General features: G+C 20.4%; 1 long non-coding RNA gene across 7 annotated transcripts; it reads left to right on the top strand.

Annotated features, from left to right (window-relative positions):
* Window positions 1-131037: 131037 nt before the first annotated feature.
* LOC127004038 (uncharacterized) lies at window positions 131038-133293 on the top strand. 7 transcript variants are annotated; one of them, XR_007757585.1, is made up of 4 exons: window positions 131038-131638; window positions 131798-131890; window positions 132049-132681; window positions 133154-133180. It is a non-coding gene; the product is annotated as an uncharacterized LOC127004038 (long non-coding RNA). The 7 variants fall into 7 exon arrangements; XR_007757586.1 differs by lacking the exons at window positions 131798-131890; window positions 133154-133180 and adding an exon at window positions 133219-133293 and having other exon boundaries at window positions 131040-131731; window positions 132049-132588; XR_007757583.1 differs by lacking the exon at window positions 131798-131890 and having other exon boundaries at window positions 131040-131797; window positions 132115-132681.
* Window positions 133294-144179: the final 10886 nt, after the last annotated feature.

Below are 144179 nucleotides of genomic sequence, written 5' to 3' on the forward strand. Positions count from 1 at the left end.
ATTTGTATTAATATAAATGTACAAAATACACATACAAAATAAACATAAAATAAGGTAAATTTGTAATGAAATATATGTACAAAATACAAATAAAATAATGTAAATTTATCTGAAAATATATATACAAATACACATAAAATAACATAAATATGTATAAAATTTGTTTCAAAATATTTACGAATACTCACAATAAAATAACGTAAATTTTTATGAAAATGTATATATAAAATACACATAAAATATTTTAAATACGTAGAAAAATATATATACAAAATACACATAAAATAATGTAAATTCGTAAAAAATTAAATACAAAATTCCAATAAGAGAATGTATATTTGTAGGAAAATATATATACAAAAAACAAATAAAATAACTAAAATTTGTATAAAAATATATACAAAAATACACAAAAATAAATTAAATTTGTTTGAAAATAGATATGCAAAATACACATAAAGTTAGGCAAATTTGTATTGAAATACATATACAAAACTCACATAAAATAATGTAAATTTGTATGAAAAAATATAAACAAATACATATAAAATAACGTAAATTTGTATAAAATATATACAAAATATACATTAAATATTTTAAATATGTATAAAAATATATTATATTATATATATTTTTATTGATATTTGCGTTATTTATGTGTATTTTGTATATGTTTTCTCATAGAAATTTACATTATTTTATTGGTATTTTGTCTATTTATTTTGATACGAATTACATGATTATTTGTGTATTTTGTACATTTTTTATACGTATTTACATTATTTAATGTGTATTTTGTTTAAATATTTTTATACAAATTTGCGTTATTATATGTGTATTTGTATAAGTATTTTCATACAAATTTACATTATTTTATGTATTTTGTATATATATTTCAATTCAAATTTAGCTCATTTTATGTGTATTTTGTATATCTATTTATTTTAATACAAAATCAAATATTTTATGTTTTTTCGTATATATATTTTTATAAAAAATGCATTATTTTATGGGTATTTTGCATCTTAATTTTCATACAAATTTACATTATTTTATTAATATTTTCTGTATTTATTTTGGTACGATTTTACATTATTTTATTTTTGTTTTGTATATATTTTTTTATACATATTTACATTATTTAATTGTTTTTTGTATATATATTTGATACAAATTTACGTTATTTTATGTCTATATGTTTATATATTTTCATTCAAATTTACATTATTTTATGTGTATTTTGTATATGTATTTCAATACAAATTTACCTAATTTTATATGTTTTTTGTATATTTATTTTCATACAAGTTTAAATTATTTTTGTGTATTTTTGTATATAGTTTTATACAAATTTAGGTTATTTTATGTGTATTTTGTATATCTATTTTCATACAAATACACATTCTTTTCATGATATTTTGTTTATTTATTTTGACACGAATTAACATTATTTAATGTGTATTTTGTATGTATATTTTTATACGTATTTACATTATTTCAAGTGTATTTTGTATATATATTTCTATAGAAATCTGCGTTATTTTATGTGTATTCGTATATATATTTTGAAACAAATTTACATTGTTTTATGTGTATTTTGCATATTTTTTTAGTACAAATTTACCTTATTGTATGTGCATTTTGTATATTAATTTTAATACAAATTTGATTAATCTATGTGTATTTTTGTATATGTATTTTTATAAAAATATGCTTTATTTTATGGGTATTTTGCATCTTTATTTTCATACAAATTTACATTATTTTATTGATATTCTGTGTATTTATTTTGATATGATTTTACATTATTTTATGTGTATTTTATATATATATTTTATATAAAATGTATTTGTTTTCATTTCATTCAAATCTTCATTATTTTATGTGTTTTTTGTACATGTATTTAAATACAAATTTAACTAGCTATATGTGTATTTTGTATATCTATTTTGTATGTATATTTTCATAGAAATTTACTCTATTTTAGGAGTATTCGTATATATATTTTGATACAAATTTACATTATTAATGTGTATTTTGCATATCTATTTCAATACAAATTTACTTTATTGTACGTGCATTTCGTATATTTATTTTAATACAAATTTAATTATTTTATATGTATTTTTGTTTATATATTTTTATGCAAATATGCGTTATTATATGGATATTTTGCATCTTTATTTCCATACAAATTTACATTATTTTATTGAAATTCTCTTTATTTATTTTGATACGATTTAACAATATTCTATGTGTTTTTTGTATATATTTTTTTATATATATATATATTTACATTATTTAATGTTAATTTTGTATATATTTTTATCCAAATTTACATTATTTTATGTGTATTTGTTTATATATTTTCATACATATTTACACTATTTTATGTGTTTTTTGTATATATATTTTTCTACGTATTTAAATTATTTTATGTGTATTTTGTATATACATTTTCATTAAAAAATTACGTTATTTTATGTTTATTTTGTATATTTATTTCATTCAATTTTAAATTATTTTGTGTATATTTGTATTTGTATTTAGGTTATTTTATGTGTATTTTGTATATATATTTTCATCCAAAATTACATTATTTTATTGGTATTTCTTAATTTAATTCGATGCAATTTAGATTATTTCATAGGTATTTTGTATACATATTTTATACTCATTTACATTATCTAATGTGTGTTTTGTATATATTTTATGCAAATTTATCTAATGTTCATTTTTGTACATATATTTTTATAGAAATTTGCGTTATTTTATGTATATAGTTTTATATAAATTTACGTTATTTTATGTGCATTTTGTATATTTATATTTATACAAATTCACATTCTTTTATTGGTATATTGTTTATTTACATTTATACGTATTTACATTATTTTATGTGTATTTTGTATACATTTTTTTATACGTATTTACTTAATTTTATGTGTATTTTGTATATGTATTTTATAGAAATCTACGTTATTTTATGTGTATTCGTATATATATTTTGAAACAAATTTACATTATTTTATATGTATTTTCCATATCTATTTCAATACAAATTTACCTTATTAAATGTGCATTTTGTATATTTATTTAAATACAAGTTCAAATATTTTATGTGTATTTTGGTATCAATAATTTTATTAAAAAAATGCGTTATTTTATAGGTATTTTGCATTTTAATTTTAATTTTATTTGTACTTTTTATATATTTTATACGCTCTTACATTATTTAATATTTATTTTGAATATATATTTTATAGAAATTCATGGTATTTTATGTGTATTTGTATATATATTTTCATATAAATTTACATTATTGTATGTGTATTTTGTACATATATTATTACAAATCTTCCTTATTTTATGATTATTTTGTATGTGTATTTTGTATATTTATATTTATCCAAATACACATTCTTTTATTTGTATTTTGTTTATTTATTTTAATTCGAATTTAAATTATTTTATTTGTATTTTTAATAAATTTTTTTTATAAGTATTTAATTAATTTTATTTGTATTTTTTATATATATTTTTATATAAATATACGTTTTTTTTATTTGTATTCGTATATATATTTTGAAACAAATTTACATTGTTTTATATGTATTTTTGCATATCTCTTTCAATACAAATTTATCTTATTGTATATGCATTTTGTATATTTATTTCAATACAAATTTAAAAATTTTATGTGTATTTTGGTATAAATATTTTTATAAGAAATGCGCTATTTATAGAATTTTGCATCTTTATTTTCATACAAATTTACATTATTTTATTAATATTCGGTGTATTTATTTTGATACGATTTTACATTATTCTATTTGTTTTTTGTATATACTTTCTTATCCATATTTACATTATTTAATGTGTATCTTGCATATATATTTTATACAAATTTATCATCTATTATCTATTTTCATACAAATACACATTCTTTTCATGATATTTTGTTTATTTATTTTGACACGAATTTACATTATTTGATATGTATTTTGTATATATATTTTTATACGTATTTACATAATTTCATATGTATTTTGTATATATATTTAATAGATATTCAAAATACACATAAAATAACCTAAATTTGTATAAAACTATATACAAAAATACACAAAATATTTAAAATTTTTATGAAAATAAATATACAGAATACACATAAAATTAGGTAAATTTGTATAGAAATACATATACAAAATACACATAAAATAATGCAAATTTGAATGAAAATACATAAACAAATACACTCAAAATAACGTAAATTTGTATAAAAAAATATATACAAAACACAAATAGAATAATGTAAAATCGTATCAAAATAAATACACAGAATATTAATAAAATAATGTAAATTTGTATGAAAATAAAGAGGCAAAATACCCATAAAATAACGCATTTTTTTATTTATAAAATTATATATACCAAAATACACATAAAAAATTAGATTTGTATTAAAATAAATATATAAAAACACATACAATAAGGTAGATTTGTATAAAATAAAGAGGCAAAATACCCATAAAATAACGCATTTTTATTTATTAAAATATATATACCAAAATACACATAAAAAATTAGATTTGTATTAAAATAAATATATAAAAAACACATACAATAAGGTAAATTTGTATTGAAATAGATACGCAAAATACATATAAAGCAATGTAAATTTGTTTCAAAATATGTATACGAATACACATAAAATAACGTAGATTTCTATAAATATATATATATATATATATATATATATATATATATATATAGATATATATATATATATATATATATATATATATATATATATATATATATATATATATATATATATATATATATATATATATATATATATATATATAAAAAAAACACATAAAATAAAGAAAATACGTATAAATTAATCTATACAAAATACATAAAATAAGTCCAAAATAAATAAATAAAATACAAATAAAAGAATGTGTGTAATATAAATATACAAAATACACATAAAATAACGTAAATTTATATAAAACTGTATACAAAAATACACAGAAGTAATTAAATTTGTATGAAAATATATAGAAAATACACACAAAATAAGCTAAATTTGAATTGAAATATATATACAAAATACATGAAATAAAGTAAATTTGTATCAAAATATTTATACAAATACACATATAATAACGTAAATTTGTATGAAAATATATAAACAAAATATACATTAAATAATGTAAATACGTATAAAGAAATATGAACAAAATACACATATAATCATGTAATTCGTATAAAAATAAATAAACAAAATACCAATAAAATAATACAAATTTGTATGAGTAAACGTGTATGTTGCATATTTTTTCAATACAAATTTACCTTATTATATACGCATTTTGTATATTAATTTTAATATATGTGTATTTGAATATATATTTGATACAAATTTACATTATTTTATGTATTTTCTATATTAATTTCAATTCAAATTTAGCTTATTTTATGTGTCTTTTGTATATCTATTTTCATACAAATTTAATTATTTTTGTTTATTTTTGTATATAGTTTTATACAATTTTACGTTATTTTATGTGTATTTATATTTATACAAGTAAACATTCTTTTATTGGCATTTAGTTTATTTATTTTGATACGAATTTACGTTATTTTATGTGTATTTTGTATTCATTTTCTTATACGTATTTACTTCATTTTATGTGTATTTTGTATATTTATTTTTATAGAAATCTACGTTATTTTATGTGTATTCGTATATATATTTTGAAACAAATTTACATTGTTTCATGTGTATTTTGCATATCTATTTCAATACAAATTTACCTTATTGTATGTGCATTTTGTATATTTATTGTAATACAAATATAAATATTTTATGTGTATTTTGGTATATATATTTTAATAAAAAATGCGTTGTTTTATGGGTATTTTGCATCTTTATTTTCATACAAATTTACATTATTTTATTAATATTCTGTGTATTTATTTTCATACTATTTTACATTATTCTATTTGTGTTTTGTATATATTTTTTTTATACATATTTACATTATTTAATGTGTATTTTCTATATATATTTCATATAAATTTGCGTTATTTTAAGTGTATTTGTTTATATATTTTCATTCAAATTTACATTATTTTATGTGTATTTTGTATATGTGTTTCAATAGAATTTTAACTAGTTTTTTGTGTATTTTGTATATATATTTTTATACAAATTTAAATTATTTTTGTGTATTTTTTTAATAGAGTTTTAAACAAATTTACAATATTTTATGTGTACTTTGTATATCTATTTTCATACAAATACACATTCTTTTATTGATATTTTGTTTATTTATTTTGATGCGAATTTACATTATTTAATGTGTATTGTGTATATATATTTTTATACGTTTTTATTTAATCCTTATTGTATGTGTGCATTTTGTATATTAATTTTAATACAAATTTAATTATTCTAAGTGTATTTTTGTATATGTATTTAAAAAAAAAAAATATGCTTTATCTGATGGGTATTTTGCATCTTTATTTTCATACAAATTAAAAATATTTTATTGATATTCTGTGTACTTATTTTGATACGATTTTACATTATTCTATGTATAACAAAAATAAATACGGAATACACAAAAATAGATATGCAAAATACATATAAACAATGTAAATTTGTTTCAAAATATATATACGAATACACATGAAATAAGGTAGATTTCTATAAAAATATATGCAAAATACATAAAATTAAGTAAATACGTATAAAAAATGTATACAAAATACACATAAAATAATGTAAATTAGAATCAAAATAAATAAACATAATACCTATAAAAGAATGTGTATTTGTATAAATATATATATACAAAATACACATTAAATAATATAAATTTGTTTAAAACTATAAAAATACATATGAACTGATGTAAATACGTATAAAAATATATATACAAAATACACATTAAATAATGTAAATTCCCGTCAAAATAAATAAACAAAATATCAATAAAAGAATGTGTATTTGTATGAAAATAGATATACAAAATACACATAAAATAACCTAAATTTGTATCAAACTATATACAAAAATACACAAAAATATTTTAAATTTGTATGAAAATAAATATACAAAATACACATAAAATTAGGTAAATTTATTCAAATACATACACAAAATACACATAATATAAGGTAAATTTGAATGAAAATACATGATCAAATACACTTAAAATAACGTAAATTTGTATAAAAAAATATGTACAAAACACAAATAGAATAATGTAAAATCGTATCGAAATAAATACACAGAATATTAATAAAATAATGTAAATTTTGTTTGAAAATAAAGAAGCAAAATACCCATAAAATAACGCATTTTTTTTATTTATAAAAATATATATACCAAAATACACATCAAAAAATTAAATTTGTATTAAAATAAATATACAAAAAACACATACAATAAGGTAAATTTGTATTGAAATAGATATGCAAAATACATATAAAACAATGTAAATTTGTTTCAAAATATATATACGAATACACATAAAATAACGTAGATTTCTATAAAAATATATATACAAAATACATATAAATTGAAGTAAATACGTATAAAAAAATGTATACAAAATACACATAAAATAATGTAAATTCGTATCAAAATAAATAAACAAAATACCAATAAAAGAATGTGTATTTGTATAAATATAAATATACAAAATACACATAAATAACGTAAATTTATATAAAACTATATACAAAAATACACAGAAGTAATTAAATTTGTATGAAAATATATACAAAATACACACAAAATAAGCTAAATTTGAATTGAAATATATATACAAAATACATGAAATAAAGTAAATTTGTATGAAAATATTTATACAAATACACATATAATAACGTAAATTTGTATGAAAATATATAAACAAAATACACATTAAATAATGTAAATACGTATAAAAAATATGTACAAATACACATATAATCATGTAATTCGTATCAAAATAAATAAACAAAATACCAATAAATAATACAAATTTGTATGAGTAAACGTGTATGTTGCATATTTTTTCAATACAAATTTACCTTATTATATACGCATTTTGTATTAATTTTAATACAAATTTAATTATTCGATGTGTATTTTTGTATCTGTATTTTTATAAACATATGCTTTATTTTTTGGGTATTTTGCATCTTTATTTTCATGCAAATTTACATTATTTTATTGATATTCTGCTCATTCATTTTGATACGAATTGACATTATTCTATGTGTATTTTGTATATATTTTTCATACAAATTTACGTTATTTTATGTGTATTTGTTTATATATTTTGACACAAATTTACAATATTTTATGGGTATTTTGTATATACATTTCAAAAGAAATTTACCTAGTTTTATGTGTATTTTGTATATCTATTTTCATACAAACTCAAATTATTTCTATGTATTTTTGTATATATTTTAATACAAATTTTAGTTATGTTATGTGTATTTTGTAAATTTATTTTCATTCAAATATATATTATTTTATTGGTGTTTTGTTGATTTATATTGATACGAATTTACATTATTTTATATGTACTTTGTATATATATATTTATACGCTTTTACATTATTTAATATTTATTTTGAATATATATTTTTATACAAATTCATGGTATTTTATGTGTATTTGTATATATATTTTCAAATAAATTTACATTATTTTATGTGTATTTTGTACATATATTTTATTACAAATCTACCTTATTTTATGTTTATTTTGTATGTGTATTTTGTATACAAATTTACCATATTATATACGCATTTAGTATATTAATTTTAATACAAATTTAATTATTCGATGTGTATTTTTGTATCTGTATTTTTATAAACATATGCTTTATTTTTTGGGTATTTTGCATCTTTATTTTCATATAAATTTACATTATTTTATTGATATTCTGCTCATTCATTTTGATACGAATTGACATTATTCTATGTGTATTTTGTATATATTTTTCATACAAATTTACGTTATTTTATGTGTTTTTGTTTATATATTTTGACACAAATTTACAATATTTTATGGGTATTTTGTATATACATTTCAAAAGAAATTTACCTAGTTTTATGTGTATTTTGTATATCTATTTCCATAAAAACTCAAATTATTTCTATGTATTTTTGTATATATTTTAAAACAAATTTTAGTTACCTTATTTGTATTTTGTAAATCTATTTTCATTCAAATATATATTATTTTATTGGTGTTTTGTTGATTTATAATGATACGAATTTACATTATTTTATATGTACTTTGTATATATATATTTATACGCTTTTACATTATTTAATATTTATTTTGAATAGATATTTTTTTACATATTCATGGTATTTTATGTGTATTTGTATATATATTTTCAAATAAATTTACTTTATTTTATGTGTATTTTGTACATATATTTTATGACAAACCTACCTTATTTTATGTTTATTTTATATGTGTATTTTGTATATTTATATTTATCCAAATACACATTCTTTTATTCGTATTTTGTTTATTTATTTTAATTCGAATTTACATTATTTTATGTGTATTTTGTATACATTTTTTTTATATTATTATTCGTATATATATTTTGAAACAAATTTATATTGTTTTATATGTATTTTTGCATATCTCTTTCAATACATATTTATCTTATTGTATGTGCATTTTGTATATTTATTTCAATGCAAATTTAAATATTTTATGTGTATTTTGGTATATATATTTTGATAAGAAATGCGCTATTTTATGGGAATTTTGCATCTTTATTTTCATACAAATTTACATTATTTTATTAATATTCGGTGTATTTATTTTGATACGATGTTTTATTATTCTATTTGTTTTTTGTATATACCTTTTTTATACATATTTACATTATTTAATGTGTATCTTGCATATATATTTAATACAAATTTATTATCTATTATCTATTTTCATACAAATACACATTTTTTTCATAATATTTTGTTTATTTATTTTGACACGAATTTACATTATTTGATATGTATTTTGTATATATATTTTTATACGTATTTACATAATTTCATATGTATTTTGTATATATATTTCTATAGAAATCTACTTTATTTTATGTGTATTCGTATATATATTTTCAAACAGATTTACATTGTTTTATATGTTTTTTTGAATATCTCTTTTAATACAAATTTACCTTACTGTATATGCATTTTGTATATTTATTTCAATACAAACTTAAATATTTTGTGTATTTAGGTAAATATATTTTTATAAAAAATGCGATAATATTTAGGAATTTTGCATCTTTATTCTCATACAAATTTACATTATTTTATTGATATTCTGTGTATTTATTTTGATACGATTTTACATTATTCTATTTGTTTTTTGTATATATTTTTTATACACATTTACATTATTTAATGTGTATCTTGCATATATATTTTATACAAATTTACGTTATTTTAAGTGTATTTGTTTATATATTTTCATTCAAATTTACATTATTTGATGTGTATTTTGTATATGTATTTCAATACAAATTTACCTAATTTTATGTGTATTTTGTATATTTCTTTTCAAACAAATTTAAATTATTTGTGTGTATTTTTGTATATAGTTTTATACAAATTTAGGTTATTTTATGTACGCATTTACATTATTTAGTGTGTGTTTTGTATATATATTTTTATGCAAATTTACTTTATTTTATGTGCATTTTTGTACATATATTTTTATAGAATTTTGCGTTATTTGTATATGTTTTCTCATACAAATATACATTATTTTATTGCTATTTTGTTTATTTATTTTGATACGAGTTACATGATTATATGTGTATTTTGTACATATTTTTATACGCATTTACATTACATAATGTGTATTTTATTTATATATTTTCAAACAAATCTACGTTATTATATGTATTTTGTATATTTTGACACAGATTTACATTATTTTATGTATTTTGTATGTACATTTCAATTCAAATTTAGCCTATTTTAGCTGTATTTTGTATATATATTTTCATACAAATTTAATTACTTCTGCGTATTTTTGTATATAGTTTTATACAAATTTACGATATTTTTTGTGTATTTTGTATATTTATATTTATACAAATACACATTCTTTTACTAGTATTTTGTTTATTTATTTTGATACGATTTTTATGTGTATTTTGTATTCATTTTTTTATACGTATTTACTTCATTTTATGTGTATTTTGTATATATTTTTATAGAAATCTACGTTATTTTATATGTATTCGTATATATATTTTGAAACAAATTTACATTGTTTTATATGTATTTTTGAATATCTCTTTCAATACAAACTTACCTCTCCATATATAGCAAAATACACATAAAAAATTAAATTTGTATTAAAATAAATATACAAAAAACACATACAATAAGGTAAATTTGTATTGAAATAGATATGCAAAATACATATAAAACAATGTAAATTTGTTTCAAAATATATATACGAATACACATAAAATAACGTAGATTTCTATAAAAATATATATACAAAATACACATAAAATGAAGTAAATACGTATAAAAAAATGTATAAAAAATACACATAAAATAATGCAAATTCGCATCAAAATAAATATACAAAATACCAATAAAAGAATGTGTATTTGTATAAATATAAATATACAAAATACTCATAAAATAACGTAAATTTATATAAAACTATATACAAAAATACACAGAAGTATTTTAATTTGCATGAAAATAGATATACAAAATAAGGTAAATTCGTTTCAAATTCAATAAACAAAATTCAGATTTTATAAAAATAATAAAATCAGATTATCAGATTTTGTATATCTATTTTCATACAAACTCAAATTATTTTTATGTATTTTTGTATATATTTTAATACAAATTTTAGTTATGTTATGTGTATTTTGTAAATTTATTTTCATACAAATATATATTATTTTATTGGTGTTTTGTTGATTTATATTGATACGAGTTTACATTATTTTATATGTACTTTGTATATATATTTTTATACGCTTGTACAGTATTTAATATTTATTTTGAATATATATTTTTATACAAACTCATGGTATTTTATGTGTATTTGTATATATATTTTCATATAAATTTACATTATTTTATGTGTATTTTGTACATATATTTTATTACAAATCTACCTTATTTTATGTTTATTTTGTATATGTATTTTGTATATTTGTATTTATCCAAATACACATTCTTTTATTGGTATTTTGTTTATTTATTTTAAATCGAGTTTACATTATTTTATGTGTATTTTGTATACATTTTTTTATACGTATTTACTTAATTTTATGTTTATTTTGTATATATATTTTTATAGAAATCTACGTTTTTTTTATTTGTATTCGTATATATATTTTGAAACAAATTTACATTGTTTTATATGTATTTTTGCATATCTCTTTCAATACAAATTTGTCTTATTGTATGTGCATTTTGTATATTTATTTCAATACATATTTAAATACCAATAAAAGAATGTGTATTTGTATAGTAAAATATAAATATACAAAATACACATAAAATAACGTAAATTTATATAAAACTATATACAAAAATACACAGAAGTAATTAAATTCCAATGAAAATAGATATACAAAATACAGTTAAAATAAGCTAAATTTGAATTGAAATGTATATACAAAATACATAAAATAATGTAGATTTGTCTCAGAATATTTATAAAAATACCCATAAAATAACGCATTTTTTTATTTATAAATTTATAAATTTATAGATTTCTATTAAAATTTGTATGAAATTAAATTTCTATTAAAATAAATATACAAAAAACACATACAATAAGGTAAATTTGTATTGAAATAGATATGCAAAATACATATAAAAAAATGTAAATTTGTTTCAAAATATATATACGAATACACATAAAATAACGTAGATTTCTATAAAAATATATATAAACAAAATACACATAAAATGAAGTAAATACGTATAAAAAAAAATGTATACAAAATACACATAAAATAATGTAAATTGTATCAAAATAAATATACAAAATACCAATAAAAGAATGTATTTGTATAAATATAAATATATAAACTACACAAAAAATAACGTAAATTTATATAAAACTATATACAAAAATACGGCAGTATTTTAATTTGTATTAAAAGAGATCTACTAAATAAGGTAAATTCGTTTCAAATTCAATAAACAAAATTCAGATAAAAGAACGTATATTTGTAGAAAAAATAAATATACAAAATACACATAAAATAACGAAAATTTGTATGAACATATTTAAAAAAAAACAAAAAAAAATTTCAATTTGTATGAAAATAAATATACAAAATACACATGTATTTTGTATATCTATTTTCTCACAAATTTAATTACTTTTGTGTATTTTTGCATATAGTTTTATATAAATTTACGTTATTTTATTTGTATTTTGTAAATTTATATATATACAATACACATTCTTTTATTAGTATTTTGTTTATTTATTTTGATACGAGTTTACATTATTTTATGTGTATTTTGTATACCTTTTTTTATACGTATTTACTTCATTTTATGTGTATTTTGTATATTTATTTTCATAGAAATCTACGTTATTTTATGTGTATTCGTATATATATTTTTAAAAAAATTTACATGGTTTTATATGTATTTTGCATATCTTTTTCAATAAAAATTTACCTTATTGTATGTGCATTTTGTATATTTATTTTAATACAAATTCAAATATTTTATGTGTGTCTTGGTATAAATATTTTTATAAAAAATGCGTTATTTTATGGGTATTTTGCATCTTAATTTTCATACAAATTTACATTATTTTATTAATATTCTGTGTATTTATTTTGATACGATTTTATTTTATTCTATTTGTGTTTTGTATATATTCTTTTATACATATTTACATTATTTAATGTGTATTTTTTATATATATTTTATACAAATTTACGTTATTTTAAGTGTATTTGTTTATATATTTTCATTCAAATTTACATTATTTTATGTGTATTTTGTATATTTATTTTCATACAAATTAAAATTATTTTTGTATATTTTTGTATATAGTTCTATACAAATTTAGGTGATTTTATGTGTATATATATTGTATATCTATTTTCATACAAATACACATTCTCTTATTGATATTTTGTTTATTTTCTTTGACGCGAATTTACAATTTTTAATTTTGTATATTAATTTTAATACAAATTTAATTATGCTATGTGTATTTTTGTATATGTATTTTTATAAAAAATATGCTTTATTTTATGGGTATTTTCCTTTTTTTTTCATACAAATTTACATTATTTTATTTATATTCTGTTTTTTTTTTTAAACAATTTTACATTATTCTATGTGTATTTTGTATATCTATTTTTATACGTATTTACTTAATATTATGTGTATTTAGTATATATATTTTTATAGATATCTACGTTATTTTATGTGTATTCGTATATATATTTTGAAACAAATTTACATTGTTTTATATGTATTTTTGCATATCTCTTTCAATATAAATTTACCTTATTGTATGTGCATTTTGTATATTTATTTCAATACAAATTTAAATATTTTATGTGTATTTTGGTATATATATTTTTATAAGAAATGCGCTATTTGATGGGAATTTTGCATATTTATTTTCATACAAATTTACATTATTTTATTAATATTCGGTGTATTTATTTTGATACGTATTCACATTATTCTATTTGCTTTTTGTATATATTTTTTTTATACATATTTACATTATTTAATGTGTATCTTGCATCTTTTATCGTAATTTTGTTTATTTATTTTTATACGAATTTACATTATTTTAGGTGTATTTCATATGTATATTTTTATACTTATTTATATAATTTTATTTGTGTTTTGAATATATATTTTCATAGAAATTTACTCTATTTTATGGGTATTCGTATATATATTTTGATACAAATTTACATTATTTATGTTTATTTTGCATATCTATTTCAATAAAAATTTACCATATTGTATGTGTATTTTGTATATTTATTTTAATACAAATTTAATTACTTTATGTGTATTTTTGTAAAAATATGCGTTATTATTTGGGTATTTTGCATCTTTATTTTCATACAAATTTACATTATTTTATTGATATCCTGTTTATTTATTTTGATACGATTTTACATTATTCTATGTGTATTTTGTATATATATTTTTATACACATTTACATCATTTATTGTATATTTTGTATATATATTTTATATAAATTTACGCTATTTTACGTGTATTTGTTTATATATTTCATACAAATTTACAATATTTTATGTGTAATTTGTATATGTATTTCAATACAGATTTGCCTAATTTTATGTGTATTTTGCATATCTATTTTACAACATTATATATTTTAGTTATTTTATTTGTATTTTGTATTTATATTTTCCTATAAATATACATTCTTTTAGTGGAATTTTGTTCATTTATTTTCATAAGAATTTACATAATTTTATGTGTATTTTGTATATATTTTTCTACGTATTTACATTATTTTATATCTATTTTTTATATATATTTTCATAAAAATTTACGTTATTTTATATGTTTATTTTGCATATCTATTTCAATATAGATTTACCTTATTGTATGTGTATTTTGTATATTTATTTTAATACAAATTTAATTATTTTATATGTACTTTGTATACATTTTCTTATACGTATTTACTTCATTTAATGTGTATTTTGTATATATATTTTTATAGTAATCTACGTTATTATATGTGTATTGGTATATATATTTTGAAGCAAATTTACATTGTTTTATATGTATTTAGCATATCTATTTCAATATAAATCTACCTTATTGTATGTGCATTTTGTATATTTATTGTAATGGAAATTTAAAAATTTTTATTATTTTGGTATATATATTTTTATAAAAAGAGTTTTATATAAATTTAAAATTTTTATGTGTATTTTGTATATCTATTTTCATACAAATACACATTTTTTATTGATATTTTGCTTATTTATTTTGACGCGAATTCACATTATTTAATGTGTATTGTGTATATATATATTTATACGTATTTACGTCATTTCATGTGTATTTTGTATATATAGTTCTATAGAAATATATGTTATTTTATGTGTATTCGTATATATATTTTGAAACAAATATACATTGTTTTATGTGCATTTTGCATATTTTTTCAATATAAATTTACCTTATTGTACGTGCATTTTGTATATTAATTTTAACACAAATTTAATTATTCTATGTGTATTTTTGTATATGTATTTTCATAAAAAAATGCTTTATTTTATGGGTATTTTGCATCTTTATTTTCATACAAATTTACATTATTTTATTGATATTCTGTGTATTTATTTTGATACGATTTTACATTATTCTATGTATATTTTGTATATATATTTCATACAAATGAACGTTATTTTATGTGAATTTGTTTTCATTTCATACAAATTTACATGATTTTATGTATATTTTGTACATGTATTTAAATACAAATTTAACTAATTATATGTGTATTATGTATATCTATTTTCATACAAATTGAAATTAATTTTGTGTATTTTAGTATATATTTTATTCAAATTTTCGTTATTTTAAGTGAATTTTGTGTATTTATTTTCCTACAAATATACGTTCTTTTATCAAATTTTGTTTATTTATTTTGATACGAGTTTTCATTATTTAGGTGTATATGATATATATTTTTATACTTATTTACATGATTTTATATGTATTTTGAATATATATTTTCATAGAAATTTACTCTATTTTATGGTATTCGTTTATATATTATGATACAAATTTTCATTATTTATGTGTATTTCGCATATCTATTTCAATACAAATTTTCTTTATTGTATGTGCCTTTTGTATATTTATTTTGATGCAAATTTAATTATTTTATGTGTATTTTTGTATATATATTTTTAAACAAATATGCGTTATTATATGGGTATTTTGCATCTCTATTTTCATACAAATTTACATTATTTTATTGATTGTATGTTTATTTATTTTGATACGATTTTACGTTATTCTGTGTATTTTGTATATATATTTTTAGACATATTTACATTATTTAATGTATATTTTGTACATATATTTTATGGAAATTTACGTTATATTATGTGTATTTGTTTATATATTTTCATACAAATTTACATTATTTTATGTGTATTTTGTATATGTATTTCAATAAAAATTTGCCTAATTTCATTTGTATTTTGCATATCTATTTTCAAACAAATTTAAATTATTTTTGTGTATTTTTGTATTATTTTTATACAAATTTTTTTTATTTTATTTGTATTTTGTATATATATTTTCCTACACATATTCATTCTTTTAGAGGAAATTTTGTTTATTTATTTTGATACGAATTTACATTATTTTATGTGTATTTTGTATATATATTTATCTATGTATTTACATTATTTTATGTGTATTTTGTATATATATTCTCATAAAAATTTACGTAATTTTATTGTGTGTATTCGTATATATTTTGATAAAAATTTTCATTATTTTATGTGTTTTTTGCATATCTATTTCAATAAAAATCTACCTTATTGTATATGTATTTTGTATATTTATTTTAATACAAATTTAATTATTTTATGTGTATTTTTGTATATATATTTTTTTTAAATATAAGATATTTTATGGGTATTTTGCATCTTTAATTTTATAAATTTTTACATTACGTACATATCTTTTATACGTATTTACATTATTTAATGTGTATTTTGTTTATATATTTTTATACAAATTTACGTTATTATATGTGTATTTGAATATATATTTTGATACAAATTTACATTATTTTATGTATTTTCTATATTTATTTCAATTCAAATTTAGCTTATTTTATGTGTCTTTTGTATATCTATTTTCATACAAATTTAATTATTTTTGTTTATTTTTGTATATAGTTTTATACAATTTTACGTTATTTTATGTGTATTTTGTATATTTATATTTATACAAGTACACATTCTTTTATTGGCATGTTGTGTATTTATTTATTATTATATTATGTGTATTTTGTATACATTTTCTTATACGTATTTACTTCATTTTATGTGTATTTTGTATATATATTTTATAGAAATCTACGTTATTTTATGTGTATTCGTATGTATATTTTGAAACAAATTTACATTGTTTTATATGTATTTTTCATATCTATTTCAATACAAATTTACCTTATTGTATGTGCATTTTGTATATTTATTGTAATTCAAATTTAAATATTTTATGTGCATTTTATATATATATTTTCATAAAAAATGCGTTGTTTTATGGGTATTTTGCATCTTTATTTTCATACAAATTTACATTATTTTATTAATATTCTGTGTATTTATTTTGATATTATTTTACATTATTCTATTTGTGTTTTGTATATATTTTTTTATACATATTTACATTATTTAATGTTATTTAATGTTTCTATATATATTTCATACAAATTTTCGTTCTTTTAAGTGTATTTGTTTATATATTTTTATTAAAATTTACATTATTTTATGTGTATTCTGTATATGTATTTCAATAGAAATCTACCTAATTTCATGTGTTTATTGTATATATATTTTATACAAATTTAAATTATTTTTTGTGTATTTTTGTATGGAGTTTTATTCAAATTTACAATATTTTATGTGTATTTTGTATATCTATTTTCATACAAATACACATTTTTTTAATTGATATTTTGTTTATTTATTTTGATGCGAGTTTACATTATTTAATGTGTATCGTGTATATATATTTTTATACGTATTTACGTCATTTCATGTGTATTTTGTATATATATTTCTAAAGAAATATACGTTATTTTATGTGTATTCGTATATATATTTTTAAACAAATCTACATTGTTTTATGTGCATTTTGCATATTTTTTCAATACAAATTTACCTTATTGTACGTGCATTTTGTATATTAATTTTAATACAAATTTAGCTATTCTATGTGTATTTTTGTATATGTATTTTTATAAAAATATGCTTTATTTTATGGGTATTTTGCATCTTTATTTTCATACAAAATTACATTATTTTATTGATATTCGGTGTATTTATTTTGATACGATGTTACATTATTCAATGTATATTTTGTATATCTATTTCATACCAATGTACGTTATTTTATGTGAATCTGTTTTCATTTCATACAAATTTACATTATTTTATGTGAATTTTGTACAAGTATTTAAATACAAACTTAACTAATTATATGTATTTTGTATATCTATTTTCATTCAAATTGAAATTAATTTTGTGTATTTTGTATATATTTTATTCAAATTTTCGTAATTTTATGTGTATTTTGTATATTTATTTTCCTACAAATATACGTTCTTTTATCGGAATTTTATTTATTTATTTTGATACGAGTTTTAATTTTTTTGAGGAGTATTTGATATATATATTTTTATACTTATTTACATAATTTTATATGTATTTTGAATATATATTTTCATAGAAATTTACTCTATATGTATATGTATAGAAAATACACTTGAAATAATCTAAATTCGTATCAAAATAAATGAACAAAATACCGATAAAATAATGTAATTTTGAATGAAAATATATATAGAAAATACACATAAAATAACGTAAATACAAATAAGTATATACACATAAAATTATTTGAATTTGAATGAAAATAGATATAAAAATAAACTTAAAATAAGGCAAATTTATAATGAAATATATATACAAAATACACATAAAATAATGTAGATTTGTTTCAAAATATATATACGAATACACATAAAATAACGTAGATTTCTAGAGAAATATATATACAAAATACACATGAAAAGTTGTAAATATGAATAAATTACATTAAATAATGTAACATTAAATACACATTAAATAATGTAAATTCGTGTCAAAATAAATAATTAAAATATCAATAAAAGAATGTGTATTTGTATGAAAACACGTATACAAAATACACATAAAATAACGTAAATTTGTATAAAACTATATATAAAAATACACAAAAATAAGTTAAATTTGTATGAAAATAAATATAAAAAATACATATAAAATTAGGTAAATTTGTAAAGAAATACATATACAAAATACACATAAAATAATGTAAATTTGAATGAAAATATATAAACAAATACACTTAAATTAACATAAATTTGTATAAAATATATATAAAAAATACTCATTAAATAATGTAAATATGAAAAAAATATATATACAAAACACAAATAGAATAATGTAAAATCGTATTAAAATAAATACACAGAATGTAAATAAAATAATGTAAATTTGTATGAAAATAAAGATGCAAAATACCCATAAAATAACGCATTTTTTATAAATATACAAAATACACTTCAAAGGATGTAAATACGTATAAAAATATATATACAAAATACATTAAATAATGTAAATTCGCGTCAAAATAAATAAACAAATGTCAATAAAGAATGTGTATTTGTATAAAATAAATATACAAAATACATAAGATAACATAAACTTGTATAAAACTATATACAAAATACACAAAATAATTTAAATTTAATGAAAATAAATATACAAAATACACATAAAATTAGGTAAATTTGTATTGAAATACATATACAAAATACTCATAATGAAATGAAAATACATAAACAAATACACTTAAAATAACGTAAATTTGTATAAAAATATATACAAACACAAATAGAATAATGTAAAATCGTATCAAAATAAATACACAGAATATTAATAAAATAATGTAAATTTGTATGAAAAATGAAAATAAAGAAGCAACCCATAAAAAATGAACGCATTTTTAAAAATATATACAAGAATACACATGAAAAATTTATTTGTATTAAAATAAATACAAAATACACACACAATAAGGTAAATTTGAATTGAAATAGATATGCAAAATACATATAAAAAACAATGTAAATTTAGCCAAAATATATATACGAATACACATAAAATAACGTAGATTTGTATAAAATATATATACAAAATACACGTAAAATGAAGTAAATGATAAAAAAAAATGTATACAAATACACATAAAAATAATGTAAATTGTATCAAATAAATAAAATAATAATGTGTATTTGTATAAATATAAATATAAAAATACACATAAATAAAGTAAATTTATATAAATATATACAAAATACACATAAGTAATTAAATTGTATGAAAATAGATATACAAAATACAGATAAGATAAGCAATTTGAATTGAAATGTATATAAAAAATACATAAAATAAAGTAAATTTGTATCAAATATTTATAAAAATACATAATAACGTAAATTTGTAAAATATATAAACAAAATACACATAAAGTAATGTAAATATGTATAAAAAATATGTACAAAATACATATAATCAAGTAATTCGTATCAAACTAAATAAACAAAATAGAAATAAAATAATGTAAATTTGTATGAAAATATATAAATACATATAAAATAACGCAAATTTCTATAAAATATATGTCCAAAATGAACATAAAATAAACTAACTTTGGATAAAAATATATACAAAACACACATTAAATAATGTAAATGCGTACATAAAATAGCCTAAATTTGTATGAAAAGAAATATACAAATACACATAAAATGAGGTTAATTTCTGTTGAAATACAAAATACATAATAAAATAAATTTGAAAGAAAATATATAAACAAATACACATATAATAACGTAATGTGTATGAAATATATATACAAAATACACATTAAATAATGTAAACATGTATAAAAAAAATATATACAAAACACAAATAGAAAATGTAAAAATCGTATCAAAATATATACAGAAAATTTATAAAATAATGTAAATATAAAATTAAGATGCAAAATACCTATAAAATAACGCATTTTTTTATAAAATATTGATACCAAAATACTATAAAATATTTGAATTTGTATAAAATAAATATACAAAATGCACATACAATAAGAAAATTTGTATTGAAATAGATATGCAAAATACATATAAAATAATGTAAATTTTTCAAAATATATATGCGAATACACATAAAATAACGTAGATTTTATAAAATACATATACAAAATACACATAAAATTAAGTAAATACGTATAAAATATGCAAAATACACATAAAATAATGTAAATTGTATAAATATAAATAACAATATAACAATAAAGAATATGTTTGTATAAATATAAATATACAAAATGCACATAAAATAACGTAAATTTATATAAAACTATATACAAAAATAACGCAAATTTCTGTAAAATACATGTACAAAATGAACATAAAATAAATTTGCATAAAAATATATACAAAACACACATTAGATAATGGAATGAGTATAAAATATGTATACAAAATACCTGTGAAATAATCTAATTCGTCATGTATGTATGTATATATGTATGTATATGTATGTATGTATGTATATATATATGTATATATATATATATATATATATATATATATATATATATATATATATATATATATATATATATACAAATATATATAAATAACCTAAATACAAATACAAATACACATAAAATAATTTAAAATTGAATGAAATAAATATACAAAATAAACATAAAATAAGGTAAATTTGTAATGAAATATATGAAAATACACATAAAATAATATAAATATGTATGAAAATATATATACAAATACACATTAAATAACATGAATTTAATAAAATTTGTATCAAAATATATGAATACACACAATAAAATAACGTAATTTTTTTTTATGAAAATGTATACACAAAATACATAAAATAATGTAAATTTGTATAAAATATATAAACAAATACACATAAAATAATGTAAATTTGGACAAAATATATATACAAAATAAACCTTAAATAATGTAAATATATAAAAATATATACAAAATACACATAGAATAATGTTAAATCGTATCAAAATAAATAAAGAGAATATCAATAAAAATAATGTAAATTTGTATGAAAATAAAGCTGCAAAATATCCATATAATAACGCATATTTGCATTAAAATATATATACAAAATACATAGAAAATAATTAAATTTGTATTAAAATAAATATACAAAATGCACGTACAATAAAGAAAATTTGTATTGAAATAGATACAAAATACACATCAATAATGTAAATTTGTATCAAATATATATACGAATACTCATAAAAATAGAGTAAATTTATGAAAATATACATACAAAATAGATATGGAAAATACACATATAACTAGTTAAATTTGTATTTAAATACATACAAAAACACATAAAATAATGTAGATTTGTATGAAATGAAAATAAATACATTTTATATAAAATATATATACAAAATACACATAGAATAATGTAAAATCATACCAAATAAATACAGAATATCAATAAAATAATGTAAATTTGTATGAAAATAAAGATGCCAAAATACCATAAAATAAAGTATATTTTATAAAAATACATATACAAAAAATACATAGGTTAATCAAATTTGTATTAAAATTAATATACAAAATGCACATACAATAAGGTAAATTTGTATTGAAAAATATGCAAAATACACATAAATCTATGTAAATTTGTTTCAAAATATATACGAATACACATAAAATAACGTAGATTTCTATAGAAATATATATAAAATACACTTGAAATAATGTAAATACGTATAAAATATATAATACAAAATACATTAAAATAATGTTAATTCGTGTCAGAATAAATAAAAAAAATATCATGAAAAGAATGTGTATTTGTATGAAAATAGATATACAAAATACACATAAAATAACCTAAATTTGTATAAAACTATATACAAAATAAACAAAAATAATTTAAACTTGTATGAAATAAATATACAAAAAACATAAAATTAGTAAATTTGTATTGAAATACATATAGAAAATACACATAAAATAATGTAAATTTGATTGAAAATATATAAAACATAGACTTAAAATAACGTAAATTTGTATCAAATATATATACAAAAAACACATTAAATAATGTAAATATGTATAAAAAAATATATACAAAACACAAATAAAATAATGAAAAATCGTATCAAAATAAATACAGAAAATATTAATAAAATAATGTAAATTTGTATGAAAATTAAGATTCAAAATACCCATGTCATGTGTATTCGTATATATATTTTGAAACAAATTTACATTGTTTATATGTATTTGTATATCTATTTTGTGTATTCTGTATTTATTTTTGTTATACATAGAATAATGTAAAATCGTATCAAAATAAATACACAGAAAATCAATAAAATAATTTAAATTTGTATGAAAACAAAGATGCAAAATACCCATAAGATAAGCATTTTTTTTAAATACATATACAAAAATACACATAGAATAATTAAATTTGTATTAAAATCAATATACAAAATGCACACATACAATAAGGTAAATTTGTATTGAAAAAAACGCAAAATACAAATAAAACATTGTAAATTTGTTTCAAAATATATATACGAATATAAAATAAATAATTTCTCTATAGATATATATATATATATATATATTTATATATATATATATATATATATATATATATATATATATATATATATATATATATATATATATATATATATATACAAAATACACATGAAATATGTAAATACGTATAAAAATATATATATAAAATATATATTAAGTAATGTCAATTGTGTCAAAATAAATAAACAAAATATCATGAAAGAATGTGTATTTGTAAGAAAATAAATAATAGATAATAAATTTGTATGAAATATATATGCAAGATATACATTAAATAATGTAAATATGTATAAAAATATATACAAAAAGCAAATAGAATAATGTAAGATCGTATCAAATAAATACACCGAATAAAAATAAAATAATGCAAATGTGTATCAAAATAGAGGTGCAAAAGTCCCCTCAAATAGCGCCTATCTTATAAAAATATATGTACCAAAATACACAAAAAATATTTAAATTTGTATTGAAATAAATATACAAAATGCACATACAATAAGGTAAACTTCTATTGAAAGAGATATGCAAAAATACATATAAAACAAAGTAAGTTTATTTCAAAATATATACGAATACACATAAAATAACGTAGATTTCTAAAAATATATACAAAATACACATAAAAATTAGGTAAATACGTATAAAAAATGTAAACAAAATACACATAAAATAATATAAATTCAAACAAATTAAATAAAAAAAATAAAAATAAAAGAATGTTTATTTGTATAAATATAAATGTACAAAATACACATACAAAATAAACATAAAATAAGGTAAATTTGTAATGAAATATATGTACAAAATACACATAAAATGTAAATTTATATGAAAATATCTATACAAATACACATAAAATACCATGAATTTGTATAAAATATATTCAAAATAAATATTAAATAATGTAAATGCGTATAAAAATATAAATAAAAGTACATATAAAATAATGTAAATTGTATCAATATAAATCAACAAAATACCAATAAAATAATATATATTTGAATGAAAATAGATTTACAAAATACATAACATAACTAAAATTTGTATTGAAATATATACAAAATACATATAAATAATTTGAGTTTGTATGAAAATAGATATTCAAAATACACATAAAACTAGGTAAATTTCTTTTGAAATATATATACAAAATACCATAAAATATTGTAAATTTGTGTCAGAATATATAAACAAATACACATAAAATAACGTAAATTTGTTTGAAAAATATATACATATAGAGTAAATTTCTATGAAAATATATATTCGAAATATATATATAAATTATGTAAATAAGTATAAATAAATTTATATATATATATATATATATATATATATATATATATATATATATATATATATATATATATATATATATATATATATATATATATATATATATATATATATATATATGAAATACACCTAAAAATGAAAATTCGTATCAATATAAATAAACAAAATTTGATAAAAGAACGTATATTTGTGGGATAATAAATATAAAAAATACACATAAAATTAAGAAAATTTGAATAAAAATATATACAAAAAACCAAAAAATTAATTTAAATTTGTACGAAAATAGATATACAAAATACGCATATAATTAGATAAATTTGTATTTAAATACATGTGCAAAATACACATAAAATAATGTAAATTTGTTTGAAATGAAAACAAATACACATATAATAACGTACATTTGTATAAAATATATATAGAAAAAACACATAGAATAATGTAAAATAGTATCAAAATAAATACACAGAATATCAATAAAATAATGTAATTTTTATGAAAATAAATATGCAAAATACCCATAAAATAAAGCATATTTTTTTAAAAATACATATACAAAAATACACAAAGAATAATTAAATTTGTATTAAAATTAATATACAAAATGCACATACAATAAGGTAAATTTATATCGAAAAAATATGCAAAATACACATAAAACAATGTAAATTTGTTTCAAAATATATATTCGAATACATAAAATAACATAGATTTCAATAGAAATATATACAAAATACACATGAAATGACGTAAATACGTACAAAAATATATATACAATACACATTAAATAATGTAAATTCTCATCAAATATATAAACAAAATATCAATAAAAGAATGTGTATTTGTATGAAAATGGATATACAAAATACACATAAAATATTGTAAATTGTATAAAACTCTATTCAAAAAATACAAAAATGATTTAAATTTGTATAAAATATATATACAAAATACACATAAAAACTAGTTAAATTTCTATTGAAATACATAAAAAAAATACAAATAAAATATTTTAAATTTTAATTAAAATATATAAAAAAATACACTTAAAATAACTTAATTTTTTATAAAATATATATATAAAATACAATTTAATTAATGTAATTTTTTATAAAAAAATATATACAAAACACAAATAGAATAATGTAAAATAGTATCAAAATAAATACACAGAATATTAATAACATAATGTAAATTTGTATGAAAATAAAGATGCAAAATACCCATAAAACAACGAATTTTTTTATGAAAATATATACAAAATTCACATAAATATTTAAATTTGTATTACAATAAATATACAAAATGCACATACACTAACGTAAATTTGTATTGAAAGAGATATGCAAAAATACATATAAAACAAAGTAAATTTGTTTCAAAATATATATACGAATACACATAACCTAACGTAGATTTCTATAAAATATATATACAAAATACACATAAAATTAGGTAAATACGTATAAAAATGTAAACAAAATACATATAAAATAATATAAATTGAAACAAAATAAATAAACAAAATACTAATAAAAGAATGTGTATTTGTATAAATATAAATCTACAAAATACACATACAAAATAAACATAAAATAAGGTAAATTTGTAATGAAATATATGTACAAATATATATGAAAATATATATACAAATACACATAAAACACCATGAATTTGTATAAAATTATACATTCAAAATAAATATTAAATAATGTAAATGCGTATAAAAATATAAAAAAAAGTACATTTAAAATAATGTCAATTCGTATCAATATAAATCAACAAAATACCAATAAAATAATATATATTTGAATGAAAATAGATTTACAAAATACACGTAACATAACTAAAATTTTCATTGAAATATATACAAAAATACATAAAATTAATGTGAGTTTGTATGAAAATAGATATTAAAAATAAATATAAAACTAGGTAAATTTCTCTTGAAATATATATACAAAATACCCATAAAATATTGTAAATTTGTGTCAGAATATATAAACAAATACACATAAAATAACGTAAATTTGTTTGAAAAATATATACAAAATACAAATAGAATAATGTCAAATCGTATCAAATGAAACAAAAATCTATATACGAATACATATAATATAACGTAGATTTCTATAGAAATATATATACAAAATACACATGAAATGATATAAATACGTATAAAATATATATACAAATACATTAAATAATTTAAATTCTCGTCAAAATATATAAACAAAATATCAATAAAAGAATGTGTATTTGTATGAAAATAGATATACAAAATACTCATAAATAACCTAAGTTTGTATAAAACTATATACAAAATACTCAAATATAATTTAAATTTGTATGAAAATAAATATACAAAATACACTTAAAATTATTTTGTATATCTATTTATACAAATGTACGTTATTTTATGCGAATTTGTTTTCATTTCATACAAATTTACATTATTTTATGTGTATTTTGTACATGTATTTAAATATAAATTTAAGTAATTACATATTTTTATAAAAATACATATACAAAAATACACATAGATTAATCAAATTTGTATTAAAATTAATATACAAAATGCACATACAATAAGGTAGGTCTGTATTGAAAAAATATGCAAAATACACATAAAACAATGTAAATTTGTTTCAAAATATAAATTCGAATACACATAAAATAACGCAGATTTCTATAGAAATATATATACAATATACACTTGAAATAATGTAAATACGTATAAAACTATATATACAAAATGAACATTAAATAATGTTAATTAGTGTCAAAATAAATAAACAAAATATCATGAAAAGAATGTATTTGTATGAAAATAGATATACAAAATACACATAAAATAACCTAAATTTGTATAAAACTATATACAAAAATACACAAAAATAATTTAAACTTGTATGAAAATAAATATACAAAAAACATATAAAAATAGGTAAATTTGTATTGAAATACATATACAAAATACACATAAAATAATGTAAATTTGAATGAAAATTATAGACTTAAACATATAGACTTAAAATAACGTAAATTTGTATCAAATAAATATACAAAAAAAAAACATTAAATAATGTAAATATGTATAGAAAAATATATACAAAACACAAATAAAATAATGTAAAATCGTATCAAAATAAATACTGAAAATATTAATAAAATAATGTAAATTTGTATGAAAATTAAGATGCAAAATACCCATAAAATAACGCACTTTTTATAAAAATATATATACGAAAAAACATAAAATATTTGATTTTGTATTAAAATAAATAGATATACAAAATACACATAAAATATGCTAAATTTGAATTGAAATATATATACAAAATACATAAAATAATGTAAATTTGTATCGAAATACCTATACAAATACACATATAATAAAGTAAATTTGAATAAAAATATATAAACAAAATACACTTTAAATAATGTAAATATGTATAAAAAAAATGTAAAATACACAAATAATCATGTAACTCTGTATCAAATAAATAGACAATATACTAATAAAATAATGTAAATTTCTATGAGAAAACATATACAAAATACACATAAATAACGTAAATATCAATAAAATATATTATATAATATATTTTTATACATATTTAAAATATTTAATGTATATTTTGTATATATATATTTTATCCAAATTTACGTGATTTTATATGTGTTTGTTTATATATTTTCATACAAATTTACATTATTTTATGTGAGTTTTGTATATGTATTTCAATACAAATTTGCCTAACTTTATGTGTATTTTGCATATCTATTTTCAAACAAATTTAAATTATTTTTTGTATTTTGTATATATTTTTATACAAATTTTAGTTATTTTATTTGTTTTTTGTATATATATTTTCCTACAAATATACATTCTTTTATTGGAATTTTGTGTATTTAATTTTTTACGAATTTACATTATTTTATGCTTTTTTGTATATATATTTTTCTACGTATTTAAACTATTTTATGTGTATTTTATATATACATTTTCATAAAAATTTACGTTATTTATTTGTGTGTATTCGTATATATTTTGAAACATTTTATACAAATTCATGTTATTTTATGTGTATTTGTATATAGTTTCATACACATTGATATTCTATTATGAGTATTCTTCCATATATATTATTACAAATTTTCCTTATTAATTTTTATGTTTATTTTGTATATTTATTTCATTCAATTTTAAATTATTTAATGTTTATATTTGTATTTGTATTTAGGTTATTTTATGTGTTTTCTATATATATTTTCATCCAAAATTACATTATTTTATTGTTATTTTCTTAATTTAACTCGATACGAGTTTAGATTATTTCATAGGTATTTTGTATACATTTGTGTATACTCATTTAGATTATGTATTGGGTGTTTCGTTTTTATTTTTTTTATGGTAACTTGTTTGTTGTGCATGTTTGTATATATATTTTTATAGAAACTTAAACGTTATTTTATGTGTATTTTGTATGTTTTCTACAAATTTACATTATTTAATTAGTTTTTTTGTTTATTTATTTTGATACGAATGACTTGATTATTGGTGTATTTTGTAAATATTTTATTTATACGTATTTACATTACTTAATGTGTATTTGTTTATATATTTTTTACAAATTTACGTTATTATATGTGTATTTGTTAAAATATTTTGAAACGAATTTATTTTATTTTATGTATTTTGTATATATATTTCAATTCAAATTTAGCTTATTTTGTGTGTATTTTGTATATCTATTTCATGCAAATTGAATTACTTCTGTGTATTTTTGTATATAGTTTTATACAAATTTACGTTATTTTATGTGCATTTTGTTTATTTATATTTATTCAAATACATATTCTCTTATTGGTATTTTGTTTATTTATATTTATACGAATTTACATTATTTTATGTGTATTTTGTATACATTTTTGACTCGTATTTACTTAATTTTATTTGTATTTTGTATATATATATATATATATTTATAGGAATCTACGATATTTTATATGTATTCGTATATATATTTTGAAACAAATTTACATTGTTTTATATGTTTTTGCATATATTTAAATAAAAATTTAACTTATTGTATCTGCATTTTGTATATTTATTTTAATACAAATTCAAATATTTTATGTGTATTTGGGTATATATAATTTTATAAAAAATGCGTTATTTTATAGGTATTTTGCATCTTAGTTTTCATACAAATGTACATTATTTTATTAATATGCTGTGTATATATTTTGATACGATTTTATATTATACTATTTGTGTTTTGTATATATTTGTTTATACATATTTTCATTATTTAATGTGTATTTTTTATATATATTTTATACAAATTAACGTCATTTTACGTGTATTTGTTTATATAATTTCATTCAAAGCTACATTATTTTAAGTGTATTTTGTATATGTATTTCAATACAAATTTACCTAATTTTGTGTATTTTGTATATTTTTTTTCATACAAATTTAAATTATTTCTGTGTTTTTTTGTATATACATTTAGAGTAAATTTCTATGAAAATATATATTCAAAATACATATAAAATTATGTGAATAAGTATAAAAATATATATATCAAATACACCTTAAAAAATGAAAATTCGTATCAAAATAAATAAACAAAATTCCGATAAAAGAACGTATATTTGTAGGAAAATAAATATACAAAATACATATAAAATTACGAAAATTTGAATAAAAATATATACAAAAAAACAAAAAAATAAATTTCAATTTGTATGAAAATAGATATACAAAATACATGTAATTAGTTAAATTTGTATTTAAATACATGTACAAATACACATAAAATAATGTAAATTTGTGAAATGAAAACAAATTCACATAAAATAACGTACATTTGTATAAAATAGATATACAAAATATACATAGAATAATGTAAAATCGTATCAAAATAAATACACAGAATATCAATAAAATAATGTAATTTTGTATGAAAATAAAGACGCAAAATACCCATAAAATAAAGCATATTTTTTTAAAAATACATATACAAGAACACACATAGAATAATTAAATTTGTATTAAAATTAATATACAAAATGCACGTACAATAAGGGAAATTTGTATTGAAAAAATATACAAAATGCACATAAAACAATGTATATTTGTTTCAAAATATATATACGAATACACATAAAATAACGTAAATTTCTATAGAAATGTATATAAAAAATACACATGAAATGACGTAAATACGTATAAAATATATATACTCAATACACATTAAATATTGTAAATTCGCATCAAAATAAATAAACAAAATATCAGTAAAAGAATGTGTATTTGTATTAAAATACAAAATGCACATAAAGCATTGTAAATTTGTATAAAACTCTATTAAAAAATATTCAAAAATCATTTAAATTTGAATAAAAATATATACAAAATACACATAAAACTAGTTAAATTTCTATTGAAATACATATACAAAATACACATAAAATAATGTAAATTTGAATGAAAATATATAAACAAATACACTTAAAATAACGTAAATATGTATGAAATATATATAGAAAATACACATTAAATAGTGTAAATATGAATAAAAAATAAAAATACAAAATAAAAATAGAATAACTTAAAATAGTAAAAAAAAAATATACACACAATATTAATAAAATAAACAAAAATTGTATTAAAATAAAGATGCAAAATACACATAAAACAACGCACTTTTTTATGAAAATATATATATCAAAATGCACATAAAATATTTAAATTTGTATTACAATAAATATACAAAATGCATACAATAAGGTAAATTTGTATTGAAATAGATATGCAAAATACACATAAAACAATGTAAATTTGTTTGAAAATATATATACGAATACACATAAAATAACGTAGATTTCTATAAAATATATATACAAAATATACATAAAATGAAGTAAATACGTGTCAGAAAATGTATACAAAATACACATAAAATAATTTAAATTCGTATCAAAATAAATAAACTAAATGCCAATAAAAGAATGTTTACTTGTATAATTATATATATACAAAATACACATAAAATAACGTAAAATTGTATAAAACTATAAAAATAAACAAAATAATTAAATTTGTATGAAAATAGATATATAAAAGACACATACAATAAGCTAAATTTGAATTGAAATAAATATAGAAAATACAACAAATAATGGAAATTTGTATCAAAATATATATTCAAATACATATATTAAAATTAATATACAAATGCGTATATAATAAGGTAAATATGTATTGAAAAATAAGCAACATACACGTTTACTCATACAATTTTATATTATTTTATTGGTATTTTGTTTATTTATTTTGATACGAATTACATGTTTATATGTGTATTTTGTGCATATTTCTTTATACGTATTTACATTATTTAATGTGTATTTTGTTTATATATTTTCATACAAATTTACGTTATTATATGTTTATTTGTATAAATATTTTCATACAAATTTATTTTATTTCATGTATTTTGTATATATATTTCAATTCAAATTTAGCTTATTTTTGTGTATTTTGTATATATTTTCATACAAATTTAATTACTTTTGTGTATTTTGTATATAGTTTATATAAATTTACGTTATTTTATGTATTTTGTATATTTATATTTATACAAATACACATTCTTTATTGGTATTTTGTTTATTTATTTTGATACGAATTTACATTATTTTATGTATTTTTATACATTTTTATACGTATTTACATTATTTTATGTGTATTTTGTATATATATTTTTATAGAAATCTACGTTATTTTATGTGTATTCGTATATATATTTTGAAACAAATTTACATTGTTTTATATGTATTTTGCATATCTATTTCAATACATATTTACCTTATTGTATGTGTTTTTTGTATATTTATTTTAATACAAATTTAATTTTTTGATTTGTATTTTGGTATATATATTTTAATAAATAAAAAAAAATACGTTATTTTATGGGTATTTTGCTTCTTTATTTTCATACAAATTTACATTATTTTATTAATATTCTGTGTATTTATTTTGATACGATTTTACATTATTCTATTTGTGTTTTGTACATATTTTTTTATACAAATTTACGTTTTTTTATAAAATTATTGATACCAAAATACACATAAGATATTTCAATTTGTATTAAAATAAATATACAAAATGCACATACAATAAGGTAAATTTGTATTGAAATAGATTATGCAAAATACATATAAAATAATGTAAATTTGTTTCAAAATAAATATACGAATACACAAAATAACGTGGATTTCTATAAAAATACATATACAAAATACACATAACATTAAGAAATACGTATAAAAAAAATGTATACAAAATACACATAAAATAATGTAAATTCGTATAAATGTAAATAAACAATATACCAATAAAAGAATGTGTATTTGTATAAATATAAATATACAAAATGCACGTAAAATAACGTAAATTTATATAAAACTATATACATAAAATAACGCAAATTTCTATAAAAACATATGTACAAAAATGAACATAAAATAAATTTGCATAAAAATATATATACAAAACACACATTAGATAATGTAAATGAGAATAAAAATATGTATAGAAAATACCTATGAAATAATCTAAATTCGTATCGAAATAAATTAAGAAAATACCAATAAAATAATGTAATTTTGGATGAAAATATATATACAAAATACACATAAAATAAAATTTTATATTTTGTATATACATTTCAATTCAAATTTAGCTTATTTTATCTGTATTTTGTATATCTATTTTCATACGAATTTAATTACTTTAATTTCTTATACGTATTTACTTCATTTTATGTGTATTTTGTATATATATTTTTATAGAAATCTACGTTATTTTATGTGTATTCGTATATATATTTTGAAACAAATCTACATTGTTTTATATGTATTTTGCATATCTATTTCAATACAGATTTACCTTATTGTATGTGTATTTTGTATATTTATTTTAATACAAATTAATTTTTTCATGTGTATTTTGGTATATATATTTTTATAAAAAAATGCGTTATTTAATGGGTATTTTGCATCTTTATTTTCATACAAATTTACATTGTTTTATTATAAAATAATATAAATTTGTATGAAAAGATATATAAAAATACACATAAAATAACATGAATTTGTATAAAATGTTTCAAAATATATACGAATACACACAATAAAATAATGTAAATTCGTAAAAAATTAAATACACAAAATTCCAATAAAAGAATGTATATATGTAGGAAAATATATATATAAAAAACAAATAAAATAACTAAAATTTGTATAAAAATATATACAAATATACACAAAAATAATTTAAATTTGTTTGAAAATAGATATGCAAAATACACATAAAGTTAGGCAAATTTGTATTGAAATACATATACAAAACTCACATAAAATAATGTAAATTTGTATGAAAATATATAAACAAATACATATAAAATCACGTAAATTTGGATAAAATATATATATATATATATATATATATATATATATATATATATATATATATATATATATATATATATATATATATATATATATATATATATATATATATATATATATATATATATATATATATATATACATTAAATATTTTAAATATGTATAAAATATATTATATTATATATTTTTATTGATATTTGCGTTATTTATGTGTATTTTGTGTTAGCCGAAAGTGGTAGCGTACTGGACCCATTCACCGCGGCCGCGACGCCATGGGTTGCGACACCCCGCTACCACTCGGATTTTTCGGTCACCGCCGAGTGGCTTAAAACTACCCACATGCTGTCACAAGACCACCGCAGGTAGGACTCTGGAAACCGTCAGGAAGCCGTCCGGCAGATCAGGGGGGGTTCCGGGGAGCAGCATGTTAAGCGGGGAAGATGGCGCCTGAAACACTCGCCGCCAAACAGGCTGGGCCCCAGGCCCCACCTGGAAAACGGGAAGCCTTGGGCCCCCCATCAATTTAAAAGCCTACCGGCGCAATAGGCAACAACGTAAATAAAAAAAAAATGTTTTCTCATAGAAATTTACATTATTTTATTTCTATTTTGTCTATTTATTTTGATACGAGTTACATGATTATTTGTGTATTTTTTACATTTTTTTATACGTATTTACATTATTTAATGTGTATTTTGTTATATATTTTATACAAATTTACGTTATTATATGTGTATTTGTATAGGTATTTTGATACAAATTTACATTATTTTATGTATTTTGTATATATATTTCAATTCAAATTTAGCTTATTTTATGTGTATTTTGTATATCTATTTATTTTAATACAAAATCAAATATTTTATGTTTTTTCGTATTTATATTTTTATAAAAAATGCGTTATTTTATGGGTATTTTGCATCTTAATTTTCATACATATTTACATTATTTTATTAATATTTTCTGTATTTATTTTGATACGATTTTACATTATTTTATTTGTGATTTGTATATATTTTTTTTATACATATTTACATTATTTAATGTGTTTTTTGTATATATATTTGATACAAATTTACGTTATTTTAAGTCTATATGTTTATATATTTTCATTCAAATTTACATTATTTTATGTGTATTTTGTATATGTATTTCAATACAAATTTACCTATTTTTATATGTTTTTTGTATATTTATTTTCATACAAGTTTAAATTATTTTTGTGTATTTTTGTATATAGTTTTATACAAATTTAGGTTATTTTATGTGTATTTTGAATATCTATTTTCATACAAATACACATTCTTTTCATGATATTTTGTTTATTTATTTTGACACGAATTAACATTATTTAATGTGTATTTTGTATATATATTTTTATACGTATTTACATTATTTTAAGTGTATTTTGTATATATATTTCTATAGAAATCTGCGTTATTTTATGTGTATTCGTATATATATTTTGAAACAAATTTACATTATTTTATGTGTATTTTGCATATTTTTTCAATGCAAATTTACCTTATTGTATGTGCATTTTGTATATTAACTTTAATACAAATTTGATTAATCGTTGTGTATTTTTGTATATGTATTTTTATAAAAATATGCTTTATTTTATGGGTATTTTGCATCTTTATTTTCATACAAATTTACATTATTTTATTGATATTCTGTGTATTTATTTTGATATGATTTTACATTATTCTATGTGTATTTTGTATATATATTTTATATGAAATGTATTTGTTTTCATTTCATGCAAATCTACATTATTTTATGTGTTTTTTGTACATGTATTTAAATACAAATTTAACTGGTTATATGTGTATTTTGTATATCTATTTTGTATGTATATTTTCATAGAAATTTACTCTATTTTATGAGTATTCGTATATATATTTTGATACAAATTTACATTATTGATGTGTATTTTGCATATCTATTTCAATACCAATTTACTTTATTGTACGTGCATTTTGTATATTTATTTTAATACAAATTTAACTATTTTATATGTATTTTTGTTTATATATTTCTATGCAAATATGCGTTATTATATGGATATTTTGCATCTTTATTTTCATACAAATTTACATTATTTTATTGATATTCTCTTTATTTATTTTGATACGATTTAACATTATTCTGTGTGTATTTTGTATATTTTTTTATACATATTTACATTATTTAATGTTCATTTTGTATATATATTTTATCCAAATTTACATTATTTTATGTGTATTTGTTTATATATTTTCATACAAATTTACATTATTTTATGTGTTTTTTGTATATATATTTTTCTACGTATTTAAATTATTTTATGTGTATTTTGTATATACATTTTCATAAAAAAAATTACGTTATTTTATTGTGTGTATAAGTATATATTTTGATACAAATTTTATACAAATTCATGTTATTTAATGTGTATATTTATATATATTTTCATACAAATTTATATTATTTTATGTGTATTTTTTCATATATTTCATTACAAATTTACCTTATTTTATGTTGATTTTGTATATTTGTTTCATTCAATTTTAAATTATTTTATGTGTATATTTGTATTTGTATTTAGGTTATTTTATGAGTATTTTGTATATATTTTCATCCCAAATTACATTATTTTATTGATATTTTCTTAATTTAATTCGATACGAATTTAAAGAAATTCATAGGTATTTTGTATACATATTTTTATACTCATTTACAATATCTAAAGTGTGTTTTGTATATATATTTTTATGCAAATTTATTTTATGTTCATTTTTGTACATATATTTTTATAGAAATTTGAGTTTTTTTATGTATATAGTTTTATATAAATTTACGTTATTTTATGTGCATTTTGTATATTTATATTTATACAAATATACATTCTTTTATTGGTATATTGTTTATTTACATTTATACGAATTTATATTATTTTATGTGTATGTTGTATACATTTTTTTATACGTTTCTATTTAATATTATGTGTATTATGTATATGTATTTTTATAGAAATCTACGTGATTTTATGTGTATTCGTATATATATTTTGAAACAAATTTACATTATTTTATATGTATTTTGCATATCTATTTCAATACAAATTTACCTTATTGTATGTGCATTTTGTATATTTATTTTAATACAAATTCAAATATTTTATGTGTATTTTGGTATCAATATTTAAAAAAAAAAAGCGTTATTTTATAGGTATTTTGCATCTTAATTTTCATACAAATTTACGTTATTTTATTAATATTCTGTGTATATATTTTGATACGATTTTACATTATTCTATTTGTGTTTTGTATATATATTTTTATACATATTTACATTAATTAATGTGCATTTTGAATATATATTTCATACAAATTTACGTTATTATATGTGTATTTGTTTATATATTTTCTTTCAAATTTACATTATTTTATATGTATTTTGTATATGTATTTCAATACAAATTAACCTAATTTTATGTGTATTTTGTATATTTCTTTTCATACAAATTTAAATTATTTTTGTGTATTTTTGTATATAGTTTTTTACAAATTTAGGTTATTTTATGTATGCATTTACATTATTTAATGTGTGTTTTGTATATATATTTTTATCCAAAGCTACTTTATTTTACGTTCATTTTTGGACATATATTTTTATGGAAATTAGCGTTATTTTATATGTATTTGTATATGTTTTCTCATACAAATTTACATTATTTTATTGATATTTTGTTTATTTAGTTTGATACGAATTACATAATTATATGTGTATTTTGTACATATTTTTTTATACGTATTTACATTACTTAATGTGTATTTTGTTTATATATTTTTAAACAAATTTACGTTATTATATGTATTTTTATAAATATTTTGATACAAATTTACATTATTTTATGTATTTTCTATATACATTTCAATTCAAATTTAGCTTATTTTATCTGTATTTTGTATATCTATTTTCATGCGAATTTAATAACTTCTGTGTATTTTTGTATATTGTTTTATACAAATTTACGTTATTTTATGTGTATTTTGTATATTTATATTTATTATATTTATATTTATTTATTCTTTTATTGGTATTTTTTTATACGAATTTACATTATTTTATGTGTATTTTGTATACATTTTCTTATACGTATTTACTTCATTTTATGTGTATTTTGTATATATATTTTTATACAAATCTACGTTATTTTATGTGTATTCGTATATATATTTTGAAACAAATTTACATTGTTTTATATGTATTTTGCATATCTATTTCAATACAGATTTACCTTATTGTATGTGTATTTTGTATATTTATTTTAATACAAATTAATTTTTTCATGTGAATTTTGGTATATATATTTTTTATAAAAAAATGCGTTATTTAATGGGTATTTTGCATCTTTATTTTCATACACATTTATTTTGATACGATTTTACATTATTCTATTTGTGTTTTGAAAGATATATGCAAAAATACATATAAAACAATGTAAATTTGTTTCAAAATATATATACGAATTCACATAAAATAACGTAGATTTCTATAAAAATATATATACAAAATACACATAAAATTAAGTAAATACGTATAAAAATAGATATACAAAATACACATAGAATAATGTAAAATTGTTTGAAAAAAAATTAAACAGAATATAAATAAAATAATGTAAATTTGTATGAAAATAAAAATGCAAAATACCCATCAAATAAAGCATATTTTTATAAAAATACATATACAAAAATACACATAGCATAATTAAGTTTGTATTAAAATTAATATACAAAATGCATATACAATAAGGTAAATTTGTATTGAAAAAATATGCAAAATACACATAAAACAGTGTAAATTTATTTCAAAATCTATATACGAATACTCATAAATCAACGTAGATTTCTATAGAAATATATAGATATATATATATATATATATATATATATATATATATATATATATATATATATATATATATATATATATATATATATATATATATATATATATATATATATATATATATATATATATATATATATATATATATATATATATATATATATATATAAAATACACGTTAAATAATGTAAATTCTCGTCAAAATAAATAAACAAAATATCAATAAAAGAATGTGTATTTGTATGAAAATAGATATACAATATACACGTTATTTTATGTATATTCGTATATATATTTTGAAACAAATTTACACTGTTTTATTTGTATTTTGCGTTTTTTTTCCAATACAACTTTACCTTTTTGTATGTGTGCATTATGTATATTAATTTTAATACAAATTTAATTATTCTATGTGTATTTTTGTATATGTATTTAAAAAAAATGCTTTATCTTATGGGTATTTGCATCTTTATTTTCATACAAATTTAAATTATTTTATTGATATTCTGTGTACTTATTTTGATACGATTTTACATTATTCTATGTATAACAAAAATACATATATACAAAAATACACAAAAATAATTTTAATTTGTTTGAAAATAGATATACAAAATATGTGTATTTTGTATATATATTTCAATTCAAATTTAGCTTATTTTGTGTGTATTTTGTATATATTTTCATTCAAATTTAACTACTTCTGTGTATTTTTGTATATAGTTTTATATAAATTTACGTTATTTTATGTGTATTTTGTATATTTATATTTATACAAATACACATTCTTTTATTGGTATTTTGTTTATTTATTTTGATACGAATTTACATTATTTTATGTGTATTTTGTATACATTTTTTTATACGTATTTACTTCATTTTATGTGTATTTTGTATATATATTTTTATAGAAATCTACGTTATTTTATGCGTATTCGTATATATATTTTGAAACAAATTTACATTGTTTTATATGTATTTTGCATATCTATTTCAATACAAATTTACCTTATTGTATGTGTTTTTTGTATATTTATTTTAATACAAATTTAATTTTTTGATGTGTATTTTGGTATATATATATTTATAAATAAAAAATGCGTTATTTTATGGGTATTTTGCTTCTTTATTTTCATACAAATTTACATTATTTTATTAATATTCTGTGTATTTATTTTGATACGATTTTACATTATTCTATTTGTGTTTTGTACATATTTTTTTATACAAATTTACGTTTTTTTTTAAATTATTGATACCAAAATACACATAAAATATTTCAATTTGTATTAAAATAAATATACAAAATGCACATACAATAAGGTAAATTTGTTTTGAAATAGATATGCAAAATACATATAAAATAATGTAAATTTGTTTCAAAATATATATACGAATACACATAAAATAACGTAGATTTCTATAAAAATACATATACAAAATGCATATAAAATTAAGTAAATACGTATAAAAAATGTATACAAAATACACATAAAATAAAGTAAATTCGTATAAATGTAAATAAACAATATACCAATAAAAGAATGTGTATTTGTATAAATATAAATATACAAAATGCACATAAAATAACGTAAATTTATATAAAGCTATATACATAAAATAACGCAAATTTCTATAAAAATATATGTACAAAAATGAACATAAAATAAATTTGCACAAAAACATATATACAAAACACACATTATATAATGTAATTGAGTATAAAAATATGTATAGAAAATACCTATGAAATAATCTAAACTCGTATCGAATCAAATTAAGAAAATACCAATAAAATAATGTAATTTTCGATGAAAATATATATACAAAATACACATAAAATAACCTAAATACAAATACAAATATACATATAAAATATTGTATTTTGTATATACATTTCAATTCAAATTTAGCTTATTTTATCTGTATTTTGTATATCTATTTTCATACGAATTTAATTACTTCTGTGTATTTTTCTATAGTTTTATACAAATTTACGTTATTTTATGTGTATTTTGTATTTTTATATTTATACAAATACACATTCTTTTATTGGTATTTTGTTTATTTATTTTGATACGAATTTACATTATTTTATGTGTATTTTGTATACATTTTCTTATATGTATTTACTTCATTTTATGTGTATTTTGTATATATATTTTTATACAAATCTACGTTATTTTATGTGTATTCGTATATATATTTTGAAACAAATTTACATTGTTTTATATGTATTTTGCATAACTATTTCAATACAGATTTACCTTATTGTATGTGTATTTTGTATATTTATTTTAATACAAATTATTTTTTTCATGTGTATTTTGGTATATATATTTTTATAAAAAATGCGTTATTTAATGGGTATTTTGCATCTTTATTTTCATACAAATTTACATTGTTTTATTAATATTCTGTGTATTTATTTTGATACTATTTTGCATTATTCTATTTGTGTTTTGTATATATTTTTTTTATACATATCTACATTATTTAATGTGTATTTTGTATATTTTAAAACAAATTTACGTTATTTTATGCGCATCTGTTAAAATATTTTGATACAAATTTACATTATTTTATGTATTTTGTATATATATTTCAATACAAATTTATTTTATTTTATGTATACTTTGTATATCTATTTTCAGTCGAATCAAAATAAATAAACAAAATAGCAATCAAATAATGTAAATTTGTTTGAGAAAACATATACAAATACACATAAATTAACGCAAATTTCTAAAAAAATATATGTACAAAAATGCACATAAAATAAAGTAAATTTGCATAAAAATATATATACAAAACACACATTAAATAATGTAAATGCGTACATAAAATAACCTAAATTTGTATAAAACTATATACAAAAATACACAATTTTTTTTTAAATTTGTATGAAAAGAAATATACAAAATACACATAAAATTAGGTAAATTTGTATTGACATACATATACAAAATACAAATAAAATAATGTAAATTTGAATGAAAATATATAAACAAATACACTTAAAATAACGTAAATTTGTATCAAATATATATGCAAGATACACATTAAATAATGTAAATGTGTATAAAAAAATATATACAAAAAAGAAATAGAATAATGTAAAATCCTATCAATATAAATACACAGAATATCAATAAAATAATGTAAATTTGTATGAAAAGAAAGATGAAAAATTCCCATAAAATAGCGCATTTTTTATAAAAATATATATACCAATATACACATAAAATATTTAAATTTGTATTGAAATAAATATACAAAATGCATATACAGTAAGGTAAATATGTATTGAAAGAAATATTCAAAAATACATATAAAACAATGTTAATTTGTTTCAAAATATATATACGAATACACATAAAATAACGTAGATTTCTATAGAAATATATATACAAAATACACATGAAATTATGTAAATACGTTAAAAATATATATACAAAATACATATCTAGGTAAATTCGTGTCAAAATAAATAAACAAAATATCATGAAAAGAATGTGTATTTGTATGAAAATAAATAATATATAATAAATTTGTATGAAATATATATGCAAGATACACATTAAATAATGTAAATATGTAAAAAAAAATATATATACAAAAAACAAATAGAATAATGTGAAATCGTATCAAAATAAATACACCGAATATTAAAACAATTATGTAAATTTGTATGAAAATAAAGATGCAAAATTCCCATCAAATAGCGGATTTCTTATAAAAATATATATACCAAAATACACATAAAATATTTAAATTTGTATTGAAGTAAATATACAAAATGCACATACAATAAGGTAAACTTGTATTGAAAGAGATATGCAAAAATACATATAAAACAATGTAAATTTGTTTGAAAATATATATACGAATACACATAAAATAACGTAGATTTCTATAAAAATATATATACAAAATACACATAAATTAAGTAAATACGTATAAAAATAGATAAACAAAATACACATAGAATAATGTAAAATTGTTTAAAAAAAAATAAACAGAATATAAATAAAATAATATAAATTTGTTTGAAAATAAGAAAGCAAAGGACCCATAAAATAAAACATATTTTTATAAAAATACATATACAAAAATACACATAGCATAAATAAATTTGTATTAAAATTAATATACAAAATGCATATACAATAAGGTTACTTTCTTTTGAAAAAATATGCAAAATACACGTAAAACAGTGTAAATTTATTTCAAAATCTATATACGAATACTCATAAATCAACGTAGATTTCTATAGAAATATATATACAAAATACACATCAAATGATGTAAACACGTATAAAATACATATATAAAATACATTAAATAATGTAAACTTGAGTCAAAATAAATAAACAAAATATCAATAAAAGAATGTTTATTTGTATGAAAATAGTTATAATATACACATAAAATCACCTAAATTTGTAAAACTATATACAAAATACACAAAATAATTTTAATTTGTATGAAAATATATATACAAAATACACATAAATTAGGTAAATTTGTATTGAAATACATTTACAAAATACACATAAAATAATGTAAATTTGAATGAAAATATATAAACAAATACACTTAAAATAACGTAAATTTGTATAAAATATATATAAAAATACATTAAATAATGTAAATATGTATAAAAAATATATAAAACACAAATAAAATAATATAAAATAATACACAGAATATTAATAAAATAATGTAAATTTGTATGAAAATTAAGATGCAAAATACCCATAAAATAACGCATTTTTTATAAAAATATCTATACCAAGACACACATAAAATATTTGAATTTGTATTAAAATAAATATACAAAATGCACATACAATAAAGTAAATTTGTAATGAAATAGATATGCAAAATATATATAAAACCATGTAAATTTTTTTCAAAATATATATACGAATACACATAAAATAACGTAGATTTCTATGAAAATAAATATACAAAATACACATAAAATGAAGTAAATACATATAAAAAAAGGTATACAAAATACACATAAAATAATGTAAACTCGTATCAAAATAAATAAACAAAATACTAATAAAAGAATGTGAAATTGTATAAATATAAATATACAAAATACAAATAAAATAACGTAAATTTATATAAAACTATATCCAAAAATACACAAAAGTAATTAAATTTGTGTGAAAATAGATATAAAAAATACATGTGTATTTTGTATATTTATTTTCATACAAATTGAAATTATTGTTGTTTATTTTTTTTTTAAACAAATTTTCGTTATTTTATGTGTATTTTGTATATTTATTTTTTCTACAAATATACTTTCTTTTATCTGAATTTTGTTTATTGAATTTGAAACGAATTTACCTTATTTTGTATATCTATTTTCACACAAATTAAAATACTTCTGTGTATTTTTGTATATAGTTTTATATAAATTTACGTTATTTTATGTGTATTTTGTATATTTATATTTATACAAATACACATTCTGTTATTGGTATTTTGTATATTTATTTTGATACGAATTTACATTATTTTATGTGTATTTTGTATACATTTTTTTATACGTATTTACTTCATTTTATGTGTATTTTGTATATATATTTTTATAGAAATCTACGTTATTTTATGTGTATTCGTATATATATTTTGAAACAAATTTACATTGTTTTATATGTATTTTGCATATCTATTTCAATACAAATTTACCTTATTGTATGTGTTTTTTATATATTTATTTTGATTCAAATTTAATTTTTTTATGTGTATTTTGGTATATATATTTTTTTAAATAAAAAAAATGCGTTATTTTATGGGTATTTTGCCTCTTTATTTTCAAACAAATTTACATTATTTTATTAATATTCTGTGTATTTATTTTGATACGATTTTACATTATTCTATTTGTGTTTTGTATATATTTTTTTATACAAATTTACGTTATTTTAAGTGTATTTGTTTATGTCTTTTCATTCAAATTTACATTATTTTATGTGTATTTTGTATATGTATTTCGATACAAATTTACGTAATTTTATGTGTATTTTGTATATTTATTTTCATACAAATTTAAAATATTTTTGTGTATTTTTGTATATAGTTTGATACAAATTTAGGTTATTTTATGTGTATTTTGTATATCTATTTTCATACAAATACATTCTTTTATTGATATTTTGTTTATTTATTTTGACGCGAATTTACAGTATTTAATGTGTATTTTGCATATCTATTTCAATACAAATTTACCTTATTGTATGTGCATTTTGTATATTTATTTTAATACAAATTCAAATATTTTATGTGTATTTTGGTATCAATATTTTTATAAAAAATGCGTTATTTTATAGGTATTTTGCATCTTAATTTTCATACAAATTTACGTTATTTTATTAATATTCTGTGTATATATTTTGATACGATTTTACATTATTCTATTTGTGTTTTGTATATATATTTTTATACATATTTACATTAATTAATGTGCATTTTGAATATATATTTCATACAAATTTACGTTATTATATGTGTATTTGTTTATATATTTTCTTTCAAATTTACATTATTTTATATGTATTTTGTATATGTATTTCAATACAAATTAACCTAATTTTATGTGTATTTTGTATATTTCTTTTCATACAAATTTAAATTATTTTTGTGTATTTTTGTATATAGTTTTTTACAAATTTAGGTTATTTTATGTATGCATTTACATTATTTAATGTGTGTTTTGTATATATATTTTTATCCAAAGCTACTTTATTTTACGTTCATTTTTGGACATATATTTTTATGGAAATTAGCGTTATTTTATATGTATTTGTATATGTTTTCTCATACAAATTTACATTATTTTATTGATATTTTGTTTATTTAGTTTGATACGAATTACATAATTATATGTGTATTTTGTACATATTTTTTATACGTATTTACATTACTTAATGTGTATTTTGTTTATATATTTTTAAACAAATTTACGTTATTATATGTATTTTTATAAATATTTTGATACAAATTTACATTATTTTATGTATTTTCTATATACATTTCAATTCAAATTTAGCTTATTTTATCTGTATTTTGTATATCTATTTTCATGCGAATTTAATAACTTCTGTGTATTTTTGTATATTGTTTTATACAAATTTACGTTATTTTATGTGTATTTTGTATATTTATATTTATTATATTTATATTTATTTATTCTTTTATTGGTATTTTTTTATACGAATTTACATTATTTTATGTGTATTTTGTATACATTTTCTTATACGTATTTACTTCAGTTTATGTGTATTTTGTATATATATTTTTATACAAATCTACGTTATTTTATGTGTATTCGTATATATATTTTGAAACAAATTTACATTGTTTTATATGTATTTTGCATATCTATTTCAATACAGATTTACCTTATTGTATGTGTATTTTGTATATTTATTTTAATACAAATTATTTTTTTCATGTGAATTTTGGTATATATATTTTTATAAAAAAATGCGTTATTTAATGGGTATTTTGCATCTTTATTTTCATACAAATTTACATTGTTTTATTAATATTCAGTGTATTTATTTTGATACGATTTTACATTATTCTATTTGTGTTTTGAAAGATATATGCAAAAATACATATAAAACAATGTAAATTTGTTTCAAAATATATATACGAATACACATAAAATAACGTAGATTTCTATAAAAATATATATACAAAATACACATAAAATTAAGTAAATACGTATAAAAATAGATATACAAAATACACATAGAATAATGTAAAATTGTTTGAAAAAAAATTAAACAGAATATAAATAAAATAATGTAAATTTGTATGAAAATAAAAATGCAAAATACCCATCAAATAAAGCATATTTTTATAAAAATACATATACAAAAATACACATAGCATAATTAAGTTTGTATTAAAATTAATATACAAAATGCATATACAATAAGGTAAATTTGTATTGAAAAAATATGCAAAATACACATAAAACAGTGTAAATTTATTTCAAAATCTATATACGAATACTCATAAATCAACGTAGATTTCTATAGAAATATATATACAAAATACACATCAAATGATGTATATAAATATAAATATATATATATATATATATATATATATATATATATATATATATATATATATATATATATATATATATATATATATATATATATATATATATATATATATATATATATATATATATATATATATATATATATATATATATAAAATACACGTTAAATAATGTAAATTCGCGTCAAAATAAATAAACAAAATATCAATAAAAGAATGTGTATTTGTATGAAAATAGATATACAATATACACGTTATTTTATGTGTATTCGTATATATATTTTGAAACAAATTTACACTGTTTTATTTGTATTTTGCGTTTTTTTTCAATACAACTTTACCTTTATGTATGTGTGCATTATGTATATTAATTTTAATACAAATTTAATTATTCTATGTGTATTTTTGTATATGTATTTAAAAAAAATGCTTTATCTTATGGGTATTTTGCATCTTTATTTTCATACAAATTTAAATTATTTTATTGATATTCTGTGTACTTATTTTGATACGATTTTACATTATTCTATGTATAACAAAAATACATATACAAAAATACACAAAAATAATTTTAATTTGTTTGAAAATAGATATACAAAATATGTGTATTTTGTATATATATTTCAATTCAAATTTAGCTTATTTTGTGTGTATTTTGTATATATTTTCATTCAAATTTAACTACTTCTGTGTATTTTTGTATATAGTTTTATATAAATTTACGTTATTTTATGTGTATTTTGTATATTTATATTTATACAAATACACATTCTTTTATTGGTATTTTGTTTATTTATTTTGATACGAATTTACATTATTTTATGTGTATTTTGTATACATTCTTTTATACGTATTTACTTCATTTTATGTGTATTTTGTATATATATTTTTATAGAAATCTACGTTATTTTATGCGTATCCGTATATATATTTTGAAACAAATTTACATTGTTTTATATGTATTTTGCATATCTATTTCAATACAAATTTACCTTATTGTATGTGTTTTTTGTATATTTATTTTAATACAAATTTAATTTTTTGATGTGTATTTTGGTATATATATATTTATAAATAAAAAAAATGCGTTATTTTATGGGTATTTTGCTTCTTTATTTTCATACAAATTTACATTATTTTATTAATATTCTGTGTATTTATTTTGATACGATTGTACATTATTCTATTTGTGTTTTGTACATATTTTTTTATACAAATTTACGTTTTTTTATAAAATTATTGATACCAAAATACACATAAAATATTTCAATTTGTATTAAAATAAATATACAAAATGCACATACAATAAGGTAAATTTGTTTTGAAATAGATATGCAAAATACATATAAAATAATGTAAATTTGTTTCAAAATATATATACGAATACACATAAAATAACGTAGATTTCTATAAAAATACATATACAAAATACATATAAAATTAAGTAAATACGTATAAAAAATGTATACAAAATACACATAAAATAATGTAAATTCGTATAAATGTAAATAAACAATATACCAATAAAAGAATGTGTATTTGTATAAATATAAATATACAAAATGCACATAAAATAACGTAAATTTATATAAAGCTATATACATAAAATAACGCAAATTTCTATAAAAATATATGTACAAAAATGAACATAAAATAAATATATATAATGTATAAAATAAAATATATATAAAATATTGTATTTTGTATAAAATTAATATATTTATTTTATGTATTTTGTATTTTTATATTTATACAAATACACATTCTTTTAGAATGTGTATTTGTATAAATATAAAAATACAAAATACACATAAAATAACGTAAATTTGTATAAAACTATAGAAAAATACACAGAAGTAATTAAATTCGTATGAAAATAGATATACAAAATACAGATAAAATAAGCTAAATTTGAATTGAAATGTATATACAAAATACAATATTTTATATGTATATTTGTATTTGTATTTAGGTTATTTTATGTGTATTTTGTATATATATTTTCATCCTAAATTACATTATTTTATTGGTATTTTCTTAATTTGATTCGATACGAGTTTAGATTATTTCATAGGTATTTTTGTATACATATTTTTATACTCAATTACATTATATAATATGTGTTTTGTATATATATTTATTTTCATACGAATTTACATTATTTTATGTGTATTTTGTATACATTTTCTTATATGTATTTACTTCATTTTATGTGTATTTTGTATATATATTTTTATACAAATCTACGTTATTTTATGTGTATTCGTATATATATTTTGAAACAAATTTACATTGTTTTATATGTATTTTGCATAACTATTTCAATACAGATTTACCTTATTGTATGTGTATTTTGTATATTTATTTTAATACAAATTTTTTTTTTCATGTGTATTTTGGTATATATATTTTTATAAAAAATGCGTTGTTTAATGGGTATTTTGCATCTTTATTTTTATACAAATTTACATTGTTTTATTAATATTCTGTGTATTTATTTTGATACTATTTTGCATTATTCTATTTGTGTTTTGTATATATTTTTTTATACATATCTACATTATTTAATGTGTATTTTGTATATTTTAAAACAAATTTACGTTATTTTATGCGCATCTGTTAAAATATTTTGATACAAATTTACATTATTTTATGTATTTTGTATATATATTTCAATACAAATTTATTTTATTTTATGTATACTTTGTATATCTATTTTCAGTCGAATCAAAATAAACAAATAGCAATCAAATAATGTAAATTTGTTTGAGAAAACATATACAAATACACATAAATTAACGCAAATTTCTAAAAAAATATATGTACAAAAATGCACATAAAATAAAGTAAATTTGCATAAAAATATATATACAAAACACACATTAAATAATGTAAATGCGTACATAAAATAACCTAAATTTGTATAAAACTATATACAAAAATACACAATTTTTTTTTAAATTTGTATGAAAAGAAATATACAAAATACACATAAAATTAGGTAAATTTGTATTGAAATACATATACAAAATACACATAAAATAATGTAAATTTGAATGAAAATATATAAACAAATACACTTAAAATAACGTAAATTTGTATAAAATATATATGCAAGATACACATTAAATAATGTAAATGTGTATAAAAAAATATATACAAAAAAGAAATAGAATAATGTAAAATCCTATCAATATAAATACACAGAATATCAATAAAATAATGTAAATTTGTATGAAAAGAAAGATGCAAAATTCCCATAAAATAGCGCATTTTTTATAAAAATATATATACGAAAATACACATAAAATATTTAAATTTGTATTGAAATAAATATACAAAATGCATATACAGTAAGGTAAATATGTATTGAAAGAAATATTCAAAAATACATATAAAACAAAGTTAATTTGTTTCAAAATATATATACGAATACACATAAAATAACGTAGATTTTTATAGAAATATATATACAAAATACACATGAAATTATGTAAATACGTTAAAAATATATATACAAAATACATATCTAGGTAAATTCGTGTCAAAATAAATAAACAAAATATCATGAAAAGAATGTGTATTTGTATGAAAATAAATAATATATAATAAATTTGTATGAAATATATATGCAAGATACACATTAAATAATGTAAATATGTAAAAAAATATTTATATACAAAAAACAAATAGAATAATGTGAAATCGTATCAAAATAAATACACCGAATATTAAAACAATTATGTAAATTTGTATGAAAATAAAGATGCAAAATTCCCATCAAATAGCGGATTTCTTATAAAAATATATATACCAAAATACACATAAAACATTTAAATTTGTATTGAAGTAAATATACAAAATGCACATACAATAAGGTAAACTTGTATTGAAAGAGATATGCAAAAATACATATAAAACAATGTAAATTTGTTTGAAAATATATATACGAATACACATAAAATAACGTAGATTTCTATAAAAATATATATACAAAATACACATCAATAAAGTAAATACGTATAAAAATAGATAAACAAAATACACATAGAATAATGTAAAATTGTTTAAAAAAAATAAACAGAATATAAATAAAATAATGTAAATTTGTATGAAAATAAAAATGCAAAATACCCATAAAATAAAGCATATTTTTATAAAAATACATATACAAAAATACACATAGCATAAATAAATTTGTATTAAAATTAATATACAAAATGCATATACAATAAGGTTACTTTCTTTTGAAAAAATATGCAAAATACACGTAAAACAGTGTAAATTTATTTCAAAATCTATATACGAATACTCATAAATCAACGTAGATTTCTATAGAAATATATATACAAAATACACATTAAATGATGTAAACACGTATAAAAATATATATATAAAATACACATTAAATAATGTAAACTCGAGTCAAAATAAATAAACAAAATATCAATAAAAGAATGTTTATTTGTATGAAAATAGTTATACAATATACACATAAAATCACCTAAATTTGTATAAAACTATATACAAAAATACACAAAAATAATTTTAATTTGTATGAAAATATATATACAAAATACACATAAAATTAGGTAAATTTGTATTGAAATACATTTACAAAATACACATAAAATAATGTAAATTTGAATGAAAATATATAAACAAATACACTTAAAATAACGTAAATTTGTATAAAATATATATAAAAAATACACATTAAATAATGTAAATATGTATAAAAAAAATATATACAAAACACAAATAAAATAATATAAAATCGTATCAAAATAAATACACAGAATATTAATAAAATAATGTAAATTTGTATGAAAATTAAGATGCAAAATACCCATAAAATAACGCATTTTTTATAAAAATATCTATACCAAGACACACATAAAATATTTGAATTTGTATTAAAATAAATATACAAAATGCACATACAATAAAGTAAATTTGTAATGAAATAGATATGCAAAATATATATAAAACCATGTAAATTTTTTTCAAAATATATATACGAATACACATAAAATAACGTAGATTTCTATGAAAATAAATATACAAAATACACATAAAATGAAGTAAATACATATAAAAAAAGGTATACAAAATACACATAAAATAATGTAAACTCGTATCAAAATAAATAAACAAAATACTAATAAAAGAATGTGAAATTGTATAAATATAAAATAATATTAATATACAAAATTCAAATAAAATAACGTAAATTTATATAAAACTATATCCAAAAAAACACAAAAGTAATTGAATTTGTGTGAAAATAGATATAAAAAATACATGTGTATTTTGTATATTTATTTTCATACAAATTGAAATTATTGTTGTTTATTTTTTTATATATTTTTAAACAAATTTTCGTTATTTTATGTGTATTTTGTATATTTATTTTTTCTACAAATATACTTTCTTTTATCTGAATTTTGTTTATTGAATTTGAAACGAATTTACCTTATTTTGTATATCTATTTTCACACAAATTAAAATACTTCTGTGTATTTTTGTATATAGTTTTATATAAATTTACGTTATTTTATGTGTATTTTGTATATTTATATTTATACAAATACACATTCTGTTATTGGTATTTTGTATATTTATTTTGATACGAATTTACATTATTTTATGTGTATTTTGTATACATTTTTTTATACGTATTTACTTCATTTTATGTGTATTTTGTATATATATTTTTATAGAAATCTACGTTATTTTATGTGTATTCGTATATATATTTTGAAACAAATTTACATTGTTTTATATGTATTTTGCATATCTATTTCAATACAAATTTACCTTATTGTATGTGTTTTTTATATATTTATTTTGATTCAAATTTAATTTCTTTTATGTGTATTTTGGTATATATATTTTTATAAATAAAAAAATGCGTTATTTTATGGGTATTTTGCCTCTTTATTTTCATACAAATTTACATTATTTTATTAATATTCTGTGTATTTATTTTGATACGATTTTACATTATTCTATTTGTGTTTTGTATATATTTTTTATACAAATTTACGTTATTTTAAGTGTATTTGTTTATGTCTTTTCATTCAAATTTACATTATTTTATGTGTATTTTGTATATGTATTTCGATACAAATTTACGTAATTTTATGTGTATTTTGTATATTTATTTTCATACAAATTTAAAATATTTTTGTGTATTTTTGTATATAGTTTGATACAAATTTAGGTTATTTTGTGTATTTTGTATATCTATTTTCATACAAATACACATTCTTTTATTGATATTTTGTTTATTTATTTTGACGCGAATTTACAGTATTTAATGTGTATTTTGTATACATATTTTTATACGTATTTACATCATTTCATGTGTATTTTGTATAGTTTTAAACAAATTTATATTATTTAATGTGTATTTTGTATATATATGTTTATACAAATACACTTTCTTTTATTGGTATTTTGTTTATTTATTTTGATACTAATTTACATTATTTTATGTGTATTTTGTATACATTTTTTATACGTATTTACTTAATTTTATGTGTATTTTGTATATATATTTTTATAGAAATCTACCTTATTTCATGTGTATTCGTTTATATATTTTGAAACAAATTTACATTGTTTATATGTATTTTGCATATCTATTTTTGTGTATTCTGTATTTATTTTTGTTATACATAGAATAATGTAAAATCGTATCAAAATAGGTACACAGAATATCAATAAAATAATTTTAATTTGTATGAAAATAAAGATGCAAAATACCCATGAGATAAAGCATTTTTTTTTTAAATACATATACAAAAATACACATAGATTAATTAAATTTGTATTAAAATTAATATACAAAATGCACACATACAAAAAGGTAAATTTGTATTGAAAAAAAACGCAAAATACAAATAAAACTGTAAATTTGTTTCAAAATATATATACGAATACACATAAAATAACGTAGATTTCTATAGAAATATATATACAAAATACACATGAAATTATGTAAATACGTATAAAAATAGATATATAAAATACACATTAAGTAATGTAAATTCGTGACAAAATAAATAAACAAAATATCATAAAAAGAATGAGTATTTGTATGAAAATAAATAATAGATAATAAATTTGTATGTAATATATATGCAAGATACACATTAAATAATGTAAATATGTGTAAAAAAAATATATACACAAATAAATAATAAAATCGTATCAAAATAAATACACCGAATATTAATAAAATAATGTAAATTTGTATGAAAATAAAGATGCAAAATTCCCATCAAATAGCGCATTTCTTATAAAAATATATATACCAAAATACACATAAAATATTTAAATTTGTATTGAAATAAATATACAACATGCACATACAATAAGGTAAACTTCTGTTGAAAGAGATATGCAAAAATACATATAAAAAATCAAAAAATTGTTTCAAAATATATATACGAATACACATAAAATAACTTAGATTTCTATAAAAATATATATACAAAATTCACATAAAATTAGGTAAATACGTATAAAAAAATGTAAACAAAATACACATAAAATAATATAAATTCGAAACAAAATAAATAAACAAAATACCAATAAAAGAATGTGTATTTGTTCTGTGTATTTTTGTATATAGTTTTATACAAATTTTCGATATTTTATGTGTATTTTTTATATTTATAGTTATACAAATGCACATTCTTTTACTGGTATTTTGTTTATTTATTTTGATAAGATTTTTATGTGTATTTTGAATTCATTTTTTTATACTTATTTACTTCATTTTATGTGTATTTTGTATATATTTTTTATAGAAATCAACGTTATTTTATGTGTATTCGTATATATATTTTGAAACAAATTTACATTGTTTTATATGTATTTTGCATATCTATTTCAATACAAATTTACCTTACAGTATGTGCATTTTTTATATTTATTTTAATACAAATTTTAATATTTTATGTGTATTTTGGTATATATATATTTATAAAAAATGCGTTATTTTATGGCTATTTTGCATCTTTATTTTCATACAAATTTATATTATTTAATTAATATTCTGTGTATTTATTTTGATACGATTTTACATTATTCTATTTGTGTTTTGTATATATTTTTTTATACATATTTACATTATTTAATTAGTATTTTGTATATATATTTGACACAAATTTACGTTATTTTAGGTGTATATGTTTATATATTTTCATTCAAATTTCCATTATTTTATGTGTATTCTGTATATGTATTTCAATACAAATTTACCTAATTTCATATGTATTTTGTATATTTATTTTCATACAAATTTAAATTATTTTTGTGTATTTTTGTATATAGTTTTATACAAACTTAGGTTATTCTATGAGTATTTTGTTTATCTATTTTCATACAAATACATATTCTTTTATTGATATTTTGTTTATTTATTTTGACGAGAATTTAAATTATTTAATGTGTATTTTGTATATATATATATATATATATATATATATATATATATATATATATATATATATATATATATATATATATATATATATATATATATATATATATATATATATATATATATATATATATATTTTTTTTTTATACGTATTTACATCATTTCATGTGTATTTTGTATATATATTTCTATAGAAATCTACGTTATTTTATGTGTATTCGTATATAGATTTTTAAACAAATTTACGCTTTAATGTGCATTTTGTATATTTTTTCAATACAAATTTACCTTATTGTACGTGCATTTTGTATATTAATTTTAATACAAATTTAATTATTCTATGTGTATTTTTGTATATGAATTTTTAAAAATATATGCTTTATTTTATGGGTATTTTGCATCTTTATTTTCATACAAAATTACATTATTTTATTGATATTCTGTGTATTTATTTTGATACGATTTTACATTATTCTATGTGCATTTTGTATATATTTTTCATTTAATTTAGCTTATTTTATGTGTATTTTGTATATCTATTTATTTTAATACAAAATCAAATATTTTATGTTTTTCCGTATATATATTTTTATAAAAAATGCGTTATTTTATGGGTATTTTGCATCTTAATTTTCATACAAATTTACATTATTTTATTAATATTTTCTGTATTTATTTTGATACGATTTTACATTATTTTATTTGTGTTTTGTATATATTTTTTTATACATATTTACATTATTCAATGTGTTTTTTGTATATATATTTGATATAAATTTACGTTATTTTAAGTCTATATGTTTATATATTTTCATTCAAATTTACATTATTTTATGTGTATTTTGTATATGTATTTCAATACAAATTTACCTAATTTTATATGTTTTTTGTATATTTATTTTCATACATGTTTAAATTATTTTTGTGTATTTTTGTTTATAGTTTTATACAAATTTAGGTTATTTTATGTGTATTTTGTATATCTATTTTCATAAAAATACACATTCTTTTCATGATATTTTGTTTATTTATTTTGACACGAATTAACATTATTTAATGTGTATTTTGTATATATAATTTTATACGTATTTACATTATTTCAAGTGTATTTTGTAAATATATTTCTATAGAAATCTGCGTTATTTTTTGTGTATTCGTATATATATTTTGAAACAAATTTACATTCTTTTATGTGTATTTTGCATATTTTTTCAATACAAATTTACCTTATTGTATGTGCATTTTGTATATTAATTTTAATACAAATTTGATTAATCTATGTGTATTTTTGTATATGTATTTTTATAAAAGTATGCTTTATTTGATGGGTATTTTGCATCTTTATTTTCATACAAATTTACATTATTTTATTGATATTCTGTGTATTTATTTGGTATGATTTTACATTATTCTATGTGTATTTTGTATATATATTTTATATAAAATGTATTTGTTTTCATTTCATACAAATCTACATTATTTTTTGTGTTTTTTGTACATGTATTTAAATACAAATTTAACTAGTTATATGTGTATTTTGTATATCTATTTTGTATGTATATTTTCATAGAAATTTACTCTATTTTATGAGTATTCGTATATATATTTTGATACAAATTTACATTATTGATGTGTATTTTCCATATCTATTTCAATATAAATTTTCTTTATTGTACGTGCATTTTGTATATTTATTTTAATACAAATTTAATTATTTTATATGTATTTTTGTATATATATATTTTTATAAAAATATGCGTTATTATATGGATATTTTGCATCTTTATTTTCATACAAATTTACATTATTTTATTGATATTCTCTTTATTTATTTTGATACGATTTAACATTATTCTATGTGTATTTTGTATATATTTTTTATACATATTTACATTATTTAAGGTTTATTTTGTATATATATTTCATCCAAATTTACATTATTTTAAGTGTATTTGTTTATATATTTTTATACAAATTTACATTATTTTATGTGTATTTTGTATATACATTTTCAAAAAAAAATTACGTTATTTTTTGTGTGTATTCGTATATATTTTGATACAAATTTTATACAAATTCATGTTATTTAATGTGTATTTGTATATATATTTTCATACAAATTTATATTATTTTATGTGTATTTTTTCATATATTTCATTACAAATATACCTTATTTTATGTTTATTTTGTATATTTATTTCATTCAATTTTAAATTATTTAATGTCTATATTTGTATTTGTATTTAGGTTATTTTATGTGTATTTTGTATATATATTTTCATCCAAAATTACATTATTATATTGGTATTTTCTTAATTTAATTCGATACGAGTTTAGATTATTTCATAGGAATTTTGTATACATATTTTTATACTCATTTACATTATCAAATGTGTGTTTTGTATATATATTTTTATGCAAATTTATTTTATGTTCATTTTTGTACATATATTTTTATAGAAATTTGCGTTATTTTATGTATAGTTTTATATAAATTTACGTTATTTTATGTGCATTTTTATATTTATATTTATACAAATACACATTCTTTTATTGGTATATTGTTTATTTATATTTATACGAATTTACATTATTTTATGTGTATTTTGTATACATTTTTTTATACGTATTTACTTAATTTTATGTGTATTTTGAATATGTATTTTTATAGAAATCTACGTTATTTTATGTGTATCCGCATATATATTTTGAAACAAATTTATATTATTTTATATGTATTTTCCATATCTATTTCAATACAAATTTACCTTATTGTATGTGCATTTTGTACATTTATTTTGATACAAATTCAAATATTTTATGTGTATTTTGGTATCAATAATTTTATAAAAAATGCGTTATTTTATAGGTATTTTGCATCTTAATTTTCATACAAATTTACATTATTTTATTAATATTTCGTGTATATATTTTGATACGATTTTACATTATTCTATTTGTGTTTTGTATATTTTTTTTATACATATTTACATTATTTAATGTGTATGTTGTATATATATTTCATACAAATCTACGTTATTATATGTGTATTTGTTTATATATTTTCTTTCAAATTTACATTATTTTATGTGTATTTTTTATATGTATTTCAATAGAAATTAACCTAATTTTATGTGTATTTTGTATATTTCTTTTTATTCAAATTTAAATTATTTTTCTGTATTTTTGTATATAGTTTTATACAAATTTAGGTTATTTTATGTACGCATTTACATTATTTAATGTGTGTTTTTTATATATATTTTTATCCAAAGTTAATTTATTTTACGTTCATTTTTGGACATATATTTTTTATAGAAATTAGCGTTATTTTATATGTATTTGTATATGTTTTCTCATACAAATTTACATTCTTTTATTGCTATTTTGTTTATTTAGTTTGATACGAATTACTTGATTATATGTGTATTTTGTACATATTTTTTATACGTATTTACATTACTTAATATGTATTTTGTTTGTATATTTTTAAACAAATTTACGTTATTGTATGTATTTTTATAAATATTTTGATACAAATTTACATTATTTTATGTATTTTGTATATACATTTCAATTCAAATTTAGCTTATTTTATCTGTATTTTGTATATCTATTTTCAAACGAATTTCATTACTTCTATGTATTTTTGTATATAGTTTTATACAAATTTACGTTATTTTATGTGAATTTTGTATATTTATATTTATACAAATACACATTCTTTTATTGGTATTTTGTTTATTTATTTTGATACGAATTTACATTATTTTATGTGTATTTTGTATATTTTTTTATACGTATTTACTTCATTTCACGAGTATTTTGTATATATATTTTTATACAAATCTACGTTATTTTATGTGTATTCGTATATATATTTTGAAACAAATTTACATTGTTTTATATGTATTTTGCATATCTATTTCAATACAGATTTACCTTATTGTATGTGTATTTTGTATATTTATTTTAATACAAATAAATTTTTTATGTGTATTTTTGTATATATTTAAAAAAAAAGCGTTATTTTATGGGTATTTTGCTTCTTTATTTTCATACAAATTTACATTATTTTATTAATATTCTGTGTATTTATTTTGATACGATTTTACATTATTCTATTTGTGTTTTGTATATATTTTTTTATACAAATTTACGATATTTTAAGTGTATTTGTTTATGTTTTTTCATTCAAATATACAGTATTTTATGTGTATTTTGTATATGTATTTCAATACAATTTTACCTAATTTTATGAGTATTTTGTATATTTATTTTCATACAAATTTAAATTATTTTTGTGTATTTTTGTATATAGTGTTATACAAATTTATGTTATCTTATGTATATTTTGTATATTTATTTTCATACAAATACACATTCTTTTATTGACATTTTGTTTATTTATTTTGACGCGAATTTACATTATTTAATGTGTATTTTGTATATATATTTTTATAAGTATTTACATCCTTTCATGTGTATTTTGTATATTTATAAAAAATGCGTTATTTTATGGGTATTTTGCATCTTTATTTTCATACAAATTTACATTATTTTATTTACATTCTGTGTATTTATTTTAATACGATTTTACATTATTCTACTTGTGTTTTGTATATATATATTTTATACATATTTACATTATTTAATGAGTATTTTTTATATATATTTTATACAAATTTGTTAATTTAAGTGTATTTATTTATATATTTTCATTCAAATTTACATTATTTTATGTGTATTTTGTATATGTATTTCTGTACAAATTTACCTAATTTTATGTGTATTTTGTATATTTATTTTCATACAAATTTAACTTATTTTTGTGTATTTTTATATATAGTTTTATACAAATTTACGTTATTTTATGTGTATTTTGTATATGTATTTTCATACAAATACACATTCTTTTATTGATATTTTAATTATTTATTTTGACACGAATTTATATTATTTAATGTGTATTTTGTATATATATTTTTATACGTATTTACAACATTTCATGTGTATTTTGTATATATATTTCTACAGAAATCTACGTTATTTTATGTGTATTCGTATATATATTTTGAAACAAATCTACATTATTTTATGTGTATTTTGTATATATATTTCATTATAAATTTGCCTTATTTTAAGATTATTTTTATATCTATTTTCATTCAAATTCAAATCATTTTATGTTTATATATTTATTTGTATTTATATATATATATATATATATATATATATATATATATATATATATATATATATATATATATATATATATATATATATATATATATATATATATATATATATATATATATATATATATATTATCAATCAAAATTACATTATTTTATCGGTATTTTGTTCATTTATTTCGATACGAATTTAGATTATTTCATGTGTATTTTCTATACATATACATATAGAGTAAATTTCTATTAAAATATATATTCAAAATACATATAAAATTATGTAAATAAGTATAAAATTAAATATATCAAATACACCTAAAAAAAATGAAAATTCGTATCAAAATAAATAAATAAAATTCCGATAAAAGAACGTATATTTGTAGGAAAATAAATATACAAAATACACATAAAATTACGAAAATTTGAATAAAAACATATACAAAAATACACACAATTAATTTCAATTTGTATGAAAATAGATATACAAAATATGCATATAATTAGTTAAATTTGTATTTAAATACATGTACAAAATTCACATAAAATAATGTAAATTTGTATGAAATGAAAACAAATTCACATAAAATAACGTACATTGCTATAAAGTAGATATACAAAATATACATAGAATAATGTAAAATCGTATCAAAATAAATACACAGAATATCAATAAAATAATGTAATTTTGTATGAAAATAAAGATGCAAAATACCCATAAAATAAAGCATATTTTTATAAAAATACATATACAAAAATACACATAGAATAGCTAAATTTGTATTAAAATTAAAATACAAAATGCACGTACAATAAAGTAAATTTGTATTGAAAAAATATGCAAAATGCACATAAAACAATGTATATTTGTTTCAAAATATATATACGAATACACATAAAATAACGTATATTTCGATAGAAATATATATACAAAATACACATGAAATGACGTAAATACTTATAAAAATATATATACACAATACACATTAAATAATATAAATTCGCATCAAAATAAATAAACAAAATATCAATAAAAGAATGTGTATTTGTATGAAAATAGATATACAAAATTCACATAAAATATTGTAAATTTGTAAAAAACTCTATACAAAAATACACAAAAAATTATTTAAATTTGTATAAAATATATATACAAAATACACATGAAATTAGGTAAATTTCTATTGAAATACATATACAAAATACACATAAAATAATGTAAATTTGAATAAAAATATATAAACAAATACAATTAAATTAACGAAAATTTGTATGAAATATATATAGAAAATACACATTAAATAATGTAAATATGTATAAAAAAAAATATACAAAACACAAATAGAATAATGTAAAATAGTATCAAAATAAATACACAGAATATTAATAAAATAATGTAAATTTGTATGAAAATAAAGATGCAAAATACCCATAAACCAACGCATTTTTTATGAAAATATATATACCAAAATGCACATAAAATATTTAAATTTGTATTACAATAAATATACAAAATGCACATACAATAAGGTAAATTTGTATTGAAATAGATATGCCAAATACAAATAAAGCAATGTAAATTTGTTTCAAAATATGCATACAAATACACATAAAATAACGTAGATTTCTATAAAATATATATACAAAATACACATAAAATGAAGTAAATACGTATAAGAAAATGTATACAAAATACACATAAAATAATGTAAATTCGTATCAAAATAAATAAACTAAATGCCAATAAAAGAATGTTTACTTGTATAAATATAAATATACAAAATACACATAAAATAACGTAAAATTGTATAAAACTCTATACAAAAATAAACAAAAATAATTAAATTTGTATGAAAATAGATATACAAAAGACACATAAAATAAGCTAAATTTGAATTGAAATAAATATAGAAAATACATAAAATAATGTAAACTTGTATCAAAATATATATTCAAATACACATATAATAACGTAAATTTGTATAAAAATATATAAACAAAATACACATTAAATAATGTAAATACGTATAAAAGATATGTACGTAATGTAAAAAAATTTAAAATTAAAGATGCAAAATACCCCTAAAACATCTCATATTTAAAAAAAAATATAAACAAAAATACACATCAAATAATTAAATTTGTATTAAAATAAATATACAAAATACACATACAATAAGGTAGATTTTAATTGAAATAGATATGCAAAAAACACAAAATAATGAAAATTTTTATCAAAATATATACGAATACACACAATAAAATTACTTAAATTTTTATGAAAATATATATACAAAAAACACATAAAATAATGTAAATACATAGAAAAATATATAAACAAAATACACATAAAATAATGTAAATTCGTATCAAAATAAATAAACAAAATTTAATCTAAAAGAATGTATATGTGTAGGAAAATATATATACAAAATACAAATAAAAAAAAAATTGTATAGAAATAATACAAAAATACACAAAAATAATTTAAATTTGTTTGAAAATACATATGCAAAAAACTAACGAAATTAGGCAAATTTTTATTGAAATACATATACAAAATACACATAAAATAATGTAAATTTGTATGAAAATATATAAACAAATACACATAAGATAACGTAAATTTTCATAAAATATATGTACAAAATATACATTAAGTAATGTAAATATGTCTAAAAATATATATACAAAATACACAGAATAACGTAAAATCGTATCAAAATAAATAAACAAACATTCAATAAAATAATGTAAATTTGTATGAAAATAAAGATGCAAAATACCCATATAATAACGCATATTTGTTTAAAAATATATATACAAAAATACACATAAAATAATTAAATTTGCATCAAAATAAATATACAAAAGGCACATACAATAAAGAAAATTTGTATTGAAATACACATAAATAATGTAAATTTGTATCAAAATATATATACGAATACACATAAAATAGAGTAAATTTCTATGAAAATATATATTCAAAATACACATAAAATTATGTAAATAAGTATAAAAATATATATATCAAATACACCTAAAATAATGAAAACTCGTATCAAAATAAATAAACAAATTTCCGATAAAAGAACGTATATTTGTAGTTAAATAAATATACAAAATTCACATAAAATTACGAAAATTTGAATAAAAATATATACTAAAATACACAAAATTAATTTCAATTTGTATGAAAATAGATATACATAATACACATATAATTAGTTAAATTTGTATTTAAATACATGTACAAAATACACATAAAATAATGTAAATTTGTATGAAATGAAAACAAATTCACATAAAATAACGTTCATTTGTATGAAATATATATACAAAATATACATAGAATAATGTAAAATCGTATCAAAATAAATACACAGAATATCAATAAAATAATGTAAATTTGTATGAAAATAAAGATGCAAAATACCCATAAAATAAAGCATTTTTTATGAAAATACATATACAAAAATACACATAGAATAATTAAATTTGTATTAAAATTAATATACAAAATGCACGTACAATAAGGTAAATTTATATTGAAAAAATATGCAAAATGCACATAAAACAATGTATATTTGTTTCAAAATATATATACGAATACACATAAAATAACATATATTTCTATAGAAATATATATACAAAATACACATGAAATGACGTAAATACGTATAAAAATACATATACACAATACACATTAAATAATGTGAATTCGCGTCAAAATAAATAAATTTACGTTATTATATGTATTTTTATAAATATTTTGATACAAATTTACATTATTTTATGTATTTTGTATATACATTTCAATTCAAATTTAGCTTATTTTATCTGTATTTTGTATATCTATTTTCATACGAATTTAATTACTTTTGTGTATTTTTGTATATAGTTTTATACAAATTTACGTTATTTTATGTGAATTTTGTATATTTATATTTATACAAATACACATTCTTTTATTGGTATTTTGTTTATTTATTTTGATACGAATTTACATTATTTTATGTGTATTTTGTATATTTTTTTATACGTAATTACTTCATTTCACGGGTATTTTGTATATATATTTTTATACAAATCTACGTTATTTTATGAGTATTCGTATATATATTTTGAAACAAATTTACATTGTTTTATATGTATTTTGCATATCTATTTCAATACAGATTTACCTTATTGTATGTGTATTTTGTATATTTATTTTAAAACAAATAAATTTTTTTATGTGTATTTTTGTATATATATTTAAAAGAAAAAGCGTAATTTTATGGGTATTTTGCTTCTTTATTTTCATACAAATTTACATTATTTTATTAATATTCTGTGTATTTATTTTGATACGATTTTACATTATTCTATTTGTTTTTTGTATATATTTTTTATACAAATTTATGTTATTTTAAGTGAATTTGTTTATGTATTTTCATTCAAATTTACAGTACTTTATGTGTATTTTGTATATGTATTTCAATACAAATTTACCTAATTTTATGAGTATTTTGTATATTTTTTTCATACAAATTTAAATTATTTTTGTGTATTTTGTATATAGTGTTATACAAATTTATGTTATCCTATGTATATTGTATATTTATTTTCATACAAATACATATTCTTTTATTGACATTTTGTTTATTTATTTTGACGCGAATTTACATTATTTAATGTATATATATATATATATATATATATATATTTTTTTTTTATACGTATATACATCCTTTCATGTGTATTTTGTATATTTATAAAAAATGCGTTATTTTATGGGTATTTTGCATCTTTATTTTCATACAAATTTACATTATTTTATTTACATTCTGTGTATTTATTTTAATACGATTTTACATTATTCTACTTGTGTTTTGTATATATATTTTTATACATATTTACATTATTTAATGAGTATTTTTTATATATATTTTATACAAATTTGTTAATTTAAGTGTATTTATTTATATATTTTCATTCAAATTTACATTATTTTATGTGTATTTTGTATTTGTATTTCTGTACAAATTTACCTAATTTTATGTGTATTTTGTATATTTATTTTCATACGAATTAAACTTATTTTTGTGTATTTTTATATATAGTTTTATACAAATTTACGTTATTTTATGTGTATTTTGTATATGTATTTTCATACAAATACACATTCTTTTATTGATATTTTAATTATTTATTTTGACACGAATTTACATTATTTAATGTGTATTTTGTATATATATTTTTATACGTATTTACAACATTTCATGTGTATTTTGTATATATATTTCTACAGAAATCTACGTTATTTTATGTGTATTCGTATATATATTTAGAAACAAATCTACATTATTTTATGTGTATTTTGTATATATATTTCATTATAAATTTGCCTTATTTAAAAAAAAAATTTGTATAAAAGTAATACAAAAATACACAAAAATAATTTAAATTTGTTTGAAAATAGATATGCAAAAAACAAATGAAATTAGGCAATTTTTTTTTGAAATACATATACAAAATACACATAAAATAATGTAAATTTGTATGAAAATATATAAACAAATACACATAAGATAACGTAAATTTTCATAAAATATAAGTACAAAATATACATTAAGTAATGTAAATATGTCTAAAAATATATATACAAAATACACAGAATAACGTAAAATCGTATCAAAATAAATAAACAGACAATCAATGAAATAATGTAAATTTGTATGAAAATAAAGATGCAAAATACCCATAAAATAAAGCATGTTTTTATGAAAATACATATACAAAAATACACATAGAATAATTAAATTTGTATTAAAATTAATATACAAAATGCACGTACAATAAGGTAAATTTATATTGAAAAAATATGCAAAATGCACATAAAACAATGTATATTTGTTTCAAAATATATATACGAATACACATTAAATAACATATATTTCTATAGAAATATATATACAAAATACACATGAAATGACGTAAATACGTATAAAAATACATATACACAATACACATTAAATAATGTGAATTCGCGTCAAAATAAATAAACAAAAAATCAATAAAAAATGTGTATTTGTATGAAAATAGATATACAAAATACACATAAAATATTTTAAATTTATATCAAACTCTTTTTATAAAAATATATGTACCTTTTTTTTTTATATTTTTTTAACAATAAAAATAAAAAAACATATAATAATTAGATTTATAATGAATATTATATATGATATGATAAAAAAAACAAAATAAATTTAAAAAAATATAAATATATATATAAAAATAAAAATAACGTACATTACTAAAAATATATATACAAAAAATACTCATTAAAAGTAAAAACGTATAAAAAAAATGTATACAAAGTACACATAAAATAATTAAATTTGTATTAAAATAAATATACAAAATACACATACAATAAGGTAAATTTATATTGAAATAGATATGCAAAATAAACATAAAATAATGTAAATTTGTATCAAATCATATACGAATACACACAATAAAATAACGTAAATTTTTATGAAAATATATATAAAAAATACACATAAAATAATGTAAATACGTAGAAAAATATATATACAAAATACACATAAAATTATGTAAATTCTTATGAAAATAAATGAACAAAATTCCACTAAAAGAATGTATATTTGTAGGAAAATATAAATACAAAATACAAATAAAATAACTAAAATTTGTATAAAAATATATGAAAAATTCATAAAAATAATTTAAATTTGTTTGAAAATAGATATGCAAAATACACATAAAATTAGGCAAATCGGTATTGAAGTACATATACAAATTACACATAAAATATTGTAAATTTGTATGAAAATATATAAACAAAATACACATAGAATAATGTAAAATCGTATCAAAATAAATAAACAGAATATCAATAACATAATGTAAATTTGTATGAAAATAAAGATGCAAAATACCCAAATAATATCACATATTTTTACAAAAATACACATAAAATAATTGAATTTTTATTAAAATAAATATACAAAATACACATACAATATGGTAAATTTGTATTGAAATAGATATGCAAAATAAACATAAATAATGTAAAATTGTATCAAAATATATATACGAATACCCATAAAATAGAGTAAATTTCTATGAAAATATATATTCAAAACACAAATAAAATGATATAAATAAGTATAAAAATATACATATCAAATACACCTAAAATAATGTAAATTTGTATAAAAATAAATAAACAAAATTACGATAAAAGATGCAAGATACACATTAAATAATGTAAATATGTATAAAAAAAATATATACAGAAAACAAATAGAATAATGTGAAATCGTATCAAAATAAAAATACCGAATATTAATAAAATAATGTAAATTTGTATGAAAATAAAGATGCAAAATTCCCATCAAATAGCGCATTTCTTATAAAAATATATATACCAAAATACATATAAAATATTTAAATTTGTATTGAAATAAATATACAAAATGCACATACAATAAGGTAAATTTGTATTGAAAGAGATATGCAAAAATACATATAAAACAATGTAAATTTGTTTCAAAATATATATACGAATACACATAAAATAACGTAGATTTCTATAAAAATATATATACAAAATACACGTAAAATTAAGTAAATACGTATAAAAATAGATATACAAAATACACATAGAATAATGTAAAATTGTTAAAAAAAAACAATATAAATAAAATAATGTAAATTTGTATGAAAATAAAAATGCAAAATACCCATAAAATAAAGCATATTTTTTATAAAAATACATATACAAGAATACACATAGCATAATTAAATTTGTATTAAAATTAATATACAAAATGCATATACAATAAGGTAAATTTGTATTGAAAAAATATGCAAAATACACATAAAACAGTGTAAATTTATTTCAAAATCTATATACGAATACTCATAAATCAACGTAGATTTCTATAGAAATATATATACAAAATACACATCAAATGATGTAAACACGTATAAAAATATATATTTATATAAAATACACATTAAATAATGTAAATTCGCGTCAAAGTAAATAAACAAAATATCAATAAAAGAATGTGTATTTGTATGAAAATAGATATACAATATACACATAAAATCACCTAAATTTGTATAAAACTATATACAAAAATACACAAAAATAGTTTTAATCTGTATGAAAATAAATATACAGAATACATATAAAATTAGGTAAATTTCTATTGAAATACATTTACAAAATACACATCAAATAATGTAAATTTGAATTAAAAAATATAAACAAATACACTTAAAATAACGTAAATTTGTATAAAATATATATAAAAAATACACATTAAATAATGTAAATATGTATAAAAGAATATATACAAAACACAAATAGAATAATATAAAATCGTATCAAAATAAATACACAGAATATTAATAAAATAATGTAAATTTGTATGAAAATTAAGATGCAAAAAACCTATAAAATAACGCATTTTTTATAAAAATATTTATACCAAGACACACATAAAATATTTGAATTTGTATTAAAATAAATATACAAAATGCACATACAATAAGGTAAATTTGTATTGAAATAGATATGCAAAATACATATAAAACCATGTAAATTTTTTTAAAAATATATATACGAATACACATAAAATAACATAGATTTCTATGAAAATAAATATACAAAATACACATAAAATGAAGTAAATACGTATGAAAAAAGGTATACAAAATACACATAAAATAATGTAAACTCGTATAAAATAAATAAACAAAATACTAATAAAAGAATGTGTATTGTATATATATAAATATACAAAATACAAATAAAATAACGTAAATTTATATAAAACTACATGCAAAAATACACAAAAGTAATTAAATTTGTGTGAAAATAGATATACAAAATACATGTGTATTTTGTATATTTATTTTCATACAAATAGAAATTATTTTTGTTTATTTTTTATATATTTTCATACAAATTTTCGTTATTTAATGTTATTTTGTATATTTATTTTTTCTACTAATATAAGTTATTTTATGTGTATTTGTATATATATTTTTATACAAATTTACATTATTTTATGTGTATTTTGTATATATATTTTTATAGAAATCTACGTTATTTTATGTGTATTCGTATATATATTTTGAAACAAATTTACATTATTTCATATGTATTTTGCATATCTATTTCAATACAAATTTACCTTATTGTATGTGTTTTTTGTATATTTATTTTAATACAAATTTAATTTTTTGATGTGTATTTTGGTATATATATTTTTATAAATAAAAAAAATGCGTTATTTTATGGGTATTTTTATAAATATTTTGATACAAATCTACATTATTTTATGTATTTTGTATATACATTTCAATTCAAATTTAGCTTATTTTATCTGTATTTTGTATATCTATTTTCATACGAATTTAATTACTTCTGTGTATTTTTGTATATAGTTTTATACAAATTTACGTTATTTTATGTGTATTTTGTATATTTATATTTATACAAATACACATTCTTTTATTGGTATTTTGTTTATTTACTTTTATACGAATTTACATTATTTTATGTGTATTTTGTATACATTTTCTTATACGTATTTACTTCATTTTATGTGTATTTTGTATATATATTTTTATACAAATCTACGTTATTTTATGTGTATTCGTATATATATTTTTAAACAAATTTACATTTTTTTATATGTATTTTGCATATCTATTTCAATACAGATTTACCTTATTGTATGTGTATTTTGTATATTTATTTTAATACAAATTAATTTTTTGATGTGTATTTTGGTATATATATTTTTTATAAAAAACGCAATATTTAATGGGTATTTTGCATCTTTATTTTCATACAAATTTACATTGTTTTATTAATATTCTGTGTATTTATTTTGATACGATTTTACATTATTCTATTTGTGTTTTGTATATATTTTTTTATACATATTTACATTATTTAATGTGTATTTTGTATATTTTAAAACAAATTTACGTTATTTTATGCGCATCTGTTAAAATATTTTGATACAAATTTACATTATTTTATGTATTTTGTATATATATTTCAATACAAATTTAGTTTATTTTATGTATATTTTGTATATCTATTTTCATTTGTATCAAAATAAATAAACAAAGTAGCAATAAAATAATGTAAATTTGTATGAGAAAACATATACAAATACACATAAAATAACGCACATTTCTAAAAAAAATATATGTACAAAAATGCACATAAAAAAAGTAAATTTGCAAATTTGTATTGAAATAGATATGCAAAATACATATAAAACAATGTAAATTTGTTTCAAAATATATATACGAATACACATAAAATAACGTAGATTTCTATAAAAATATATATACAAAATACACATAAAATGAAGTAAATACGTATAAAAAATGAATACAAAAAATTCATAAAACTCGTATCAAAATAAATAAACAAAATACCAGTAAAAGAATGTGTATTTGTAAAAATATAAATATACAAAATACACATAAAATATCGTAAATTTTTATAAAACTATATACAAAAATACACTTAAGTAATTAAATTTGTATGAAAACATATATACAAAATACAGCTAAAATAAGCTAAATTTGAATTGAAATGTACACACAAAATACATAAAATAATGTAAATTTGTATCAAAATATTTATACAAATACATATAATAACGTAGATTTGTTTAAAAATATATAAACAAAATACACATTAAGTAATGTAAATACGTATAAAAAATATGTACAAAATACACATATAATCCTGTAATTCGTATCAAAACAAATAAACAAAATAGCAATAAAATAATGTAAATTTGTATGAGAAAACATATACAAATAACGCAAATTTCTATAAAAATATTTGTACAAAAATGCACATAAAATAAAGTAAATTTACAAAAAAATATATATACAAAACACACACTAAATAATGTAAATGTGTACATAAAATAACCTAAATTTGTATAACACTATATACAAAAATACAAAAATAATTTAAATTTGTTTGAAAAGAAATATACAAAATACACATAAAATTAGAATAATGTAAAATCGTATCAAAATAAATACACAGAATATCAATAAAATAATGTAAATTTGTATGAAAATAAAGATAAAAATTCCCAAAAATTATCGCATTTTTATAAAAATATATTTACCAAAATACACATAAAATATTTAAATTTGTATTGAAATAAATATACAAAATGCATATACAGTAAGGTAAATTTGAATTGAAAGAGATATTCAAAAATACATATAAAACAATGTAAATTTGTTTCAAAATATATATATGAATACACATAAAATAAAGTAGATTTCTATAGAAATATATATACAAAATACATATGAAATTATGTAAATACGTATAAAAATATATATACAAAATACATATCAAATAATGTAAATTCGTGTCAAAATAAATAAACAAAATATCATGAAAAGAATGTGTATTTGTATGAAAATAGATAATAGATAATAAATTTGTATCAAATATATATGCAAGATACACATTAAATAATGTAAATATGTATAAAAAAGTATATACAAAAAACAAATAGAATAATGTAACATCGTATCAAAATAAATACACAGAATATTAATAAAATAATGTAAATTTGTATGAAAATAAAGATGCAAAATTCCGATAAAATAGCGCATTTCTTATAAAAATATATATACCAAAATGCACATAAAATATTTAAATTTGCATTGAAATAAATATACAAAATGCACATACAATAAGGTAAATTTGTATTAAAAGAGATATGCAAAAATACATATAAAACAATGTAAATTTGTTTCAAAATATATATACGAATACAAATAAAAAAACGTAGATTACTATAAAAATATATATACAAAACACACATAAAATTAAGTAAATACGTATAAAAAAATGTATACAAAATACACATAAAATAATGTAATTTCGAATTAAAATAAATGTAAATTTGAATGAAAATATAAAAACAAATACACTTAAAATAACGTAAATTTGTATAAAATATATATGCAAGATACACATTAAATAATGTAAATGTGTATAAAAAAATATATACAAAAAACAAATAGAATAATGTAAAATCGTATCAAAATAAATACACAGAATATCAATAAAATAATGTAAATTTGTATGAAAATAAAGATGCAAAATTCATAAAAATTATCGCATTTTTTATAAAAATATACATACCAAAATACACATAAAATATTTAAATTTGTATTGAAATAAATATATAAAATGCACATACAGTAAGGTAAAAGAGATATTCAAAAATACACATAAAACAATGTAAATTTGTTTCAAAATATATATACGAATACACATAAAATAAAGTAGATTTCTATAGAAATATATATACAAAATACATATGAAATTATGTAAATACGTATAAAAATATATATACAAAATACATATCAAATAATGTAAATTCGTGTCAAAATAAATAAACAAAATATCATGAAAAGAATGTGTATTTGTATGAAAATAGATAATAGATAATAAATTTGTATAAAATATATATGCAAGATATACATTAAATAATGTAAATATGAATAAAAAAGTATATACAAAAAACAAATAGAATAATGTAAAATCGTATCAAAATAAATACACCGAATATTAATAAAATAATGTAAATTTGTATGAAAATAAAGATGCAAAATTCCCATAAAATAGCGCATTTCTTATAAAAAATATATATACCAAAGTACACATAAAATTTTTAAATTTGTATTGAAATAAATATACAAAATGCATATACAATAAGGTAGATTTGTATTGAAAGAGATATGCAAAAATACATATAAAACAATGTAAATTTGTTTCAAAATATATATACGAATACAAATAAAAAAACGTAGATTTCTATAAAAATATATATACAAAATACACATAAAATTAAGTAAATACGTATAAAAAAATGTACTCAAAATACACATAAAATAATGTAAATTTGTATTGAAATACATATTCAAAATACACATAAAATAACCTAAGTTTGTATAAAACTATATACAAAAATACACAGAAATAATTTAAATTTGTATGAAAATAAATATACAAAATACACATAAAATTAGGTAAATTTGTATTGAAATACATATACAAAATACACATAAAATAATGGAAATATGAATGAAAATATATAAACATATACACTTAAAATAACTTAAATTTGTATCAAATATATATACAAAATACTAATTAAATAATGTAAATATGTATAAAAAAATATATACAAACCACAAATAGAATAATGTAAAATCGTATCAACAATAAATACACAGAATATTAATAAAATAATGTAAATTTGTATGAAAATAAATATGCAAAATAGCCATATAATAATGCATTTTTTATAAAAATATATATACCAAAATACACACAAAATATTAAGATTTGTATTAAAATAAATATAAAAAATGCACATACTATAAGGTAAATTTGTATTGAAATAGATATGGAAAATACATATAAAACAATGTAAATTTGTTTCAAAATAAATATACGAATGCGCATAAAATAACGTAGAGTTCTATAAAAATATATACAAAATACACATAAAATGAAGTAAATACGTATAAAAAAATGAATACAAAAAATACATAAAAATCGTATCAAAATAAATAAACAAAATACCAGTAAAAGAATGTTTATTTGTAAAAATATAAATATACAAAATACACATAAAATATCGTAAATTTGTATAAACTATAAACAAAAATACACAGACGTAATTAAATTTGTATGAAAATATATATACAAAATACAGCTAAAATAAGCTAAATTTTAATAGAAATGTACATACAAAATACATAAAATAATGTAAATCTGTTTAAAAATATTTATACAAATACATATAATAACGTAGATTTGTTTAAAAATATATAAACAAAATACACATTAAGTAATGTAAATACGTATAAAAAAATATGTACAAAATACACATATAATCATGCAATTCGTATCAAAATAAATAAACAAAATAGCAATAAAATAATGTAAATTTGTATGAGAAAACATATACAAATAACGCAAATTTCTATAAAAATATATGTACAAAAATGCACATAAAATAAAGAAAATTGGCAAAACAATATATATACAAAACACACACTAAATAATGTAAATGCGTACATAAAATAACCTAAATTTGTATAAAACTATATACTAAAATACACAAAAATAATTTAAATTTGTTTGAAAAGAGATATACAAAATACACATAAAATTAGGTAAATTTGTATTGAAATACATATACAAAATACACATCAAATAATGTAAATTTGAATGAAAATATATAAACAAAGACACTTAAAATAACGTAAATTTGTATAAAATATATATGCAAGATACACATTAAATAATGTAAATGTGTATAAAAAATATATATACAAAAAACAAATAGAATAATGTAAAATCGTATCAAAATAAATACACAGAATATCAATAAAATAATGTAAATTTGTATGAAAATAAAGATGCAAAATTCCCAAAAATTATCGCATTTTTTATAAAAATATATTTACAAAAATACACATAAAATATTTAAATTTGTATTGAAATAAATATACAAAATGCATATACAGTAAGGTAAATTTGTATTGAAAGAGATACTCAAAAATACATATAAAATAATGTAATTTTTTTTCAAAATATATATACGAATACACATAAAATAAAGTAGATTTCTATAGAAATATATATACAAAATACATATGAAATTATATAAATACGTATAAAAATATATATACAAAATACATATCAAATAATGTAAATTCGTGTCAAAATAAATAAACAAAATATCATGAAAAGAATGTGTATTTGTATGAAAATAGATAATAGATAATAAATTTGTATAAAATATATATGCAAGATACACATTAAATAATGTAAATATGTATAAAAAAGTATATACAAAAAACAAATAGAATAATGTAACATCGTATCAAAATAAATACACCAAATATTAATAAAATAATGTAAATTTGTATGAAAATAAAGATGCAAAATTCCCATAAAATAGCGCATTTCTTATAAAAATATGTATACCAAAATAAACATAAAATATTTAAATTTGCATTGAAATAAATATACAAAATGCACATACAATAAGGTAAATTTGTATTGAAAGAGATATGCAGAAATACATATAAAACAATGTAAATTTGTTTCAAAATATATATACGAATACAAATAAAAAAACGTAGATTTCTATAAAAATATATATACAAAATACACATAAAATTAAGTAAATACGTATAAAAAAAATGTATACAAAATACACATAAAATAATGTAATTTCGAATTAAAATAAATGTAAATTTGAATGAAAATATATAAACAAATACACTTAAAATAACGTAAATTTGTATAAAATATATATGCAAGATACACATTAAATAATGTAAATGTGTATAAAAAAAATATATACAAAAAACAAATAGAATAATGTAGAATCGTATCAAAATAAATACACAGAATATCAATAAAATAATGTAAATTTGTATGAAAATAAAGATGCAAAATTCCCAAAAATTATCGCATTTTTTATAAAGATATATATACCAAAATACACATAAAATATTTAAATTTGTATTGAAATAAATATACAAAATGCATATACAGTAAGGTAAATTTGTATTAAAAGAGATATTCAAAAATACGTATAAAACAATGTAAATTTGTTTCAAAATATATATACGAATACACATAAAATAAAGTAGATTTCTATAGAAATATATATACAAAATACATATGAAATTATGTAAATACGTATAAAAATATATATACAAAATACATATCAAATAATGTAAATTCGTGTCAAAATAAATAAACAAAATATCATGAAAAGAATGTGTATTTGTATGAAAATAGATAATAGATAATAAATTTGTATAAAATATATATGCAAGATACACATTAAATAATGTAAATATGTGTAAAAAAAGTATATACAAAAAACAAATAGAATAATGTAAAATCGTATCAAAATAAATACACCGAATATTAATAAAATAATGTAAATTTGTATGAAAATAAAGATGCAAAATTCCCATAAAATAGCGCATTTCTTATAAAAATATATACGAAAATACACATAAAATTTTTAAATTTGTATTGAAATAAATATACAAAATGCATATACAATAAGGTAAATTTGTATTGAAAGAGATATGCAAAAATACATATAAAACAATGTAAATTTGTTTCAAAATATATATACGAATACAAATAAAAAAACGTAGATTTCTATAAAAATATATATACAAAATACACATAAAATTAAGTAAATACGTATAAAAAAATGTATTAAAAATAAACATAAAATAATGTAAATTCGAATTAAAATAAATAAACAAAATACCAATAAAAGAATGTGTATTTGGATAAATATAAATATACAAAATACACATACAAAATAAACATAAAATACGGTAGATTTGTAATAAAATATATGTACAAAATACACATACAATAATGTAAATTTATATGAAAATATATATATACAAATACACATAAAATACCATGAATTTGTATAAAAATATATATTCAAAATAAATATTAAATAATGTAAGAGCGTATAAAAATATATATACAAAGTACATATAAAATGAAAATTAAGATGCAAAATACCTATAAAATAACGCATTTTTTATAAAATTATTGATACCAAAATACACTTAAATATTTGAACTTGTATTAAAATAAATATACAAAATGCACATATAATAAGGTAAATTTGTATTGAAATAGATATGCAAAATACATATAAAATAATGTAAATTTGTTTCAAAATATACATACGAATACACATAAAATAACGTAGATTTCTATAAAAATACATATACAAAATACACATAAAATTTAGTAAATACGTATAAAAAAATGTATACAAAATACACATAAAATAATGTAAATTCGTATAAATGTAAATAAACAATATACCAATAAAAGAATGTGTATTTGTATAAATATAAATATACAAAATGCACATAAAATAACGTAAATTTATATGAAACTATTTACATAAAATAACGCAAATTTCTATAAAAATATATGTACAAAAATGAACATTAGATAAATTTGCATAAAAATATATATACAAAACACACATTAGAGAATGTAAATGAGTATAAAAATATGTATACAAAATACCTATGAAATAATCTAAATTCGTATCGAATTAAATTAAGAAATACCAATAAAATAAAGTAATTTTGGATGAAAATATATATACAAAATACACATAAAATAACCTAAATACAAATACAAATCTACACATAAAATAATTTAAAATTGAATGAAATAAATATAAAAAATAAACATAAAATAAGGTAAATTTGTAATGAAATATATGAAAAAATACATATAAAATAATATAAATTTGTATGAAAATATATATACAAATACACATTAAATAACATGAATTTGTATAAAATTTGTATCAAAATATATACTTATACACACAATAAAATAACGTATTTTTTTTATGAAAATGTATATACAAAATACACATAAAATAATTTAAATACGTAGAAAAATATATATACAAAAAAACACCTAAAATAATGTAAATATGTTTGAAAATATATATTCAAATACACATAAAATAATGTAAATTTGGATAAAAAATATATACAAAATGAACATTAAATAATGTATATATGTATAAAAAATATATATACAAAAAACACATAGAATAATATTAAATCGAATCAAAATAAATGAAGAGAATATCAATAAAATAATGTAAATTTGTATGAAAATAAAAATGGAAAATATCCATATAATAACGCATATTTGCATAAAAATATATATACAAAAATACATATAAAATAATTAGATTTGTATTAAAATAAATATACAAAATGTACGTACAATAAAGTAAATTTGTATTGAAATAGATATGCAAAATACACATCAATAATGTAAATTTGTATCAAAATATATATACGAATACTCATAAAATAGAGTAAATTTCTAAGAAAATATACATATAAAATAGATATACAAAATACACATATAACTAGTTAAATTTGTATTTAAATACATGTACAAAAAACACATAAAATAATGTAGATTTGTATGAAATGAAAACAAATACATTTTATATAAAATATATATACAAAATACACATAGAATAATGTAAAATCATATCAAAATAAATACACAGAATATCAATAAAATAATGTAAATTTGTATGAAAATAAAGATGCAAAATACCCATGAAATAAAGCATATTTTTATAAAAATACATATACAAAAATACACATAGATTAATCAAATTTGTATTAAAATTAATATACAAAATGCTTATAAAATAAGGTAAATTTGTATTGAAAAAATATGCAAAATACACATAAAACAATGTAAATTTGTTTCAAAATATATATACGAATACACATAAAATAACGTAGATTACTATAGAAATATATATACAAAATACACTTGAAATAATGTAAATACGTATAAAAATATATATACAAAATACATATTAAATAATGTTCATTCGTGTCAAAATAAATAAACAAAAAATCATGAAAAGAATGTGTATTTGTATGAAAATAGATATACAAAATACACATAAAATAACGTAAATTTGTATAAAACTATATACAAAAATACACAAAAATAATTTAAACTAGTATGAAAATAAATATACAAAAAACATATAAAAATAGGTATATTTGTATTGAAATACAAAATACACTGAAAATAATGTAAATTTGAATGAAAATACATAAACATCTAGACTTAAAATAATGTAAATTTGTATCAAATATATATACAAAAAAAACATTAAATAATGTAAATATGTATAAAAAAATATATACAAAACACAAATAAAATAAGTTAAAATCGTATCAAAATAAATACAGAAAATATTAATAAAATAATGTAAATTTGTATGAAAATTAAGATGCAAAATACCCATAAAATAACGCATTTTTTATAAAAATATATATACGAAAAAACAAAATATTTGATTTTGTATTAAAATATATAGATATACAAAATACACATAAAATAAGCTAAATTTGAATTGAAATATATATACAAAATACATAAAATAATGTAAATTTGTATCAAAATACTTATACAAATACACATATAATAACGTAAATTTGTATAAAAATATATAAACAAAATACACATTAAATAATGTAAATACGCATAAAAAAATTTACAAAATACAGAAATAATCATGTAATTCGTATCAAAATAAATAGACAAAATACCAATAAAATAATGTAAATTTCTATGAGAAAACATATACAAAATACACATAATTAACGCAAATATCAATAAAAATATATATATTATAATATATTTTTATATATATTTAAAATATTTAATGTATATTTTGTATATATATTTTATCCAAATTTACGTTATTTTATATGTATTTGTTTATATATTTTCATACAAATTTACATTATTTTATTTATATTATTTAATGTGTATCTTGCATACATATTTTATACAAAAATATATATACCAAAATACACATAAAAACACACTTTAGATAATGTAAATGAGTATAAAAATACGTATACAAAATACCTATGAAATAATCTAAATTCGTATCGAATTAAATTAAGAAAATACCAATAAAATAATGTAATTTTGGATGAAAATATATATACAAAATATACATAAAATATGCTAAATACAAATACAAATATACACATAAAATAATTTAAAATTGAATGAAATAAATATACAAAATAAACATAAAATAAGGTAACCTAAAGATAACCTAAGATAACCTAAATACAAATACAAAAATACACATTAAATAATTTAAAATTGAATGAAATAAATATACAAAATAAACATAAAATAAGGTAAATTTGTAATAAAATATATGTAAGAATACACATAAAATAATATAAATTTGTATGAAAATATACATAAAAATACACATAAAATAACATGAATTTGTATAAAATTTGTTTCAAAATATATACGAATACACACAATAAAATAACATAATTTTTTATGAAAATGTATATATAAAATACACACAAAATAATTTAAATACGTAGAAAAATATATATACAAAATACACATAAAATAATGTAAATTCGTAAAAAATTAAATACACAAAATTATAATAAAAGAATGTATATTTGTAGGAAAATATATATACAAAAAACAAATAAAATAACTAAAATTTGTATAAAAATATATACAATAATACACAAAAATAATTTAAATTTGTTTGAAAATAGATATGCAAAATACACATGAAGTTAGGCAGATTTAAATTGAAATACATATACAAAACTCACATAAAATAATGTAAATTTGTATGAAAATATATAAACAAATACATATAAAATAACGTAAATTTGGGTAAAATATATATACAAAATATACATTAAATATTTTAAATATGTATAAAAATATATTATATTATATATATTTTCATTGATATTTGCGTTATTTATGTGTATTTTGTATATGTTTTCTCATAGAAATTTACATTATTTTATTGGTATTTTGTCTATTTATTTTGATACGAATTACATGATTATTTCTGTATTTTGTATATTTTTTATACGTATTTACATTATTTAATGTGTATTTTGTTTATATATTTTTATACAAATTTACGTTATTATATGTGTATTTGTATAAGTATTTTGAAACAAATTTACATTATTTTATGTATTTTGTATATATATTTCAATTCAAATTTAGCTTATTTTATGTGTATTTTGTATATCTATTTGTTTTAATACAAAATCAAATATTTTATGTTTTTTCGTATATATATTTTTATAAAAAAATGCGTTATTTTATGGGTATTTTGCATCTTAATTTTCATGCAAATTTACATTATTTTATTAATATTTTCTGTATTTATTTTGATACGATTTTACATTATTTATTTGTGTTTTGTATATATATTTTTTATACATATTTACATTATTTAATGTGTTTTTTGTATATATATTTGATACATATTTACGTTATTTTAAGTTATTTTATGTGTATTTGTTTATATTTTGACACATATTTACAATATTTTATGGGTATTTTGTATATATATTTCAAAAGAAATTTACCTAGTTTTATGTGTATTTTGAATATCTATTTTCATACAAACTCAAATTATTTTTATGTATTTTTGTATATATTTCAATACAAATTTTAGTTATGTTATGTGTATTTTGTAAATCTATTTTCATTCAAATATATATTATTTTATTGGTATTTTGTTGATTTATATTGATACGAATTTACATTATTTTATATGTACTTTGTATATATATTTTTATACGCATTTACATTATTTAATATTTATTTAGAATATATAATTTTATACAAATTCATGGTATTTTATGTGTATTTGTATATATATTTTCATTTAAATTTACATTATTTTATGTGTAATTTGTACATATATTTCATTACAAATTTACCGTATTTTATGTTTATTTTGTATGTGTATTTTGTACATTTATATTTATACCAATACACATTCTTTTATTGGTATTTTGTTTATTTATTTTGTTTCGAATTTACATTATTTTATGTGTATTTTGTTTACATTTTTTTATACGTATTAACTTAATTTTATGTGTATTTTGTACATATATTTTTATAGAAATCTACGTTATTTTATGTGTATTCGTATATATATTTTGAAACAATTTTACATTGTTTTATATGTATTTTTGCATATCTCTTTCAATAGAAGTTTACCTTTTTGTATGTGCATTTTGTATATTTATTTCAATACAAATTTAAATATTTTATGTGTATTTTGGTATATATATTTTTATAAGAATAAACAGAATATTAATAAAATAATGTAAATTTGTATGAGAAAACATATAAAAATACATATAAAATAACGCTAATTTCTATAAAAATATATGTCCAAAAATGAACAAAATAAAGTAACTTTCGATAAAAATATATATACAAAACACACATTAAATAATGTAAATGCGTACGTAAAATAACCTAAATTTGTATAAAACTATATACAAAAATACAAAAAAATAATTTAAATTTGTCTGAAAAGAAAAATACAAAATACACATAAAATTAGGTTAATTTGTATTGAAATACATATACAAAATACACATAAAATAATGTAAATTTGAAAGAAAATATATAAACAAATACACATATAATAACGTAAATTTGTATGAAATATATATACAAAATACACATTAAATAATGTAAATATGTATAAAAAAATATATACAAAACACAAATAGAATAATGTAAAATCGTATCAAAATATATACACAGAATATTAATAAAATAATGTAAATTTGTATGAAAATTAAGATGCAAAATACATATAAAAAAAAGCATTTTTTATAAAATTATTGATACCAAAATACACATAAAATATTTGAACTTGTATTAAAATATATATACAAAATGCACATACAATAAGGTAAATTTGTATTGAAATAGATATGCAAAATACATAAAATAATGTAAATTTGTTTCAAAATATATATACGAATTCACATTAAATAACGTAGATTTCTATAAAAATACATATACAAAATACACATAAAATTAAGTAAATACGTATAAAAAAATGTATACAAAATACACATAAAATAATGTAAATTCGTATAAATGTAAATAAACAATATAACAATAAAAGAATGTGTATTTGTATAAATATAAATATACAAAATGCACATAAAATAACGTAAATTTATTAAAACTATATACATAAAATAACGCAAATTTCTACAAAAATATATGTACAAAATTGAACATTAAATAAATTTGCATTAAAATATATATACAAAACACACATTAGATAATGTAAATGAGTATAAAAATATGTATACAAAATACCTATGAAATAATCTAAATTCGTATCGAATTAAATTAAGAAATACCAATAAAATAATGTAGTTTTGGATGAAAATATATATACAAAATTCACATAAAATACCTAAATACAAATACAAATATACACAAAATAATTTAAAATTGAATGAAATAAAAATACAAAATAAACATAAAATAAGGTAAATTTGTAATGAAATATATGAAAAAATACACATAAAATAATATAAATTTGTATGAAAATATATATACAAATACACATTAAATAACATGAATTTGTATAAAATTTGTATCAAAATATATACTTATACACACAATAAAATAACGTAATTTTTTTATGAAAATGTATATACAAAATACACATAAAATAATTTAAATACGTAGAAAAATATATATACAAAAAACACATAAAATAATGTAAATATGTATGAAAATATATAAACAAATACACATAAAATAATGTAAATTTGGATAAAATATATATACAAAATGAGCATTAAATAATGTAAATATGTATAAAAAATATATATACAAAACACACATAGAATAATGTTAAATCGTATCAAAATAAATAAAGTGAATATCAATAAAATAATGTAAATTTGTATGAAAATAAAGATGCAAAATATCCATATAATAACGCATATTTGCATAAAAATATATATACAAAAAGACATATAAAATAATAAAATTTGTATTAAAATAAATATACAAAATGCACGTACAATAAAGTAAATTTGTATTGAAATAGATATGCAAAATACACATTAATAATGTAAATTTGTATCAAAATATATATACGAATACTCATAAAATAGAGCAAATTTCTATGAAAATATACATAAAAAATGGATATACAAAATACACATATAACTAGTTAAATTTGTATTTAAATACATGTACAAAAAACACATAAAAAATGTAGATTTGTATGAAATGAAAACAAATACATTTTATATAAAATATATATACAAAATACACATAGAATAATGTAAAAACATATCAAAATAAATACACAGAATATCAATAAAATAATGTAAATTTGTATGAAAATAAAGATGCAAAATACCCATAAAATAAAGCATATTTTTATAAAAATACATATACAAAAATACACATAGATTAATCAAATTTGTATTAAAATTAATATACAAAATGCACATACAATAAGGTAAATTTGTATTGAAAAAATATGCAAAATACACATAAAACAATTTTAATTTGTTTCAAAATATATATACGAATACACATAAAATAACGCAGATTTCTATAGAAATATATATACAAAATACACTTGAAATAATGTAAATACGTATAAAAATATATATACAAAATACACATTAAATAATGTTAATTCGTGTCAAAATAAATAAACAAAATATCATGAAAAGAATGTGTATTAGTATGAAAATAGATATACAAAATACACATAAAATAACCTAAATTTGTATAAAACTATATACAAAAATACACAAAAATAATTTAAACTAGTATGAAAATAAATATACAAAAAATATATAAAAATAGGTAAATTTGTATTGAAATACATATACAAAATACACTGAAAATAATGTAAATTTGAATGAAAATATATAAAGATATATACTTAAAATAACGTAAATTTGTATCAAATATATATACAAAAAAAACATTAAATAATGTAAATATGTAAAAAAAATATATACAAAACACAAATAAAATAATGTAAAATCGTATCAAAATACATACGTGTATTTTGTATATGTATTTCAATAAAAATTTGCCTAATTTCATGTGTATTTTGCATATCTATTTTCAAACAAATTTAAATTATTTTGGTGTATTTTTGTATATATTTTTATACAAATTTTTGTTATTTTATTTGTATTTTGTATATATATTTTCCTACAAATATACATTCTTTTAGAGGAAATTTTGTTTATTTATTTTGATACGAATTTACATTATTTTATGTGTATTTTGTATATATATATTTTTTTCTATGTATTTACATTATTTTATGTGTATTTTGTATATATATTTTCATAAAAAATTACGTAATTTTATTGTGTGTATTCGTATATATTTTGATAAAACATTTCATTATTTTATGTGTTTTTTGCATATCTATTTCAATAAAAATCTACCTTATTGTATGTGTATTTTGTATATTTATTTTAATACAAATTTAATTATTTTATGTGTATTTTTGTATATATTTTTTTTAAATATGAGTTATTTTATGGGTATTTTGCATCTTTAATTTTATAAATTTTTACATTACGTACATATCTTTTATACGTATTTACATTATTTAATGTGTATTTTGTTTATATATTTTTATACAAATTTACGTTTTATATGTGTATTTGAATATATATTTTGATACAAATTTACATTATTTTATGTATTTTCTATATTTATTTCAATTAAAATTTAGCTTATTTTATGTGTCTTTTGTATATCTATTTTCATATATATATATATATATATATATATATATATATATATATATATATATATATATATATATATATATATATATATATATATATATATATATATATATATATATATATATATATATATATATATATATATATATATATATATATATATATATATATATATATATATATATATATATATATATATATATATATATATATATATATATATATATATATATATATATAAAGAAATCTACGTTATTTTATGTGTATTCGTATATATATTTTGAAACGAATTTACATTGTTTTATGTGTATTTTGCATATCTATTTCAATACAAATTTACCTTATTGTATGTGCACATTGTATATTTATTATAACACAAATTTAAATATTTTATGTGTATTTTGGTATATATATTTTCATAAAAAATGCGTTGTTTAATGGGTATTTTGCATCTTTATTTTCATACAAATTTACATTATTTTATTAATATTCTGTGTATTTATTTTGATACTATTTTACATTATTCTATTTGTGTTTCGTATATTTTTTATACATATTTACATTATTTAATGTGTATTTTCTATATATATTTCATAAAAATTTACATTATTTTAAGTGTATTTGTTTATATATTTTCATTCAAATTTACATTATTTTATGTGTATTTTGTATATGTATTTCAATAGTAATTTAACTAGTTTTATGTGTATTTTGTATATATATTTTTATACAAATTTATAATATTTCATGTGTATTTTGTATATATATTTCTATAGAAAAATACGTTATTTTATGTGTATTCGTATATATATTTTGAAACAAATATACATTGTTTTATGTGCATTTTAGATATTTTTTCAATACAAATTTACCTTATTGTACGTGGATTTTGTATATTAATTTTAATACAAATTTAATTATTCTATGTATATTCTTGTATATGTATTTAAAAAAAAAAAGTTTTATTTTATGGGTATTTTGCATCTGTATTTTCATACAAAATTACATTATTTTATTGATATTCTGTGTAGTTATTTTGATACGATTTTACATTATTCTATGTATATTTTGTATATCTATTTTATACAAATGTACGCTATTTTATGTGAATTTGTTTTCATTTCATACAAATTTACATTATTTTATGTGTATTTTGTACATGTATTTAGATACAAATTTAAATAATTATATGTGTATTTTGTATATCTATTTTCATACAAATTGAAATTTAATTTTTTCTTTTTTTGTATATATTTTTATTCAAATTTTCGTATTTTTATGAGTATTTTGTATATTTATTTTCCTACAAATATACGTTCTTTTATCGGAATTTAGTTTATTTATTTTGATACGAATTTTAATTTTTATAGGTGTATTTGATATATATTTTTTTTTATACTTATTTACATAATTTTATATGTGTTTTGAATATATATTTTCATAGAAATTTACTCTATACGTATATACAAAAAATACACAAAAATAATTTAAATTTGTATGAAAATAAATATACAAAATACACATAAAGTTAGGTAAATTTGTATTGAAATACATATACTAAACACACTTAAAATAATGTAAATTTGAATGAAATTATATAAACAAATACACTTAAAATAACGTTAATTTTTATAAAATAAATAAAATAAACACATGAAATAATGAAAATATGTATAAAAAATATATACAAAACACAAATAGTATAATATAAAATCGTATCAAAATATATACACAGAATATTAATAAAATAATGTACATTTGTATGAAAACTAAGATGCAAAATACCTATAAAATAACGCATTTTTTTTTAAATTACATTTACCAAAATACACATAAAATATCTGAATTTGTATTAAAATAAATATACAAAATGCACATACAATAAGGTAAATTTGTATTGAAATAGATATGCAAAAAACATATAAAACAATGTAAATTTGTTTCAAAATTTATATACGAATACACATAAAATAACGTAGATTTCTATAAATATATATATACAAAATACAAATAAAATTAAGTAAATACGAATCAAAAATGTATACAAAATACACATAAAATAATGTAAATTCGTATAAATATAAATAAACAAAATACCAATAAGAGAATGTGTATTTGTATAAATATAAATATACAAAATGCACATAAAGTAACGTAAATTTGTATAAAACTATATACAAAAATACACAGAAGTAATTAAATTTGTATGAAATTAGATATACAAAATACACACAAAATAAGCTAAATTTGAATTGAAATAAATATACAAAATACGTAAAATAAAGTAAATTCGTTTCAAAAATATTTTTAACAAATATTTGTAAAAAAAAATATATAAAGAAAATATTTACAAAATACACCAATAATCAAGTCATTCGTATCAAAATAAATAAACAAAAAACTAATTAAATAATGTAAATTTGTATGAGAAAACATATACAAAATACACATAAAATAACGTTTTAAGTTTCTATAAAAATATATGTACAAAAATGCACATAAAATTAGTTTGCATAAAAAATATATATACAAAACACACATTAGATAATGTAAATGAGTATAAAAATATGTATACAAAATACCTATGAAATAATCTAAATTCGTATCGATTTAAATTAAGAAAATAACAATAAAATAATGTATTTTTGGATGAAAATATATATAGAAAACACACATAAAATAACCTAAATACAAATACAAATATACACATTAAATAATTTAAAATTGAATGAAATAAATATACAAAATAAACATAAAATAAGGTAAATTTGTAATAAAATATATGTAAGAATACACATAAAATAATATAAATTTGTATGAAAATATATATACAAATACACATAAAATAACATGAATTTGTATAAAATGTTTCAAAATATATACGAATACATACAATAAAATAACGTAAATTTTTATGAAAATGTATATATAAAATACACATAAAATAGTTTAAATACGTAGAAAAATATATATACAAAATACACATAAAATAATGTAAATTCGTAAAAAATTAAATACACAAAATTCCAATAAAAGAATGTATATTTGTGGGAAAATATATATACAAAAAACAAAAAAAATAACTAAAATTTGTATAAAAATATATACAAATATACAAAAAATAATTTAAATTTGTTTGAAAATAGATATGCAAAATACACATAAAGTTAGGCAAATTTTTATTGAAATACATATACAAAACTCACATAAAATAATGTAAATTTGTATGAAAATATATATATATATATATATATATATATATATATATATATATATATATATATATATATATATATATATATATATATATATATATATATATATATATATATATATATATATATATATATATATATATATATATATATATATATATATATATATATATATATATATATATATATATATATATATATATAAAATATACATTAAATATTTTAAATATGTATAAAAATATATTATATTATATATATTTTTATTGATATTTGCGTTATTTATGTGTATTTTGTATATGTTTTCTCATAGAAATTTACATTATTTTATTGGTATTTTGTCTATTTATTTTGATACGAATTACATGATTATTTGTGTATTTTTTACATTTTTTATACGTATTTACATTATTTAAAAATGTATTTTGTTTATATATTTTTATACAAATTTACGTTATTATATGTGTATTTGTATAGGTATTTTGATACAAATTTACATTATTTTATGTATTTTGTATATATATTTCAATTCAAATTTAGCTTATTTTATGTGTATTTTGTATATCTTTATTTTAATACAAAATCAAATAATTTATGTTTTTTCGTATTTATATTTTTATGAAAAATGCGTTATTTTATGGGTATTTTGCATCTTAATTTTCATACATATTTACATTATTTTATTAATATTTTCTGTATTTATTTTGATACGATTTTACATTATTTTATTTGTGTTTTGTATATATTTTTTTATACATTATTACATTATTTAATGTTTTTTTTTTTGTATATATATTTGATACAAATTTACGTTATTTTAAGAATATATGTTTATATATTTTCATTCAAATTTACATTATTTTATGTGTATTTTGTATATGTATTTCAATACAAATTTACCTATTTTTATATGTTTTTTGCATATTTATTTTCATACAAGTTTAAATTATTTTTGTGTATTTTTGTATATAGTTTTATACAAATTTAGGTTATTTTATGTGTATTTTGTATATCTATTTTCATAGAAATACACATTCTTTTCATGATATTTTGTTTATTTATTTTGACACGAATTTACATTATTTGATATGTATTTTGTATATATATTTTTATACGTGTTTACATAATTTCATATGAATTTTGTATATATATTTAATAGATATTCAAAATACACATAAAATAACCTAAATTTGTATAAAACTATATACAAAAATACACAAATATACTTTAAATTTGTATGAAAATAAATATACAAAATACACATAAAATTAGGTAAATTTGTATGGAAATACATATACAAAATACACATAAAATAATGTAAATTTGAATGAAAATACATCAACAAATACACTTAAAATAATGTAAATTTGTATAAAAAAATATATACAAAACACAAATAGAATAATGTAAAATCGTATCAAAATAAATACACAGAATATTAATAAAATAATGTAAATTTGTATGAAAATAAAGAGGCAAAATACCCATAAAATAACGCATTTTTTTTATTTATAAAAATATATATACCAAAATACACATAAAAAATTAGATTTGTATTAAAATAAATATATAAAAAACACATACAATAAGGTAAATTTGTATTGAAATAGATACGCAAAATACATATAAAGCAATGTAAATTTGTTTCAAAATATGTATACGAATACACATAAAATAACGTAGATTTCAATAAAAATATATATATATAATATAATATATATATAAATATATATTATATTATATAAATATAATATACACATAAAATGAAGTAAATACGTATAAAAAAATGTATACAAAATACACATAAAATAATGTAAATTCGTATCAAAATAAATAAACAAAATACCAATAAAAGAATGTGTATTTGTATAAATATAAATATACAAAATACACATAAAATAACGTAAATTTATATAAAACTGTATACAAAAATACACAGAAGTAATTAAATTTGTATGAAAATATATAGAAAATACACACAAAATAAGCTAAATTTGAATTGAAATATATATACAAAATAAATGAAATAAAGTAAATTTGTATCAAAATATTTATACAAATACATATATAATAACGTAAATTTGTATGAAAATATATAAACAAAATACACATTAAATAATGTAAATACGTATAAAGAAATATGTACAAAATACACATATAATCATGTAATTCGTATCAAAATAAATAAACAAAATACCAATAAAATAATACAAATTTGTATGAGTAAACGTGTATGTTGCATATTTTTTCAATACAAATTTACCTTATTATATACGCATTTTGTATATTAATTTTAATATATGTGTATTTGAATATATATTTGATACAAATTTACATTATTTTATGTATTTTCTATATTAATTTCAATTCAAATTTAGCTTATTTTATGTGTCTTTTGTATATCTATTTTCATACAAATTTAATTATTTTAGTTTATTTTTGTATATAGTTTTATACAATTTTACGTTATTTTATGTGTATTTTGTATATTTATATTTATACAAGTAAACATTCTTTTATTGGCATTTAGTTTATTTATTTTGATACGAATTTACGTTATTTTATGTGTATTTTGTATACATTTTCTTATACGTATTTACTTCATTTCATGTGTATTTTGTATATTTATTTTTATAGAAATCTACGTTATTTTATGTGTATTCGTATATATATTTTGAAACAAATTTACATTTTTTCATGTGTATTTTGCATATCTATTTCAATACAAATTTACCTTATTGTATGTGCATTTTGTATATTTATTGTAATACAAATTTAAATATTTTATGTGTATTTTGGTATATATATTTTCATAAAAATGCGTTGTTTTATGGGTATTTTGCATCTTTATTTTCATACAAATTTACATTATTTTATTAATATTCTGTGTAGTATTTATTTTGATACTATTTTACATTATTCTATTTGTGTTTTGTATATATTTTTTTATACATATTTACATTATTTAATGTGTATTTTCTAAATATATTTCATACAAATTTATGTTATTTTAAGTGTATTTGTTTATATATTTTCATTCAAATTTACATTATTTTATGTGTATTTTGTATATGTATTTCAAAAGAATTTTAACTAGTTTTTTGTGTATTTTGTATATATATTTTTATACAAATTTAAATTATTTTTGTGTATTTTTTTAATAGAGTTTTATACAAATTTACAATATTTTATGTGTACTTTGTATATCTATTTTCATACAAATACACATTCTTTTATTGATATTTTGTTTATTTATTTTGATGCGAATTTACATTATTTAATGTGTATTGTGTATATATATTTTTATACGTATTTACGTAATCCTTATTGTATGTGTGCATTTTGTATATTAATTTTAATACAAATTTAATTATTCTATGTGTATTTTTGTATATGTATTTTTAAAAAAAAATATGCTTTATCTTATGGGTATTTTGCATCTTTATTTTCATACAAATTAAAATTATTTTATTGATATTCTGTGTACTTATTTTGATACGATTTTACATTATTCTATGTATAACAAAAATAAATACGGAATACACAAAAATAGATATGCAAAATACATATAAACAATGTAAATTTGTTTCAAAATATATATACGAATACACATGAAATAAGGTAGATTTCTATAAAAATATATATACAAAATACACATAAAATTAAGTAAATACGTATAAAAAATGTATACAAAATACACATAAAATAATGTAAATTAGAATCAAAATAAATAAACATAATACCAATAAAAGAATGTGTATTTGTATAAATATATATACAAAATACACATTAAATAATATAAATTTGTTTAAAACTATAAAAATACATATGAACTGATGTAAATACGTATAAAAATATATATACAAAATACACATTAAATAATGTAAATTCGCGTCAAAATAAATAAACAAAATATCAATAAAAGAATGTGTATTTGTATGAAAATAGATATACAAAATACACATAAAATAACCTAAATTTGTATCAAACTATATACAAAAATACACAAAAATATTTTAAATTTGTATGAAAATAAATATACAAAATACACATAAAATTAGGTAAATTTGTATTGAAATACATACACAAAATACACATAAAATAAGGTAAATTTCAATGAAAATACATGATCAAATACACTTAAAATAACGTAAATTTGTATAAAAAAATATACACAAAACACAAATAGAATAATGTAAAATCGTATCAAAATAAATACACAGAATATTAATAAAATAATGTAAATTTGTATGAAAATAAAGAAGCAAAATACCCATAAAATAACGCATTTTTTTTATTTATAAAAATATATATACCAAAATACACATCAAAAAATTAAATTTGTATTAAAATAAATATACAAAAAACACATACAATAAGGTAAATGTGAATTTAAAAATATATGCAAAATACATATAAAACAATGTAAATTTGTTTCAAAATATATATACGAATACACATAAAATAACGTAGATTTCTATAAAAATATATATACAAAATACACATAAAATGAAGTAAATACGTATAAAAAAATGTATACGAAATACACATAAAATAATGTAAATTCGTATCAAAATAAATAAACAAAATACCAATAAAAGAATGTGTATTTGTATAAATATAAATATACAAAATACACATAAAATAACGTAAATTTATATAAAACTATATACAAAAATACACAAAAGTAATTAAATTTGAATGAAAATATATACAAAATACACACAAAATAAGCTAAATTTAAATTGAAATATATATACAAAATACATGAAATAAAGTAAATTTGTATCAAAATATTTATACAAATACACATATAATAACGTAAATTTGTATGAAAATATATAAACAAAATACACATTAAATAATGTAAATACGTATAAAAAAATATGTACAAATACACATATAATCATGTAATTCGTATCAAAATAAATAAACAAAATACCAATAAATAATACAAATTTGTATGAGTAAACGTGTATGTTGCATATTTTTTCAATACAAATTTACCTTAATATATACGCATTTTGTATTAATTTTAATACAAATTTAATTATTCGATGTGTATTTTTGTATCTGTATTTTTATAAACATATGCTTTATTTTTGGGGTATTTTGCATCTTTATTTTCATACAAATTTACATTATTTTATTGATATTCTGCTCATTCATTTTGATACGAATTGATATTATTCTATGTGTATTTTGTATATATTTTTCATACAAATTTACGTTATTTTATGTGTATTTGTTTATATATTTTGACACAAATTTACAATATTTTATATGTATTTTGTATATACATTTCAAAAGAAATTTACCTAGTTTTATGTGTATTTTGTATATCTATTTCCATACAAACTCAAATTATTTCTATGTATTTTTGTATATATTTTAATACAAATTTTAGTTATGTTATTTGTATTTTGTAAATCTATTTTCATTGAAATATATATTATTTTATTGGTGTTTTGTTGATTTATATTGATACGAATTTACATTATTTTATATGTACTTTGTATATATATATTTATACGCTTTTACATTATTTAATATTTATTTTGGGTATATATTTTTTACAAATTCATGGTATTTTATGTGTATTTGTATATATATTTTCAAATAAATTTACATTATTTTATGTGTAATTTGTACATATATTTTATTACAAACCTACCTTATTTTATGTTTATTTTATATGTGTATTTTGTATATTTATATTTATCCAAATACACATTCTTTTATTGGTATTTTGTTTATTTATTTTAATTCGAATTTACATTATTTTATGTGTATTTTGTATACATTTTTTTATACGTATTTATTTAATTTTATGTGTTCTTTGTATATATATTTTTATAGAAATCTACGTTATTTTATTTGTATTCGTATATATATTTTTAAACAAATTTACATTGTTTTATATGTATTTTTGCATATCTCTTTCAATACATATTTATCTTATTGTATGTGCATTTTGTATATTTAGTTCAATGCAAATTTAAATATTTTATGTGTATTTTGGTATATATATTTTTATAAGAAATGCGCTATTTTATGGGAATTTTGCATCTTTATTTTCATACAAATTTACATTATTTTATTAATATTCGGTGTATTTATTTTGATACGATGTTACATTATTCTATTTGTTTTTTGTATATACCTTTTTATACATATTTACATTATTTAATGTGTATCTTGCATATATATTTAATACAAATTTATTATCTATTATCTATTTTCATACAAATACACATTTTTTTCATGATATTTTGTTTATTTATTTTGACACGAATTTACATTATTTGGTATGTATTTTGTATATATATTTTTATACGTATTTACATAATTTCATATGTATTTTGTATATATATTTCTATAGAAATCTACTTTATTTTATGTGTATTCGTATATATATTTTCAAACAGATTTACATTGTTTTATATGTTTTTTTGAATATCTCTTTTAATACAAATTTACCTTACTGTATATGCATTTTGTATATTTATTTCAATACAAACTTAAATATTTTGTGTATTTAGGTAAATATATTTTTATAAAAAATGCGATAATTTTTAGGAATTTTGCATCTTTATTTTCATACAAATTTACATTATTTTATTGATATTCTGTGTATTTATTTTGATACGATTTTACATTATTCTATTTGTTTTTTGTATATATTTTTTATACACATTTACATTATTTAATGTGTATCTTGCATATATATTTTATACAAATTTACGTTATCTTAAGTGTATTTGTTTATATATTATCATTCAAATTTACATTATTTGATGTGTATTTTGTATATGTATTTCAATACAAATTTACCTAATTTTATGTGTATTTTGTATATTTCTTTTCAAACGAATTTAAATTATTTTAGTGTATTTTTGTATATAGTTTTATACAAATTTAGGTTATTTTATGTACGCATTTACATTATTTAGTGTGTGTTTTGTATACATATTTTTATGCAAATTTATTTTATTTATGTGCATTTTTGTACATATATTTTTATAGAAATTTGCGTTATTTGTATATGATTTCTCATACAAATTTACATTATTTTATTGCTATTTTGTTTATTTATTTTGATACGAGTTACATGATTATATGTATATTTTGTACATATTTTTTATACGTATTTACATTACTTAATGTGTATTTTGTTTATATATTTTTAAACAAATCTACGTTATTATATGTATTTGTATAAATATTTTGACACAGATTTACATTATTTTATATATTTTGTATGTACATTTCAATTCAAATTTAGCTTATTTTATCTGTATTTTGTATATATATTTTCATACAAATTTAATTACTTCTGTGTATTTTTGTATATAGTTTTATACAAATTTACGATATTTTTTGTGTATTTTGTATATTTATATTTATACAAATACACATTCTTTTACTGGTATTTTTTTTATTTATTTTGATACGATTTTTATGTGTATTTTGTATTCATTTTTTTTATACGTATTTACTTCATTTTATGTGTATTTTGTATATATTTTTATAGAAATCTACGTTATTTTATGTGTATTCGTATATATATTTTGAAACAAATTTACATTGTTTTATATGTATTTTTGAATATCTCTTTCAATACAAACTTACCTCTCCATATATACCAAAATACACATAAAAAATTAAATTTGTATTAAAATAAATATTAAAAAAACACATACAATAAGGTAAATTTGTATTGAAATAGATATGCAAAATACATATAAAACAATGTAATTTTGTTTCAAAATATATATACGAATACACATAAAATAACGTAGATTTCTATAAAAATATATATACAAAATACACATAAAATGAAGTAAATACGTATAAAAAAAAGTATACAAAATACACATAAAATAATGTAAATTCGCATCAAAATAAATATACAAAATACCAATAAAAGAATGTGTATTTGTATAAATATAAATATACAAAATACTCATAAAATAACGTAAATTTATATAAAACTATATACAAAAATACACAGAAGTATTTTAATTTGCATGAAAATAGATATACAAAATAAGGTAAATTCGTTTCAAATTCAATAAACAAAATTCAGATTTTATAAAAATAATATAAAATCAGATTATCAGATTTTGTATATCTATTTTCATACAAACTCAAATTATTTCTATGTATTTTTGTATATATTTTAATACAAATTTTAGTTATGTTATGTGTATTTTGTAAATTTATTTTCATACAAATATATATTATTTTATTGGTGTTTTGTTGATTTATATTGATACAAGTTTACATTATTTTATATGTACTTTGTATATATATTTTTATACGCTTGTACATTATTTAATATTTATTTTGAATATATATTTTTATACAAACTCATGGTATTTTATGTGTATTTGTATATATATTTTCATATAAATTTACATTATTTTATGTGTATTTTGTACATATATTTTATTACAAATCTACCTTATTTTATGTTTATTTTGTATATGTATTTTGTATATTTATATTTATCCAAATACACATTCTTTTATTGGTATTTTGTTTATTTATTTTAAATCGAATTTACATTATTGTATGTGTATTTTGTATACATTTTTTTATACGTATTTACTTAATTTTATGTTTATTTTGTATATATATATTTTATAGAAATCTACGTTTTTTTATTTGTATTCGTATATATATTTTGAAACAAATTTACATTGTTTTATATGTATTTTTGCATATCTCTTTCAATACAAATTTGCCTTATTGTATGTGCATTTTGTATATTTATTTCAATACAAATTTAAATATTTTATGTGTATTTTGGTATACATATTTTTATAAGAAATGCGCTATTTTATGGGAATTTTGCATCTTTATTTTCATACAAATTTACATTATTTTATTAATATTCGGTGTATTTATTTTGATACGAATTTACATTATTCTATTTGTTTTTTGTTTATACTTTTTTATACATATTTACATTATTTAATGAGTATCTTGCATATATATTTTATACAAATTTATTATCTATAATCTATTTTTATACAAATACACATTCTTTTCATGATATTTTGTTTTTTATTTTGACACGAATTTACATTATTTGATATGTACTTTGTATATATATTTTTATACGTATTTACATAATTTCATATGTATTTTGTATATATATTTCTATAGAAATCTACTTTATTTTATGTGTATTCGTATATATATTTTGAAACAAATTTACATTGTTTTATAGGTTTTTTTGAATACCTCTTTTAATACAAATTTACTTTACTGTGTATTCATTTTGTATATTTATTTCAATACAAATTTAAATATTTTATGTGTATTTTGGTATATATATTTTTATAAAAAATGCGATAATTTTTGGGAATTTTGCATCTTTATTTTCATTCAAATTTACATTATTTTATTGATATTCTGTGTTTTTATTTTGATACGATTTTACATTATTCTATTTGTTTTTTGTATATATTTTTTTTATACACATTCACATTATTTAATGTGAATCTTGCATATATATTTTATACAAATTTACGTTATTTTAAGTGTATTTGTTTTTATATTTTCATTCAAATCTACATTTATTTTAATTCGAAATTATATTATTTTATGTGTATTTTGTATACATTTTTTCATACGTATTTACTTAATTTTATGTGTATTTTGTATATATATTTTCTTAGAAATCTACATTTTTTTTATTTGTATTCGTATATATATTTTGAAATAAATTTACATTGTTTTATATGTATTTTTGCATATCTCTTTCAATACAAATTTACCTTATTGTATGTGCATTTTGTATATTTATTTCAATGCAAATTTAAATATTTTATGTGTATTTTGGTATATATATTTTTATAAGAAATGCGCTATTTTATGGGAATTTTGCATCTTTATTTTCATACAAATTTACATTATTTTATTAATATTCGGTGTATTTATTTTGATACGATGTTACATTATTCTATTTGTTTTTTGTATATACATTTTTATACATATTTACATTATTTAATGTGGTTCTTGCATATATATTTTATACAAATTTATTATCTACTATCTATTTTCATACAAATACACATTCTTTTCATGATATTTTGTTTATTTATTTTAACACGAATTTACATTATTTGATATGTATTTTGTATATATATTTTTATACGTATTTACATAATTTCATATGTATTTTGTATATATATATATATATATATATATATATATATATATATATATATATATATATATATATATATATATATATATATATATATATATATATATATATATATATATATATATATATATATATATATATATATATATATATATATGTATGTATGTATAAATCTACTTTATTTTATGTGTATTCGTATATATATTTTGAAACAAATTTACATTGTTTTATATGTATTTTTGAATATCTCTTTCAATACAAATTTACCTTACTGCATATGCATTTTGAATATTTATTTCAATACAAATTTAAATATTTTATGTGTATTTTGGTAAATATATTTTTATAAAAAATGCGATAATTTTTGGGAATATTGTATCTTTATTTTCATACAAATTTACATTATTTTATTGATATTCTGTGTATTTATTTTGATACGATTTTACATTATTCTATTTGTTTTTTGTATATGTATTTTTTATACACATTTACATTATTTAATGTGTATCTTGCATATATATTTTATACAAATTTACGTTATTTTAAGTGTATTTGTTTATATATTTTCATTCAAATTTACCTTATTTGATGTGTATTTTGTATATGTATTTCAATACAAATTTACCTAATTTTATGTGTATTTTGTACATTTCTTTTCAAACAAATTTAAATTATTTTTGTGTATTTTTGTATATAGTTTTATACAAATTTAGGATATTTTATGTACGCATTTACATTATTACTGTGTGTTTTGTATATATATTTTTTTGCAAATTTACTTTATTTTATGTGCATTTTTGTACATATATTTTTATAGAAATTTGCGTTATTTGTATATGTTTTCTCATACAAATTTACATTATTTTATTGCTATTTTGTTTATTTATTTTGATATGAATTACATGATTATATGTGTATTTTGTACATATTTTTTATACGTATTTACATTACTTAATGTGTATTTTGTTTATATATTTTTAAACAAATCTACGTTATTATATGTATTTGTATAAATATTTTGATACAGATTTGCATTATTTAATGTATTTTGTATGAATATTTCAATTCAAATTTAGCTTATTTTAGCTGTATTTTGTATATATATTTTCATACAAATTTAATTACTTCTGTGTATTTTTGTATATAGTTTTATACAAATTTACGATATTTTATGTGTATTTTGTATATTTATATTTTTACTTAATGTGTATTTTGTTTATATATTTTTAAACAAATTTACGTTATTATAAGCATTTTTATAAATATTTTGATACAAATTTACATTAATTTATGTATTTTGTATATACATTTCAAATCAAATTTAGCTTATTTTATCTGTATTTTGTATATCTATTTTCATACGAATTTAATTACTTCTGTGTATTTTTGTATATAGTTTTATACAAATTTACGTTATTTTATGTGTATTTTGTATATTTATATTTATACAAATACACATTCTTTTATTGGGGTTTTGTTTATTTATTTTTATCGAATTTACATTATTTTATGTGTATTTTGTATACATTTTTTTATACGTATTTACTTCATTTTACGTGTATTTTGTATATATATATTTTTATATAAATCTACGTTATTTTATGTGTAATCGTATATATATATTTTGAAACAAATTTACATTGTTTTATATGTATTTTGCATATCTTTTTCAATACAGATTTACCTTATTGTATGTGTATTTTGTATATTTATTTGAATACAAATAAATTTTTTTATGTGTATTTTTGTATATATATATTAAAAAAATGCGTTATTTTATGGGTATTTTGCTTCTTTATTTTTATACAAATTTACATTATTTTATTAATATTCTGTGTATTTATTTTGATACGATTTTACATTATTCTATTTGTGTTTATATATTTTTTTTATAGAAATTTACGTTATTTTAAGTGTATTTGTTTATGTATTTTCATTCAAATTTACAGTATTTTATGTGTATTTTGTATATGTATTTCAATGCAAATTTACCTAATTTTATGTGTATTTTCTATATTTATTTTCATACAAATTTAAATTATTTTTGTGTATTTTTGTATATAGTTTTATACAAATTTATGTTATCTTATGTGTATTTTGTATATTTATTTTCATACAAATACACATTCTTTTATTGACATTTTGTTTATTTATTTTGACGCGAATTTACATTATTTAATGTGTATTTTGTATATATATTTTTATTCGTATTTACATCCTTTCATGTGTATTTTGTATATTTATAAAAAATGCGTTATTTTATGGGTATTTTGCATCTTTATTTTCATACAAATTTACATTATTTTATTTACATTCTGTGTATTTATTTTAATACGATTTTACATTATTCTATTTGTGTTTTGTATATATATTTTTTATACATATTTACATTATTTAATGAGTATTTTTTATATATATTTTATACAAATTTATGTTAATTTAAGTGTATTTGTTTATATATTTTCATTCAAATTTACATTATTTTATGTGTATTTTGAATATGTATTTCTTTACAAATTTACCTAATTTTATGTTTATTTTGTATATTTATTGTCATACAAATTTAACTAATGTTTGTGTATTTTTATATATAGTTTTATACAAATTTATGTTATTTTATGTGTATTTTGTATATGTATTTTCATACAAATACACATTCTTTTATTGATATTTTAATTATTTATTTTGACACGAATTTACATTATTTAATGTGTATTTTGTATATATATTTTTATACGTTTTTACAACATTTCATGTGTATTTTGTATATATATTTCTATAGAAATCTACGTTATTTTATAGGTATTCGTATGTATATTTTGAAACAAATCTACATTATTTTATGTGTATTTTGTATATATATTTCATTATAAATTTGCCTTATTTTAAGTTTATTTTTATATCTATTTTCATTCAAATTCAAATCATTTTATGTGTATATATTTATTTGTATATACGTTATTTCATGTGTATTTTCTATATATATTTTCATTCAAAATTACATTATTTTATCGGTATTCTGTTCATTTATTTCGATACGAATTTAGATTATTTCATGTGTATTTTCTATACTTATACATATAGAGTAAATTTCTATGAAAATATATATTCAAAATACATATAAAATTATGTAAATAAGTATAAAAATATATATATCAAATACACCTAAAAAAAATGAAAATTCGTATCAAAATAAATAAATAAAATTCCGATAAAAGAACGTATATTTGTAGGAAAATAATATACAAAATACACATAAAATTACGAAAATTTGAATAAAAATATATACAAAAATACACAAAATTAATTTCAATTTGTATGAAAATAGATATACAAAATACACATATAATTAGTTAAATTTGTATTTAAATATATGTACAAAATTCACATAAAATAATGTAAATTTGTATGAAATGAAAACAAATTCACATAAAATAACGTACATTGGTATAAAATATATACAAAATATACATAGAATAATGTAAAATCGTATCAAAATAAATACACCGAATATCAATAAAATAATGTAATTTTATATGAAAATAAAGATGCAAAATAGCCATAAAATAAAGCTTTTTTTTAAAAAAATACACATACAAAAATACACATAGAATAGCTAAATTTGTATTAAAATTAATATACAAAATTCACGTACAATAAGGTAAATTTGTATTGAAAAAATATGCAAAATTCACATAAAACAAAGTATATATGTTTCAAAATATATATACGAATACACATAAAATAAAATATATTTCTATAGAAATATATATACAAAATACACATGAAATGACGTAAATACGTATAAAAATATATATACACAATTCACATTAAATAATATAAATTCGCATCAAAATGAATAAACAAAATATTAATAAAAGAATGTGTATTTGTATGAAAATAGATATACAAAATACACATAAAATATTGTAAATTTGTATAAAACTCTATACAAAAATACACAAAAAAAATAATTTCAATTTGTATAAAATATATATACAAAATACACATGAAATTAAGTAAATTTCTATTGAAATACATATACAAAATACACATAAAATAATATAAATTTGAATAAAAATATATAAACAAATACACTTAAAATAACGAAAATTTGTATGAAATATATATAGAAAATACACATTAAATAATATAAATATGTATAAAAAAATATATACAAAACACAAATAGAATAATGTAAAATAGTATCAAAATAAATACACAGAATATTAATAAAATAATGTAAATTTGTATGAAAATAAAGATGCAAAATACCCATAAAACAACGCATTTTTTCTGAAAATATATATACCAAAATGCACATAAAATATTTAAATTTGTATTACAATAAATATACAAAATGCACATACAATAAGGTAAATTTGTAATGAAATAGATATGCAAAATACATGTAAAAAATGTAAATTTTTTTCAAAATATACATACGAATAAACATAAAATAACGTAGATTTCTATAAAATATATATACAAAATACACATAAAATGAAGTAAATACGTATAAGAAAATGTATACAAAATACACATAAAATAATGTAAATTCGTATCAAAATAAATAAACTAAATGCCAATAAAAGAATGTTTACTTGTATAAATATAAATATACAAAATACACATAAATTAACGTAAAATTGTATAAAACTATATACAAAAATAAATAAAAATAATTAAATTTGTTTGAAAATAGATATACAAAAGACATATAAAATAAGCTAAATTTGAATTGAAATAAATATAGAAAATACATAAAATAATGTAAATTTGTATCAAAATATATATTCAAATACACATATAATAACGTAAATTTGTATAAAAATATATAAACAAAATACACATTAAATAATGTAAATACGTATAAAAGATATGTACGTAATGTAAAAATTTATAAAATTAAAGATGCAAAATACCCATAAAATATCTCATATATAAAAAAATATATATACAAAAATACATATAAAATAATTAAATTTGTAATAAAATAAATATACAAAATACACATTCAATAAGGTAGATTTTTATTAAAATAGATATGCAAAAAACACATAAAATAATGAAATTTTTTATCAAAATATATACGAATACACACAATAAAACTAAGTAAATTTTTAGAAAATATATATACAAAATACACATAAAATAATGTAAATACATAGAAAAATATATATACAAAATACACATAAAACAAATAAATTCGTATCAAAATAAATTAACAAAATTTTATCTAAAAGAATATATATATTAAGAAAATATATATATACAAAATACAAATAAAATAAAAAAAATTGAATAAAAATAATACAAAAATACACAAAAATAATTTAAATTTGTTTGAAAATAGATATGCAAAATACAAATGAAATTACGCAAATTTTTATTGAAATACATATACAAAATACACATAAAAAAATGTAAATTTGAATGAAAATATATAAACAAATACACATAAGATAACGTAAATTTCCATGAAATATATGTACAAAATATACATTAAAATATATATATATATATATATATATATATATATATATATATATATATATATATATATATATATATATATATATATATATATATATATATATATATATATATATATATATATATATATATATATATATATATATATATATATATATATATATATATATATATATATATATATTTGTTTAAAAATATATATACAAAAATACACAAAAAATAATTAAATTTGCATCAAAATAAATATACAAAAGGCATATACAATAAAGAAAATTTGTATTGAAATAGATATGCGAAATACACATAAATAACGTAAATTTGTATCAAAATATATATACGAATACACATAAAATAGAGTAAATTTCTATGAAAATATATATTCAAAATACATATAAAATTATGTAAATAAGTATAAAAATATATATATCACATACACCTAAAATAATGAAAACTCGTATCAAAATAAATAAACAAAATTCCGATAAAAGAACGTATATTTGTAGGAAAATAAATATACAAAATTCACATAAAATTACGAAAATTTGAATAAAAATATATACTAAAATACACAAAATTAATCTCAATTTATATGAAAATAGATATACATAATACACATATAATTAGTTAAATTTGTATTTAAATATATGTACAAAATAGACATAAAATAATGTAAATTTGTATGAAATGAAAACAAATTCACATAAAATAACGTTCATTTGTATGAAATATATATATACAAAATATACATAGAATAATGTAAAATCGTATCAAAATAAATACACAGAATATCAATAAAATAATGTAAATTTGTATGTAAATAAAGATGCAAAATACCCATAAAATAAAGCATTTTTTTATGAAAATACATATACAAAAATACACATAGAATAATTAAATTTGTATTAAAATTAATATACAAAATGCACGTACAATAAGGTAAATTTATATTGAAAAAATATGCAAAATGCACATAAAAAAATGTATATTTGTTTCAAAATATATATGCGAATACACATAAAATAACATATATTTCTATAGAAATATATATACAAAATACACATGAAATGACGTAAATACGTATAAAAATATATATACACAATACACATTAAATAATGTGAATTCGCGTCAAAATAAATAAACAAAATATCAATAAAAAATGTGTATATGTATGAAAATAGATATACAAAATACACATAAAATATTTTAAATTTTTATAAAACTCTTTTTATAAAAATATATATACCAAAATAATAAAATATTTAAATTTGTATTACAATAAATATACAAAATGCACATACAATAAGGTAGATTTATATTGAAATAGATATGCTAAATACATATAAAACAATGTAAATTTGCTTCAAAATATATATACCAATACACATAAAATAACGTAGATTACTATAAAAATATATATACAAAATACACATTAAATTAATTAAATACGTATAAGAAAATGTATACAAAGTACACATAAAATAACTAAATTTTTATTAAAATAAATATACAAAATACACATACAATAAGGTAAATCTATATTGAAATAGATATGCAAAATAAACATAAAATAATGTAAATTTGTATCAAAACATATACGAATACACACAATAAAATACCGTAAATTTTTATGAAAATATATATAAAAAATACACATAAAATAATGCAAATACGTAGAAAAATATATATACAAAATACACATAAAATTATGTATATTCTTTTGAAAATAAATGAACAAAATTCCACTAAAAGAATGTATATTTGTAGGAAAATATAAATACAAAATACAAATAAAATAACTAAAATTTGTATAAAAAAATATAAAAAATACATAAAAATAATTTAAATTTATTTCAAAATAGATATGCAAAACACATAAAATTAGGCAAATCTGTATTGAAATACATATATAAATTACACATAAAATATTGTAAATTTGTATGAAAATATATAAACAAATACACATAAAATAGCGTAAATTTATATAAAATATATATACAAAATATACATTAAATAATGTAAATGTGTATAAAAATATATATACAAAATACACATAGAATAATGTAAAATCGTATCAAAATAGATAAACAGAATATCAATAAAATAATGTGAATTTGTATGAAAATAAAGATGCAAAATACCCAAATAATAACGCATATTTTTACAAAAAAAAACATAAAATAATTAAATTTGTATTAAAATAGATATACAAAATACACATACAATATGGTAAATTTGTATTGAAATAGATATGAAAAATAAACATAAATAATGTAAATTTGTATCAAAATATATATACGAATACCCATAAAATAGAGTAAATTTCTATCAAAATATATATTCAAAACACAAATAAAATTATATAAATAAGTTTAAAAATATACATATGAAATACACCTAAAATAATGTAAATTCGTATAAAAATAAATAAACAAAACTACGATAAAAGAACGTATATATGTAGGGAAAAAAATATACAAAATATATTTGTATAAATATATATTAAAATACACAAAATTAGTTTCAATTTGTATGAAAATAGATATACAAAATACTCATATAATTAAATAAATTTGTATTTAAATACATGTACAAAATATATATAAAATTAGGTAGATTTGTATTGAAATACATATACAAAAGACACATAAAATAATATTTAAATTTGAATGAAAATATATAAAAAATACACCTAAAATTACGTAAATTTGTATAAAATATATATAAAAAATACTCACTAAATTATGTAAATATGTATAAATATATATATATATATATATATATATATATATATATATATATATATATATATATATATATATATATATATATATATATATATATATATATATATATATATATATATATATATATATATATATATATATATATATATATATATATACAAAACACAAATAGAATAATGTAAAATAGTATCAAAATAAATACACAGAATCTTAATAAAATAATGTAAATTTGTATGTAAATTAAGATGCAAAATTCCCATAAAGAAACGCATTTTTTTATAAAAATATATATACCAAAATACACATAAAATATTTGAATTTGTATTAAAATAAATATACAAAATGCACATACAATAAGGTAAATTTGTATTGAAATAGATATGCAAAATACATATAAAACAATGTAATTTTGTTTCAAAATATATATACGAATACACACAAAATAACGTAGATTTCTATAAAAATATATACAAAATACACATAAAAAGAAGTAAATTTGTATTAAACTATATACAAAAATACACAGAAGTAATTAAATTTTTATGAAAATATATATACAAAATAAAAATAAAATAAGCTAAATTTGAATTGAAATGTATATACAAAATACATAAAATATTGTAAATTTGTATCAAAATATTTACACAAATACACATTTAATAACGTTAATTTGTTTAAAAATATATAAACAAAATACACATTAAATAATGTAAACACGTATAAAAAACATGTACAAAATACACATATAATCATGTAATTCGTATCAAAATAGATAAACAAAATAGCAATAAAATAATAATAATAATAATAAATGGTCTATTCATTTGTAGGAAGCCATTAAATAATGTAAACTCGCGTCAAAATAAATAAACAAAATATCAATAAAAGAATGTGTATTTGTATGAAACTAGATATAGAAAATACACATAAAATAACCTAAATTTGTACAAAACAATATACAAAAAAACACAAAAATAATTTAAATTTGTATGAAAATAAATATACAAAATACACATAAAACTAGGTAAATTTGTATTGAAATACAAATACAAAATACATTTAAAATAATGTAAATTTGAATGAAATTATATAAAGAAATACACTTAAAATAACGTAAATTTGTATAAAATATATATAAAAAATACACATTAAATAATGAAAAAATGTATAAAAAAATATATACAAAACACAAATAGTATAATATAAAATCGTATCAAAATATATACACAGAATATTAATAAAATAATGTAAATTTGTATGAAAACTAAGATGCAAAATACCTATAAAATAACGCATTTTTTTAAAATTATATATACCAAAATACACATAAAATATTTGAATTTGTATTAAAATAAATATACAAAATGTACATACAGTAAGGTAAATTTGTATTGAAATAGATATGCAAAATACATATAAAACAATGCAAATTTGTTTCAAAATATATATACGAATACACATATAATAACGTAGATTTCTATAAAAATATATATACTAAATACACTTAAAGTTAAGTAAATACGAATAGAAAAAGTACACCAAATACACATAAAATAATGTAAATTCGTATAAATATAAATAAACAAAATACCAATAAAAGAATGTGTATTTGTATATATATAAATATACAAAATGCACATAAAATAACGTAAATTTGTATAAAACTATTTACAAAAATACACAGAAGTAATTAAATTTGTATGAAAATAGATATACAAAATACACAAAATAAGCTAAATTTGAATTGAAATATATATACAAAATACATAAAATAAAGTAAATTTGTTTCAAAATATTTTTAACAAATACACATATAATAAGGAAATTTGTATAAAATATATAAACAAAATACACATTAAGTAATGTAAATACGTATACAAAAAATATGTACAAAATACACAAATAATCATGTCATTCGTATCAAAATAAATAAACAAAAAACTAATTAAATAATGTCAATTTGTATGAGAAAACATATACAAAATACACATAAAATAACGCAAATTTCTATAAAAATATATGTACAAAAATGCACATAAAATTAATTTGCATAAAAAATATATATACAAAATACACATTAGATAATGTAAATGAGTATAAAAATATGTATACAAAATACCTATCAAATAATCTAAATTCGTATCGAGTTAAATTAAGAAAATAACAATAAATTAATGTAATTTTGGATGAAAATATATATAGAAAACACACATAAAATAACCTAAATAAAAATACAAATAAACACATTAAATAATTTAAAATTGAATGAAATAAATATACAAAATAAACATAAAATAAGGTAAATTTGTAATAAATTATATGTAAAAATACACATAAAATAATATAAATTTGTATGAAAATATATATACAAATACACATAAAATAACATGAATTTGTATAAAATTTGTTTCGAAATATATACGAATACACACAATAAAATAACGTAAATTTTTATGAAAATCTATATATAAAATAAACATAAAATAATTTAAATACGTAGAAAAATATATATACAAAATAAACATAAAATAATGTAAACTCGTAACAAAATAAATACACAAAATTCCAATAAAAGAATGTATATTTGTTGGAAAATATATATACAAAAAACAAATAAAATAACTAAAATTTGTATAAAAATATATACAAAAATACACAAAAATTATTTAAATTTGTTTGAAAATAGATATGCAAAATACACATAAAATGAAGTAAATACGTATAAAAAAAATGTATACAAATTACACATAAAATAATGTAAATTCGTATCAAAATAAATAAACAAAATACCTAAAAAAGAATGTGTATTTGTATAAATATAAATATACAAAATACACATAAAATAACGTAAATTTGTATAAATCTATATACAAAAATACACAAAAGTAATTAAATTTGTATGAAAATAGATATACAAAATACACACAAAATAAACTAAATTTGAATTGAAATATATATATACAAAATACATAAAATAAAGTAAATTTGTATCAAAATATTTATACAAATACACATATAATAAGGTAAATTTGTATGAAAATATATAAACAAAATACACATTAAATAATGTAAATACGTATAAAAAATATGTACTAAATATACATATAATCATGTAATTCGTATCAAAATAAATAAACAAAATACCAATGAAATTATATAAATTTGTATGAAAAAACATATACAAAAAACACATAAAATAACGCAAATTTCTATGAAAATATATGTACAAAAATGCACATCAAATAAATTTGCATAAAAATATGAGTATAAAAAAAATGAGTATAAAAATATGTATACAAAATACCTATGAAATAATCTAAATTCGTATCGAATTAAAATAAGGAAATATCAATAAAATAATGTGATTTTCGATGAAAATATATATAGAAAATACACATAAAATAGCCTAAATACAAATACAAATATACACATAAAATAATTTAAAACTGAATGAGATAAATATACAAAATAAACATAAAATAAGGTAAATTTGTAATGAAATATATGTAAAAATACACATAAAATAATATAAATTTGTATCAAAATACATAGATACAAATACACATTAAATAACAAGAATTTGTATAAAATTTGTATCAAAATATATACGAATACACACAATAAAATAGCGAGTCAAAATAAATAAACAGAATATCAATAAAATAATGTAAATTTGTATGAAAATAAAAATGCAAAATATCCATATAATAACGCATATTTGCATAAAAATATATATACAAAAATACATATGAAATAGTTAAATTTGTATTAAAATAAATATACAAAATGCACGTACAATAAAGTTAATTTGTATTGAAATAGATATGCAAAATACACATCAATAATGTAAATTTGTATCAAAATATATATACGAATACTCATAAAATAGAGTAAATTTCTATGAAAATAAAAAAAATGTAAGTTTGTATGAAAATAAAGATGCAAAATTCCCATAAAATAGCGCATTTCTTATAAAAATATATATACCAAAATACACACAAAATATTTAAATTTGTAATGAAATAAATATACAAAATGCATATACAATAAGGTAAATTTGTATTGAAAGAGATATGCAAAAATACATATAAAACAATGTAATTTTTTTCAAAATATATATACGAATACAAATAAAATAACGTAGATTTCTATAAAAATATATATACAAAATACACATAAAATTAAGTAAATACGTATAAAAAAATGTATACAAAATACATATAAAATAATGTAAATTCGAATTAAAATAAATAAACAAAATACCAATAAAAGAATGTTTATTTGGATAAATATATATATACAAAATACACATACAAAATAAACATAAAATAAGGTGGATTTGTAATAAAATATATGTACAAAATACACATAAAATAATGTAAATTTATATGAAAATATATATACAAATACACATAAAATACAATGAATTTGTATAAAAATATATATTCAAAATAAATATTAAATAATGTAAATGCGTATAAAAATATATATTCAAATTTTCGTAATTTTATGTGTATTTTGTATATTTATTTTCCTACAAATATACGTTCTTAAAATTACGTAATTTTGTATAAATATATACAATTTTCATTATTTTAAATGTATGTGATATATATATTTTATACTTATTAATACCTATTTTATATGTATTTTGAATATATATTTTCATAAAATTTACTCTATTTTATGTGTATTCGTATATATATTTTGATACAAAATACATAATTTATGTGTATTTCATATCTATTTCAATACAAATTTTCTTAATTGTATGTAAATTTGTATCAATTTATTTTAATACAAATTTAATTATTTAATGTGTATTTAATATATATATTTTAAACAAATATGAGTTATTATATGGGTATTTATACATCTTTATTTTCATAAAATAGACATTATTTTATTGATAGTCTGTATATTTATATTGATACACATAAATAACGTTATTCTATAAAATATATATAATATAATATATTTTTATACATATTTAAAATATTTAATGTATATTTTGTATATATATTTTATCCAGATTTACGTTATTTTATATGTATTTGTTTATATATTTTCATAAAAATTTACATTATTTTATGTGTATTGTATATGTATTTCAATACAAATTTCTCTAACTTTATGTGTATTTTGCATATCTATTTTCAAACAAATTTAAATTATTTTGTGTATTTTGTATATATTTTATACAAATTTTAGGTATTTTATTTGTTTTTGTATATATATTTTCCTACATATATACATTCTTTTATTGGAATTTTGTGTATTTAATTTTTTACGAATTTACATTATTTTATGTGTATTTTGTATATATATTTTTCTACGTATTTAAAATATTTTATGTGTATTTTATATATACATTTTCATAAAAAAATTACGTTATTTTATTGTGTGTATTCGTATATATTATGAAACAAATTTTATACAAATTCATGTTATTTTATGTGTATTTGAATATATATTTTCATAAAATTTATATTATTTTATGTGTATTCTTATATATATTTTATTACAAATTTAATGTATTTTATGTTTATTTTGTATATATTTTTTAAATATGAGTTATTTTATGGGTATTTTGCATCTTTAATTTTATAAATTTTTACATCATATCTTTTATACGTATTTACATTATTTAATGTGTATTTTGTTTATATATTTTTACAAATTTACGTTTTATATGTGTATTTGTATATATATTTTGATACAAATTTACATTATTTTATGTATTTTATATATTTATTTCAATTAAAATTTAGATTATTTTATGTGTCTTTTTTATATATATTTTCATATATATATATATATATATATATATATTTATATATATATATATATATATATATATATATATATATATATATATATATATATATATATATATATATATATATATATATATATATATATATATATATATATATATATATATAAAATCTACGTTATTTTATGTGTATTTGTATATATATTTTGAAACGAATTTACATTATTTTATGTGTATTTTGTATATCTATTTCAATACAAATTTAGCTTGTATGTGCATTTTGTATATTTATTATAATACAAATTTAAATATTTTATGTGTATTTTGGTATATATATTTTCATAAAAATGCGTTATTTAATGGGTATTTTGTATATTAATTTTCATACAAATTTGCATTATTTTATTAATATTCTGTGTATTTATTTTGACACTATTTTACATTATTTTATTTATGTTTTGTATATATTTTTTTATACATATTTACTTTATTTTATGTGTAATTTGTAAATGTATTTCAATACAAATTTACCAAATTTTATGTGTATTTTGTATATTTATTTTCCTACAAATTTAAATTATTTTTGTGTATTTTTGTATATAGTTTTATACAAATTTACCTAGTTTTATGTTTAATTTGTATATATATTTTATACAAATTTAAATTATTTATGTGTATTTTTGAATATAGTTTTATACAAATTTATAATATTTATGTGTATTTTGTATATATATTTTATAGAAAAATACGTTATTTTATGTGTATTCGTATATATATTTTGAAACAAATTTACATTGTTTTATGTGCATTTTATATATTTTTCAATACAAATTTACCTTATTGTATGTGCATTTTGTATATTTATTGTAATTCAAATTTAAATATTTTATGTATATTTTGTATATCTATTTAAAAAATGTTTTATTTTATAGGTATTTTGCATCTGTATTTTCATACAAAATTACATTATTTTATTAATATTCTGTGTAGTTATTTTGATACGATTTTACATTATTCTATGTATATTTTGTATATCTATTTTATACAAATGTATATTTTATGTGAATTTGTTTTAATTTCATACAAATTAAAATTATTTTATTTGTATTTTGTAAATGTATTTAAATAAAAATTTAAATAATTATAAGTTTATTTTTTATATTTATATTAATAAAAATTTAAATTTAAATTTTGTTTTTTGTATATATTTTATTCAAATTTGTATTTTTATGAGTATTTTGTATATTTATTTTCCTACAAATATACGTTATTTTATGTAATTTAGTATATTTATTTATACAATTTTAATTTTATAGTGTATTTGATATATATTTTTTTATACTTATTTACATATTTTTATATGTGTTTTGAATAGATATTTTCAATAAAAATTTACTCTATATGTATATACAAAAATACACAAAAATAATTTAAATTTGTATGAAAATAAATATACAAAATACTAATAAAATTAGGTAAATTTGTATTGAAATACATATACAAAATACACTTAAAATAAAGTTAATTTGAATGAAATTATATAAACAAATACACTTAAAATAACGTTAATTTGTATAAAATAAATAAAATAAACACATAAAATAACGTACATATGTATAAAATAGATATACAAAATATACATAGAATAATGTAAAATCGTATCAAAATAAATACACAGAATATCAATAAAATAATGTAATTTTGTATGAAAATAAAGATGCAAAATACCCATAAAATAAAGCATATTTTTTTTTAAAATACATATACAAGAATACACATAGAATAATTAAATTTGTATTAAAATAAATATACAAAATGCACGTACAATAAGGGAAATTTGTATTGAAAAAATATACAAAATGCACATAAAACAATGTATATTTGTTTCAAAATATATATACGAATACACATAAAATAACGTATATTTCTAAAGAAATATATATACAAAATACACATGAAATGACGTAAATACGTATAAAAATATATATACACAATGTAAATTCGCATCAAAATAAATAAACAAAATATCAATAAAAGAATGTGTATTTGTATGAAAATAGATATACAAAATACACATAAAATATTGTAAATTTTTTATAAAACTCTATTAAAATAATACACAAAAATAATTTAAATTTGTATGAAAATAAATATACAAAATACACATAAACTTAGGTAAATTTGTATTGAAATACATATACAAAATACACATAAAATAATGGAAATTTGAATGAAAATATTTTTAACAAATATTTGTAAAAAAATATATAAAAAAATATATACAAAATACAAATAGAATAATGTAAAATCGTATCAAAATAAATAAACAAAATATTAATTAAATAATGTAAATTTGTATGAAAAAAAAGATGCAAAATACACATAAAATAACGTTTTTTTTTATAAAATATATATACAAAATACACATAAAATTAAAATTTGTATTAAAATAAATGTAAAAACACACATTAGATAATGTAAATTTGTATAAAATAGATATACAAAATACATATAAAAAATGTAAATTTGTTTCGATTTAAAATATATACAAATACACATAAAATAACGTTGATTTCATGAAAATATATATACAAAATACACATAAAATGAAGTAAATACGTATAAAAATGAATACACATTAAATAATTTAAAATCGTATCAAATAAATAAACAAAATAAACAGTAAAATAAGGTAAATTTGTATTGAAATAGATATTCAAAATACACATAAAATAATATAAATTTGTATGAAAATATATATACAAATACACATAAAATAACATGAATTTGTATAAAATGTTTCAAAATATATACGAATACATACAATAAAATAACGTAAATTTTTATGAAAATGTATATATAAAATACACATAAAATAGTTTAAATACGTAGAAAAATATATATACAAAATACACATAAAATAATGTAAATTCGTAAAAAATTAAATACACAAAATTCCAATAAAAGAATGTATATTTGTGGGAAAATATATATACAAAAAACAAAAAAAATAACTAAAATTTGTATAAAAATATATACAAATATACACAAAAATAATTTAAATTTGTTTGAAAATAGATATGCAAAATACACATAAAGTTAGGCAAATTTGTATTGAAATACATATACAAAACTCACATAAAATAATGTAAATTTGTATGAAAATATATAAACAAATACATATAAAATCACGTAATTTTGAATAAAATATATATATATATATATATATATATATATATATATATATATATATATATATATATATATATATATATATATATATATATATATATATATATATATATATATATATATATATATATATATATATACATTAAATATTTTAAATATGTATAAAAATATATTATATTATATATATTTTTATTGATATTTGCGTTATTTATGTGTATTTTGTATATGTTTTCTCATAGAAATTTACATTATTTTATTGGTATTTTGTCTATTTATTTTGATACGAATTACATGATTATTTGTGTATTTTGTACATTTTTTTATACGTATTTACATTATTTAATGTGTATTTTGTTTATATATTTTTATACAAATTTACGTTATTATATGTGTATTTGTATAGGTATTTTGATACAAATTTACATTATTTTATGTATTTTGTATATATATTTCAATTCAAATTTAGCTTATTTTATGTGTATTTTGTATATCTTTTATTTTAATACAAAATCAAATAATTTATGTTTTTTCGTATTTATATTTTTATGAAAAATGCGTTATTTTATTTGTATTTTGCATCTTAATTTTCATACATATTTACATTATTTTATTAATATTTTCTGTATTTATTTTGATACGATTTTACATTATTTTATTTGTGTTTTGTATATATTTTTTTATACATTATTACATTATTTAATGTTTTTTTTTTGTATATATATTTGATACAAATTTACGTTATTTTAAGAAAATATGTTTATATATTTTCATTCAAATTTACATTATTTTATGTGTATTTTGTATATGTATTTCAATACAAATTTACCTATTTTTATATGTTTTTTGCATATTTATTTTCATACAAGTTTAAATTATTTTTGTGTATTTTTGTATATAGTTTTATACAAATTTAGGTTATTTTATGTGTATTTTGTATATCTATTTTCATAGAAATACACATTCTTTTCATGATATTTTGTTTATTTATTTTGACACGAATTTACATTATTTGATATGTATTTTGTATATATATTTTTATACGTGTTTACATAATTTCATATGAATTTTGTATATATATTTAATAGATATTCAAAATACACATAAAATAACCTAAATTTGTATAAAACTATACAAAATACACAAATATACTTTAAATTTGTATGAAAATAAATATACAAAATACACATAAAATTAGGTAAATTTGTATGGAAATACATATACAAAATACACATAAAATAATGTAAATTTGAATGAAAATACATCAACAAATACACTTAAAATAACGTAAATTTGTATAAAAAAATATATACAAAACACAAATAGAATAATGTAAAATCGTATCAAAATAAATACACAGAATATTAATAAAATAATGTAAATTTGTATGAAAATAAAGAGGCAAAATACCCATAAAATAACGCATTTTTTTATTTATAAAAATATATATACCAAAACACACATAAAAAATTAGATTTGTATTAAAATAAATATATCAAAAACACACACAATAAGTTAAATTTGTATTGAAATAGATACTCAAAATACATATAAAGCAATGTAAATTTGTTTCAAAATATCTATACGAATACACATAAAATAGCGTAGATTTCTATAGATATATATATATATATATATATATATATATATATATATATATATATATATATATATATAGATAGATAGATAGATAGATATATAGATATATAGATATATAGATATATAGATATATATATATAAAATACACATAAAATGAAGTAAATACGTATAAAAAAATGTATACAAAATACACATAAAATAATGTAAATTCGTATTAAAATAAATAAACAAAATAGCAATAAAATAATGTGTATTTGTATAAATATAAATATACAAAATACACATAAAATAACGTAAATTTATATAAAACTATTTACAAAAATACACAGAAGTAATTAAATTTGTATGAAAATATATACAAAATACACAAAATAAGCTAAATTTGAATTGAAATATATATACAAAATAAATGAAATAAAGTAAATTTGTATCAAAATATTTATACAAATACATATATAATAACGTAAATTTGTATGAAAATATATAAACAAAATACATTAAATAATGTAAATACGTATAAAAATATGTACAAAATACATATAATCATGAAATTCGTATCAAAATAAATAAACAAAATACCAATAAAATAATACAAATTTGTATGAGTAAACGTGAATGTTGCATATTTTTCAATACAAATTTATCTTATTATATACGCATTTTGTATATTAATTTTAATATATGTGTATTTGAATATATATTTGATACAAATTTACATTATTTTATGTATTTTCTATATTAATTTCAATTCAAATTTAGCTTATTTTATGTGTCTTTGTATATCTATTTTCATAAATTTAATTATTTAGTTTATTTTGTATATAGTTTTATACAATTTACGTTATTTTATGTATTTTGTATATTTATATTTATACAAGTAAACATTCTTTTATTGGCATTTAGTTTATTTATTTTGATACGAATTTACGTTATTTTATGTGTATTTTGTATACATTTTTATACGTATTTACTTCATTTTGTATGTATTTTGTATATTTATTTGAAATCTACGTTATTTTATGTGTATTTGTATATATATTTTGAAACAAATTTACATTTTTCATGTATTTTGCATATCTATTTCAATACAAATTTACCTTATTGTATGTGCATTTTGTATATTTATTGTAATACAAATTTAAATATTTTATGTGTATTTTGGTATATATATTTTCATAAAAATGCGTTGTTTTATGGGTATTTATCTTTATTTTCATACAAATTTACAAAAATTTATTAATATTCGTAGTATTTATTTTTATACTATTTTACATTATTCTATTTGTGTTTTGTATATATTTTTATACATATTTACATTATTTAATGTGTATTTTCTAAATATATTTCATACAAATTTCCGTTATTTTAAGTGTATTTGTTTATATATTTTCATTCAAATTTACATTATTTTATGTGTATTTTGTATATGTATTTCAAAAGAATTTTAACTAGTTTTTTGTGTATTTTGTATATATATTTTTATACAAATTTAAATTATTTTTTTGTATTTTTTTAATAGAGTTTTATACAAATTTAAAATATTTTATGTGTACTTTTTATTTCTATTTTAATACAAATACACATTCTTTTATTGATATTTTGTTTATTTATTTTGATGCAATTTACATTATTTAATGTATTGTGTATATATTTTTTATACGTATTTACGTAATCCTTATTGTATGTGTCCATTTTGTATATTAATTTTAATACAAATTTAATTATTCTATGTGTATTTTTGTATATGTATTTTTAAAAAAAAATATGCTTTATCTTATGGGTATTTTGCATCTTTATTTTCATACAAATTAAATTTATTTTATTGATATTCTGTGTACTTATTTTGATACGATTTTACATTATTCTATGTATAACAAAAATAAATACGGAATACAAAAATGAATATGCAAAATACATATAAACAATGAAAATTTGTTTCAAAATATATATACGAATACACATGAAATAAGGTAGATTTCTATAAAATATATATACAAAATACATAAAATTAAATAAATACATTATAAAAATGTATACAAAATACACATAAAATAATGTAAATTGAATCAAAATAAATAAACATAATACCAATAAAAGAATGTGTATTTGTATAAATATATATACAAAATACACATTAAATAATATAAATTTGTTTAAAACTATAAAAATACATATGAACTGATGTAAATACGTATAAAAATATATATACAAAATACACATTAAATAATGTAAATTCGCGTCAAAATAAATAAACAAAATATCAATAAAAAGAATGTGTTTGCATGAAAATGAATATAAAATACACATAAAATAACCTAAATTTGTATCAAACTATATACAAAAATACACAAAATATTTTAAATTTGTATGAAAATAAATATTCAAAATACATAAAATTAGGTAAATTTGTATTGAAATACATACACAAAATACACATAAAATAAGGTAAATTTCAATGAAAATACATGATCAAATACACTTAAAATAACGTAAATTTGTATAAAAAAATATGTACAAAACACAAATAGAATAATGTAAAATCGTATCAAAATAAATACACAGAATATTAATAAAATAATGTAAATTTGTATGAAATTAAAAAGCAAAATACCCATAAAATAACGCTTTTTTTATTTATAAAATATATATACCAAAATACACATCAAAAAATTAAATTTGTATTAAAATAAATATACAAAAAACACATACAATAAAATTAAATGTAATTTAAAATATATGCAAAATACATATAAAACAATGTAAATTTGTTTCAAAATATATACGAATACACATAAAATAACATAGATTTCTATAAATATATATACCAAAATACACATAAAATGAAGTAAAATACGTATATAAAATGTATACAGGAAAATAATTATTAATTGGCAAGAGTCAGTATCAAACACTTTAGCATGAAATTACGAGAAGAGGCAAACATACATCTTCAAAACAAAGTATTCAATAAAAAATAGATAAATAAAGGTCAAAAGCAGCTTCTAATCACAATTTATTACGTTGTGGACACCAAATGAACGTCAACTATTCTGAGAAGCGCAAAACGAGGAACTCTGTATGTAATGCCGCGCTGTCCGGTCAGTCAGACAAAAATCAATTAAGAATAGTCATCAATCAGAAGGCCAACAGCCTCTAAAGCGAAATCAACAACAAAATAAAATAAAGAATTGGATCCCGTCCACTGGCGACTCTAATGCTAATCCCTAGTTTTACGACCCGTTCCGAACGCTAAAACATAAAACATGAAAGGAAAAGGAAAAACGATCAAACGAAAAGAAAGAAAGATTAAACGAATGAGAGAACGAACGGAAGAAAAGAAAGGAAGACAGAAAGAAAAACTCAGAAGAAACCCTTCAAGCCAAAATATCAACAGCAACCACCACAACATTACCACCAACAACAACAATACCACCACCAACTCCACCACCAACAATACCACCAACATCACCACCCACCACCAACAACACGACCAACAGCAACAGCAATAAAAGAAACAGCGACAGGACCGTTCCACCAATCACCAACCAGAGAGGCAGTCAACCACATACACCTCTCAACCGTAGTCACAGCAAGCCTCCTCGACAACCACTCAGTCTGTGGACATACAAATGAGGCAGCGGCTAAACGAGACAGCCAACAACAAGCGTGGCGCGTCGTCTGCAGCAGGCCAGAAGCCAGTCAAAGCGCGGATTAAGTCAAGGTCGCCGGCGTGCAGAGTGTAAAGGAAAAAGAATCGTATAAACAAACATGGCAAACAATAGAAAAGATAACTGTTGGATCTCTTGCTTACACTTGCGGTGATCAATTTCTTTTTTTCTTTTCTTTTCAAACCACCAAGTTGCACGTTTGGTTGTTTGTTATTTTTGTTGTTTCTGGTACTAAGGATGTTGTTATTATTGTTGAAGAGGATGATGTTGTTTATATATTGTTGTTGTTGATTTCATTTGTTGTTGTTGTTGTTGTTTCTGTTGTTGCCAGTGTTATCAATGTTGTCGTTCTTATTATATTCGTTGATGTTATTGTTGATGATGAACTTTTTGACACTCTAATTACTGTCGTCGTTCTAGTTATCGTTGATGATATTTTTCTTGCTCTTATTAATGTTACTGTTGTTGTTATCGTCGCTATTGTTAATGTTGTGACGGGATGGAGGGGCATAGCCATATAGCTGTCGTTTAAATTTACTATAATGAGAATTGCCACTTTGCTGCATGCGCGATACGAGTGAAAAATATACGTGCATACGGTACATCCATTTCGGTTTAATAGACGGGCGTCAACACCGTCATGTCAGCACCATAAAAAAATGATGACCGGGGAATGACGGTGATGATGACAGACAGGCGCAGCAATATACATCTCAGCCTTGACAGGTTTTCCACCTGCACATGGATCCCGTTGATACATTCATATTTCCAATTAAAACATAAGCCTTTATGATCGCTGTAACGCCGCGATCCTTTGCGCTTTTGCTGAATCGGGTTCCGAGGGGGTGGAGGGACAGGAGGAAGCGACAAAAAAATAATGTAAAAGCAAGGACGGGGGCGAAACGAAGGCGGCTCCTTGCGAAAAGTTTAAGGCTAATAACATGGAGTGTCTCTAGGAAGCATTTTTAACAGTTGGTGGAACAGCTGCGTCATTATGATGTTGTGGAGTGACCGGATTACTTAAGAGCTGACTTAGTCTCACCAGTGGCGCCATGTGAGACATTTTTTTCACTGGTATTCTTTTAGTAACCAGTTTCTCACGACAACCACTGTAGTTAATGGCAGACTAAATTAGTATCATCTATTTGACCTCTTTCCCGGTGAGATATTATAATCATCAGCTACTGACAAAAAGAGTGAATATGATGTAGATGTGTGTGTGTGTGTGTGTGTAATTCACCACGGCCTGATAACGTGTTGGACTCGTAATCGCCAGCAGGAACTCTCCCGACATGAGCAAGTGCTCTTTATCGTCTATTTATGGGTACTGCCAGGACCTCACACACCACACACCCCATCCCCCTTGCTCAAGGGGGGACAGTAACCACTCCTAGCCATCGAAAAGAATCCGGCCTGAGCGGGTTCGAACCGACGCCCAATCAGACCGTGAAGCTTGGCAGCGCAGCACTCTAACCAGTTGCGCCACGGAGTGTGTGTGTGTGTGTGTGTGTATGTATACATATATATATATATATATATATATATATATATATATATATATATATATATATATATATATATATATATATATATATATATATATATATATATATATATATATATATATATATATATATAAACGGTTTATTCATAGGGTGCAGCCAAGACTGAAAATTTACATGTTAACATGGATAAATAAGTGTACATAAAATAAATATCAGCTTAAATTGTACAATGTAAATTAATCTAATATAAATATGCATATAATTCGCTCTAATGGTTATTTGTTTTTTTATTAAATTTACAATGGTAGGGATGGGGCACTTCCTGTACCTTTCCGTCCTTGCATGGATAGGTATCAGCAGGTTGCTGTGTCTGACGGCATGGCGAGAGGGAGGCGCAGTGTCTGGAAGCAGGTCACGGTGGCGCGGGTGAGTTAATAGTTGTACCGCAAACTTTTGGAGGTGGTGCTGGTAGCGGTCTTGAAGTGTGGACAGGTGAAGGGCGTCAAGGCCCTCGTCATAGGTGGAGTAAGACGGGCCAAGGATGCCTACACGCACGCTTCTGCACCCACTGCTGGCGGCGCTGGGTGGTGTTGAGGGATGGAAACCAGGCTGGGAAGGCGTAAGTGAGCTTGGGAGGATGAAGTGTTATAGACCTCACCAGCTCACGCGTGGAGTCCCCAGTGACTTCAACTCCCTCAGAAGGTAGAGTTTATGGGAAGCTGAAGCGATGGTGCGGTTGACATGCTCCTCCAGGTCAAGCGGTTGTCAATGGTGACACCGAGAAGCTTGGTTGTCTCCACCACCTGGAGCGGAGTGCCGTTGATGGAGATTCCAGGTGAAGGTGCGGCTGTTGTGGAGGTGGTGATGCATGAGGACTGTCTTGATCTCGTTGACAGGCACCTTGTTTAGCCTCGTCCAGTCCTGAAGGTCGTCGAGTGTGTTGTGCAGGTGGCTGTAGTCAGGGTGTACATTGTCAATGGTGCTCCCAACCGTGGAGTCATCGACGAATTTCCAGCGAGGGAGTGTTGATCATCGCGTTATTTAAGAGTATAAAAAAATAATGACAAAGGGTCGATTTTTGTGCCCTGGGGGATCCGCAGGTGAGGGGCTTGGGTGAAGAGGTCCTGCCTTGGAATCTGACAGCCTGGTAACGCGCGCTGAGGAAGCCAGCCATCCACGACACCAGGCTTGGGTGAAGCCTGAGAAGATGACCTTGTTGATCACTGCGGTGTGATCAACAAGTGTGTGTGTGGTGTGTGGTGGAGGGAAGGTTGGTAATGGGACTGATGGCGAGGGGAAGGGTTGGTAATGGACTGGTGGATAGGGAAGGCTTGGTAATGGGACAGGTGGAGAAGGAAGGCTTGGTAATGGGACTGGTGTAGAGGGGAAGGGTTGGTAATGGGACTGATGGAGAGGGGAAGGGTTGGTAATGGGACTGGTGGCGAGGGGAAGGGATGGTAATTGGACTGGTGTATAGGGGAAGGCTTGGTAATGGGACAGGTGGAGACGGTAAGGGTTGGTAATGGGACTGGTGGAGAGGGCAAGGCTTGTGAATGGGACTGGTGGATAGGGGAAGGATTGGTAAAGGGACTGGTGGATAGGGGAAGGGTTGGTAATGGGACTGGTGGATAGGGGAAGGATTGGTAATGGGACTGGTGGATAGGGCACGGGTTGGTAATGGGAGTGGTGGAGAGTGGAAGGGTTAGGGAATGGAATGGTGGATAGGGACGGTTGGTAATGGGACTGGTGGATAGGGACGGTTGGTAATCGGACTGGTGGAGAGGTGAAGGGTTGGTAATGGGACTGGTGGATAGGGGACGGGTTGGTAATGGGACTGGTGGATGGGGGAAGGGTTGGTAATGGGACTGGTGGATAGGGAACGGGTTGGTAATGGGACTGGTGGATAGGGAACGGGTTGGTAATGGGACTGGTGGATAGGGGAAGGATTGGTAATGGGACTGGTGGAGAGGAAGGTTGGTAATCGGACTGGTGGATAGGGGAAGGGTTGGTAATGGCACTGGTGGATAGGGGAAGAATTGGTAATGGGACTGGTGGATAGGGGAAGGGATGGTAATGGGACTGGTGGATAGGGGAAGGATTGGTAATGGGACTGGTGGAGAGGGTAAGGGTTGGTAATGGGACTGTTGGATAGGGGAAGGTTGGTAATGGACTGGTGAATAGGGGAAGGGTTGGTTATGGAACTTTGAGAGGGAAGGGTTGGTAATGGACTGGTGGATAGGGAAGGATGGGTAATGGGACTGGTGGATAGGGTACGGGTTGGTAATGGGACTGGTGGATAGGGGAAGGATTGGTAATGGGACTGGTGGAGAGAGGAAGGGTTGGTGATCGGACTGGTGGATAAGGGAAGGGTTGGTAATGGGACTGGTGGATAGGGAAGAGTTGGTAATAGGACTGGTGGATAAGGGAAGGATGGTAATGGGACTGGTGGAGAGGGGAAGGGTTGGTAATGGGACTGGTGGATAGGGGAAGGGTTGGAAATGGGACTGGTGGATAGGTGACGGATTAGTAATGGGACTGGTGAATAGGGGACGGATTGTTAATGGGACTTATGGATAAGGGAAGGGTTGGTAATGGGAGTGGTGGAGAGGGGAAGGGTTGGTAATGGGACTGGTGGATAGGGGAAGGATTGGTAATGGGACTGGTGGATAGGGGAAGGGTTGGTAATGGGACTGGTGGATAGGGGAATGGTTGGTAATGGGACTGGTGGATAGGGGAAGGATTGGTAATGGGACTGGTGGATAGGGGAAGGGTTGGTAATGGGACTGGTGGATAGGGGAAGGATTGGTAATGGGACTGGTGGATAGGGGAAGGATTGGTAATGGGACTGGTGGATAGGGGAAGGATTGGTAATGGGACTGGTGGATAGAGGAAGGATTGGTAATGGGACTGGTGGATAGGGGAAGGACTGTTATATGGACTGGTGGATAGAGGAAGAGTTGGTAATGGGACCGGTGGATAGGGGAAGGATTGGTAATGGGACTGGTGGATAGGGGAAGGATTGGTAATGGGACTGGTGGATAGGGGAAGGATTGGTAATGGGACTGGTGGATAGGGGAAGATTGGTAATGGGACTGGTGGATAGGGGAAGGATTGGTAATGGGACTGGTGGATAGGGGAAGGATTGGTAATGGGACTGGTGGATCGGTGCAGGGTAGGTAATGTGACTGGTGGATAGGGAAGGATTGGTAATGGACTGGTGGATAGGTGAAGGGTTTTTATTGGGACTGGTGGATAGGGGAAGGATTGGTAATGGGACTGGTGGATAGGGGAAGGATTGGTAATGGGACTGGTGGATAGGGGAGGGGTTGGTAATGGGACTGGTGAAAAGGGGAATGGTTGGTAAAGGGACTGGTGGATAAGGGAAGGGTTGGTAAGGGGACTGGTGGAAAGGGTAAGGGTTGGTAATGGGACTGGTGGATAGGGGAATGATTGGTAATGGGACTGGTGGAGAGGGGAAGGATTGGTAATGGGACTGGTGGATAGGGGAAGGATTGGTAATGGGACTGGTGGATAGGGGAAGGATTGGTAATGGAACTGGTGGAGAGGGGAAGGTTGGTAATGGGACTGGTGGATAGGGAAGGATTGGTATTGGGACTGGTGGATAGGGGAAGGGAAGGTAATGGGACTGGTGGATAGGGAAGGATTGGTAATGGGACTGGTGGATAGGGAAGGATTGGTAATGGGACTGGTGGATAGGGAAGGGAAGGTAATGGACTGGTGATAGGGAAGGATTGCTGATGGGACTGGTGACGTGCGCTGAGGAAGTCAGCCATCCACGACACCAGGTTTGGGTGAAGCCCCAGGCTAATGGCCTTGTTGATCACTGTGGTGTGATCAACAAGTGTGTGTGTGTGTGTGTGTGTGTGTAAGAGAGAGAGAGAGAGAGAGAGAGAGAGAGAGAGAGAGAGAGACCAACCTAATTTTCTCACGTAATTTCAACAATTTCCTCATTTCACAACAATTGTTGCCAACTGGCTGCCTTAAACACCCTGAGAGGACAAAGGAAGAGGCGGAATGAAAGTGGTGTTGGAAGCAGAGCAAAGAAGAGAAAGGGAAAGCGGAGAATAAGAGAGTGGAGGAAGTGGAAGGCGGAATAGGAGTGACATTATATAATATCGAAATGAGAAACAGTAAGACGAGATAAATGCCACAAGTTAAAGAAAGAACATAGGCAGGGAAGAGCTGGTGGAAGAAAATAATGCAGGAGGAGGTACAGTCGACGATAGAGAGTAGTGTCACGGTTTTCAGAATGTTTAGCCTGGTGGCGGTATCTGGCAACTATACCACGGTGGCGCATTCACTGGTGATGTTAGTGACGCGTATCAGTGTGTACAGTGTGTGTGTGACCGTGAAATTATAATATTGTATAATATTATATCATATTATAATATAATGTAGTTAGAAATATACCAGATTACATGAATTCAATTTAGAAATGCGATAATGAATGTCTTTTACATGATGATGATGATGACGACGAGGTAAAACATCACGAACAGTCTGAAACACTTTTTCTTATTAAACTTTGAAAATACCGCGTGCAATGCTGTCCTTCACAGAGGCAGGCAGTGGCTAATGCTCCTTACCATCAAACAGCAAATAGGCTTGAGGGTCCGTTTAACTCGCAGCCTTAATTCCCGTCACTATAAAGCCTCAAAGACAATTCAGATCATCAAAAATCTAAAATCATTTCTCCGTGAAGATTACGTAATATCTAAGTATAAATACGTGTGTGTGTGTGTGTGTGTGTTGAGTGCGAGCGCGGAAAAGCCCGCGGTCGACGACGCCATCATGTGAACGTTTATTGCCTATTATTACGTGTAATTTTTTTAATAAAGAACAAGATCTCGGCTGTCAGGGATCTATTTTTTAAGTTAAAAGGCATAACAATCTCCCCTAATAAGTGCAGTATATTTTTAAATGTATCACAGTTTGATAAACAACTTAGAGTTGCTCTTGACTAAATTTGACCGAAACTAAAAGCTCATGTCAAAATGTAGCGACGGAGCCTAAAGACAAAGTATTTATTAAGCGTCAGCGACGGGCACCTTTGATAAATCTTAAAATTATGTAGAGTGCACCTGTGACCACCGATCACCACCACACTACGATTTCGATAGGATGTAATAATGTTCATGTCGCGTGGAGGGTTGCCAGATGTCGCCTTCTGAACGAAACTTACTGGACAGTGACACTACTCTCTATAGCCGACTGTACATGTGCAAGTATGTGTTTGTGATTTATTTTTCCACTGTGTAAAGTCATTTATAACACTCAAGTGACTGTGATGGCATGGGCGGAGTCTGTGCCTGGCGCGAGGTAAACAGACTGTTGAGATGGAGAACACTGCCTCTTCTGACGCTTCTGCAGTCGTAGCTCATGCTTCATTATGTACAATGCAGCAGCACAGTCTCCTAAAACCCAGCTCAATATCCTTCCGATTTATGGTAAACTGGCTGAAGAGATGCTGGCGCGGTGTTTGTTGTTGTTGGAGCGCGGCGTCAACACAACAGTTCAGGGTCAATGCTGTGTGATGCACAACATTGTTGTTTGGTGATATCACCAACGAAAACAAGCAACATGTTGGTAGAAACTTGCCCTGTGTGACGCCGCCTTTAGCAGGAGCCAGGATCTCACCCAGTGCCAAGGAGAGGGAAAGTTTGCCGCGTGCTGCGGAGCCATAGAACAGGAGAGGTTGGCCACCCATCACAGGCGCCACGTTGTTATCAAAAAGCCAAGCGAAGTGTAAATGGATTTGACAAGGAGTTTTGGGCATTTCCAGGGTAGTTCCTCTGGTAGTTTGACCCTTCCGTACCATGAACCCAAACAAACACTCTTTAAAACCCGGTTATTCTCCTTTTTTGTCTTTGGAAAAGTTGATCTGAGAGGTAGAAGCGTCTGAGAGTAACGACCCTTGAGTTTGTGGTGGGAGAGAGCCCATTACCGTGGGACACAGGGCCAGTGTGACATCCGGGTTGCCTCAGTTTACCTTCCTTTTTTGTTCTCTCATCATTGTGCTAACTTTGACACTTGATGTGGCACTAACAAGGCGTGAATAATACGTGCATGGCTGAAATTTTATACATGTTGCCTTAAATAACGGCTCCTTGAATCTGGGTGCTGCGGTAACTACATAGGTAAGAGGTAAAGTTGGGGTCTCCGCAATAGCTGCGCGTGGCCTCAGTGCTCACTGGGGAAACCTGCGGAAGGTAAACTGTGGTAAACTGTTAACTAAGGATGCCACTAAATGCTGTAATACTCAGGGCCGGAGACAAACCGGCATTGTGTGTACAGTCTTAAAAGAAACATAACTCTCGAATCTAAACCGGGGCCGCAATCACCGTGTTCATAAGTGACATATTTGAATGGTTCACGGTCTCCCAACTTCAATATTTATTTTGATTTTGATTTTTTTCAAAGAAATTGATAAGAGAAACAGCAACACATTATCACTACTCTGTTGTCATTTCCTTCAATACAACAGCAGCGATTCTTGCAACTAATTCTTCTGTTACCACCGAAAGGGTCCACAACGAGTCACACCTACAAGCTTTCCTTCTCCTAAGCTTTTTAACAACCTTCGGTGGCGTCACAGCAGCTTCCCGTGAAGGTAGTTTTTCTTCTTTCTCTGTTACTGTGATTTCATTCGTTTCATTGGCTGGCAGAATCTCCTTTGTTATCTCTGTTCGTTCTACTCTCAGAGGTCCATCGCCATTTTCTGTAACATTCTTAGTCTCCACAGAAGCCTCCTTAATGGTTTCCTGTGAAGGTAGTTTTTCTTCTTTTTCTGTTACTACAACTTCATTCGTTTTATTGCCGGGCAGAATCTCCTTTGTTATCTCTGTTCGTTCTGTTATCAGAGGTCCATCGCCATTTTCTGTAACATTCTTAGTCTCCACAGAAGTCTCCTTAATGGCTTCCTGTGAAGGTAGTTTTTCTTCTTTTTCTGTTACTACAACTTCATTCGTTTTATTGCCGGGCAGAATCTCCTTTGTTATCTCTGTTCGTTCTGTTATCAGAGGTCCATCACCATTTTCTGTAACATTCTTAGTCTCCACAGAAGTCTCCTTAATGGTTTCCCGTGAAGGTAGTTTTTCTTCTTTTTCTGTTACTACAACTTCATTCGTTTTATTGCCGGGCAGAATCTCCTTTGTTATCTCTGTTCGTTCTGTTATCAGAGGTCCATCGCCATTTTCTGTAACATTCTTAGTCTCGACAGAAGAATCCTTAATGGCTTCCTGTGAAGGTAGTTTTCTTCTTTCTCTGTTACTAAAGTTTCATTCGTTTTATTGCCGGGCAGAATCTCCTTTGTTATCTCTGTTCGTTCTGTTATCAGAGGTCTATCGCCATTTTCTGTAACATTCTTAGTCTCGAGAGAAGATTCCTTAATGGCTTCCTGTGAAGGTAGTTTTTCTTCTTTCTCTGTTACTAAAGTTTCATTCGTTTTATTGCCGGGCAGAATCTCCTTTGTTATCTCTGTTCGTTCTGTTATCAGAGGTCCATCGCCATTTTCTGTAACATTCTTAGTCTCGAGAGAAGATTCCTTAATGGCTTCCTGTGAAGGTAGTTTTTCTTCTTTTTCTGTTACTACAACTTCATTCGTTTTATTGCCGGGCAGAATCTCCTTTGTTATCTCTGTTCGTTCTGTTATCAGAGGTCCATCGCCATTTTCTGTAACATTCTTAGTCTCCACAGAAGTCTCCTTAATGGTTTCCTGTGAAGGTAGTTTTTCTTTTTCTGTTACTTCAACTTCATTCGTTTTATTGCCTGGCAGAATCTCCTTTGTTATCTCTGTTCGTTCTGTTATCAGAGGTCCATCGCCATTTTCTGTAACATTCTTAGTCTCCACAGAAGTCTCCTTAATGGTTTCCTGTGAAGGTAGTTTTTCTTCTTTTTCTGTTACTTCAACTTCATTCGTTTTATTGCCGGGCAGAATCTCCTTTGTTATCTCTGTTCGTTCTACTTTATGAGGTCCATCGCAATTTTCTGTAACATTCATACCCTCCACAAAAGTCATCGTAATGCTTTTCTGTGAAGGTAGTTTTCTTCTTTCTCTGTTACTACACTTTCATTCGTTTTATTGCCGGGCAGAATCTCCTTTGTTATCTCTGTTCGTTCTGTTATCAGAGGTCCATCGACATTTTCTGTAACATTCTTAGTCTCCACAGAAGTCATCGTAATGCTTTTCTGTGAAGGTAGTGTTTCTTCTTTCTCTGTTACTAAAGTTTCATTCGTTTTATTGCCGGGCAGAATCTCCTTTGTTAACTCTGTTCGTTCTACTTTCTGAGTTCCATCGCTCTTTTCTGTTGCGTTCTTCCTCCACAAATGTCATAGTAATGCTTTCCTGTGAAGGTAGTCTTTCTTCTTTCTGTTACTAAAGTTTCATTCGTTTTATTGCCGGGCAGAATCTCCTTTGTTATCTCTGTTCGTACTTCTTTATGAGGTCCATCGCTCTTTTCTGTAGCGTTCCTTCCTCCACAAATGTCATCGTAATGCTGTTCTGTGAAGGTAGTCTTTCTTCTTTCTCTGTTACTAAAGTTTCATTCGTTTTATTGCCTGGCAGAATCTCCTTTGTTACCTCTGTTCGTTCTACTTTATGAGTTGCGGCTTTATCGTCCTTCGGCTTTTCTTCAGTGGCATTGGTAAGAGGCTGTACTGTTGCTTCCTTCTTTATAACAACTTTTTCGTTAATTTCATTACCCTCTTCCTCCGTGACCTTTTTCACGTCCACTTTTTGTGTTAGGGACCCGCTGTTTGGAGTGGTTTCCGTCAGAGTTTCCCTCTCTGTGACAGATTTTTCGCCGCTTTCTTTACCTTCCTCATCAATAACAACCTGTGTTTCCGTAGTCTTTGATACATTTCCGTTGGGCATTACGTCAGTTTCTGTAGTCTTTTCAACGACTGTCTTGTTTCCGGTTACATGCCCCGTTTCATCTGTATTATTATAGACTTTCCTCTCCACGGTCTTGATGGTGTCATTAGTGCCACTGTCCATGCTCTTTAAATCAGACAATTTGGGTAAATCGTTGAGTCCCCCCTCGTCAACTTTCTGGCGAGGGTTCATAACGGCTTTCTCCAGGGTACCGGAGGCCGCCTTGTCGTTCGGGAGCCCTGCGGAGTTCGCTCCGCCGGCCAGCGGCAGGCTGCTGCCGCTCAGATTCCCCAGCAACAAGAAGAGCGTGCACACTGCGAAGAGCGACATAATTGTTGACTGTGAGGTTATGAAATTAAAAAGAATTACGGTTTTGTAAAAACCGCTTTCGTCAGCTCAGGGATTGAAAACAGAATGGCCTACGGGACGCCGACCGGCAGGGAGAAAAATCCTCTGTGGTCTTCCTCCCCCGTAGGATGTGTTTTGGTAGAACAGGGAGAGTCGAAGGAAAACACACACACACACACACACACACAAGATGGCAAGGAATTTGATGTCAAGTCTGTGTGTGTGTGTGTGTGTGTGTGTTTGGGTGTGTGTGTGTGTGTGTGTGTGTGTGTGTGTGTTTTACGTTGTTGCCTATTGTGTGTGTGTGTGTGTGTGTGTGTGTGTGTGTTTTACGTTGTTGCCTATTGTGTGTGTGTGTGTGTGTGTGTGTGTGTGTGTGTGTGTGTGTGTGTGTGTGTGTGTGTGTGTGTGTGTGTGTGTGTGTGTGTGTGTGTGTGTGTGTGTGTGTTTTAAGGAGGATGCGAAGCTCAGGGGTCCGTTACAAGTATTGTTAAAGTCACTTCTTGAACTTCCTCTTCCCTTCCCTTCATCATTACATCTCTCTCTCTCTCTGTTTTTTCTCCTTCCTTTCGTTCATCTACTTCCATTTCTTTGCCTCTTTCCTTCTCATTGCTGTGTTTTTATTCATCCTTCACCATTATCTTACTCATCAATCTTACTATATTATTTTTCCCTCTCCTCCAGTCCTACCTATGAAGAGTAATAAAGACAACGTATAGGAACAAACGACATAATTGCTCTTCCGCATAAGTACACTGGTAGAGGTTCTGTTCGTCCCAAACTACTTTGTTACCTGGAGTGTTTCAAAGTCCGTTTCATAATTTGTGTTCTTCCATTTGCTGCGATTTGCTCTTTGTTTGGAAGCTTCGTGACATGGTCGGAAGGGGAAATGGAAAATCATCTGTATCTATCTATCTATCTATCTATCTATAACGGGGGCATACTTTGTAGCTGCTCGCTGAAGTTAGGGTTGATTGAAGATCTGGAGTCGCTTCCCGCATCAGGAGGGTCACTACATTGTGTGTGGCGGGTAATGGTGACACGGGCGACTATATATAATAGATGTTCAGACCACTCAGACCCTATGGTCCAGACTACGTAACGTAGTCAGTCCTTAAACCTAAATGAAACTTATAAATGGACACCAAGACTCTGGATTTCTGCCTTAGCGAATATTAAGATGGAGGAAGTGGCGATTGAGTTTGAAAACGAATCAGTCGTGTTGCACTGAATCAATGAAGGTGAAGTTTGTTCCATTTCCGTATTACGACGTTGGTGAAGAAACAAAATGATGCAGTTTGAGTTTGTTTACATTTAAATCTTGTGCCAGTATGTCTGGCTCGAGAGGTATTGCAGATCATAAACAATTTGGATTTGTCCACAAGTTATTAAGTATTTTGAAACATTCGATCAGTATCCCACTGGAGTGACGTTTCTCTAGCGATAGCATGCATAGAAATAAAAGCGTATAAGGTTTGATGCTCAATGTAGAGATCATCTCTGTTAACCTATGTGAAACGTCTACTATAGTCTATGTCTTTCGCATAGCGGGGAGACCAACACTATACCGCATATGGTGAGGTCTGTCTAAACTATTGGATAATGGTAGTGATATATATATGTGTTTTTGAATGAAAAAATCCTTTTAATGAAGGCCAACGTTTTTTTTTTGGATTTTCGCTGCATCAATGCACAGCTCAAAGAATATGAGAGAGAGAGAGAGAGAGAGAGAGAGAGAGAGAGAGAGAGAGAGAGAGAGAGAGAGAGAGAGAGAGAGAGAGAGAGAGAGAGAGAGAGAGAGAGAGAGAGAGAGAGAGAGAGAGAGAGAGAGAGAGAGAGAGAGAGAGAGAGAGAGAGAGAGAGAGAGAGAGAGAGAGAGAGAGAGAGAGAGAGAGAGAGAGAGAGAGAGAGAGAGAGAGAGAGAGACTTATTAAGGCGGTCATATTTCTCCCAACATGTTGCTCGTTTTTGTCGGCGGTTGGGCAAAATGAACAACCACCAACAAGATTTGGCGGATCGGGAAGGAAGGACAACGGTTGGTTGGTTGGTTGTGAGAAATCGGGGTCAAATGACATTCGTGCTATTAGCTGTAAATGTAAATTGAAAATCAATCATCGTACATATTTACTCAAATTGTCAACTGTAAAACTCCAAAAACCGACGTACAGTCGACGATAGAGAGTAGTGTCACGGTTTTCAGAATGTTTAGCCTGGTGGCGGTATCTGGCAACTATACCACGGTGGCGCATTCACTGGTGATGTTAGTGACGCGTATCAGTGTGTACAGTGTGTGTGTGACCGTGAAATTATAATATTGTATAATATTATATCATATTATAATATAATGTAGTTAGAAATATACCAGATTACATGAATTCAATTTAGAAATGCGATAATGAATGTCTTTTACATGATGATGATGATGACGACGAGGTAAAACATCACGAACAGTCTGAAACACTTTTTCTTATTAAACTTTGAAACTACCGCGCAATGCTGTCCTTCACAGAGGCAGGCAGTGACTAATGCTCCTTACCATCAAACAGCAAATAGGCTTGAGGGTCTGTTTAACTCGCAGCCTTAATTCCCGTCACTATAAAGCCTCAAAGACAATTCAGATCATCAAAAATCTAAAATCATTTCTCCGTGAAGATTACGTAATATCTAAGTATAAATACGTGTGTGTGTGTGTGTGTGTGTGTGTTGAGTGCGAGCGCGGAAAAGCCCGCGGTCGACGACGCCATCATGTGAACGTTTATAGCCTATTATTACGTATAATTTTTTTTGATAAAGAACAAGATCTCGGCTTTCAGGATTTATTTTTAAGTTAAAAGGCATAACAATCTCCCTTAATAAGTGCAGTATATTTTAAATGTATCATAGTTTGATAAACAACTTAGAATTGCTCTTGACTAAATTGGAACGAAACTAAAAGCTCGTGTCAAAATGTAGCGACAGAGCCTAAAGAAAAAATATTTATTAAGCGTTAGCGACGGGCACTTTTGATAAATATCTATCTTAAAATTATGGAGAGTGCACCTGTGACCACCGATCACCACAACAGTACGATTTCGATAGGATGTAATAATTTTCATGTCGCGTGGAGGGGTTGCCAGATGTCGCTTTCTGAACGAAACTTACTGGACAGTGTGACACTACTCTCTATAGCCGACTGTACATGAATGTAAAAGGCCATAGTAAAGTGAGGGATATGAGAGGATGTGCCTTGAAGAGGAGGGACATCAATGAAAAACAAGAGTTAAAAGTGGTTTAAAGAATAAAACAAAGATGTGAGAAAGAGAAGGAAAAGCATCGTTGAAAACAAAATTCGCTGAGCTCTATAGGTCAAGAATTTTGACTGCAAAAATAAACGAAGAAAATCTAAAATGTGAAATATATGAAAATCGGAGAGTAGAGATTATGGACTTATTTTAATATTGCTTATATAAGTCAAAAAAGACAATGCAGAAAAGAGAAAAAGAGAAAATATATGGAAAGTAGTGTGTGTGTGTGTGTGTGTGTGTGTGTGTGTGTGTGTGTGTGTGTGCGCGCGCCTTTGTGTGTAAATCCCTTCATCAAAGGGTTACGTCGCTCTGTGGTCACCATCAGCAAAGATTACCCTTTTTAGTAACCTAATGACTGCAGAGAGAGAGAGAGAGAGAGAGAGAGAGAGAGAGAGAGAGAGAGAGAGAGAGAGAGAGAAAACACAAATCCAGTCATGAACCCAAACAACTTGTAACATGCATGCATATACGACTTATACGTATATACAAACCCTCATATATATATATATATATATATATATATATATATATATATATATATATATATATATATATATATATATATATATATATATATATATATATATATATATATATATACACACACACACACACACACACACACACACACACACACACACACACACACACACACACACACACACACACACACACACACACACACACACATATTTACATTTGTGCACAGTATCATAAAATCCATATTCATACATGGTAATCATAGATACATTTAAAGCTGCATACACAAAATTTATACCTAAAGAAAAGACAAAAATCGTAGGAATAAAAACAACACGGCCAGACAGGCAGAAAGACAAAGACGCGCAGGCAGGCAGCCAGGCAGGCAACTGAGAGGCAGGCAGGAAGGCAGGAAGACGGGAAGCAAGACAACCAAAAAGCGAATACAGTGAAAATCAAAGCCTTATCGTGTATTGTATGTATGTAGTATATATATATATATATATATATATATATATATATATATATATATATATATATATATATATATATATATATATATGTATATATATATATATATATATATATATATATATATATATATATATATATATATATATATATGTTTAAACTGAGCGAACTTGCAAATTAAATCACACATTGACTCGTTTCATATACCTGAATTAAACACCTCGAGCCGCCTCACTCTTCAGCCCCCGCCATTGTCATCACCGCCGACGCACACCTAATGACCGCCGCTGTATATTCACGGCGCAATAAATCATGGCCGCGTGTTTCCGTACTGATTATGGCGGTAAATGAGATAAAGTACAAATTAACAAGCCCGCACGAAACTCTATACTGCAGGTCTTTCTCACCTGTATATTCATTCGCCCGGCTCCTACCGTTTGTTGGTGGTATGTAAGGATTCTGAAAACTCCGAGTCAATCCCTATCAACTAATATTATCTGGGTATGTGTAATTTGTAAGGTGAGGGGAACACCGAGGCAAGAGAGCATTAGGGATGATTATTTCAACACAATGCACGATCAGCAGCAATGAGGAGATTATGCCATGGTTGTGGGGTCAATGCTGAAATGAACCTTCCCGCAGCTCTCATCTCCATCTGAATAATGCGTTTGATACGGTAGAAATGTCCGGTAAAGTTATAGGAACATCACTAAAACACATCTCAAGCACACTATCATCTATATCTGCCTAAAATAGAGATTGAAAGGATGGAAAATGCCGGCAAGGTTAAGGGGCCAAATTTAATACCATCCTTACTACGGCTTCTATCTCCATTTCCCTGATATAAGAGTCTGATTGGATACAAACCCCCGGTAAAGTTATAAAACCAATACTAAAACTAATCTTAAACCATTAGTAATCTCTATCAACATGATATAAGAGTTTGATAAGAGTAGAAAACGCCAGTAAGGCTTTAGGACCAAAACTAAAACCATCCCTACTGCGACTTTCATCTTTTGCATGATGAAGAAATTTGATGGGATTGAGAACGCCGGTAAAGTCATAGGACCATTATTAAAACCTATACTAACACAGCCACTACCTCCATTTACTCGATATAATAGTTTGAAAGGACAAAAAGCCAGGTAAGGTTATAGTAGGCCAACACTAAAACCCACTCTGAAGCCTCTACCACTTTTGTTTTCTGGATACCTGAGCTGACGCGGCGGCAAAGACCATTCACGCGTGTGGCTTCCCTCCCCTCGCTGCAGGCTCCCGGAATTGCTTTTACCTCCAAACTACTGCCCTGTCACCACCTGCACTATTCAATTATTAGTATTGGCTTCACATAATAAAGTGTAGGTATTAACAGTTAATTACAGAGAACGTTAATGTAATCACCATACAAATGCAAAAAATTACGGTGTTATTCGATGTGCAGCGGAGCGTGTACTCCTCCTTTACGCACGCACGCACGCACACACACACACACACACACACACACACACACACACACACACACACACACACACACACACACACACACACACACACACACACACACAGAATGAAAGAGAGACAGAGAGAGAGAGAGAGAGAGAGAGAGAGAGAGAGAGAGAGAGAGAGAGAGAGAGAGAGAGAGAGAGAGAGAGAGAGAGAGAGAGAGAGAGAGAGAGAGAGAGAGAGAGAGAGAGAGAGAGAGAGAGAGAGAGAGAGAGAGATTTTGTCCTGAATAATATATAAGAGATTAGGTCACGTTCTCATAAGTTATTTATTGTTATTACGTTATCATTGTGGTGAAGATGTTAAGTGTGTGTGTGTGTGGGGGGGGGGTCACTTTATTACTACTGGTGGAGGCAAAAGATAACTAGCACACAACTTTTATTACTGTCACACACACACACACACACACACACACACACACACACACACACACACACACACACACACACAAGATGAGAAATAACCCTTACCAAGAAGACACCAAGAGCAACCCAATCAACAATAAATATATAAATAAATATTAAAAAATGAGATATTATAATGAGTCCGTTCCTCATCAGCTAATATAGATCGAGGGCACATTAATTGGTGCATCAGCTGCCTCCCATTCCATGTACAGAAAAAATTAAGATGGAATAATGAAATGACCTCTCTTCTGGGTTTCCGTTTTCTTTTCTTTTGTTTGGGCTATGTTTGAGCTGCCTCCCTTGCTGTAAAAATTGTATAATTCACAAAATCCAAGGAAAGACATTATAAAAGAGAACCAGTTGAGAAGAGAAGCGAGAATAATGGCCAAATGATCCCCCTCCCCCCTTTCCCCAATAGATACTCGCTGTTGCATCTCTGCCATGACAGTCTTCCTGCAGCGGCCCTGAAAAGCTTCCGAACTGGAGTGCAAGAATCCAGAAAACTTTGGTCCTCATTAGCCTTGAACAAACGAGGCAGCAACATCCCCCATTTTCTTTACACCAATTCGTTCAATAAAACAAATTTAGAACTCATTTTCTTTCCTTCGCAGCGCAACACGTCATTTCCCGAGGCGAATGGAAATCACCGCAGCTTAAGAAGAAATATTAAATTTATATGATTCAGACAACCTTAATGACTCTTGATCCTTACTTAGTCTTCCATGAGAGGAGGTTGGAGGAGGAGGGGCAGGGTCTGGGAGGGGGGAGGGTTAAGGAGGCAAAGATAGAGTGAGTGGGAGGTTATGTACAAAGGAGAAACAGGGACAAGAAAAGGAGAAGTAGAAAGGAGGAAAGGTACTGGGGAAGAAGAGGGATTGAAATGGGAGGAGTGAGATGGAGGCTATACGAGGAGCAGGGGGAGAGAGGGAGTAGGGGAAGTAGCAAAAAGAATGGGTAGTGGTAAAGGAGGGGGGAAAAAGGTGGAGTGTGAGGTTATATATAAAGAAGAAACAGGGACGAAATAGGAAGGAAAGTAGCGAGGAGACGATAGGAAATGTGAGCAGGGGACTGAAGGAGGAGGATTGAGGGGGGACGTGAGAAGGAGGAAGGGAAGTAGCGAGGAGACGATATGGTATGGGAGAAGGGGATTGAAGGAGAGGGATTGAGGGGAGACGTGAGGAGGAGGAAGAGATGTAGCAAAAAGACAGGGAGCCAATGGAAAAGGGGGAATGAAATAGGGGGAGTGAGGGGTAGGATTACAAATATAGAAAAGGAACATGGAAAAGAGTAGGAGGAGAAGTAACAAAAAAAAGATACGGTGGGGAAGAAGTGGGGTTAAAAGAAGGGGACTGAGGGGAAGGGTTAGAAAAATAAAGAATAAATACATGAAAAAGAGGGGAAGAAGGAGGGGAAGTAGCAAGGAGACGGTAGGGTGGGAAAGAAGAGGGGGGGGATGGAACAGAGGGAGTGAGAGGGAGTTTCAATAAAGGAGGAACATGGAGAAAGAGGAAGAGGAGAATGGAGATGGGGGGAATGCGAGACAAGAGAAGAGTGATGAAGGAGATGGAAAAGGAAAGAGAAAACGGAAAAGTGATGATGGTAAGAAGAGAAAAGGAAAGAAGGAAAAGAGAAAGGAATGCGGGAGAAGAGAAACGTGATGAAGGAGATGGAAAAGGAAAGAGAAGAGGGAAAAGTGATGATGTAAGGGAGAAAGTGTGGGGGTGGGAGTGGGGGAAGAGTATTGCATATTCGAAGCAAATGACTCAAAGCTCTCCAGTTCCGAAGCTTCTGAGCGCACAGTGAATAGCCCTGACGTATGAAATGAACCTCAAGGCTTCGCTCAGGAAAGGAACGAGAGGAAAAAAACTACGATGGAGTGGAAGACAATTACGAGAGAATAATGAAAACGCGGAGTATCGACGCGCCCCTTGTGATTAATGGAAACGAGACGTGTCGAGAACCATCCGTCAGGTGTGTTCTGACCTCACAACTTTACCTGCCAAGAAGTGACCTCGACCTACATACCTGTGCCTGATAACAATTCGTGCATTTTCTTTTAAGTCTTGCTTTTCGTATACGATAAAAAGAGGGTTTGATTTTTTTTTTCTCTCGCCCTCTCTCGTTTCTGTTTTCTTTCATCCTTTCCTTCAAGACTTTCTGTTACTTTTTCTTTCCTCTCTCTCTCTCTCTCTCTCTCTCTCTCTTCCTGACCTATCTCATTTCGCTTTCCTAACTCAATAAACGGCCTCCCCTTCTCTTTCCCCTCCTCCTCCTTCTCCTCCTCCTGCTCCTCCTCTTCCTCCTCCTCCTCCTCCTCCTCTTTACCTCGTTCAGTTAGTGTTTCTTGGCTGGCCTTTTAAGTTTTCTTCACAAAAGGTCTTCTTCACAAGCCTCTTCTTTCACTCTTTTTTAGCCAACATTCTCGACATTTTTGCATACCCGGTTGGCAGCAAAGAAATGTTGAATGCGGAGTTGCGAATGTTCTTAGCGAAGCTGCTTACAAAAATTCTCTGCCGAATTTTATGATTTCCATTAGTAACACAAACACGAGCGCGCATGCACTTAGACGCGCACACACACACACACACACACACACACACACACACACACACACATACGCACACACAGGCAATGAAAATCAAACTATCCCAGAAATATGTATCTTAGTAAAGGCAGGCGAGGGAAAAAACGGACAGAAAGACAGATAGGCAGACAGAAAGACAGACAAACACACACATACACACACACATAGGCAGGCAAGCAAGCATACAAAGATAAACGAAAAGGAGGTAATGCGAAAACAAACAGACACACACACACACACACACACACACACACACACAGACTTAACAACAATCATAAAAGAAAAGCAAGCGAGAGAACCCAAGAGAAAGAAATTGCCAGTGGAACAAAAGGATCAAACAGCAAACGAGAAAATGGAACTACGGCCTACCAAGGAAGAGAGGGTAAGTAAAAGAAAGAATTGATGACAGAACGAGGAAGAAGAGTGGGAGTAAGGCAGAAAGGATTGAATGAGGGAAGAGGGGGAGAAAGGAAGAAGAGGAGGGGGAAAAAAAGAACTGGATGAGGAAGGAAGGGGCGAAAGGAAGTGGAGGAGGAGGGTAAGGTAGAAAGGGGTGGAGGGAAGAGGAGGGGGAGGCTAAGGTAAAAGAACTGGAAGAAGGGAGAAAAGAGGAGGAAGGAAGAGGAGGAGGAAGAGGTAAAAAGGACAGGATGGTGGAAAGGGAGGGGGCAGAAGCAGAAAGTAAGGTAAAAAAGGATAGAATGGGTGGGAGGAGGAAGTCGAGGAAGGAAGAGGAGGTTGAAGCTAAGGTAAAAGAACTGGAAGAAGGGAGAAAAGAGGAGGAAGGAAAAGGAGGAGGAAGAGGTAAAAAGGACAGGATGGAGGAAAGGGAGGGGGGCAGAAGCGGAAAGTAAGGTAGAAAAGGATTGAATGGACGGAGAGGGGGAAGTCGAGGAAGGAAGAGGAGGTGCAGGCTAAAGGAGAAGAGAGGACAAAGGAAGAGGAGGAGGACGAGGAGGAGGAAAAGGTAAAAAGGACAGAATGGGAGAAAGGGAGGGGGTAGAAGAGGAAAGTAAGGTAAAAAGGATTGAATGGGCGGAGAGGGGGAAGTCGAGGAAGGAGAGGAGGGGGAGGAAGATACGGAAAAAAAGGACTGGATGAGAAGAGAGGAACTGATGGGAGGGGGGAAGGATTAAATGCCGGTGGTGGTGAAGGTGGTGGAGGGTAGGGGGGATGGCGGCGGAGGAGGCGGGGACGGCGGTGGCAGGGCGGGAGGGGAAATGAGGAATCCGCAGATATTTCATGGTATAATGAGCCCCAAAATTTCATTAATTCACTTTCCGCCAGGTTAGCTCCGAATAAAGATGATGCCTCGTAAATCCCGAGCCGCCCGTGGAGTGGTCACTGTTACCGCGCTCCCATTGCTATATTCATTATTTTCATTATCATTACTATTATCATCAACCTCGTCGTCATTACTCTTCTGGGTGTCTTCAAAGCGTATATTTTATTGGAGTTTTTATTACTATTATATTATTTTGTGTTTGTGTTGGAGAGGAAAGGAGAGGTTGTCGTGATGA

The sequence above is a fragment of the Eriocheir sinensis genome, chromosome 27 (assembly GCF_024679095.1).
Source record: "Eriocheir sinensis breed Jianghai 21 chromosome 27, ASM2467909v1, whole genome shotgun sequence".
NCBI classification, from domain to species: Eukaryota; Metazoa; Arthropoda; class Malacostraca; order Decapoda; family Varunidae; genus Eriocheir; species Eriocheir sinensis.